Here is a 144179-nt window from a genome sequence, read left to right as displayed (position 1 = left end):
ATTTCTATAAGCATGGAGAGCTGGATAGTCTATTTCGATTGGGCGTACTGGATGGAGAATAGCAAATGCATAGTAGGCCACAGTAGCTGAGGTTCAAGTAGCATAGGGGAACACCTTATTGAAATAGTGCGGACATTATGGAAAGTCGAGCCTCATGCTTTGGGACTGTGCGAGTTGCACGATAGTGGGCCGAGGTATATGAGCGCAGCTCGCTGCAGCGCAAGAAATGTTACAGAATGGCTCTATGTCATTAAGTAGGGCGTAGTTACTGGATCACAGTTTCAAGGTTTTTTGTTTCCCTGCTAGCAATGCAAAATAAGGCCCCAGGGCTTACCGTGATGGGGGCCCATCGTAGAGTAGGACGAGGCTCCCTCCGAGCTACCTTTAGGAAACAGAGGTGAGGGGATGGGCACTTCCTCGCCTTCCAGTCGCCAAACAGGCGCAAACAGGGCCTTTATACGGCCTTCATGCAGGCCGCCGGCGCATCCGCCTGCCGGCGGATACTGCAAGCCAAATATGGTGCAGATCGAGGCTCAGCCTCGCTGTGGTGCCGCGTCGCGCCCGGCATGGGCGGGTCAGGCGGAAGAATAAGACACGGTCAGGCAGGCCGTGTGGAGCTGGTCTGCGCTGGCTGAGGGATGCAGCCTGGTGTCCGTGGCTGCAGGATGGGAGGGGGGCTCCTGCCCGCTACCCTCGAAGGTCGTCTTGATGAGGGGGACCTGGGCGCAAACAGGGCCTTTATATGATGCCTTTGATATGTAATTTGATGCTCTTCTGTTACGGGTCAGCACCTCTCCCTTGTTCCCGGAAGACAGGACATACATTTGTGACTCCGCAGTCGGCTGGGCTGCATTCTGTTGTATGCGTCCCTGTGTTCTTTTGCTTTCATCGATGTGGCTTTCTGGTATTACCATTAGGGCTCAGTGCAGAGTGGCCATTGAGCAGCTGCCACTCCATGATGGGGGAAGGTGCAGGTATGCCTGATTGCCGCATACCCAGTACGTGTCCATTAGGGCCGCTGTCCCTTTTCTAAGATCTGGGATGGTGAGGGTCTTGTTACAGCTCTTGTTTGTTCCCATGGCGGTTTTCCCATCTCCTTTGAAACATAGTTCATAGTCTATTTCACTCTGTAGTTTGAAGGGTTTTTCAATGGCGGTTACCCAAGTTAGTTTTGAAATGTGTTCCTTCCATACTGGTGTGCATGTTTCTTCTATCCACTGCAGTTTCTCTGGTACCACACCTCTCAGTGCTTAGGCTTTACACATTACTTCTTCATCCTTCCACTTGTTGTCTGAAAAGAGTGTCCCTTGTATTACAAAAAATGGTTCCTCCAGACATATCACCCCTGCCGTTTTGGGGTAGCACGTTTTCTCGTTCTGCGGCATTTCAAAAGTAACTTCATGTGCCTGGAAGGTGTTCTTAATCCTGCATAACGTGAGATGAAGGAGACGTTGGGCATCTATAATTGGCAACTCTTTGGGTAGCAATACTTTGGGTGTACCTGAAGCATGAGGAATAAGGGAGCAGACATAACAGCTCTCATTTGTTGTTTGTTTCGCGGTGGCACTCATATCTGCATACCACTTATTTGTCTGGTGGGGGTGTCGTGGGTCTTCCATTTTATCTAGTCCTAACCCATAGTACTCATCATACTTCCTCCTCCCGGTTTCCCTTTTCCGTCTGTTATTCTTGTTCCTCATGTGCTTCCCAGCCTCCTGGGCGAGGGACAAAATAGACCCCCCTTTCTCATCCCTGTCCCCCTTGGCCCATTCATCATATAGGATTTTGTGTGCTGCTAGCATCTTTTCCTTTTGGTACCTGAGTTTATCTTGCAGGTTCTTTTTTAAGATGGGGGCAGGTTGACTGGTGGGGGTGTCATACAACCACGATATGGCAGACGGGTTGCGGTCATTTAAACTGCGAGCATTATACCTGTACATCACTGGTGGAGACACTGTGTTGTTTTGCATTCCACCCTGTGGCTCTTTCTTTTCTGATATGACAGCATTGGATGGTGTGGTGTGATAACCCCATACAAGTTTAGTTCCGTCCCATACCAGAAAATCACCTTCCCTCATATTGACACTCGCAGTTACATTGGTCCCAGTGGTGCTGTTAATCCCAGTGCTGTTAATCCCTCCCCCCTCGTTCATCTCGATAGAGATGAACGCTACAAACCAATATGTAACCAGACCAAACATTAGCATAAAAAACATTGTAATGCACACAGATAATCCACACTCATACGAATATCTGCATCTCTCATTTAATAATTCTCTCATTCTACTAATTCTATCAGTTGCAGGCTGCCTGTTAGATGCCATGGTAGCTCCTGTTTGAGATATAAAAGTGCATTAAGTGCATGCATGTAAATATTTTTGTTGGCACCATTATATATGCCAATATATATTGACGGGTAATGGAAGCGGCTAGGGTTGTAGGGAAGGGTATTCACAGACAAGGGTGTCGACATGTCATAATTCGATCACTTCATTAATTACATATAAGTAAAAAAAAAAGTTTTTTTTTTTTCTTTTTTTTCAGTAATATATAAAAGAGAATGCAGGGATACTTTATCAGTCACTTTCCCATTCACGTTCATTGCTGACGCACATACACAAGTTAATATTCAGACATTCTGTTTGGTTGAATCGGTTGCTGTTGTCTGTGCCTCCTCATCTGTCTCCTCTTGCACATTACTATATGCTCTTCGTACATCTGTCAAGTGTACCCAGTACCTCAAGCCCTTCACTTTTACAGCTGTGGGCGTGCAGAACACTACCTCGTATGGGCCGTGGAACCGTGGCGCATTCCATCGACGCACAAAACTCCTGACATAAATTAACTCGCCCGGCATTAGCTGTAGCTGTTCCTCAGGCTCTGTGACGGACCTGTTGTGTTCCCCTCCTCTCTAGTGAAGGGTGGGGAGAGCTGCTTTGATATTGCGCGCGCTGCCCTTGTTAATTTTTTCAAATAGTCTGTGAATTCTTCTCCCAATATCGCGGCGCTCCTGTGTGCATCTGAGTGTTCGCGCAGTGGAGAGTGTGCTGTGTGCATTCGTCTCCCAGTCACGATTTCGTGCGGGGACAAATGGTGATCTTTACTAGACTGATTCCTCAGTTCAAATAGCGCGAGGGGCAGACAGTAGATCCAATTCTTCTTCAATGAAAAGCATAGTTTTGATAACCTGCTCTTTAACAGTCCGTTCATCTTTTCCACTACGCCATTACTTTGAGGATGATAAATCGAACACAATTTATGTTTTATTCCCAATAATGTAGTGACTTCCTTGAAAAGTTAATTCCAAAATGAGTGCCGTTGTCTGAGCGAATCACGTCACAAATTCCCCAGCGCGGGAACACTTCCCTCACTAGGAACTTGGCGGCGCTTTTGGCATCAGGTCGTGCACATGGTCCTGCTTCCACCCACCTTGAGAATGGGCACACAATCACGATCATGTACCGTGCGCCATTACACCTTTCCCCCATGTCTGCGTAATCAATATGCAGTTCTCTGAATGGGCCAATGGGTTTAGGAATTGTTCCCCGCAGCGTGCGTAATGTCATTCATGAATTGTAGATCTGACATTTTGTGCATTCCATTGCTAATCGAGATACGTGCTCCTGGAGACAGGGCACGAACCATTCTTCCTGTATTTCTGCTGCAATGTGCTGTTTGGTATTATGTGCAGGGAAGTGTAGTTGTTGAAACGCAATTTCTAGTAACTTGATTGGCATTACCACTTTCCCTGAGTTATTTTGCCGCCACAGTAAGTCGGTTCCCGACTTGCTGCACCCTCGTTTTGTCCACATCAATTTTTCGTCTGCACTAGCTCCTTCCTGCAATTCTAGTATTTGTGATATGGGCATCATGTTGTACCCTTCTGGGGGCTCTTCGTTTGTCTTGTGCTGCAGCATGTACTCACCTGTTTCATATTTCTGAAAATAGGAAGCCTCCTTGGCGGCAGCATCTGCTGCCGTGTTCCCCAAAGATACAACGTCTGTGTTGGATGTATGTGCTTGGCACTTAACTATTGCTACTGCAGTAGGGTTTTGTAGGGCCTCAATTAACTCTTTCAACAATTCTGCATGCTGTTCTGGTGTTCCGTCTGCCCGTCGAAATCCCCTCCGCCCCATCTCGCTAGACCTCCATGTACTGTCGTCGTCATGTAAGCTGAGTCTGTGTATATTGTCACTGCGCAACCTTTTGCAGCATGTAGTGCTTCTATGAGCGCAATCAGTTCTGCTGCTTGTGCGGAGTAATGTGATGGGAGGCAGTATTGCACTAATGTTTCATACTCACCGTCTTCTAATCTCACCACCGCCATCCCAACATGCCTTTCTCCCGTGTACACATCAATGGATGCAGATCCATCCACGAAGTACACTTCCCACTCGCTCAGAGCGTTCTCACACACCACTGTGTCCTCCCCTCTTTCTCCTGTGTATGTTGCGCAATCGTGGTCCTGCATGTCCTCTAGTGCGCATGCTTCTGTAATGAATGTCGCGGGGTTTACTGTTTTGCATCTCACCACATGGATGCTGGTGCTGGACAATATGATTTCATAAGCTGTTGCCCGCTGTGTTGTCAGTGTGCTTTTTGACCTCTCAAGGATTGCAAATAATGAATGTTCCACAAACAATGTTACTGGGCAACCCATTACTTTTGTGGCACTTTTCTCAATGGCGAACGCGGCTGCAGCGAGTGATTGCTCGCACGCGAAATGGCCTTGCATTACGGCATCCAAAGCACCACTATAGTAAGCCAAAGGCTTGTGTCCTAGGGACATCTTTTGTGTCAGAACAGCTATCATGAGTGTTCCCTTGCAGTGTGAGAATAGGTAAAATTTGCATCCATAATCAGGGTTGGCTAGCACTGGAGCTCTTGAAATTAACCTTTTTAATGATTTGAATGACGTGCTCATTTCTTCTGACCATTCGATCTTTTTATTTTCCTGTTGTGCTTCTTTGAGTGCTTGTAGTAGAGGTCTCGTATATGCTGCATAGTCTAATATCCATGCTCGGCAATAGTTGCACATTCCAAAGAATTTCTGCATCTCTTTCACTGTTGTGGGTTCTGCTACTGATCTTATCGCTTCTACCCTGTCGGGAATTATTCTTTTTCCATCTTTTGATATCAACTGTCCCAAGTATAAGACCTCTGTCAGGCAGTACTGTAATTTCTCCTTGTCTACCTTGTACCCCTTATTGGCCAATAGAGTCAGGAGCGTTGTTGAATCCTTTCTACATGTTTCTTCGTCTTGTGCACATACTAGTAAATCGTCTACGTACTGAATTATTGTGCTCACAACAGATAGGTTTCCCAAGTCGTCATGCAATATGCGGTTGAATATGCTCGGGCTCTCACAGTATCCCTGTGGTAGTCTGCAATGTTCATACCCTTTCCCCCCTAGTGTGAATGCTGTAAGGTATCTACTCTCTTCAGCCAGGGGTATTGAGAAAAATGCGTTTTTCAAGTCTACTACTGTGAAATGTAATGCCAGTTTCGGGATGCTGCATAATATTGATGCAGGGTTCGGGACCAGAGGGAACTCTTTCTGAATTACATCATTTAGAGGGCGTAAGTCCTGTATCATCCTCCAAGACCCTCCTTTTGCTTTTTTGATTGGATAAATACATGTGTTACATGGGGAGGTTGAAGGCACTATTATCCCTTGTGCTAGTAGTGCATTTAAGGTCTCTTTTATCCCTTCTTCAGCCTCACGGGACAATGGATACTGTTTTACTCGAGGTAAAATTGCTCCTTGCTTTAGCTTTATTACCACATGTTGTATTCCATGCAACAGCCCTACATAATGGGGGCCTGTCGTCCACAAATTATTTGGTACGAGCCTCATGTCGTCATCAAAAAATTACGGCGGTGCTCCTACCACTGCCATCAATTGGACGGGGGTTTCCCTGGCTTGAATCAAAATGTCACAGGGCATTGCTATTTCCATTACTATCTCACCATCCCCTTCTGTGTCTGAAAAGAGATCCTCATCTGTTAACTCTCGTAGGGCGATGTTGGCATTTGTACACATCACTGTACGCCACTCACATCCTTCCCTATCCACTCCAATCACAGCGATCCTTTTCGCTGATATCTGTACAGCGTGCAAGTCTAATGATACCACTGATCCAGGTGCTGTGTCAGGGCACACTATTTGGCGGAAGAGGAACTCCGCTGGAATTCTCCAGTCCATTCTTCTTAGCTCTGGAATTATGAGGGCCAATGTCTTTAGCCCTTTAATAAACATTTCCTCATTTTCCGGCAACCCTCGTACTTCTTGTGTGGTTGTATATGCTTGCACTACCAACATTGCACGCAAGGGGCATATCCCGGGTGTAGAACACACTATTCCTCTCTCGGTAAATGATATGGTCATGTTAAGTTTACTAAGGAGATCCCTCCCTAATAAATTTATGGGTGAGTGTTCGTAATATAGTAAGGGTGTCTTTACAGTTTTACCCCCCACTGTTACATCCAAAGCTTCTGTGTAAGGAACTTCAATTACAGCCCCAGAGAACCCCTGCGTCTCTAACTTCCTGTTAGATAACGGGAACCGGCCCTCCCGGATACATGATTTCTCGGCTCCCGAATCAACCATGAATATGAACTGCTTGTCTCCTATCTGCGCCCCTACCAATGGTTCCTCTGCTGCATTGTAGGTTGTAGATAGAACTGGACACGCAAGTGTTCTCTGTGGGCTGTCCCATGCGGGGTGTCTCATCGCCCCCCCTGATTAAAGACACTTCCTGAAACCACTGACATGTCGTTGTAGGGTGCTGGTGCGGAGGCCCCGGTTGCTGTTGTTGCGAAAGGGTTGCCTGGTGTGTACTGCATATTGTCATTATTTTGTGGGTGGTTCTGTGTTCTATACTGGTGCCCCTGTTGCTGCTCATTATTACCTTGGCCTGGGTTTCTCAGTTGTTGTTGTCCCATCGGAAGGCCATATGGGCTCTCCGGGTGGGGGTGGCCATATTGTTCTACTTCTTGGAACCCGTTGTTGGGTCTGGCTCTGCACTCCCTAGAGTAATGCCCCCATCTTCTGCAGTTCCAGCAACTCCCTTGTGCACCTCTAGGGCCCTGCCATCCATTTCCTCCCATTCCTCCGTATCCCGGTCCACCTTCTCTTCGGCCCCTGTACCCACCTCGTCCCCCTCGAGGGGTCCACTCTTGCCACTGCGGACCTCCGCCTTGTTCCTGCTCGTTCCACTGCCGCTGTCCTGCTCCAACCCAATTAGTTGCCACCCTTCCTTGTATTGCTATCGGCCCCTCCTCTTCCTCATCTCCCTCCCTGCTGTGGGGGAGTGCGGCTACTGCTGCTGCGACCTTCACCAACTTTGTCTGCACTAGTTTTGCTTCGTCTGCCAATCTCTTCTGCGCCACCTCCTTCTCCCTTTCCTTTATTCTCTTACAATGGTGTACTATTATACTCTGAATCTCAGGCCATCCCTTCGCTTCAATACCTGCTATCTTGTCGAGCGCCTTTTGCACTTCTTTGGGGAGCCCTCTTTTTATAATGAAATAAAATAAAGATGTCGATTGATACCAGGGCGTGCCCGTTTCCACTCTCCACATCTCTTGGACCCAAAAAATGTAATCCATAGCCTCCTCCCCATCATTCATTGTACACTGCATTACTGACTGTAAGTCTGGCGTGTCTGGAAACGTTTTTCGCAAGTCATCCCACACCCTTGCACGCACTGTGTTAAAGGAGGCCCCATCATGGCGGTTGCAGTCTAATGTTATTCCCGGGAAACCGGCCTTGACCCACACTCTCTCAGCCTGGTCCCCCACTGCTGATACAAGCAAGCTCTTCACATCTCCTATCGCTAGGGGTACCCCGGCAGTGTGTTTCTCAAAGGCGTATATCCACTTACTTGCCCCTCCTGACAACGGGGGCAATAGCTTTAATAAATTGGCTTTATCCATCTGAGCCCATGGGATATAATTCGGCCTCCCCCCTCCCCTATGTATCAATGGGAGCTGTAGCCTTCCTTTTATCGTTGCATCCGGACCCGTTTTGGCTGCTGAGGTCCCCAGTGATGCCATTTTCCCCACCCTGTTCCTTAATCGCCCCGTCCACTCATCATCCAATGTTCTCATTGAACATGTACCATCCCCCCCTTCGCTTCCCCCTCCCATTGCCATACTCAACCTGTCGCTTTCTTCTAAATCGTCCCTTATATCACATAGTAATTCCTCTCTGTCCCCCATAGGCCTTTCTTCATTATCAATATCTCCTTCTCGTGTCCCTACTTCGATTATTCGTGTCGGTTCTTCTTCAATTCTGAACAGTATCTCGCCTTTTTTCCACCCGTCTTCAAGTTTTCTATTCTCACCTGGCGCTCTAGACGTGCGCCCTGATCTTGCTGCATTAAGTGCTGTTTGTTCACATATGTCTTTTATTCTCGAGAGCTCATCTTTTGCTATTGAGAGTCTTGATTGTAAATCATCTGTGAGCTTCTCTATGTCCACCCTTTGTGTACCTGCCTGGGCTAGCTCCCTTGTACTTTCATATGGCGGGGGTGCCGTAGGCCGGCGGGGTGTAGTAGTTGTCGGGGGAGGCACGTAAGTGGGATCACTGTACCCTTCTGCAGGTACAGGCTTGTTTAATATCGGGTACAAACTTATTACCTCTATTGGTGGCGCTACACTTGACAATTCTTTAACATCTTTCTTTATCATCAGCGGATTGTCGGTGGTGGACGGGAGGTCAGGATTTAATGCTGGTGCTTTAGGCGGTGGTATCTCTTCAAATAACCTCCAGAGATCTAATACTTCTCTCCTATTTTGCAACTGTTTCCCCTTGTACTTCAAACAAATGCATGTGGCCACCATATCCAGAACACTTTTATCAAATGACCCTCCCTCGGGCCATATCTGGGGTAACCCCTCTCCCTTCAACTCGGTTATCCATTGGTCATGATATTTCTTAATTCGCTCCGCGTAGCCTGGTAGGTTCTTACATATATGTGATAAGGGTGTTTCGGCCCCCATCTTGTGTATTTTCCTAGTACTTGTTTCTCTCTGTGTGTCCACAATTACAATGTAAACCTCTTACCAATATGGGTTTCGTCTTTTACTTCACATTCAACAATGGGCTCCTTGGTGCTCTGCCCCCTGCCTGCGCAATACAAAACTGGCTGTACACAGTCTCTACTCTCTTCTCTTTGGGGGGCACATACAAGAGCAAACCATCAGTTATTTCGACAACATTAACCTGGAAATCAAATAGGTACACACTCACTCCATCTTGTTGTTTTTCTCTTCAAAAAGTTCTATCCGGTCACACTCACCATGACCATTCCATTTCTATACATTTATAGCCATTTTACACACTTACAACATCAAATTGTCGTCTGACACATACGAGGTGCACACACCTCCCAGTAACACTCTATTCACAATTCAAGCTGCCCTCCCTTTCCTCCCTAGCCGGCTGTCCCTGTCCTTCTTATTCGGATATATGGATGCGCATATATATATATATATATATATATATATATTGGTCTGCTCTTCCCTCTTATAATAGGACTCTCTCTCTCTTACTTTCTCCCTGAGTTTAATGCTAATCTCACTTTTTATTTTCCCCCTAACCCTAAAGAGAAGAAAAGAAAGAAGTAATAGCGGTCACTAATATATTCGCAGTGCCCCCTTTTGCTGGACACTTTTATCTTATATTCCACTTCTTCATATATTCCCAGTACTAGTCAAGATAGCACTATGCGGCGCCGCCTTCCACCCCCTTTCGGAGCTAGGTTCCCATCTCTTTTATCTCGTATTCACCTCTTAATCCTAATGGCCATATGCAAAGAAAAAGCAAGGAAATTTTAAGATGATCCTTAGTAGATCTGCATACCCCCTCTTCGTTCCCTGTCCTACACTTCTTCCCCCACTCCCTTTACAATCGTTCGCACTCAGTACTCACGTGCCCGTCTTGAACCGATAGTCTCCGAAACTGGGTCCGTCCAGGCAGTGTTGCCGTCAGCTCAACAGTCAGCCCTGGCTCCGGCGAGCGGTACTCAAAGGGGATTTTTCAACTGGGATCCCGTACCCTCTCTCTTTTGAGTGCGCACTTCTTAGTGTACTGGTCGCCGTTGGCGGCCAGCCTCCCGGAGCCGCCTCACCGTGCGTATCCCTTTTCGACCGGAGATTCTCGTGCCAAAAGGGGACGGTAATGTTAGATCAGGAAAAAATAATAGTAATAATCACGCTTTCGGGGTCACCACTGAAGGCAAGCGTCCCCCGCCAGCACGATCCTCCCCGCAATCAGAGACAATAAAGGACTCTCCCAAGTCGGGAATAAAGCCAGGACAGAGTGCGGGTGAGCTTAAATGGGAGTTTATCAATCAAAATAGGGCATGCAAAGAACTCTGCAAACTCCGAGAGCGCTCTGTCTGACAATAGCAAAGACAGGCGTATATATTTACAAAAAACGTCATAAGAACCTACATACTATAGGGGGCACAAGTTCAATGGGATTGGGTGGCGATGACTAACTATAGGTGCTGCTGCGATGTGGTTGGCCGTGGCTGGAGAACGTCACCGGTCAGCCTCGTGGGTTGGGCTGGGCCTGGCAGGTTGGCAGGGTTCATCCGGGCGGTGTTGTTGTGCCATCGCGGCCAGTGTCAGAGATGAATGTCTTTTCCTGACTTATTTCCCTAGGCCATGCACACCGCAGTCATTCAGTCATTGCAATATTATCTTCTTCAGTAAATCTTCCAATAGGTTATTCTACAGGTTAATGCAACACAGGAGGAATGCACCTTGTGAGGGGTCTAATGGTCATTAGTCAGGGCATGGTTACCAGTGTCCTGTTGACCGGAGCCATAGGTTGAGGGGCTAAGCTTCAGGGCATGGGACGGACGGTACAAGCCTCCCTGTCTTGTTAGATGTGGTTATAAATGTGCCGCTGTGTGTTGCCACAGTGTTGGGTGTCCTGATTGCACAGGGCCATAAGTCTAAGATGATCTGGTGGGTTGTGGGGTTTACGAGGGGGTGCCTTTGGAAGTGTGGGTTCAGGCAGGGGTTTACTGCTGTGCTGTAAATAATGCAGGTGGCGGCCCGTGGCCTTGGGTGCTGCAGAGGGGACTACACATCTTTGAAGCGGCTCCAGTCTAGTTGGGGGAGGTGGAGCAGCGCGGTGCGGGCCTCTGCTCTCATGCTTGGCAGTCTCCGCAGGGTGGGAGGGGAAATGGCCTTGCACATACTTACAAAGGTATTGTCCTCGCGTGTTGCCGGTTTTTGGAGGCGAAAACATCACAATCATTACAACACTTTATATTTGTTTGAATTATTTGAAAACATACACTTCATTTTGCTAGAGGCGTTTCAATTATATCCAGTCTGAGCACCTTATTCGTACACTATGTTTCAACAATTACAGTATTTAGCTATATGCACATACAGTTGCAGTAAGTGAGGTAGCATTGAGGTTGGTGGAGAACATAGAAAATGACCCGCCACCGTATGTGACGGTGGTGGCATATAAGGGGCTTAGACATACACACGTGACGAGTACGTTCTCGCACACCCTTCACATGTGCCCCTTGTATGGTTACATTCGTTTTCTTGTGTACTCTAGCAGCATTAGTTCAGTTATGGTGCGGGATCGCGGGGTGTACGGTTTTCAGTGATAGATATAAAGAATAATTCCCCTGAATGCTTTTATCATTTGCACACCTCTGCAGGGGTGTGGGTCCTTCAGGGCTGGTGTCATGTACAATAATTACACAGTTTTACAGGTTTCTTTAGTAAAAGTGGTTGTATGGAAAGGATATACGTGTTAATAGTGGTTTTTGACATTCATATTTGGGTCCCTTTCTGTTTTCATCGGATGACCATTCTACAGATCTTCCCATTGCCCAGGCCTTGCTGACCGGGTCATTCTGGGAGCAGTGATACACTGCGGACGGTGAAATGTTACAGTGTTAGTATCTTATGCTAGCTCATGTCCGTCCTGTTCGTGGGAACGTGCTCACAGCGGATCTGCCAGGGTGCTGCGGCAACAGGGATAATTGAAACTCTCCGAGGGTGGGGGCCGCGCTACAGTGCGCTACGCTCACACCATTTTTATTAGACAAAATGGTTTCTGAGGCCTAGCTAAATTCAATACGTGTGGGCAATGTCTTCAGCAGGTGAGCCATCCACCACCTGGGCCCGGGTGGTAAGGAGGGGACGCCCGATGAGCCATGGCCCTCACCTGGGGTGGAGATGTGGGCCAGGGGGGTCTTTTGGACCACTCCTCCCCTACACTACTTAAACACAAGCTACCCTGTGTGACCAAAAGGCACACATATGACATATGACATGATATGGGCCATACACAAGTATTCCAAAGCGCAATGAGGCAGGGAGGGGGGAACAAGGGAACACAGAGAACGGTACTACTAGGCCAGGTGTCATTGAGATTGTGCAAGTGCAGGGGTAGGGGGAATGGGAAAAGTGCAAGGGTAAGGGTGGGGGGGGGTCCAGTACAGGGGAAGTAGCCCAATAAAATAATACATAGGTCGCCTGGTGGCAACTACAAAGGTAAGTGCAGACAAGTGCTGGGAAGGGAGGGCTGTAGGGATAGAGAGACAGTACTGCAGTGCAGGGGTTGCCAGGGAGGCAGTGCAAGTGGAGAGTGGCTGGGCCAGGGACCGAGGTCAGTGAGAGTGGCCCAGTTGCAGCTCCTGTGCAGTTCCAGTGAAGAATTCTGCAAGGGAGAGGCAGAGAGTAAGCAGAAGCAAAGAGGAAGGTCTTGAGGTGCTTCCAGAACTGGAGATGGTTCCCCTCAAGTTCAAGTCAGGCCGGAAGTCTGTTCCAGGGGGAGGGCCCTGCTGCGGAGAGAAATCTACCCCCAGCTAGTTGCTCTGAGAAGCGGATGACCCGGACATGCAAGGTGTGCATCACACACACCTGCAAAACAGGCCATGGCCATCACTGTCATGTCACTCAAACCCTCCCAAACATCAACATGACATGGCAAGCAATACCCATACACCAACGCAGTAACGATAAGGTACACATTGCCATGTCCTAAATGTACAGTGGCATCGGACACTGCTGCCTGACCCGGAATCAGATGAAATGACAGACCAACAAAATCTCCCACCCAAAATAAGTCATTTCCAAATGCATTACAACAGTCGTAGACGTAACATCACAATGAATGCCTGTCTACATGCACATTATGCATTGCAAAATCAACACTGCAGCTCATGTGTGCAGTGTCCTACTCCTGCATCACACTGCTCAGCGCACAGCACAGTGAACAGCCATTGTGTGTGATGCACACCCTGAGCATCACATCTAAGTGACAGACCACGTCAAACATCAAATTAGGCATGTACTGGATCCATAATCGGTCACAGAACATGTGCTGCCGGGACACAGTGGGCACCAGAAGGCAAACAGTGTACACGTGGATATGCAAGGGTGGGAGTACATGTAGTGCATCAGAGTGCAAGTGTGTGGTTCTGCAAGGACATGCACTCCACATATGCATGTGCACTCAAGTGACCATCAGTGTTCCCTACACATCACATGTGAACATCCACCATGTGTACACCCCAGCATGTCAAACCACAACTATCCCCTCGCACCTGAAAGGAAAACACAACACATGAACAGGCATTGATCAGCAGAACACAACATGTACATAGGATACCACCATTACTATGTCAGAGTTCCCATCACACTGCAGGGCAAGGCAACTATCAACAAAAACCCCGCCCCCTCCCTCACAAATGACCATGACCCACTGAACAACTGCACCTGGGTCATGGAGCCTCCAAACCTCAATTCCACCTGGCCACAGGATCACCTTTACCCTTCGTCACCATCTCCCACCTTGTGTGTAAAAAGATGCCTGAACCCTCAGAATCCACACTCATTTCCAAAATCACAAAATCCAAGGCATAAAAACGAACCCGAACACCCTCCAGTAGATGACCTGACGTAGCAGTACCTCACAAAGGCCAAGTACTACCACAATGATGCAACAACCAAGGTAGCACAGCAAAACAATGTCACGACAGGATGTGAGACATGTGTGGTACATGACATAGGATGATGCACCATGAATGGATGTGTACTGTCACAGGTCCCCTGTACAGGCGCGGGAGTGTCACGAAACAACCATCCCCACCATGTCCCGGGTGCCTGCAAGGTCAAACTCACACAGGCCCCTGAGACCCTGGTGGGGAATGAGGTTCAGGGATATGCAGTCGGGACAGGTGTTGACACACTGGATGACTGGAATGAGTGGCAGGAGAGGGGAGGAGGAATGACACATGAAACTAGGGAATGCACGAAAATGTACAACCTGCATGAACACATACACAATCCAAACAAACTTGGACATCATTGTCATGGCCTTCTGTAGTCCAGGCTCAGGAGTGGTACGAACCAACCACCCCCTCTAGGGTTTTGGCGCCTGCAAGTTCAGGGCTTACACAGGCATCCGCAACCCCAGTGGGGAAAGAGGGTCAGGGAACGTTGCTTGAATAGGCACGGGAAGCAGGAACACCGGGTAGAGGGTACAGGTTTCAAAATTGCATAGGATCACGGGTGATTAGGGAGAAAAAAACATACCAAATTGAACCACACATACATCCATGCATCAGTACACTCCCCAGCAAGCCTATGCAGAGCAGTTCGTAAGAAAAACAACAAGACACTTTGCTCTGGTTTTGAGTGCTGGCTTCCTGCCTGCGCACTCTCAGGTCCGGTTACAGGAGCACTGCAATGCTGCAAAGAGAGCCACAGTCAACAACCTGTACGTGCCAATTACACAAAAACACAACACCAAACATGCCGCATAGCAACAAACTACTCTACAAACAGACAATCTGTGCTCAATGCTTCATACCCATATATAACATCACCCCTGTGACGGGTCATACACAGTCAATGCAGTAAGTCAGCCGCTGGTGGGTGCGTGGCAAATGGAACACCAATGTGTCACAATTCACACAACATGCAATGTTCCCTGGGTAAGCAGACAGACCCATATAGCAAGCCATGACTACAGAGCAAGTTGCGTACCACCATGACCAAAACAAAGTTGGCAGTGCATTTATCATGAAGTACGTGGAAAAGACATGCACTGCACCCGAGTATGTCCCTTGCTGTATGTCCCTGTGAGCTGCCCCTTTCCATGTCTCGGAAGGCTACATGGTTGATACAAGTGCCTCAATGGACCTTGGTGTACCGGAGGGTATGTGCTACTGCCCCTCCATGTGTCCCAGACAACCCTACTATCAACAGCCATCAGTCCACAAACACATCTGAGCTGCATTGTGTGCTTCAACACCAATATTCGTCTAAGCTCACCCTCAGTGCTGTGACTAAGCCTGCATGTGCAACTCGCCTGGTGCAAGCTTTGCTGTGTCGTGGCCCCCCTGTGATGCTCACCTTGCCTGGAGTTCCTTGGAACATGTCAGCAGTTCTAGGATGTGGGTCTGCAATCACTGTGCCTCTGCTTGTGCACACATGTGCATGTGGGCACCAATAAACGGGTCCAGAATTCCGTCGTCCAATGGGCCATGTCTGCTGGCAAAGGTGCTCTGGAGGCTCATCCCCCTGCAGAAAGGGCATGAAACACATGATTAATGCTTCAAAGTCATCTGTGTGTGTCTCATCGGGCATCTCATTACTTGACCATGTCAGAGAGTCACATCACAAATCACACCATCAGTCCGTCTTTCACCTCCAAAGTGTGGTGCACTATCTACAGCATGAATTGCAACAAGTACATGTACAGGAAAGATATGAAACATACTACACAATGCATAGCAATCAATGTCCACATTAATCATGACACACCCCATCTAGCAATAGCTGAACAGTGGACAATGACACCTAAATCATCCCCACTAGGGGTGTCAACACAAGTCACACAGCACCAGACATGCCACAGATATGACAGTCCAAAGCCCTTGTGTAAAATGCTGTAACACCGAACCATCCTTGCGAGCCCATGGATAAGGGAGGCAGGAGTGGCATATGTGAGTCAAGGACCCCAAGCAGCAAACACATACACAAGACAACCATGAAGGGCCCAGCTGGAACAGACAGTGGATGCCTTCAAAAGCCACAAAGCACCGCACCTTCACATGAAAGCACAATAGACTAGCAATTTTAAACTAACTCAACTATTAACTAATTACACTAACTATGGAAAACCTACATTACCTATTTAAACTAACTATCAAACAGAAACTTAACTAACTAAACTAAAAGAAAAATCAAAAATGGCCACATACGACCCGGGGGGGGAGGGGAGGCACCCAGGAGGGGGGAGGTACAGGGTGCTGTTCAACATCCACATGCGATGATGCTGAGCCAAAAAAAAAATCCTCCATGGGCTCAACGCCTGCACAGCACGACCTATGTGGGAGATAGATGGTCGTCCAAGTCTGGCTCATCTTGGAAAGGAGGACGTGGCACAGTAGCCTGGCCACGCCTAGCCGCAGCTTGCCCCTCGTCGGCAGTAAGTCTGCCGGACGGGTGAGCCTGGTTCTGTGTGGCGATGTGACGTAGGTCTGCATGCAGAACCTCACGTGATACACGTGCTTCCTCTTGCAAGGTAGCACGTGTAACACGGAGTTCCTCCTGCAAGGCCTGGCTGGACAACCGCTGCACCTCCCGGCAAGCCTGTAGCTCAGCCGAGATGGTACGCTCAAGCTGTGCAAACCTCTCCTCTGCCTGCTTCCTCTGGGACATCATAAGGACAACCAGAGTGGATCTGAGGGAAGCATACTCCTCCCTCAGGGCATCCATGTGTGCCTCTGCGTGAGCAGCAATTGCTTGACGCAGAGACGACATTTCAGCCTGGCGTGCCCTGTCTGAGGCCGCCATGCCCAGCCTGAGCGAGCGGGCCGTGGACCATGCCGCCTGCTGCTGGAGAAGCACCTGCCTAGCAGGGGGGAGCACAGATCGGGCCACACGCTCCATGCTCTCAGCGATGTTCTCCATTGCTGCCCCCTGCCGTTCAGAATTGGCAGTCATGTCTTGCTCCCACTCAGTATACAGCGGTTGCGCACGGCGACCGCGTTGCCGGGCTTGACCCCTGCAGGACCCAAGGACCGGGGGTCCTCGCTGTGTTGGCACCGCCTGCGGCTGCACGACTACATGCCCCCGTCGACGTGATGTCCCAGGCACATCAGTGACTGGTGTGGAGGGTGACCCTGCGTCCCGATCCACCACGGGCGGAGGAACCAAGACTGTCTGATCCCTCAGTGCAGGTGTCGCAGACAGAGGAGTGTCCACATCAGAATCACTCACCCCTGACACATGGACTTGATGCTCATCCAACTCAACATGGACGTCAGAGTCGTCATCAAGGCTGGACTCATAGGCAGCCAGAGACAAGATGGACTGCAGCACTTGGAGGTTTTCGTGGCCTACCACCCCACGACCCCCACTAGTGCCGGGTTGATGTGGTGTTACCAACCCTGTGTCTGGCATGACAACACCATCCTCCGCCTCCATTGCGTCATCACCTGAAAAATAGAGAGAAAAAGGTCAATACACATGTCAGAAGCACACGACACACACACACACCGACAGCAAAGGCATCCGGCAGACATGTGACACACAACATATGACCTGGCATGCATGCTGGGTCTACTTTAAATAGCTTCTATGATCAGACCTGATGAAAGGTGGCAGTTTCCATGGAAGTGGGTCTATGCAGTGCAGAGAATGTGTACGCCACTCACTACCTACATGTACAAGCACTACATGGTGTGTGCCAGGAAATGTGAAGGCAGTGCAATGTCAAATTCAGACATCACGTGCATTGTGCATTCAATGTGTACCATGTCTAGAAGCCAAGCACCCCTCCACCCCAGTACCAAAGCAGGGATGCCTAGCATGGTATCAAAAGGCTGACCATACACCTGTGTATTGACAGGCAGTGTTGACTGGCATCAACAGCTTAATGTGATTCAAATTACAACACTGCAAATGATGCTGGGACAGTGGGCAGGACACATGATGAAAACTCCGGAGGCCGCCCAAGTGTGAAGAAGACACAAGAGTTGGACAGAGTCATTGGCCATTGAATAGGCTGAGGCCTGTGAGCCACACAGATTGTCAGGGCCTAAACATGTGTGCAACGCAGGACTGAGCCACAGTTGACATGGGGAGGCCGATGAGATGGCAGGCAATGTATGTAACCAAGGACTCATATTACAGTGATCATCCAGTCAAGGACACATAGGGGCATGCGTGCAATGCACATGGAGCATGAATGGGCACTCATGTCCCTGCGGGACATCTGACCCATGCACAGTACAAGTGAGATACCCTGCATCGGGTACTAAGGCTGTACCACACGGCATATGTCTGGCAGTTTCTACGCTGGAAGTTAGCATCTACACAGGACACATGAACAAGAAACTACACATTGGCAAGATTGGAGCAGACCAGTGCAAAGGTGGAACTGGAGTGCAGAGTGGCAGAGGAGGGGCAAGGGAGCATGCTCACATCACATGGAGTCCCGCATGCAGGCAGAGGAGACATGCATGACGGGAGCATTGCATTACTTACACATCAGAACCATGTACACGTCACATGTAGCAGCAATCATGCACAACACATCCCACAAGTGAAACACACACGTCCTCAACAAACACGCATCAACACTCACTGGACTGGGCATCAAAGTCCAGCATCTCTCCCACTCCTTCGACCAATTCAGGTGGTATGAACTCCGTAACGAGAGCCTCATGCGGAGTGAGTTATTCCTCCTCTGGTGCAGGCCCTCCGCCAGTCACCAGAGTCAAGTTGTAATTTGAGGCACGCTTGGCCTTAGTGCTGCGCTTGATGTCATTCCAACGCTTTTTGCACTCCTGCGCCGTGCGTACCTCATGGCCGAATGAACTGACATGTTCCGCAACATGCTTCCAGTGGGTGTCATGTTGGGCAGCCGTAGTCTGACTATTGGCACCCACTAGCATGTCACGGCTGTGGCCCCGCACGTAGTCCACGAGGAAGTCCAGTTCCTGCTTACAGAAAGGCTTCTTCCTCGATGTGAAGGAGGTTGTGGCTGTGTGTGGGGTCCCAGCCTGTGCTGCAGGTGCAACCTTCCTCATCTTGGACTGTGGCGCAGACCCTGGCTGGCTAATGCCGTCCTGACCAGTATGGCCAGTGGGTTCGGTGGATTGAGCCAAGGGAGTGGCAGGTGGAGGGATGACCAAAGGCCTGACTTGTGTCAGTGGCAGCTGGGTGCCCACTAATGCACCCTGCGCAGCAACATCAGCTGTGGCAGGGTCATTGACCGCAACGGTCCTGGTTGGCAGACTCACAACCGGGGTGCTGTTGGGTGCATCTGCCCCTGCACTTGCCAACACCCGGCTGTTCGGGGCAGCAGATGACATGACTGCCCCAGGGACACGTGTCTTGGTCTGAGCAGCCCGGCCTGCCCCTATGGTTTCCCCCCTGGCCTGTTGGAGATCTACCAAGGGCTCTTCAAGTGCCAACGCAGCCTGCGCTGGCAGACCCTGAGCCTGGGTGGCGGTGTCCACAGCTGCACCTGCAGCTACCACTACCCTTGGGCCCGTGGCAGTCGATGGAACGGACTGCCGGGTCATATGGGTGCCAGTGCAGGAGCTGCATCCCCCGGAACCACAGGGTGTGGTGGCATGGCTACACCGAAACATGGCACAACATTGTGCTCAAATGGTGCACCCCTGCCTCTTCCCCCTCTGTGGCGGCCCTGGACACCCTGGAGTCCCCCTACTCCCTGGTCACCACGGCCACGTCCCCGACCACGCCCGCCACGAGGAGTACGCCCAGCTGAGGCACCCCTCACCTTTGGTGGCCTCCCAACCATGGCACAGATGTAGTAGTGCTGGCACAGATGGAGTGGTGCCAATGGGAGGTGTACACCACAATTGACCTGGGCAATTGGGGTAAGGGGGTGGGAAGCAAGATGTTAACAGCCCCCCTGCACCTGCAAGGCTGTATGTGACCCCGGTGATGTGGTGACAGGTCACGCAACGCTCAGGCACCCCAAAACTGCAGTAAAACCGTGCACGCAACCCTGCAGCCTACGTGCGTGGATTCAACCTCCTGCAGTACGCGGTGGCACCCAGTAACATGAATAACGCGTACACGTGGGACACGCAGGCTACTATGACATCGAAAATGGGTGTGATACACAGGGGCACCCGCAGTGGGAAAAAGAGCGTGTGCGACTCACCGTCTGACTAGCGCGATGCAGAAAAACACGCGTAGCCAATACCCCCACCAAAAGAAGAGATACGTCCTTGATAGCTGTGAAGTTGTGATGGCGCGCGAAACAACAGGAAGCAGCAACACACGTCGGTCTCCACGAAAGGCACATACAGCGAACTGCTGGGCCCGCTCACCTTTAACCCGTGCTGAGGGAAACGCACGCGCGTGTCACGTCACTTTTGCGCATGGGCCCTTTCCTCGCATTACACGCGGACGTGCAGTTTTTCACGCGCGCTTACATGCATGGGCCCTTTCCTCGTATTGCACGCAGACGTGCAGTTTTCCACGCGCGCTTACGCGCATGGGCCCTTTCCTCGTATTACACGCGGACGTGCAGTTTTTCACACGCGCTGAAATGCCCATGCACGTCTGTATGCGTCACGTCACAGGGGCGCTTGCGCTTGAGGGGCCTTCTGTCCAATGAAAATGCGTATGCGTGCAGACGCGCTTACGCGCTAAGGGCCTTTCCTCGAATTACACGCTGACGTGCAGATTTTTCACGTGCCAAATCACTCCGTATCAAGCTGGCCACGCGTAAGCACACGGAAGACCACGCTCCTGCCCAGAAGGCCGAACTACTGCCCCCAGAGCCCTGAGCACGCTCCCACCTGCCATCTGCTGCTGCCTGACTGCCTGCTGCCCACGTGCCCTGCCATTTGCTACCTGCACATCAGCCAGGGGTGCTGTTGCTGTGACCACCCCTGCTGGAACCAAAGACTCCCGACTGGGATTCCATCGCTCCACAGCCCAGCCCCAGGACCCAGTTGCCCACCCACTCCTGCCTCTGGGGTTGTCATGTCGGGGCAAACACCATCTGGGACCACTGACAACCCCCGGCCAGAGAGGCAGAGGGGCACCAGCTTCAGTGCCACCGAAGTTGGTGTCCTGGTGGAGCAAGTCCTGGGGCAGTATGATGCCCTCTTCGGAAGTTCCCGCTCCAACAAGGAAGGACGGACTCGGATCTGGACTGACATCGTGACTGCCATCAATGCGGAGGGGGTGGCAGTCCGCGACTTACAACATGTCAAGAAGCGCTGGGAGGACTTCAGGTCCAGGACCCTGAACAAGGCCCGGTGCCTCTTGAAGGCAGCGGATGCCAAGGGGCGCCGGGGCCACTTGTCGGAAGAACAGATGAGGGTCCTGGAACGCATATCCCCAGCGCTCCACGTCCAGGTCCTTGAGAGGCAGACCCGTCTGGAGTCGAGCGGTGAGTGTACTTGCATCCTGATTGTGAGCAGTGCGTGTGGTGATTATTCAGTAGTGTGCAGGTTGCACATCTGTTTGTATGGGGTCGGGTATGGGTGGGGGTGTACAGGGCCGTGGGGCTGACACATGCGAGGGCTGTAATGTGTGAGACATGGATGGTGCTTGTGTGTGTAGGCTTGCATGCCAAATGCAGTTGTGTGGGCACACATGTTTGGATGAATGTGTATGTAAGTAGACATGTCCGTGATGTCACGCATGTATGTTGTTTTTGGCTGCATGTATCAGCACTGTGTACATGTGCAGGTGTGTGTATTTGACAAGGGTGCAACAGTGATGCAACATGGATGCATGTGACAGCGGTATGTGGAAGCCTGATTGGCAGATGTGACATGGATGCCCGTCTGAACACTGCGACACTTGGCAGAGGTGTACACATGCATGCAAGTGTGGTGGTGTGTGTACATGTGTGGTGCACTTCATGTGTTGCATGTGATGTCTGGCTCACCTTTGGCTGCTCATGCTGTTGTATGTGTATGGATGGTGGTGGCAGTTGCGATATGGCTGTGGTATGGCTCATGTGTGCGAGTTGTAATGACATGTGTGTTGGGGATTGTGATGACATGTCTGAGGTTTGCCAATGCCACTCATGTACAACTGTCATGTGTGTATGTGTCCATTGTACAGTGCCCTGATGCCTGTGTTTTGTTTCTCCCTGTCTGCAGCGTCAACTGATGAAGAGGGCGGAGAAGGTGCTGTGGAGCACAGCGGCGGGGATCCCACCGCCAGCCGGAGACGCAAGGCTCGGCTCCCCTCCCATGTTTTGATCTCGTCGGGGAGTGAGGAGTCCGGTGCCGCGTCCCAGGCCGCAGCTGCCAGGGGGAGGTCCAAGAGGCAGAGGTTGGACTCCTCGGCAGCAGAAGGGGCAGCTGGGACCCCACAGGGCCCAACAGGGGAAGATGGCACGGAGTCATCCAGGTTGGTGGGGGGTTTGGTGGAGGAGGAGGCCGTGCAAGCACCAGAGACGGGGTCTGGAGGTGGGGATCCCACTGGTGCTAGTGGTGCAGTGCAGGACCAGGGACAGGAGACAGCACAGGACGCCGCGGAGGTGCCTGTGTGCAATCCTGTCCCTGATCCTGTCCCTGCATCATCTTGCACCAGCAGGGATGCCTACGTCCAGACCCGTTTTCAGGCAGGGGATGAGCTCACGTCAACTGGCCTTCCTCTGCCTGCGGACGTGGCTATCCGGGTCCGGGTTGAGCCTGTCCTGGCTGGTGTGGCGTTGCGTAAACGGGCCATGCGAGGTGACCTGCAGTCTTTTCATGAAGAGACTGCACATCATCTCGAATGGCTCGTTGACCACGTCAGCCTGCTGGGACAGGTCACCCAGGCCGGATTCCTCCGTCTGATAGGGCTTGATACGACCCCCTCCTCAACTGGACCCCCTACGCGCCAGTCGTCCTCTGTGCCATCTTCCCACCCATCAGTCACCTGGGTGCCCTGTGGAGCTGCCTCTGACAGTGCGGCCAGGCTGGTGGAGGAGGCATCCCTGCCACAGTCGGGAGTCGGACGTCCAGCAGGGGTGGCCACATCTACGACTGCACCCCACCCAGCGGAGGATGTGCAGGCAGCAGGAGGCAGTGCACGGGCAGAGGCACAGCAGCAGCAGCAACGTGGTGGGAGCCATGAAGGCTCAGGGCCTTCAACATCGGAGGGGCAGGCATCGGCCGGAGGGCAGGAGGACCCAGGACAGAGAGTGTCTTCCGTGTGGCAGCGGTTGGGCCACGCCATAGATGCGGAGCGGCAGCGGGCGGAAGAGGCACGGCTCACAATGGTCAGGGCGGAGAACTCCATGCGGAGGGCCCTGAGGCGGGCCGAGTGCCTCGAGGCAATCCGCAGGGGTTTGGAGGTGGAGACGTCGACGGCCCTGCGGACCCTTAGGCCATGGAGGAGGACCGCCTCCGGGACATTGAGTAGGAGTTCGATGATGCCCTGGCCCGGGACATCCACAAGTGTGCCGTGAAACTAGCCCGCTGCCCTTGTACATAGTTATGTAGGTAGTGTTAGGTTTCATTTTTGTTTTGATTTTATTTGGACCTTTCAGACATTGGCCACATTTTTGTATATAGTTTATTTTATTAGTTAGTGTAGTTAGATAGGTTTCCTTTATTTTGTTGGGATAATGGACCCTGGCTTGTTCCCATGTACATAGTTCACTGTTGGATTGTATTTTTTTCACTTTTTAACCATGGAGCAATGGCTTTCTTTTTTATTTCCCATTGGATTTTGTCTTGTGGACATTGACTTTGGACAACATTACTTTGGAATTTTATTTTTGGTTTTGCTTTTTTTAACGGACATGCTTCTTTTAATTTTTGTACATTCACATTTCTGTTTCTTCATTTTTTATTCTATTTATGTTTCCTTTAATACATATTTTTTTTGGTGAACTTCAATGTGTGATATCTCATTGGTTTCATGCATTTCATGATATGTGTTTTGAGATTCACTGATACCCATTGGGTGTATGTGAGGGAAATGTGTTTGTTTCGGAACTTGCAATTGGTGTTCTGTGATGTAATTGCAAATTATGAGTGGGTGGATGCAATACTCGGGTGGGTGTTTTGCATTTGGAGGCTGACCATAGGGACCAGGGATCTAGATTGTGATGACATGTTGGCTGGGGAACATGAGTTGCACATGGGTGGGGGCCTGCTGGCAGGTGGCCCACAGTGCTGGGGGGTGGGGGTGGTGGGGAACATGAGTTGGACATGGGTAGGGGCTTGCTGGCAGGTGCCCCACAGTGCTGGGGGGTGGGGGTGGTGGGGAACATGAGTTGGACATGGGTGGGGGCCTGCTGGCAGGTGCCCCACAGTGCTGGGGGGTGGGGGTGCTGGGAGACATGGGTGGGGGCCTGGTGGTGGGTGCCCCTGCACTGCTGGGGGGTGGGGGTGCTGGGAGACATGGGTGGGGGCCTGGTGGTGGGTGCCCCACAGTGCTGAGGGGGTGGGGGTGGTGGGAGACATGGGTGGGGGCCTGGTGGAGGCTGCCCCTGGTGGCTGGGGGGTGGGGGTACTGGGAGCCATGGGTGGGGGCCTGGTGGAGGCTGCCCCTGGTGGCTGGGGGGTGGGGGTGCTGGGAGACATGTGTGGGGGCCTGGTGGAGGCTGCCCCTGGTGACTGGGGGGGTGGGGGTGGTGGGAGACATGGGTGGGGGCCTGGTGGTGGGTGCCCCTGCACTGCTGGGGGGTGGGGGTGCTGGGAGACATGGGTGGGGGCCTGGTGGTGGGTGCCCCACAGTGCTGGGGGGGTGGTGGCGGTGGGAGACATGGGTGGGGGCCTGGTGGAGGCTGCCCCTGGTGGCTGGGGGGGTGCTGGGAGACATGGGTTGGGGCCTGGTGGAGGCTGCCCCTGCACTGCTGGGGGGTGGGGGTGGTGGGAGACATGGGTGGGAGCCTGGTGGGGGGTGCCCCTGCACTGCTGGGGGGTGGGGGTGGTGGGAGACATGGGTGGGGGCCTGGTGGAAGGTGCCCCACAGTGCTGGGGGGTGAGGGTGGTGGGGAACATGAGTTGGACATGGGTGGGGGCCTGCTGGCAGGTGCCCCACAGTGCTGGGGAGTTGGGGTGGTGGGGAACATGAGTTGGACATTGGTGGGGGCCTGCTGGCAGGTGCCCCACAGTGCTGGGGGGTGGGGGTGGTGGGGAACATGAGTTGGACATGGGTGGGGGCCTGCTGGCAGGTGCCCCACAGTGCTGGGGGGCGGGGGTGGTGGGGAACATGAGTTGGACATGGGTGGGGGCCTGCTGGCAGGTGCCCCACAGTGCTGGGGGGTGGGGGTGGTGGGGAACATGAGTTGGACATGGGTGGGGGCCTGCTGGCCGGTGCCCCACAGTGCTGGGGGGTGGGGGTGGTGGGGAACATGAGTTGGACATGGGTGGGGGCCTGCTGGCAGGTGCCCCACAGTGCTGGGGGGGTGGTGGGGAACATGAGTTGGACATGGGTGGGGGCCTGGTGGAGGGTGCCCCACAGTGCTGGGGGGTGGGGGTGGTGGGGAACATGAGTTGGACATGGGTGGGGGCCTGCTGGCAGGTGCCCCACAGTGCTGGGGGGTGGGGTGGTGGGAGACATGAGTTGGACATGGGTGGGGGCCTGGTGGAGGCTGCCCCTGCACTGCTGGGGGGTGGGGGTGGTGGGAGACATGGGTGGGGGCCTGGTGGAGGCTGCCCCTGATGGCTGGGGGGTGGGGGTGCTGGGAGACATGGGTGGGGGCCTGGTGGAGGCTGCCCCTGGTGACTGGGAGGGTGGGGGTGGTGGGAGACATGGGTGGGGGCCTGGTGGAGGCTGCCCCTGGTGGCTGGGGGGTGGGGGTGCTGGGAGACATGGGTGGGGGCCTGGTGGAGGCTGCCCCTGGTGACTGGGGGGTGGTGGTGGTGGGAGACATGGGTGGGGGCCTGGTGGTGGGTGCCCCTGGTGACTGGGGGGTGGGGGTGCTGGGAGACTTGGGTGGGGGCCTGATGGTGGGTGCCCCTGCACTGCTGGGGGTTGGGGGTGGTGGGGAACATGAGTTGGACATGGATGGGGGCCTGCTGGCAGGTGCCCCACAGTGCTGGGGGGTGGGGGGGTGGGGAACATGAGTTGGACATGGGTGGGGGCCTGCTGGCAGGTGCCCCACAGTGCTGGGGGTGGGGGTGGTGGGGAACATGTGTTGGACATGGGTGGGGGCCTGCTGGCAGGTGCCCCACAGTGCTGGGGGTGGGGGGGTGCGAGACATGAGTTGGACATGGATGGGGGCCTGGTGGAGGCTGCCCCTGCACTTCTGGGGGGTGGGGGTGGTGGGAGACATGGGTGGGGGCCTGGTGGAGGCTGCCCCTGATGGCTGGGGGGTGGGGGTGCTGGGAGACATGGGTGGGGGCCTGGTGGAGGCTGCCCCTGGTGACTGGGAGGGTGGGGGTGGTGGGAGACATGGGTGGGGGCCTGGTGGAGGCTGCCCCTGGTGGCTGGGGGGTGGGGGTGCTGGGAGACATGGGTGGGGGCCTGGTGGAGGCTGCCCCTGGTGACTGGGGGGGGTGGTGGTGGTGGGAGACATGGGTGGGGGCCTGGTGGTGGGTGCCCCTGGTGACTGGGGGGTGGGGGTGCTGGGAGACATGGGTGGGGGCCTGGTGGTGGGTGCCCCTGCACTGCTGGGGGGTGGGGGGGGTGGGGAACATGAGTTGGACATGGATGGGGGCCTGCTGGCAGGTACCCCACAGTGCTGGGGGGTGGGGGGGTGGGGAACATGAGTTGGACATGGGTGGGGGCCTGCTGGCAGGTGCCCCACAGTGCCTGGGGGTGGGGGTGGTGGGGAACATGAGTTGGACATGGGTGGGGGCCTGCTGGCAGGTGCCCCACAGTGCTGGGGGTGGGGTTGTGGGAGACATGAGTTGGACATGGGTGGGGGCCTGGTGGAGGCTGCCCCTGCACTGCTGGGGGGTGGGGGTGCTGGGAGACATGGGTGGGGGCCTGGTGGTGGGTGCCCCTGGTGGCTGGGGGGTGGGGGTGCTGGGAGACATGGGTGGGGGCCTGGTGGTGGGTGCCCCTGCACTGCTGGGGGGTGGGGGTGCTGGGAGACATGGGTGGGGGCCTGGTGGAGGGTGCCCCTGGTGACTGGGGGTGCAGGGGGACATGCGTTGGTGGGCAGTAGTGCAAGTTGACATGTGGGTTGGCTGGGGGTCATGGCCATGGTGGATGGTGTGCCTGCAGAACATGTGCAGGGTAGGCCCCTGTGGTGTGAGCCACCTGCAGGGGCCATGGAGGGTGTAGAGGGAACACCTGGGAGGACCCACACGTGCAATTCACGTGTGGTGCTCCCCGCGCACCCCTGTAATACACGTACCCTGATGAAATCGCATGTGGAACTTCCCGCCCACCCCTGAAATGCGCGTACCCTGCTCACACGGGCCCAATCGCGTGTGGAGCTTCCCGCGAACCCCTGGAATACACGTACCCTGATGGAATCGCGTGTGGAACTTCCAGCGCACCCCTGGAATACACGTACCCTGCTGATGTCACGTGTGAAACTTCCCCCGCACCACGGAATACACGTACCCTGATGAGATCGCGTGTGGAACTTCCCTCGCACCCTTGAAATACACGTGCCCTGCTGATGTCGCGTGTGAAACTTCCCCCGCACCCCAAAATACACGTACCATGATGAAATCGCGTGTGGAATTTCCCGCGCACCCCTGAAATACACGTACCCTGCTGAAATCGCGTGTGGCACTTCCCGCGCACCCCTGAGATACGCGTACCCCCAATCGCGTGTGGAAATTCCCACGCACCCCTGAAATACACGTACCCTGCTGAAATCGCGTGTGGCACTTCCCACGCACCCCTGAGATATGCGTACCCTGCTCGCACCAGCTTAATCGCGTGTGGAAATTCCCGCGCACCCCTGAAATACACGTGCCCTGCTGAAATCGCGTGTGGCACTTCCCGCGCACCCCTGAGATACACGTACCCTGCGGAAATCGCGTGTGGAACTTCCCGCGCACCTCTGAAATACGCGTACCCTGCTCGCACGGGCCCAATCGCGTGAGGTACTTCCCGCGCACCCCAGTGATACACGTAGCCCGCTTGCCGTGCTGGTACAGGGTTAGCGCAGCCCTTTGCGCTGGATTGGGTATATTGATGGCTTTTCCCTGCGCGAGAGGCGTTCTTGGGGGCGTAACTGGCGCTGCTGCAGGGTCGCTGCGCCACTGTGCGCCACGGCTGGTTTTGGTGGCTGGAATCCATGAATACGATGTGCGCGGAAATGGATTTTAGTGCACGCAGCTGGCACAGGGAATCGCACGCGCACACTGTGCGCCAGCCGCGTGCGCCACTTGTGCGCTGAATTCTATGAATTACCCCCCATATGTAATTAGCAGTAATTTAGACACATTTCGGGTTTCAAATGAAGAGAAAAGCTGGAGACAGTGTCAGCACGGAATGAATGAAAACACAGCACTTACCACTGCACGCACCCACACACTGGGTGCACGCAGACACGGGCAAGTGTCAATGGCTACAGGGCCTCCAACGAAGGCTGCAGAGAAGGGGAGACAGCCTGCCGAGTAATCGGTTCCAGATAATAGTGAAAGTGACCAAGAGAAGTCAAGTAAGAAACCCAAGAGAGAGGGCATAGCAAAATCCCTCGAAAGAACAGAAGTAGCCACAACGGAACTCACAGAGAAAGCACACACACTGATAGATTATTTGTTCCCACTCATAGTCAGAGCAAAGAAACTGCATGAGGAGCTGAAACATAGAACTGTAGAGACTATAACGACAAGCACGTCAGCTCGAACACTGCAAACAAGCACCAGATCTATGACTCAGCCACATGTTGAGGAGATGGTGAGCCAATGGCGGCCAGAGATTCTCGATGAAAACCTACAAGTGGAGAGGAAGAGAAACGAAAAACCTTTTCCCACCACAGCAATGCAGCAAAAGAACCCTGCTCCACCAAGACGCACAGAGTGGAAAAGCAGCACAGATGCATTTAGAGACATAGTCATAGCAAACTATAGAAAAACGCTGAGAATCAAGAGAAGCCCGTACGAAGATGACAATGAGCTCAACGATTACCTGGACAGCACAGCCCATCTCGGAACTAACATATGGTACCAGCACATGAAGGAAGTAGGACAAAGGCAATCGGAAGGAGAATGCTTAGTCTGTGCACTCCTACCATACAGAATGGGAAAATCAAAGATCTTTGTGGCTGTAGAAATTGAAGTCCAGACAGCACACTGTATGTCACATGTAGCAATGTGCAACACCAGAGGACAATTTATGGGGGGAGATGCCTCATTGATATGGGCCAACGAAAAGAACTACCCGGAGGAAGACGGCTACGTCCAGGACATTAAGACAAGAAACAGGGCTCACACAAGGAATCACGTGATCAGATACAAGAACCCTGGCGTCAAAGGATCAGGGATAAGATGGGAAATAAACCCAAGACTGAACGTTCAAGGAAAAACTGCAGACGAAACTCAAGTCTGGAAGAACAGAGGCCAAATGCAGATTTGGGGAACAGTGGTATCCCCAAGTGGATGGGAAGAAGGAGTAGTAATCTGCCGAGCTGGGATGGTGTTTGGAGCCTGCCGAGAAGCAATAGAGAATTCGCAGAAATTGTGCAAACCCCTATGGCCAAAGCTAGTAAAGTTACTAACATGGGTCGAAGATAGAGGGGGACCCCTGCAGATAGTGCCACTGGAGAGCCCCAAACTATGCTTCAGAAACAATGGCACAAGGAAGATGGGAGAGAATCTAAACTGCGGACGAATCTTTGAAGCCCCAGGAATGACACAAGGAACCGCAGTTATTATGGACCATTACTGGGCGTGTGGATCCAAGGCATGCATAAGGCTGCCGAAAAACTGGGGAGGCATATGCACACTAGTGAACGTCCACGTTTCCGCGCTAATGATCCCTAAGAATGACCTGAAGTTGGACAGTTTTCCGAAAGCAGATGCTCATCTAAGAAGAAGGAGATCTGTGGAACTGGTATCCAGAATGAAGAGAGAAAAATACTTTTCTACCAAATCAGAAGAGGCATTCCATGCAATCCCATACGAACACAGGCTGTTCAGCCTCACCTCAACTTTATTCACCACGTTGCTCTTGCCACACATCCAAATTGGATTGAATGCTAAATGGTTGCAGATAACCAGATGGGAGTTATTGCAGACCATCAATACCACTATAAAAGGATTTAACGCAATCAAGGAAGAGTTTAGAGAAATCAGCCTAATGACCCTCCAGAACAGATATGTGCTTGACATGATCACAGCAATGGATGGAGGTGTTTGTGCAGAAATTGGAGAATCATGTTGCACATTTGCACCATCACACGTTGAAGAAAATGGAACCTTAAGAGAAGCCATAAGTATGTTGACAAACTTGAAAAACCAGATGAGCGATGAAAGTGATGAAGTGGACGATGACAGCTGGTTTGGAGACCTATTCCCATAGGTCCCACAATGGATGGCAGATGTATTCAAGATCTAGGAGCCCTACTAGCAATGGTGTTGCTAGGATCCTGTGTTATCAAGATAATCATCACACAATGCCAGAAAACGGCAAAGAAAGCCATAGGGATGAAAATAATGGTTGATGTCGAACCAGGGTGAAAGCCCAGAGACCTGACTGATGAAGAAATAAGAGACTTTGCCAGCAAATTTGCACCAGAAGGAACAAATTTCACATATCCTAAGAAACGAAAACGATATGAATGAAAATTGATCTACAGCAGTCCAAATGGACAATGTCAGCTAATGACATGGAACAAAGATGAACATGTGAAAACAGCAGGGAGTTTGAAAGGGGTGATAAAAATATGGACTCCAAAGACTCACACATTCACACCATCATGTACAAACCCTGATGATGATGAACATGACACTGAAGAACCAAAGGAAATAAGTGCAAAAGAGATCGCAGAAGTGGTTGACGAACCGACCAGAGGGGGGAGTGTAGAGGAGGTCCCGGATATGGCATGCACCCCATCCCCTCAGCTCGAGGTACCAGGAGCATACTTGCCAAGGTATGTGACGTATGAGGAGCAAATGGATAAAAGAAAGAGCTGCACTGGGACTCTGCCCAGTATACATCAGAAGATCCATACCTGTTGAAGCGCCCATAATCAGACAACCCTGGGCAGCACGGTACCCCATCAGACAGCCGTAACAGCCGCTGATACGAAACGAAGAGTACCTACAGATGGTCCATGAAGAGACCCAAAGAGCTCTAATGGAAGGCCAGTGGAAATGAAACAAGGGCCTGGACAGACTTGTGAATGAACAAAAGCGGCTATCAAAGACAAGCACGCCAGTGCGTGCGGGTAACTATGAAAATAAATGTTATGGACACAGAGAAGAGACAATGTTAAAACGTGAGGAGACGTTGCTACGAGATAAGATGGAAGCAACCGACCTGTTAAACGTTTGTAAATAGGCTTGAAACGCAAGAGGCTAAAGAAACGATACTGCTTGCAATGCTTAGTAGAAGATTAGAGCGGCAAACGCCAACTACATATCTACCTCAATAAGGCACATTCTACAAGTGCGACTCCATTTTGTAAAAACAGAAATGTACCCAGGTTGCCAGAGGCCTGACAGACCAAGTTTCATAACCCAGCCAGAGGCAAGAGAAGGAGCGGAATCGAAACTCAACAAAGAGCGGCTCATGCCTAGGAAATCGAGGTCATTCGGAGGAAGGGAGGAGAGCGTCAGCTAACAAGACTCAAACTTCAGAGCATACCAGCCTGCCCCATGAAGGTCAAGATAAGGGGGGCCCATGCAGGTGGCGAGGCTGAAACAGAATTAAACGCACTAAAAGCTGGAAACTGAAGCAGATTCATGGTGAACTAACACGTGACCAGCCAGGCGTGAAGAAGTACCACCGCCTGATGTCATCCAGGACCCGAGGATGCCATAACTTTTCCCGATAAGAGGCTACAGTTTCGAGGCCATACCCAGCCAACTAATTGACACATAGCCCTAAAATACTGATTGATGGAAGGGAGGCAGGGTGAAACTTGGGACACCAGGCACATGGGTGTCCGTTCTGCATGCCGCTCATTAAAATGGGGATTTATGTCTAGGGGTGTAACCTGCCCAATCACAATGGACCAAATTATCTGGAGTCCTATAGATAGTAGAACCAATAGGACGTTGTACATGTAGTGACGTCAATCACGTGTGATGTAGTGGGATGGTGTAGACGCCCACCCGATAAGAATTATCCAATACGCATGTTCTATTATCATATACAGATGTAGCACCTATACTTAAGTTACCTTTCCTAACCAATTATATTGCATGTCGAGTTTTGTAGAGTTAGACGTCAATGATGATGAATATTGCCTACAATAATTGCTGTTCAACTGAAGTTTGAGGAAGTCGGAGCGAGACAGGTGATCGCAATGCTGCTGATTTCCTTTTATTTCTCTGTTTGATGTACTTGTCATTAAACGGACTTCCCTTTGCCAACTTATTGATTCCTGGTTATTGAGTTCTGCTGGAGTATGTGAATCCTGCACCCCAGTCCTCACATGGTGCAGCTATCTTGTCTTACAAGTACTAGAGGGTGCGCACTGATCTATGAGGCCATCAGTGTAACCGCGCTCTTCTGTACAGACTCCGAAAATAGGAATGAACACTGCCCTTCTGCCACTTCCAATTGGGTGGATGTTACTGGTCATCAAGTTTGGCAGTAATAACTCCTAATGGGGCTAAAAGACTTTAGCCTAGTGAAGCAGTGCCCAATTGGTTGATCGCCACTGGTCCAGGGCCATGCGTCTTATCCTACGAGTCCTTCAGGCTTGAATCCTTTTGCTCCTAAAATTGTTTGCATTTATACCTCACAGCAAGCAGAGGAAAAGTAACCACATAATTAACTCCACTTTCTCGTCATCACAGCTGTGCATGCCCTGGGAGGCCTTTTCCCAGCTCCTCCTGCCTGCTACCCCCTGCATGTGGCCAGTCAAGCAAGCCATCTCTCTGGCTGGGGATCCCGGGTGGCTCGGATCCCTCAACATCTACAGCATTGTCGATAGTCACTGCAAGAACCTTTTAACTTCCATAGACTCAAATCTGATTCCAGGCTTTCTGCTTAGAAAAATGTGTTACCTAAAGTTTCAATAGACATCTGAGGTGCTGGGTAACATTCTCATATCCAAACCAATGACGGAACATTGAGCCACCCTGGATTACCCCCCTCTGGCTTCCTTCATGGCTAAGTAGAACAGGGGGTGCAGTAGACTGTACATTGTACCACCCGGGATGACCCCCCTATAGCTTCCTTCATGGCTAAGTAGAACAGGGGGTGCAGTAGACCGTACATTGAGCCACGCGGATAACCTCACCTGGCATTCCTTTGCAGCTCAGAGGAATAAAGCATACAATTCATCATGCATTGCGTCACCATGGATAACCACTTGCTCAGCATTCCTATGTGGCTAAGTAGATCATACGTGAGCACCCAGACTCCCCTCTGACATTCCTTAGTGGCTAAGTAGAATCAGGGGTGTGATGGAGCACAAATGGAGTCACCCAGGGTACAATGCACTTAGCATTCCTTTCTGGCTAAGAAGAGTAGGGTGTGCAGTTGATTATACTCTGAGCCACTCTGGATGGACCCCTCCCCAGCAGTCCTTTGTGGATGAATAGAATGGGGCGTGCAGTAGATTACACACTGGGCCACCCTGGATGGACCCCTCCCCAGCAGTCCTTTGTGGATGAATAGAATGGGGCGTGCCATGTAATATACATTGCACGCCCCAGATACATCTCTCTGGCAGTCCTTAGTGGGTGGGTAGAAAATGCAGGGTTCTTGGGTGCACATGGAACCACCCTGGAAAAAACATCCCTGCAATGTCATAGTGGCTAAGTAAAATAGGGCCTGTGGTGGAGTTGTCATTGAGCCCCCATCGACACAACCCTCGTGGAATTCTTTGTGGCTAATTAGAAAATAGGCGTGCAGTGAAGTGCACACTGAACTGCCCTGGGTAACCCCGCCCACCCCCCTGGAATAGGGCATTTGGTGTAGGGCACATTGTGCCACCCCAAATAAAACCACCATGGCACTCCGCTAGGTGATTTACTTCCCAAATCCATTGCCACTTTTTATGTTTCAAAATTGTTGGGAAATAAAAACGAATGACATGTTTGTAGAATGAAAACCGCTGCTTAGGTGTAAAAGGGAAAAGCAAAGCTAGAGTGGACTTTTCTCCGTCGCTGGCCTGCTCGTCTATCTACCACCATCCTCTTTAGCTCTCCCGGGCTATCCCCATCCCGGCTGGCCTCCATCTGGCAGTCACGCACCTCAAGGGCTGCGGCATTGATTTTATACTGCCCACCTCTGTTTTAATGTGCCCTGCTGGGATCTGACATTGAATGCTGGCCTCGCCATCTCGCTTAGCTCTTTTAACGTGTCCCTCCCCATACCAGGTGCTGGCAGGCCCTTGATTGGTCACTGTAGGGTGATATGCAGGGTGATATGTTTGTTGCAGGTGCCTCACCCCGCCTCCAGAGGCGCCTGCCTCTCCATCTTCCATTTAAAGATAGTGTGTGAAAGCCAAGGTCCCAGTGTTTACCTTGTAGAATTTGACCTCAGAGCCCAGGCAGGTTCACAAAACCTGAAGATTCTGCTGGACGAGCTTGCCTGAAGGACCTCGTGTATTAGCCTGTCAGCTGGCAAACGGTAAGATATCTCAGAGGGTGCAGCACCTGCCAATGAGAACTACGTGAGAGATCTGGTTTTCATTAATTGAGTACCAATTTTGGTTGGGTAGTATGAATTGTATGTTAAATTGTTCTATGTGAAGCGTTTTGGTGAACATGCTATATAAATGCCAAATACATATTTGTAATCACGTGCTACTATTCTGACCTGCGTGGCTTTGAAGAGACTTTCTGCTGGTAACAGTTACTTCATTTTGGGGCATAGACTGGTGACTGTACCCGATGTTGATGCCCACTGGCCACTCCACTCAAATCCAGGGAGTCACCTAATTGTACTCTCTTACCCCACAAAGCAGCATGAGTGACTGAGACAAAGCAACATGAGTGAATGAGACAAAGCGGCATGAGTGAATGAGACAAAGCGGCATGAGTGAATGAGACAAAGCGGCAAGAGTGTCTGAGACAAAGTGACATGAGTGAATGAGACAAAGCGGCATGAGTGAATGAGACAAAGCAGCATGAGTGAATGAGACAAAGCGGCATGAACTGCATGAGTGAATGAGACAAAGCGGCATGAGTGAATGAGAAACAGCGGCATGAGTGAATGAGACAAAGCGGCATGAGTGACTGAGACAAGGCAGCATGAGTGAATGAGACAAAGAGGCATGAGTGAATGAGAGACAGCAGCATGAGTGAATGAGACAAAGCGGCATGAGTGAATGAGACAAAGCGGCATGAGTAAATGAGACACAGCGGCATGAGTGAATGACACAAAGCGGCATGAGTGACTGAGACAAAGTGGCATGAGTGAATCAGACAAAGCGGCATGAGTGAATGAGACAAAGCAGCATGAGTGAATGAGACAAAGTGGCATGAGTGAATGAGACGAAGTGGCATGAGTGGCTGAGACAAAGCAGCATGAGTGAATGAGACAAAGTGGCATGAGTGAATGAGACAAAACAGCATGAGTGACTGAGACAAAGCAGCATGAGTGCATGAGACAAAGCGGCATGAGTGAATGAGACAAAGCGACATGAGTGAATGAGACAAAGCAGCATGAGTGAATGAGACAAAGCGGCATGAGTGAATAAGACTGAGCGGCATGAGTGAATGAGACAAAGTGGCATGAGACAATGCAGCATTAGTGAATGAGACAAAACGGCATCAGTGAATGAGGCAAAGTGGCATGAGTGACTGAGACAAAGCAGCATGAGTGCATGAGACAAAGCGGCATGAGTGAATGAGACAAAGCGACATGAGTGAATGAGACAAAGCAGCATGAGTGAATGAGACAAAGCGGCATGAGTGAATAAGACTGAGCGGCATGAGTGAATGAGACAAAGTGGCATGAGACAATGCAGCATTAGTGAATGAGACAAAACGGCATCAGTGAATGAGGCAAAGTGGCATGAGTGACTGAGACTAAGTGGCATGAGTGAATGAGATGCAGTAGCATGAGTGAATGATACAAAGTGGCATGAGTGAATGAGACAAAGCGGCATGAGTGACTGAGACAAAGTGAAATGAGTGAATGAGACAAAGCGGCATGAGTGAATGAGACAAAGCAGCATGAGTGAATAAGACTGAGCAGCATGAGTGACTGAGACAAAGCACCATGAGTGAATGAGACAATGCAGCATCAGTGAATGAGACAAAGCGGCATCAGTGAATGAGGCAAAGCGGCATGAGTGACTGAGACGAAGCAGTATGAGTGAATGAGACAAAGCGGCATGAGTAAATGAGACAAAGTGGCATGAGTGAATAAGTGAATGAGACAAAGCAGCATCAGTGACTGAGACAAAGCAGCATTAGTGAATGAGATAAAGTGGCATCATGGAATGAGGCAAAGCGGCATGAGTGACTGAGACAAAGCGGCCTGAGTGGATGAGACAAAGCGGCATGAGTGAATGAGGAGAACCTACTCTCCTGCCAGAAGATGTCCATTCCAACAAGAATGGGGATGGTTTACTCAGGGAGAGAGAGGATAGGCATGAGAGTGAGTGCGAGACAGAGAGAAAGAACAAAAGAGAGACAGAGAGAAAGACCGAGAGAGAAAGTTAGAGGGAGAGAGAAAGGGGGGAGACAGCGAGAGAGTGAAAGAGTGAGGGAGAGACCAAAAGATAAAAATATAGCGAGAGAAAGCGTGAGAGGGAGAGAGAGAAAGATAGAGAGCCAGAGAGAGAAAGAGAGCGTGTGCAAGAGAGAGAGAGAGTGAGGGGGCGAGAGACAGAGAGACACAGAGACAGAGAGAGAGAGAGAACGAGAGTGCTTGTGAGAGAGAGAGGGGAGAGAGACAGAGAGACAGAGAGTGAGAGTGAGAGAGCGAGAGACAGGGAGAAATATATAGAGAGACAGAGAGAGGAGAAAGAGTGAGCGAGAGACAGTGATAAAGAGAGTGTGAGGGACAAAAAGAGAAAGATAGAGAGATAGGAGGGAAAGATAGAGAGAGTGAACGGGAGACAGAGATACAGAAAGACAGAAATTGATAGAGACACAGAGAGAGAGAGAGAGAGAGAGAGAGAGAGAGAGAGAGAGAGAGAGAGAAATAGAGAGTGAGAGTGAGTCATAGACTGAAAGATAGAGAGGCAGAGAGTGAGAGACTGAGAGAGAGAGCAAGAGGTACAGAGAGAAAGAGAGAATGCGAGTGAGCGCGAGACAGAGAGAAAGACTGAAAGCGAGACAGTGAAAGAGAGAGAAAGAGGAGAGAGGGAGAGAAGGAGCGAGCGTGAAAGAGAGAGTGAGGGGGGGAGAGCAACCCCTGATGTTCAGCCTCCACCACCTTGGCTCCATGAGCCGCACAGAACAGACTATTCGAATACTAAGTATGGTTATGACCCTCCCCAATGCCGGAGCGAACCCTGTGATCTGAGCAGGTCTTGCCTCTAGTCCTTGTGCCCCCCTCCCCCCGGCTCCACAAGCTCCACCCCTGATGTGGGCTGTTGCTCTGCTGTGGCGTTCTCACACGGGATGGCCCTTGTCTGCAGTTCCCTGCCTGGGAGCCTCCAAGTAAGAATGCGGGCTATCACGGTCAGATAGTCTCCCTGCACAGGGTGCCCTAAGACTTCAGAACCTAGGACAGAACGTGCGCTGCTGTCTATGGTGCTGACATGAACCCAGGACAGTATGTGCGCTGTCTATGGTGCTGACATGAACCCAATGCAGCATGTGCGCTGTCTATGGTGCTGACATTAACCGAGGACAGCATGTACACAGTCTATGGTGCGGAAATGAATCTAGGACAGCATGTGCACTGTATATGGTGCTGAAATGAGCCTAGGACCGCATGTGCGCTGTCTATGGTGCTGAAATGAACCCAATGCAGCATGTGCGCTGTATATGGTGCTGAAATGAGCCTAGGACAGCATGTGCGCTGTTTATGGTGCTGACATTAACCCAGGACAGCATGTACACAGTCTATGGTGCGGAAATGAATCTAGGACAGCATGTGCGCTGTCTATAGTGCTGAAATGAGCCCACGACAGCATGTGCGCTGTCTATGTTGCTGAAATGAACCCATGCGCGCTGTCTATGGTGCTAACATTAACCCAGGACAGCATGTACACAGTCTATGGTGCTGAAATGAACCCACGACAGCATGTACGCTGTCTATGGTGCTGAAATGAACCCAGGAAAGCATGTGCGCTGTGTATGGTGCTGAAATGAGCCTAGGACAGCATGTGCGCTGTTTATGGTGCTGACATTAACCCAGGGCAGCATGTACATAGTCTATGGTGCGGAAATGAATCTAGGACAGCATGTGCGCTGTCTATGGTGCTGAAACGAACCCAGGACAGCATGTGCACAGTCTATGGTGCTGAAATGAACCCAGGACAGCATGTGCGCTGTATATGGTGCTGACATTAACCCAGGACAGCCTGTGCGCTATTTATGGTGCTGACATTAACCCAGGACAGCATGTCCGCTGTCTATGGTGCGGAAATGAATCTAGGACAGCATGTGCACTGCCTACGGTGCTGAAATGAACCCAGGAAAGCATGTGCGCTGTCTATGATGCTGAAATGAACCCACGACAGCATGTGCGCTGTCTATGGTGCTGAAATGAACCTAGGACAGCATGCGTGCTGTCTATGGTGCTGAAATGAATCTAGGACAGCATATGCGCTGTCTATGGTGCTGAAATGAACCCACGACAGCATGTGCGCTGTATATGGTGCCGACATTAACTCAGGACAGCATGTACACAGTCTATGGTGCGGAAATGAATCTAGGAAAGCATGTGCGCTGTCTATGATGCTGAAATGAACCCACGACAGCATGTGCGCTGTCTATGGTGCTGAAATGAACCTAGGACAGCATGCGTGCTGCCTATGGTGCTGAAATGAACCTAGGACAGGATGCGTGCTGTCTATGGTGCTGAAATGAACCTAGGACAGCATGTGCGCTGTCTATGGTGCTGAAATGAACCCAGGACAACATGTGCACATCTATGGTCGCAATGAACCCAGGACAGCATGTGCGCTGTATATGGTGCTGACATTAACCCAAGACAGCCTGTGCGCTGTTTATGGTGCTGACATTAACCCAGGACAGCATGCACACAGTCTATGGTGCGGAAATGAATCTAGGACAGCATGTGCACTGCCTATGGTGCTGAAATGAACCCAGGAAAGCATGTGTGCTGTCTATGGTGCGGAAATGAATCTAGGACAGCATGTGCGCTGTCTGTGGTGCTGAAATGAAACCACGACAGCATGTGCGCTGTGTATGGTGCTGACATTAACTCAGGACAGCATGTACACAGTCTTTGGTGCGGAAATGAATCTAGGACCTCATGTGCGCTATGATGCTGAAATGAACCGCGACAGCATGTGCGCTGTCTATGGTGCTGAAATGAACCTAGGACAGCATGTGTGCTGTCTATGGTGCTGAAATGAACCTAGGACCGCATGTGCGCTGTCTATGGTGCTGAAATCAACTCAGGACAGCATGTGTGTGCTGTCTATGGTGCTGACATTAACCCAGGGCAGCATGTACACAGTCTATCGTGCGGAAATGAATGTATGACAGCATGTGCGCTGTATATGGCGCTGAAATTAACCCACGACAGCATGTGTGCTGTCTATGGTGCTGAAATGAACCCAGGACAGCAAGTGTGCTGTCTATGGTGCTGAAATGAACCCAGGACAGCATGGGTGCTGTCTATGGTGCTGACATTAACACAGGACAGCATGTACACATTCTATGGTGCGGAAATGAATGTAGGACAGCATGTGCGCTGTCTATGGTGCTGAAATGAACCCACCACAGCATATGCGCTGTCTATGGTGCTGAAATGAACCCAATGCAGCATGTGCGCTGTATATGGTGCTGAAATGAACCTAGGACAGCATGTGTGCTGTCTATGGTGCTGAAATGAACCTAGGACAGGATGCCTGCTGTCAATTGTGCTGAAATGAACCTAGGACCGCATGTGCGCTGTCTATGGTGCTGAAATCAACTCAGGACAGCATGTGTGCTGTCTATGGTGCTGACATTAACCCAGGACAGCATGTACCCAGTCTATGGTGCGGAAATGAATCTAGGACAGCATGTGCGTGCTGAAATGAACCTAGGACAGCATGTGCGCTGTCTATGGTGCTAAAATGAACCCATGACAGCATGTGTGCTGTCTATGGTGCTGACATTAACCCAGGGCAGCAGGTACACAGTCTATGGTGCGGAAATGAAACTAGGACAGCATGTGCGCTGTTTATGGTGCTGAAATTAACCCAGGACAGCATGTGCGCTGTCTATGGTGCTGAAATGAACCTAGGACAGCATGCGTGCTGTCTATGGTGCTGAAATGAACCTAGGACAGCATGTGCCCTGTCTATGGTGCTGAAATGAACCCAGGACAGCATATGTGCTGTCTATGGTGCTAACATTAACCCAGGGCAGCATGTACACAGTCTATGGTGCGGAAATGAATCTAGGACAGCATGTGCGCTGTCTATGGTGCTGAAATGAACCCAGGACAGCATGTGCACAGTCTATGGTGCTGAAATGAACCCAGGACAGCATGTGCGCTGTATATGGTGCTGACATTAACCCAGGACAGCATGTGTGCTGTCTATGGTGCTGACATTAACCCAGGGCAGCATGTACACAGTCTATGGTGCGGAAATCAATGTAGGACAGCATGTGCGCTGTATATGGTGCTGAAATTAACCCACGACAGCATGTGTGCTGTCTATGGTGCTGAAATGAACCTAGGACAGCACGTGTGCTGTCTATGGTGCTGAAATGAACCCAGGACAGCATGGGTGCTGTCTATGGTGCTGACATTAACACAGGACAGCATGTACACATTCTATGGTGCTGAAATGAGCCTAGGGCAGCATGTGCGCTGCTTATGGTGTTGACATTAACCCAGGACAGCATGTACCCAGTCTATGGTGCGGAAATGAATCTAGGACAGCATGTGCGTGCTGAAATGAACCTAGGGCAGCATGTGCGCTGTCTATGGTGCTGAAATGAACCCATGACAGCATGTGTGCTGTCTATGGTGCTGACATTAACCCAGGGCAGCATGTACACAGTCTATGGTACGGAAATGAATCTAGGACAGCATGTGCGCTGTATATGGTGCTGAAAATAACCCATGACAGCATGTGTGCTGTCTATGGTGCTGACATTAACCCAGGGCAGCATGTACACAGTCTATGGTACGGAAATGAACCTAGGACAGCATGTGCGCTGTCTATGGTGCTGAAATGAACCCAGGACAGCATATGTGCTGTCTATGGTGCTGACATTAACCCAGGGCAGCATGTACACAGTCTATGGTGCGGAAATGAATCTAGGACAGCATGTGCGCTGTATATGGTGCTGAAATGAACCCACGACAGCATGTGCTCTGTCTATGATGCTGTAATGAACCCACGACAGCATGTGCGCTGTCTATGGTGCTGAAATGAACCCAGGAAAGCATGAGCGCTGTCTATGGTGCTGAAATGAACCCACGACAGCATGTGCGCTGTCTATGGTGCTGACATTAACCCAGGGCAGCATGTACACAGTCTATGGTGCGGAAATCAATGTAGGACAGCATGTGCGCTGTATATGGTGCTGAAATTAACCCACGACAGCATGTGTGCTGTCTATGGTGCTGAAATGAACCTAGGACAGCATGTGTGCTGTCTATGGTGCTGAAATGAACCCAGGACAGCATGGGTGCTGTCTATGGTGCTGACATTAACACAGGACAGCATGTACACATTCTATGGTGCTGAAATGAGCCTAGGACAGCATGTGCGCTGCTTATGGTGTTGACATTAACCCAGGACAGCATGTACCCAGTCTATGGTGCGGAAATGAATCTAGGACAGCATGTGCGTGCTGAAATGAACCTAGGGCAGCATGTGCGCTGTCTATGGTGCTATAATGAACCCATGACAGCATGTGTGCTATCTATGGTGCTGACATTAACCCAGGGCAGCATGTACACAGTCTATGGTACGGAAATGAATCTAGGACAGCATGTGCGCTGTATATGGTGCTGAAAATAACCCATGACAGCATGTGTGCTGTCTATGGTGCTGACATTAACCCAGGACAGCATATGTGCTGTCTATGGTGCTGACATTAACCCAGGGCAGCATGTACACAGTCTATGGTGCGGAAATGAATCTAGGACAGCATGTGCGCTGTATATGGTGCTGAAATGAACCCACGACAGCATGTGCGCTGTCTATGGTGCTGAAATGAACCCAGGACAGCATATGTGCTGTCTATGGTGCTGACATTAACCCAGGGCAGCATGTACACAGTCTATGGTGCGGAAATGAATCTAGGACAGCATGTGCGCTGTATATGGTGCTGAAATGAACCCACGACAGCATGTGCTCTGTCTATGATGCTGAAATGAACCCACGACAGCATGTGCGCTGTCTATGGTGCTGAAATGAACCCAGGAAAGCATGAGCGCTGTCTATGGTGCTGAAATGAACCCACGACAGCATGTGCGCTGTCTATGGTGCTGAAATGAACCTAGGACAGCATGTGCACTGTCTATGGTGCTGAAATGAACCCAGGAGAGCATGTGCGCTGTCTATGGTGCTGAAATGAACCCAGGACAGAATGCGAGCTGTCTATGGTGCTGAAATCACCTGGAGAGCATTGCTGCATCCGAGAACATGAGCGTGCACTTGTCATTCAGTGGCAACCCCGCCTGTATTATTATTGTATGCGTAGAGGCCTCACCTACACCTTGACAACGCTCGGTCCTGTCCCAGTGCCACTGCTTGCAAAGATAGCAGCACGCCCAGTGCCTTAAGTGGCACTAAAAATGAGCAGGGGCTCATCAAGGGGGCGTGGCCTAACAGCGGGGGTCACCTGCTGGCCCCTTAGGCCATGCCCCCCTGACGAACCCGGCTCAATGGGCTACTGTCACCGTTGCCAGGCATCCTTTGAAGAGATCAGCACCCTCTCCCCTATGGGGAGAGGGTGCTGATCTCTGCATTTATTTTCTATTGTGTTGCCTGGCAGGGGATAGCGCTTCGCCTATTCACCCTTAATGGTGGCGCTGCCCCCCTCGCCAGCTGGGGAGCATTTCATGAATACTGAAACTCTCGCAAATGCGCGGGAGCTCCAGGATTTAGGAAGCAAGGCCTCTGCTTCCAGCGGCGTCACGTTTTCTCCATAATGGTGGCGCCGGCCCAGGGGCATCTCTTGCTTAAAGGGATGCCTCGCATGTGTGGCACCACCATTATGGCTGAAAGGCATTTTTTCTGAAGCCTGAAGCTCTCGCACACGAGCAAGAGCTTCAGGTTATAGAAAAACAAGCCTTTCCGTGTAGTGGCTGGGGCTGCCATGGGAGATTAGTGGGCCCCGGCAGGGCGCCGCCCAAATTGAGATTTTGGAGCATGCCGGGGCCCAGCCCCGGTAGGCCCCGACTCACTTAAAGCCTGAGCACTCACATCCCTAACGCCACGCAGCTGACGATACCCCACATGACGACCCTTTCCATGTGAGAGATTGGGGCGTTGTGCGAATAATACGACTGGTGGCGGCAATAGGTAATGCGCAGGCGCCAAAGAAGGATTCCGATGGAAGGTGGTGCAGTATTGCAAAGCTACACGAGTAGGGAGACCAGAAGTTCAAAAGGAAAATCCTAGACGGGCTAGGAACATAAAAGTAGGACTAGCACACTAAGCACATTTAACCCCCCAGACCCACATCCCCAACGCCCCCTCCATTGGCAGCCCCTCCACATGGGGTCATGCATTACAATAAATATTTACAGCACTTCTCATATATATTCAGTAAAAAAAACTTTATTAAAGGGACATTATGGTTAAGTTGCGCTACTAAAAACCTATGAAATTCAGTAAAAAAACTTTGTTAAAGGGACGTTATGGTTCCAAGTAAAACCGAAAAACCCCTGAAATTCGCCAGTTATGGTAAGCTAAGCAACCATAACTCGCGCCACCGTGCACTGCTAAGACTAACACCCAGGACATCAAAGATGACATCACAAATGTTATTATAGTTAAATATTGTCACCCCTTTTCCAGGTCTACCCAATATTTTAATAAATTTAATAAATGTTCTTCTAACTTTTTACTATCTACAATGTAGATAACTACTGACCATTACTAGGAACATAGAATCTGTGCGTTACTGCAGCGCGATTTCGTCACGCAATGTGGCGACGCAGTGACGTCACATGTTTACATGTGACATTACTACGTGCATGACGTCATCGCACTCATGAAGCTGATACGCCCCTTTCTTTAAAACACGCTGCCTTTGTGCTATTCACACAGCAGGATCCAGTGAATACGAGCGGTTTTCCACTGATTTGTTACCCCAGAAGGAGCTAATGCCACATCATTACAAGTGATCTTTAAAAGGTAAGCCTCATAGCTGGTCCCTAAACTCTGTTAGTCCTAAACCCCAGATCATGGCATTTAGCCGGACGACTTACCATTTCCCACCACTTGTTATCTGTCCACCATAGGAGACTGACTTTATCACAGAGTGGGCCTTCTGATGGTAGGTAAGCTGCCTCAAACCTAACATCCATTATTTATACAAAATTATTTCTTCACTATGCAATTAGAACACATTTGGGTTTCTCATTTTCTTTTACTCCTCACAGCTCTTGGGTAGGTTACCCGGAAATACCGGAATCTGTGACCGAGAAGCTTTCTAGTAGGAACCCCAGAGACCCTGCAACTGAAGGTACTTCTCTTTACATCCCCTCTCTTATCCCTTCCAGTACCAGCGCATACGTGTGTAATTCCCTTGCACTAAGAAGATTCACTTTTGAATTGCAGGTGATACTCTTACCTTAACAAAGCTACTATCAAGCTATCAGGAACAACTGCTACATTATAGCATTAGAGACAACCTCGGGGCACCATTCCGAGGTAGGAACCTCTAAATTATATAGCAAATTAAAGTAAAAATAAGTAGCTGTGCAATGTGAATTAGATACACTCTGAGAATTATGCTATATGATATATTATAGATATCCTGTAACATCAAAATTGAAGCTTAGAAAAGTGAAGACGTTCTATGGACATGAATATACATTCAGAAACCCTAATATCCACTCCTGATGAAGGGATTCCTTCCCGAAATGCGTTGAGTTTATGAGCGCATTGTATCATTACCTTTGAAAAAGAACAGAGACTGTTACATACCTTTATAACTTTGTATCACATACAATTTACCTGTTGATGAATGTTGATGTACATTAATATGTGAAATCGTACAATTGCAGAGAAAATAATATTTGTGAATAAACAAATATCTGCTTTTTAGAAATCACAGTAAAGACTATCTATTTAAAACACTGATGAAAAAGCAGCTGGTTATGGAAGTTATCATTTCTTCCTTCTTTGTAGACCATCTAATATGCATTATACTAGCAAAAAAATTATTTCTAGAACTACTCACCTGAATTTTTCTCAAAATAACCTTTGTTTAAAAAAAAAATATTCCTAACATGTTGATCTATATCTTGTTACAGAATCTTACCTTTAACAGTATACCTATTGACTGTCTATTGACAGTAACTTTGAGCGCGCAGGGGACGCGAGGGGTCCACAACCTGTGGATAAACTTCCTTTTTCTTAATGCCAACTCTTGCAAGCTGTTTCAAATTCAATGAAACAATGTTAAAAAAGGAAATGCAACCAATAATTGAAATTAGTGCCACAGACAAACTAGACATACATGGTATGACACCACCCATGTGTGAACAAGCCACAGCGAGACTAAATAGTTTAGAAAATTCAATCTCCAACACAGCTGGATTGGTAAAACTATTTAAATTATCCTTAAATTGCAGAATAATGCTTAAACGTAACCTTGACGTGGATCAAGGACTAGTTAATGGAGCACTGGGTACAGTTGTTGGCTTTCAAACATACCCACGTGACAACAACATTCAGTTTGTCAATATTCTCTTTGACAAACTTTCAGAAGTGAAAAGGATAGGACACTCAACAGCTCGATTCCTTCTCTTCAAAGACATGTATGTACGCAGATAACAATTTTCTCTAACTCTTGCATACGCAGTCACCATTCATAAATCACAAGGTCTTACCCTAGACAAAGCATTGATAGACATTGGTAACACAGTCTTTAAAGAAGGCATGAGCTACGTAGCACTATCACTGTTACGTACACTTGACGGTCTATTTCTAATCAACTTTGATGCAAGTAAAGTAAATGCTGATATTCCTTGCATTTTAGAATACAATAGACTTCGTTCACTATCTAAAAACATATCCTGTACCACAAAAAGTAAAATGTTCTAAAAGGAAAACTAAATCAAACAGAAATGCAACAGGATGTAACTGCAAATCCCCCAAAGAGAATAAAAAAATGAATACTTCATCAAGTACCACAAACAAAAAAGAAACTATTAGGGAAAGTAAACCAGGTACTTCTTCAAAAAAGGAAGACAAACTCAAAAGAAAGCACTTAGATACAGAACTACCAGGTCCATTTAAACTTTCAAATGTAATTAGTGTAAGTTGCTATGCAAATGTAGCAATGAATATTCTATTTCAATTACCACCAATTGTTGACAACATTTACTTACACAGTAGAGACCAATTGTGTTTGCAAATGTTAGTACTTAATAGAAACGCAACAAACAAACCTGACAACACGTATAGTGTTTATGGAATAAGACAACAATTGGACTACTGTGCTGGCAAGGTGAAATTCACTATAAACTCACAGGAAGATCCACAAGAATGTCTAATGTACTTACTACAAGTACAGGAAAACAAAAACATCTTCCAGATTTCATACATGTGGAAACATACATGCACTCTCTGCAACAATGTGACACAAGAACAAATCCCCAATGAGCGCTTCGTCTATGTATCAATACCTAATTGTGAATCTGTTCCATTTCAGCAACTTTTTACAAAATGCAAACCATGGTAGATTATGTACTACCTGCAATTCGGATAATCGCTCTACCTTACTAATACAAACACATAGTAAATACCTAATACTAATGCTTCTACGTTACAATGCAGATGGTACCAAAAACAACTGCAAGCTGACTGGATTAACACATGGTCAAGTATCACTTGGTAAGAAAACCTTCACAACAATAGGTATAATCTACCACACAGGAGCCATAACCAATGCAGGTCACTATAATGCATATATATAAAAAAAATATGGATGGTTCGAATGTAATGATAGTACCATTACTCTAAAGCAGAGATTACCTGCAAATCTTACAAACGCTTATTTAATCTTCTTAAAACCAAAATTTATTAACTAAACTGTACTTAAACATTAACTAAACTTCTATTAAAAAAAATGTAAAACTATAAATTGTTACAATATGCCAACAGCTATATAACTGCCCCGAGATTCTACAACAACTAAACAGATAAATGAATACTACTAAATTATATCAAAAAACAGATAGTTAGAATATGCCAACTGGTATCTAACTGCCCCAAGATTTTACAATTACCAAACAGATAAATCAATACTACTTCATTATAAAAAAAACTATAAACAGTTAGAATATGCCAACAGATATCTAACTGCCCCAAGATTCTACAACAACTAAACAGATAAATGAATACCACTAAATTATATTAAAAACAATAGACAGTTAGAATACGCCAACTGGTATCTAACTGCCCCAAAGTTTTACAATATCCAAACAGATAAATCAATACCACTTCATTATAGCAGAAAATAGACTATTAGAATATGCCAACAGGTATCTAACTGGCCCAAGATTCTACAACAACTAAACAGATAAATGAATACCACTAAATTTTATCAAACAATAAACAGTTAGAATACGCCAACTGGTATCTAACTGCCCCAAGATTTTCAATAACCAAACAGATAAATCAATACCACTACATTATAACAAAAAAATAGACAGTTAGAATACGACAACTGGTATCTAACTGTCACAAAATTTTACAATATCCAAACAGATAAATCAATACAACTTCATTATAACAAAAAATACACAGTTAAAATAAGTCAACAGGTATCTAACTGCTCCAAAAATCTGCAACAAGCCAATATATAGAGCATTAGCCAGAAACAACAAGTGAACACTGAAAACAAACAAACAAATAGACAGTAGCAAACAACATTTTTTTTAAACCAGCATGGATTTTTTTCTCTCCCAAAGACCCAATGATTTGAGCAACAAACACAGAAACTGAGCAAATTGCACAGTACACTGGTTTCTAATCTACTAAATACGAGGGTAAAAAAAAAGAAAAGGTTGATTATTCAATGTTATAAATCGTTACAAAATACCAATACTAACATGATCTTTTCTTTTATCACAGAAATTAACAAGGAATACATGTACTCCAGTTACTAAACCAAACAGTAAGTATATTATAATAAGTACAAGCATCGCAGCAAATCACACCCATAGTGACTTATAACTTCGGTGCTTATAAATCTGGTCTTGTCCATGCACCCAAGACTATAGGCCCTGCCCACAACCACCACAGCATATCACACCCATAGTGTCTTATAACTTCGTTGCTTATATATTCGTTCTTGGATCCCAAAGTTATAAACCACTATGGGTGTGATATGCTGCAGTGGTTGTGGCCAGGGCATAGAGTCTTGGGTGCACCAGGCCACAACCACCGCAGCATATCACACTCATACAGTCAAACATTTTAACTATGCCATATGGGCACTTTTAATGTCCGCGGACATGATGAGTGTTCTTAGAACTTGCCTACGAACACTACGGACAGGCATAGCGCCCTCAGCACACCCCCATTTCGTTTATTTAGAACATTTCAGGACATCCGTGTAGTCCGCGGACAAAGCAAACACAACAGGGGGGACTACCACCTAAATAAATACAACATTTAACCCATCTCTTACTCCCCCACCCTCCCCAAACAGTCTTACACACCAACACACTCTACTAAATAGTATTTTACCACCAAGTTTGACTGCGCTGTCCGCGGACGTATGCGAATCCAAGATGGTGGGCGTTCCCGAAAATCTGACGCGCTTCACGCTCCTCACCGTCCAATCAGAGAACACGTTGCATGTCCGCGAACATGACGCAAGCCGGTTGGCCAATCAGGACACTGTCCGTGGAGTGAACAGGGAAGTGTGTCCGCGGACCGAACATAGATATCACTAATTCTTTGAGACCTACTTTTTGGTCATTTAAAAAAAAAATACTGGACGGATTTTCACCAAGCCGCTGCTCCTGTTCCAAATTTGGTGAAAATCTGTCCAGCGGTTTGGGCTGTAGGCGTGAGCAAAGTTTCTTCCCCATTCAGTCTATGGGAAAAAAAGAAGTTTTGGGACCCCCCCTTATAACTTTGCCCCCCCTGGACCAAACCTCACCAAACTTTGCAAAAATTCAGAGTGACCCATATACTTTTTTTGCAAAGTTTGGTGAGGATTCGTCAAGGGGGAGTGAAGTTATAAGCCACCCAAAAAGGTCTCTTCCTATGGAAACAGCAACTTAACCATAACTACACGGCCACTATATATATTATCATACGTCACTATAGTGCTTTGAGGAGCTTTTGCTTTGATTGTTGTTGAAGACTTGGCTACACTCTTTTTAGCCAACGTCAGTGGCGCAATCATTAGATGCGTGTAGTTATGGACAAAAAGGTTAGAGGTGCGAAGCTAACCTGGGGTTTCTAAAAATGGTGACGTTAGAAAACAGTTTGTTATGTAAAAAGGTTAGCTTGAATTGTTGCATTACAGCAGCGGTAACCCTCCGATTCCCAAAAGCGGGACATGTATTTTAAACATAAAACTCTTGCGACGGGGGAGACAGGGTTCCTCATTCCAGGATGGTCCTAGCAAAACCGGGACGCCTAGTCACCCCTATGCACGAGGGGAAAAAACGATAAGGATCCGTTACAGTATATATTGAAAATAGACAAGTAAAACTGCATATAAAAATATGCGCAAGGGGGCCAGCATCATCAAATATAATGGAACACGCCCCCCTGAATGTTTATAAAAGAGAAGATGAGGACCACAATATCTTTAACATTCAGCCGTCCATTTAGTTCCTGACACGTGGGGGTGCACGGTTTCTGCACCCAGAAGCGCTGTCTAAAGGAGTCGAACTGCCCTCTGCCTGGGTGCTCTTGGAACTGGGTAACTGGGTATTGACTCACCATGTCACCCCTGCTACCTACCTCCCAGGTGCTTCCGCCCCCAGCTCCCCATGTCTCCCCGTTTTAGTTACCCCCCCTGCACCTCATTTTAGCCCGGCTATTTCATAGCTGTTACTTCGCAGCAGAGATTGGGGCCCAGTGGCTGACAGGGGTTCAAGGGAACCCCAGATGTCACGCGCATCTCTCTAGAAACAACCTTTAACAGATACAATCCCTGTTTGTAGACAGAACTCTGGGGATATGTTCTTCCAGGATAGTCATCCTAATGGCTTGCATTTCCTGTTATGTAATGAAAGGGCTATTTTCTTTTAAACTAAATACCTCTGACTCCGCCTCATATGTATTTGATTGTGTAATACTGATATTGATATCGATATTGATATTTTATTTATATTGTGCTCATACACAAGTGTTTTAGAGCGCAACGAAGCAAGGGAGGGGAACAAGGGAGAACTAAACCAACGATCTTACTAGGCCCAGTAATATTGAGAACACGCAAGACAGGGGATAGGGAAGGGGGAAAGTGCAAGGGAAGGAGGGGGAGCTGGAAAGTACTGGACAAAAGGAAATACAGATAATGAATAAATGCATAAAACAAGAATAAATAAATAATCAAAGCAGCAGACTGTGGATGTGCAGCCAACAAGAGGCAAGTGCTAGGTTGAGGGCACAGGGTACCCGAAATGGTACCTGAAGGCACCCTGCACAGGCTTTCTGCAGCGCGTGGGCCTATAAAGCTAATGCAGTGCTACCACAGGTGAGCCCAGAAAGCTGCACAACTCTGCCACAGAAGGAGTAGGCAGCACCACTGTGCGCAGAAAGGCCACCACTATGCAAGTTATCAATGGATGTTCTACGAACGCTGGCCAATCGGGAGCCTTGCTTACTCGTCCTACGAGACGGGCCTGCTGCCTGCCTTCGAACACTATGACCATGAAAGCCCCCACAATAGCCTCACCAAGCGCATGAGTTTGAAGGGCCAGTGCTGCAGTGGTTTGCGTCCCACCTCTCCAACAAAGACCAGCTCGTCCAGACGGGCGACAACAGATCTCACCACTATCTAAAGTTGAAAACTGTTCTTTTTGGGTAATCTCCCTGGGATGATTGTTCACCTTGGTCTTCCATGTACCCTGCTGACATCTTTCTGTTTTCCGTTTCTTTGTTTTGTTGCAGCACTTCTATGCCTCAGGGCCTCTTGTCTGCAGCGCTTTAGAAATTCATTAAATAAATAAATAAAGCGAGTAACCCAGAATTGCACAAGGCTCCTCCAAGCCCACAGTCATCTGGTTCTATGTCTAGAGGCTGTGCAAAAGGCTGCATCGCACGTGGTGTGACCTTTTGTGTGTGGCCCTCCCCCGGTCCCTGTCGGGGGTTCCTCCACTGACCCTCCGGCTGCTACACGGTACCCTACGCCCGTTCCCGTGCCCTCCGGCCCCTTACCTGCTGCAGGCTCTGGCCTCCAGCTCCCTGCTTCCATGTTCATTCTGCACTCTGCAGAGCGCTGCTCCAGGAGCCTGGGGCACAGCACAACCTTTTGTGCCCCAGGCTTCCGGCGCCACGCTCTGCTTACTACCAGCATGTCATCTTCAACATTTACATTGATCCTTTGGGGGGAGTTCCTCATGAACACTTACATCTAGGTACACAAATACACAGATTACAACCAGCTTTACCTAAAGATGATTTACATCGACAACGTCCTCCGCCTCGAGCACTGTCTGTCTTTTATCCAAGCATGGATGTCAAGTGCGTGCCTGAAACTCAACCCAACAAAGACTAATCCATTCTCCTAGGAACCCTCATCAAACATGCCCAAGTCAAAAATTCGCTGTCTCGCATTAAGCTCGAAGGATTCATGCCTCAACTCTCACCCGGTGCAACATCTCTCTACTATCGACTGCGACCGATAAGGGACATCGCAGAGAAGACCCAAGCAGCATGGCACCAGAATGCCCTCCTTCACCAAGTCAACTCTTTCATCCTTGCCTCAAATTTCAGAACAGTTGTCCAACCCTTGCCCTTCTCCCACCTGGACGGTGGAAACACCCGAATCGCAGAAGTGGCACGTGCCATTGTGGCCAATCTGAACGAGGGAGCTGATAGTCTGCTACTCCATTGTCCAACTAGCTCTGCATGGAGGGTGCAATCTTATCACATTGATTCTGACTGTAGGGCCCACTGTAGATGTTACATTATATTGATCCCCGGATATAATGTCATCATGCTGCTGATGCTGCTATAAGGTACCCCGCTGTCATTCTAAATCTGACTGACAGACGTCCCTGGGGAGGGCGAAGTGAGCCGAATGCCCTCCCTACACACTGCTTTGCAGAACCTAATCGGAGCTCTGCCTCTCATCGCCCTAATGTACAGCAGTCTCTTGGTTTGCTTAGCCTGTCCTTTCATCTAGCCTGAAGCAGCCACCGCAGGAATAGATGGGCCATGAATGTCATTGGGGTGGGGGACATCTATGTTAAACGCAGGCTTCCCATAGGCTGGACACACAGCGTGCTACATCTGCTGCTTAAAATGCAACAAGGCGCAATCAAAAGACGTTTTCAAAGTGTGTGTGACGTTTCTTTAGCCAGATTTATTTGTATCTGTGTTTTTGTGTGCATTCGCTTACAAAGAACCGTCCATTTGTGTGACCCTTCCTTTTAGTTTTGTATTGAAAAGTTTTGTATTGAAAAGTAACCTTATGTCACAGGTTGAACAACTGCAAGCAGCTTGCTAAAATATATCTTTGCTTAAATCAGATGGGCCTGTTCCCCCTTCTTTGTTTGTACCCCACCCTGCCGCTCCTTTGTTTTTCTGGGGTCTTCAGCCTTATGCTGCCACAATTATGCTTTGCCAAGCGCCATCCTCAAGACAAAGCAAGCACCTAGCCCTGGCATAGCTGGAACCTCTCGGACATATCAGCTTCCAGCCACTCTGCCTATCCATGTTTCCCCGTGTTGCTTTGCAATCTTAACACTGTAAACCTTTGCGCCATTTGCTTACACGCGCACGTTCCCTCTCCTTCGGTAGGCCATTGTATAATACGCATCATATATCAGGCAGCCAGGAATCACATTTCTGTATAGAGCAGAGATGCCCCTCCTGTGCCCTTTCACAAGGCTGCCCTAAACGTTCTATATTCTGACGTCAAGCTGCTAACCAACGAGACCTGTCTTTTGATCAATGCACTATTGTCAGCCACCTCCAGTGTAATGCACCAGGGCCTTCTGCATAATATTATAGTAGCTGAAACATGACTGATCCTGCACCTACTTGCCAGAAAAATCTTGGCAATTCATTTTTCACCTCTGTCTGATCACACTTGACCTTTGCTTGAGTCTTTCTGTATGCACTATTTTTTTAGACTTTCTTTATTATGTCTTTCATCATCGTTATTTTCTGGTTGGGCTCAGTCCTTTTTTTATGTTCACGCATTAAACAGAAATGGCAATGTTATGTGTCTATCTGTTCGTTTTTGCTTTGTGCTAAGTGTATTTGCAACAGCTGGTTCAGAACTCAGCTGTAGTGGCAGCTTTCACAATTGTGTGATGTGCGTGGAGATGGTGGTAGCGTGTCAATGCGCAGGGGTTCCTTCTGCATTGATGGGCATTGATGAGGGGTGTGAAGGGAAAAGATCGCTTTTGTTGTCAGGTTGGAGGCATCACTAACAGAATCAATATCTAACTCTTCGGAGGGACAAGGCGCGCCAATGTCTAAGAGACTGGAAGGAGTTCTTCTGCTGCCGCTTCAATAGGAAATCCATTATTCATGCCTGGATTTGCAAGGCAGGCGAGCGGTGCAGGAGGTTCAAAGGTTGGGCGAGGAAGGATTCACGAATGTGTGTCACATCGTGACTAGCTCTTACTAAACATTAGGAACCCTTCCCCGTAAATCGGGGCAATGCACCCCAGAATAAAACCAATTTGGGGCAATAATGTCCGAGGAAGGCAACAGGACGAAACAGCCAGATGACCCCTTTCTTGCTTCCTGTCGTCTAACCTAAGCCTGTTTCCTGCACCAGCTGCCTCCTCTACAATCCTTCCCCAGCTGAACCCTCACCATTGTAAGTGAAAAAGAATTGCTTCCAATTGCCCCGGAGGCCTGTGCTGCACCTTCCGTCCGTGGTAGTCCCTCCAACCTGAAGAGCACACGTCGTTCAGAAGCTTTGTACTTCTCATCTCCTAAGGGCGGAAATAGGTGGAGAGGTGGGGTGGGCTGTAGACCTTTGATTTTCCAAATTCGGAGTGAAGGCAGCTTTTTTCCCCATCAGATCTCGAGGAGAAACTTTATCTCTGAGAACCATTTTGAATACCCCACGATCCTCCTGCCAGCTTTCTGGGTATCCCACCTTTTTGTAACCTTGCCTTTTTTATTCTTCTCTATCTATTAGGACCCCAGCCAGGCTGACTACTCTACGATAGAGCTGACATTGAGCCTTCTTGCCAAGTTGTGTCCTAACCTAGCAATTTCACTGATACTCAGGGCAGGGTCCCTAATTGGGCGGTTACATGTGCCCGCAATGTTATACCCTTATCCATCTTCCCAAAAATGCCCTGATGATTCCATCACCTTCGCTCGAAACAATGTTGTCCTCTTTGATTCTGTTGAAACCCCTCTTGTAATAAGCACGGTTCTCATATGCAAGCCACTTGTATGGTTTCAGACAAACCTGTGTTCACACACATTTTCCTGAGCCCTCTGTCCACTTCCTTGCAGGTTTGTGTAGCTGACACATTGCCCGCTCCCCAGCGACCTCCGTAATATGGTATGATAGTTTATTTATAACCCGCTTAATATCCAGAGGTTTCGAAGTGCGGTCCCGGGGATCGAATCATCGAACCTGTGGTGCTCCGTGTCCTCTTGCTTCCAAGGCGAGCACGTTGCCCCTGAGCTACCCTCTCGAGACGGTGGTGGTGTCATGTCGGATGATGATGGTGTCCACATCCACCTGGACTCTGATGATCTCTATCATGTGGTCCCGTTATCACCATCACCAGGCAACATCCACTTACCAACTACCGCCCAATGTCCAACCTGTGCTTTCTGGCACAGCATAGGGATAGCGTGGCTGCCTCCCAGCTGCATCACTATACCGCCCAATGTCAAACCTGTGCTTTCTGGCAAAGCATAGGGAAAGCGTGGCTGCCTCCCAGCTGCAACCCTATACCGCCCAATGTCCAACCTGTGCTTTCTGGCACAGCATAGGGATAGCGTGGCTGCCTCCCAGCTGCAACCCTATACCGCCCAATGTCAAACCTGTGCTTTCTGGCAAAGCATAGGGAAAGCGTGGCTGCCTCCCAGCTGCAACCCTATACCGCCCAATGTCCAACCTGTGCTTTCTGGCACAGCATAGGGATAGCGTGGCTGCCTCCCAGCTGCATCACTATACCGCCCAATGTCAAACCTGTGCTTTCTGGCACAGCATAGGGAAAGCGTGGCTGCCTCCCAGCTGCAACCCTATACCGCCCAATGTCCAACCTGTGCTTTCTGGCACAGCATAGGGAAAGCGTGGCTGCCTCCCAGCTGCAACCCTATACCTCCCAATGTCAAACCTGTGCTTTCTGGCAAAGCATAGGGAAAGCGTGGCTGCCTCCCAGCTGCAACCCTATACCGCCCAATGTCAAACCTGTGCTTTCTGGCAAAGCATAGGGATAGCGTGGCTGCCTCCCAGCTGCAACCCTATACCGCCCAATGTCAAACCTGTGCTTTCTGGCACAGCATAGGGAAAGCGTGGCTGCCTCCCAGCTGCAACCCTATACCGCCCAATGTCCAACCTGTGCTTTCTGGCACAGCATAGGGATAGCGTGGCTGCCTCCCAGCTGCATCACTATACCGCCCAATGTCAAACCTGTGCTTTCTGGCACAGCATAGGGAAAGCGTGGCTGCCTCCCAGCTGCAACCCTATACCGCCCAATGTCCAACCTGTGCTTTCTGGCACAGCATAGGGAAAGCGTGGCTGCCTCCCAGCTGCAACCCTATACCTCCCAATGTCAAACCTGTGCTTTCTGGCAAAGCATAGGGAAAGCGTGGCTGCCTCCCAGCTGCAACCCTATACCGCCCAATGTCAAACCTGTGCTTTCTGGCAAAGCATAGGGATAGCGTGGCTGCCTCCCAGCTGCAACCCTATACCGCCCAATGTCAAACCTGTGCTTTCTGGCACAGCATAGGGAAAGCGTGGCTGCCTCCCAGCTGCATCACTATACCGCCCAATGTCAAACCTGTGCTTTCTGGCACAGCATAGGGAAAGCGTGGCTGCCTCCCAGCTGCAACCCTATACTGCCCAATGTCCAACCTGTGCTTTCTGGCACAGCATAGGGAAAGCGTCGCTGCCTCCCAGCTGCAACCCTATACCGCCCAATGTCCAACCTGTGCTTTCTGGCACAGCATAGGGATAGCGTGGCTGCCTCCCAGCTGCATCACTATACCGCCCAATGTCAAACCTGTGCTTTCTGGCACAGCATAGGGAAAGCGTGGCTGCCTCCCAGCTGCAACCCTATACCGCCCAATGTCCAACCTGTGCTTTCTGGCACAGCATAGGGAAAGCGTGGCTGCCTCCCAGCTGCATCACTATACCGCCCAATGTCAAACCTGTGCTTTCTGGCAAAGCATAGGGAAAGCGTGGCTGCCTCCCAGCTGCAACCCTATACCGCCCAATGTCCAACCTGTGCTTTCTGGCACAGCATAGGGATAGCGTGGCTGCCTCCCAGCTGCAACCCTATACCGCCCAATGTCAAACCTGTGCTTTCTGGCACAGCATAGGGAAAGCGTGGCTGCCTCCCAGCTGCAACCCTATACCGCCCAATGTCCAACCTGTGCTTTCTGGCACAGCATAGGGAAAGCGTGGCTGCCTCCCAGCTGCAACCCTATACCTCCCAATGTCAAACCTGTGCTTTCTGGCAAAGCATAGGGAAAGCGTGGCTGCCTCCCAGCTGCAACCCTATACCGCCCAATGTCAAACCTGTGCTTTCTGGCAAAGCATAGGGATAGCGTGGCTGCCTCCCAGCTGCAACCCTATACCGCCCAATGTCAAACCTGTGCTTTCTGGCACAGCATAGGGAAAGCGTGGCTGCCTCCCAGCTGCATCACTATACCGCCCAATGTCAAACCTGTGCTTTCTGGCACAGCATAGGGAAAGCGTGGCTGCCTCCCAGCTGCAACCCTATACTGCCCAATGTCCAACCTGTGCTTTCTGGCACAGCATAGGGAAAGCGTCGCTGCCTCCCAGCTGCAACCCTATACCGCCCAATGTCCAACCTGTGCTTTCTGGCACAGCATAGGGATAGCGTGGCTGCCTCCCAGCTGCATCACTATACCGCCCAATGTCAAACCTGTGCTTTCTGGCACAGCATAGGGAAAGCGTGGCTGCCTCCCAGCTGCAACCCTATACCGCCCAATGTCCAACCTGTGCTTTCTGGCACAGCATAGGGAAAGCGTGGCTGCCTCCCAGCTGCATCACTATACCGCCCAATGTCAAACCTGTGCTTTCTGGCAAAGCATAGGGAAAGCGTGGCTGCCTCCCAGCTGCAACCCTATACCGCCCAATGTCAAACCTGTGCTTTCTGGCAAAGCATAGGGATAGCGTGGCTGCCTCCCAGCTGCAACCCTATACCGCCCAATGTCAAACCTGTGCTTTCTGGCAAAGCATAGGGAAAGCGTGGCTGCCTCCCAGCTGCAACCCTATACCGCCCAATGTCCAACCTGTGCTTTCTGGCACAGCATAGGGATAGCGTGGCTGCCTCCCAGCTGCATCACTATACCGCCCAATGTCAAACCTGTGCTTTCTGGCACAGCATAGGGAAAGCGTGGCTGCCTCCCAGCTGCAACCCTATACCGCCCAATGTCCAACCTGTGCTTTCTGGCACAGCATAGGGAAAGCGTGGCTGCCTCCCAGCTGCATCACTATACCGCCCAATGTCAAACCTGTGCTTTCTGGCAAAGCATAGGGAAAGCGTGGCTGCCTCCCAGCTGCAACCCTATACCGCCCAATGTCAAACCTGTGCTTTCTGGCAAAGCATAGGGATAGCGTGGCTGCCTCCCAGCTGCAACCCTATACCGCCCAATGTCCAACCTGTGCTTTCTGGCACAGCATAGGGAAAGCGTGGCTGCCTCCCAGCTGCATCACTATACCGCCCAATGTCAAACCTGTGCTTTCTGGCACAGCATAGGGAAAGCGTGGCTGCCTCCCAGCTGCAACCCTATACTGCCCAATGTCCAACCTGTGCTTTCTGGCACAGCATAGGGAAAGCGTCGCTGCCTCCCAGCTGCAACCCTATACCGCCCAATGTCCAACCTGTGCTTTCTGGCACAGCATAGGGATAGCGTGGCTGCCTCCCAGCTGCATCACTATACCGCCCAATGTCAAACCTGTGCTTTCTGGCACAGCATAGGGAAAGCGTGGCTGCCTCCCAGCTGCAACCCTATACCGCCCAATGTCCAACCTGTGCTTTCTGGCACAGCATAGGGATAGCGTGGCTGCCTCCCAGCTGCATCACTATACCGCCCAATGTCAAACCTGTGCTTTCTGGCACAGCATAGGGAAAGCGTGGCTGCCTCCCAGCTGCAACCCTATACCGCCCAATGTCCAACCTGTGCTTTCTGGCACAGCATAGGGAAAGCGTGGCTGCCTCCCAGCTGCATCACTATACCGCCCAATGTCAAACCTGTGCTTTCTGGCAAAGCATAGGGAAAGCGTGGCTGCCTCCCAGCTGCAACCCTATACCGCCCAATGTCAAACCTGTGCTTTCTGGCAAAGCATAGGGATAGCGTGGCTGCCTCCCAGCTGCAACCCTATACCGCCCAATGTCAAACCTGTGCTTTCTGGCAAAGCATAGGGAAAGCGTGGCTGCCTCCCAGCTGCAACCCTATACCGCCCAATGTCCAACCTGTGCTTTCTGGCACAGCATAGGGATAGCGTGGCTGCCTCCCAGCTGCATCACTATACCGCCCAATGTCAAACCTGTGCTTTCTGGCACAGCATAGGGAAAGCGTGGCTGCCTCCCAGCTGCAACCCTATACCGCCCAATGTCCAACCTGTGCTTTCTGGCACAGCATAGGGAAAGCGTGGCTGCCTCCCAGCTGCATCACTATACCGCCCAATGTCAAACCTGTGCTTTCTGGCAAAGCATAGGGAAAGCGTGGCTGCCTCCCAGCTGCAACCCTATACCGCCCAATGTCAAACCTGTGCTTTCTGGCAAAGCATAGGGATAGCGTGGCTGCCTCCCAGCTGCAACCCTATACCGCCCAATGTCAAACCTGTGCTTTCTGGCACAGCATAGGGAAAGCGTGGCTGCCTCCCAGCTGCATCACTATACCGCCCAATGTCAAACCTGTGCTTTCTGGCACAGCATAGGGAAAGCGTGGCTGCCTCCCAGCTGCAACCCTATACTGCCCAATGTCCAACCTGTGCTTTCTGGCACAGCATAGGGAAAGCGTCGCTGCCTCCCAGCTGCAACCCTATACCGCCCAATGTCCAACCTGTGCTTTCTGGCACAGCATAGGGATAGCGTGGCTGCCTCCCAGCTGCATCACTATACCGCCCAATGTCAAACCTGTGCTTTCTGGCACAGCATAGGGAAAGCGTGGCTGCCTCCCAGCTGCAACCCTATACCGCCCAATGTCAAACCTGTGCTTTCTGGCACAGCATAGGGAAAGCGTGGCTGCCTCCCAGCTGCAACCCTATACCGCCCAATGTCCAACCTGTGCTTTCTGGCTCAGCATAGGGATAGCGTGGCTGCCTCCCAGCTTCATCACTATATCGCCCAATGTCAAACCTGTGCTTTCTGGCAAAGCATAGGGATAGCGTGGCTGCCTCCCAGCTGCATCACTATACCGCCCAATGTCCAACCTGTGCTTTCTGGCAAAGCATAGGGAAAGCGTGGCTGCCTCCCAGCTGCAACTCTATACCGCCCAATGTCCAACCTGTGCTTTCTGGAAAAGCATAGGGAAAGCGTGGCTGCCTCCCAGCTGCAACCCTATACCTCCCAATGTCAAACCTGTGCTTTCTGGCAAAGCATAGGGAAAGCGTGGCTGCCTCCCAGCTGCAACCCTATACCGCCCAATGTCAAACCTGTGCTTTCTGGCACAGCATAGGGAAAGCGTGGCTGCCTCCCAGCTGCAACCCTATACCTCCCAATCTCCAACCTGTGCTTTATGACACAGCATAGGGAAAGCGTGGCTGCCTCCCAGCTGCAACCCTATACCGCCCAATGTCCAACCTGTGCTTTATGGCAAAGCATATGGAAAGCGTGGCTGCCTCCCAGCTGCAACCCTATACCACCCAATGTCCAACCTGTGCTTTCTGACAAAGCATAGGGAAAGCGTGGCTGCCTCCCAGCTGCAACCCTATACCGCCCAATGTCCAACCTGTGCTTTCTGGCAAAGCATAGGGAAAGCGTGGCTGCCTATGTTGAGGCTTTCGCTGCCACCTTTTGCACCCTCCTCCCCCTTCGGCTGACTCCCACCCAGACACAGCCCTCGCCACTCTCCACTCTGCTATATCTGATACTCTTGATTTCCTTGCCCCTGTCATGAGAATCCGCCTGAAGCCCAAAGCCAAATATAACTCCTGGTATGACTCGGATCTCGTCACCCTTAAACGCAAGTGCAGGGTGGCAGAGAGGAAATGGCGTGCTTCATGTTCATCCTCTGACAAACTGGCCTGTCGCCTGCTCCAAAGGCAATACCGGCTCTCCGTTCTCACCAAGAAGAGAGCCCTTATCCAAGCCCGCATCTCTGCGGCATCTAACAATTCGGCCGAACTCTTTAAAATCTGCAAGGAGCTGGCCAACCCTGCTGCAGTTTCTACCTCTCCTGTCCCCTTCCAGGCCCTCTGCACGGCACTGGCCTCTCACTTCATTTCAAAAACTCAGGACATCCTGTCCTCACTCTCCTCCTATAACCTTCCCCCTCTATTCCCTGCCCTTCCTCTGGCTCTTCTGCAGCCACCCCTCCTCTCTCCTTCTCTTCCTTTCCCCTTTTTTCTGCTGACAAGGTTTCAAGACAAGTCCGATCTATGAAAGTCTCGTCAAAACAGGTCCACCCCTGTTCCTCCAAAACTATCAAGGACCACATTGACTCCTTGGCTCCTGCTCTTGCTGACTTCTGCAATCACTCCTTCGCCTCTGGAGTCTTCCCATCCCCTCTCAAGCACTCCCTTGTGCACCCCCTTCTTAAGAAACCCTCTTCCGACCTTTCCTGCCCAGCTAACTATCGCCCAATTTCTATCACTCCCTTCCTGGGCAAGCTCCTGGAGAAACTGGCCATCTCCCAGCTTAATCTCCATGCTGAATGTGTTGGTAGTCTTCATGACCATCAGTCTGGCTTCAGAGCTGCCAGAAGCACGGAAACTGCTCTCCTGAACATCCGTGAGGACCTGCTCTCGAACCTTGACTCTAACATTCCATGTGTTCTCATTTTGCTTGATCTCTCTTCTGCCTTTGATACTGTCAACCATACCATCCTGCTCAACCGTCTCCGTGATAACCTCGGTATCACTGGTCAGGCTCTGACGTGGCTGACCTCTTTCCTCTCAAATCGACCCTCCCAGGTCCAACTGGGGTCTTTCCTCTCTGACATCTTCTTCTCTACCTGTGGTGTCCCCCAGGGATCTAACCTCTCTCCCTGGCTGTTCAACCAGTATCTGACACTTCTCGGCCACCACATCGCCGCTCTCTGCCCCTACTTTCAGTGCTATGCAGATGATACCCAACTCATTTTCAGGCTACCCTCGGCCTCCTCTTCTCCTTCCCTCATCTCTGACTGTCTTTCTGCTATCCAGGAATGGTATGCCGCCAACGACCTCTGCGTTAATGCCAGTAAGACTGAGATTCTACTCATCGACACTCCCACTCCCTCCTTCCCTGCTGCTCTCTGGCCGGCCTCTCTGGGCCCTCTTCCTGCTCCTACCTGCAAGGCAAAAAACCTTGGGGTCATCTTCGACTCCACACTCTCCTTCTCTCCTCACATATCCGACGTATCTAAGAAGTCACACTACCAGCTACACCTCCTCAGAGGTATCCTTCCTTTCCTCTCCGTCCCCCAGAAGCTCACTGTCTCTAGAGCCCTGGTTCTCTCGAAGCTGGACTACTGTAACAGCCTCTATCTAAATCTTCCTGCCTCTACTCTCCGCCCTTTGCCACCTATCCAGAACAGGACTGCGAGACTTGTCCTTGGCCTCAAGCCCAGGGACCGTATCTCTCCAGGACTGAAATCACTACACTGGCTCCCAGTGACTGCGAGGATCAAGTTCAAAACCCTCTGCATTGTCCACAAGGCCGTGTGGGGCCTTGGGCCAAAATACCTTCAACTCTCTCTTCCTATATCTTCCTTCTCGAGCTCTTCGCTCATCCGCCTCCAACTCCCTCAGGGTCAGCCGCTTCTCCAAACAACGAGTTGGGGGCAGATCTCTTTCCACTGCAGGGGCCTCCCTCTGGAACAGCCTTCCTACCTCCCTGAAACTTGAGGAGAACCACCTCTGGTTCCGGAAGCACCTCAAAACCTTTCTCTTTGCCTCCGCTTTCTCTCCCCCTCTCCCCTGCTAATACTACTGAAACTGCACTGAATCTGCAACTGGGCCATTCACCGTTCTCGGCCCAGCCACTCTCCCCTGCACTGCCTCCACGGCAACCCCTGCACTACGGGACTGTGTCTGTATCCATACAGCCCCCCTTCCCAGCACTTGTCTGCACTTACCTCGCACTTGCCACCAGCTGGCCCTTGTTATTTATCCTGTATGCTGTATGCTAATAACCCTGTACTGCACTTTCCCCTCTCCCTTTCCCCCATGCACTTTTCCCTTCCCCTCTACCCTTGCGCGATCTGAATGACACCTGGCCTAGTAAGATCGTTGTCTGTCTCCCCTTGTTCCCCCCCCCTACCTCGTCGCGCCTTGAAACACTTGTGTATAGGAGCGTTACAAATGCCTTATCATATCATATCATATCTCCCAGCTGCAACCCTATACCGCCCAATGTCGAACCTGTGCTTTCTGGCAAAGCATAGGGAAAGAGTGGCTGCTTCCCAGCTGCAACTCTATAACGGACAACACGACCTACTTCAGGGCCTGAATCTGCGCTTCTCTCAAGCCCTGAGGATCTTCACTCAAGGATGGGCAATGAGTTTACCGCTGTTCTTTCCCTCTTGCGCCCTACTTCTATACTCCATAGGGTGGGCCAGACCATTTGTCTGAAGAGACTGAAATGCACGGGGTTTATAAATCTGGTACTATCATGGATTTGGTCTTTTCTTAAGGATCTGCCATCTTCCTGCTTCCATTTCTTTCTGAATTTTACCCAAACACCTGCGGGCTGCTCTGGGGATCAGATCCCGCCCCACTCATTAATATGTGCATGCTTCCCTTGATGAAGCCAATCAGGAGTCAAGGCATGGATTCTTATCATTATGGCATTGACCTGCAATTGATCAGGAAATGGACGGATCCAAGAACGTATCCCTCGCATGAAAGAGGCGCTTCCTATATATGCAGTGATTGAATGATTGGAGACATTTAACTAAACCCAGAGGATGCACAAATGTTTATTGTAGAAGTGGAAGAAACTATTTAACATCCATGGTTTTGCCACCTGAGCTTGGTGCTCGCCCGAGATAATTATCCTAAATATGTGGGAGTTATTCTTGACAATAGCCTCTCTTTAGTTCCCCAGGTGAACACCTTTGTTCAGACAGGATCCTGGAATCTACAAGGTTTGGAAGCTGATCTTCTCAGTGGTCCTGAACCACACAAAACCTCAGTCACTGGTGGCTCTGGTCTGCTTTGGAATCAGCTTTGCAAATGGGCTTTACCGTGGACTCCCGGACCATTAAACACTGCAGCCCGGGCTACAAGAGCTTGGAGATCCCAGTGACTCCAGCGGGCGGACGTTCTTTTCTATGACATAGTGCATGGTTACAGCCACATTTGGTCACAAAAGTTGCGAGTCTTTTTTTCACTGTCTGGTTTCCTTGAAGGAAACATACCCATTGAAGCGAAGAAACCCTTTGGGATAGGCCTGGGACGACTGAACGTTTATGCCTGTTTCTAATTGGTCAGCATTCTGTGCACTCCTCTCATTGGCTCTGACACCCAACCCATCTCATTCCCAATTCCCTTACTAAAGGCTTTGCGCCACATCTCGAAACATGCTGCTGGTGGCGCAAGGTCTTGCAGGTGAAACTAAAGCAAACTGTGATGGGGCAGCTCTGGAGGACCTGAGTGACCCTCTCCAGAAGGGCCTCATGAATGAATTCTGCAGGAATAGCAGTTATCACCCTTCCCAAGTGCTGTACCCGGCCTCTGCCTGCCGGTTGGTCGAAGAGGAGACCACCTCTCTAACAGAGACTGCGTATCTGAGGGACCCACTGTATCCTGGATCAGATGCAAGCAGCGGCATAAAGACGATCTGGGTGAAATCAGGGTCAGGTGAAATGTGAGGTCACCTGCTCTTCTGCGCCAAGAAAGTGAGCTTGAACCCTCAAGTTTAAACTTACCTCCCTGCCAAAAAAAGGGGTTCATCGCTGCTGCTCTGTGCCCTCACCTCCATCCTCAAGGACATATACTAACAGGTCCGAGCAGAACTCTACCCTCATCGTCTGGTTACGGGGATCTGGAACCAGTGCCCACTCTGGAGCAGAAGAGCTGACTGTACCCCTTGACGATGACCACTGAGCTCCCCTGTTGAGCGTTCTGCCTTTGTCTGCATGCCCGCCGTCATATGATACAGGCTGGGTAACCCCTGATTCCTGATCACAGGCAGCCACTCTCTGGCCGGTGACCTCAGACCCTGAAAACTACACCATTGAGACCACTGACCTACCACAATCCCAGGCCAGCTGGGAAAGAAGAGAACAAGCCTTCTGTACGGTGTGTCTATCTTCCACGTCAGAACCTTGTGGTTCTGGCGTATTGGCTAGTGTCGTGGCTCTGTCAGTAGGCCTGTAAAGATCAAGACCTCAAGCCAGCATGGGACACTTGCAGTAATGCATTCCCTCATCACTGAACATCACAGCACATGACCTGCCTATGGGGCTGAGCCTGATTGTAAAGTGCCGTGACACTTTACATTGCGTGAGCTGGCGGCCGGCACTGCTTGTGGGCAGTTGTGAATGCGTGCCTACATGCGTAGTGTGGCGACGGTACCAGCAACACGGACACGTGAGCATGAACTCTTTATTAACTTGGTAATATGAGGTCCTCCACCTCGCCACGCATTTCAGCAGTGGAGTAACATTGCTGGAAATGTTGGGGGGACATAACATCTGAAGAAAAGGTGCCCCAGCCAAATTCATGGGGACAAAATAGTGTGCCATTACAGTTGGGGGGGGACAAACACTCCTGTCCCACCCTAAAATTACGCCCATGCACTTGAGTGACACTGGCCGTCCAAGCATGAGGCATGACGCGAAATAACATGCAGTTGTGTGTAGCTGTGTCATTTTTCCTATTCAGGGAATTCAGGGAAAACGTCCCAATGAATTACACACTGAGGCAATAAAGCTGGTATGTTAACAGCACTCCCGCAGTTTGGGTGAACACTTTCCATTTCTCTAAATGAATTATGGATTCCCACTTATAAACCAGGCGCGGCCATCTTGAGTTCACTGTGCGATCCTGGAATGCCCAATGACAGGAGAGCACGTGCAGTGACGTCAGACGCTGCTTGAAGGCAGCCCGGGACGCCTTCGAGGCCTGGCGCCACGATTGTTGATGCCATGGGGATGCTATCAAAGCATCAAAGCAGAAGGAACAGAAACATGTATGTAAAACAACCCAACACATCTACATAATCTGTTTAAGAAAGGTGGGATTCCATATGTGAGCCATATCCGCCCGCCCCATTAAGAATCGCTCTTAGAAAGACAGGGCCTAGAGCATAAAAACGGATCAATCCACCAGGATTATTTGCCTCTGTTTAAAAAAAAAAGCAAAACTGAGAGAAACGCCCCTGATTTCGAAAATGCATTGTAGCTATTAATATTGAAACTGAGAAAAACAAACTAGAGGTGGTCCCTGTTCAGCATAGTTGAGGCGGTGGGGGAGGGAGGTAGGATCACAGGGTTGGGAATAACCAAAAGACTAATTACTTTAAAAATAATAATAATAAACATGTTCTTAAAAAACACACATCCCAAAGGGCCTGTGCCTTGAATGACATAATACATTCCATCGAATACTATATGCGTAGGGTAGCATGAATTACAAGTAATTACCAAGAAATTATTGTAAGAAAAGCATCATGCGAATACGACGCTGATGTCCAAGATGTGCAACTTTGAAGCACTCTAAACAACAGGTGTTACTTTTGTCCCACTGTACCCACCAACAGCACCAACAATTTCTGCAACGCAACCTACCAGGGCCGGCCCAGCCCTTTAAGCGGCGATCCGGCACTAGACCAGATACCTGTGCTGGTGGAGCCGTAATCTGACCTACTCAGCACCACAGCTAGGCCGGATTCCTGCTCCCGCCCAGGGAACTCACCTCCATCCGGCTGGGGCGGAAGTAATGAGACTTCCACAAGCCAGGAAGCCAAGCACATTCCTCTGACCTCGTGCTCGCGCCGGGCCCTGCGCGCCAAGTCCAGATCCCAGGGTAAAATGTTAGTGTTTAACCTGCTGAAACACCTAGGTCCCGCCCTGGGACCGCCGCGCGCAGAGCAGCGGAGCGAAGACGCTGCATCGCTAAGTGCACTCGCCGCTGCATTTTTTCATATTTTCTGTTGTGTTAACAGAGCATCTAATGTGACTAAATAGGACAACCTGCTCTCCCATCGCCATGAAAAATATATGATGTGTTCCGTTTACTCAGCTCAACATCTCCCCTCTCCTCGACCACTTGCTTCAGCCCTCCTCCAGAGCCCCCGCCCCTCTACACACATGCACAAGCTGACTCTCCGGGGGGCTGTTGCCCAAACTCTTGAGGTGTAATTAATGCAAGCTTAAGTAAAGTTTAGTTGAGGTAGAAGCATCAGCGGATGGGCGTGGGGGGGCGCAGCGATGGGGGCCGCAGAATGGAGGTCATCCATGTGCAGAACCTGCCCAAGCGGCAGATAACCCTCTTAAATATTAATCATTTCTGTTTTTGCAATTTCGGCGCTGTGTCTAGGCCAACCACTCTTGAATTTTTCATTATAGCCACTCGCTTTTAGCAGCACGGCACCCTCTCTTCTGGGGCCCCTCTTCTTGGCACCGCCAATTAGGACCCTGAGATACGCCAAGGCCCTTTGAATGCCTCTACCCCACAAGCTTACTCCGTGGGCCTTGTCCTTGGGTCTCCCTGCTCCATCCTCCCCTACGGAACGAATAGCATGTCAAGCATGGCTAACATCCATCATGAGGCACTAGGCCAGGACATAGGACAGGTTGTAGCCGTGGATAGAAGCTCAGGTGCTACAACCAAAAGGCTAGCTAGCCCAGAGTCCCGCCAGTCCCGACGTTAACTTAGCCCCTGATCTTTTCCAGACCTAGCAACACCCCTGCTCCAAACAGAACATTGTTACTGTCAAAGCAGTCACCCAGGCCCCACCACTGCTACAATTCTATTGTCTGGAAGGCCCTTCGTGATACTAAAGACACTTGCCCATGCCACACTGCCAACACAAATGTACTCTTTGTACTGCATCATTTTTTAGAGGCAATCCACTTAGAACTTCCTTAAACCATACTCTGCAGCATCACTTCTCATGATGGCAACAATCAATGGTTCACTTAAGGTGAGGCATGTCCACTCAACTGTGGGTGTCATCCGATGTTCCTCTGACAGTGCTCCACTTAGGCATGTCCACTCTGCCTTCGGCCCTGCTGCCAGGCTTCTATGGTGGTTTCCATTCAATGTTACTCAGAAGGGGCGCCACTTAGGCATGGCCATGCTGCCCCCGGCCCCTGCTGCCATGCTTCTGTTGTGGGCAGTGTTCCTCTGACAGTGCTCCACCTAGGCAAGGACACTCCCTCCCTGGTCCCTGCTGCCATGCTTCTGTGGTGGGTTACACACTTAGACAAGCGCTCAATTCATTATTCCCTGGAAGGCGCTCTACATGTGCACAGCCACTCTGCCCCCGTTCCCTGCTGCTGTCCTTCTATGGTGGGTTCCATTCAATGTTACTCAGAAGGGGCTCCACTTAGACATGGCCACTCCAGCCCTGCTGCCTTGCTTCTACAGTGGGTTTCATTCAATGGTCCTCAGAAGGGGCGCCACTTAGGCACGGCCACTCTTTCCCTGCTGCCATGCTTCTACGGTGGGTTCCATTCAATGAGCCTCAGAAGGGGCTCCACTTAGGCATGGCCACTCCTGCCCTTCTGCCATGCTTCTACGTTGGGTTCCATTCAATGAGCCTCAGAAAGGGCTCCACTTAGGCATGGCCACTCCTGCCCTGCTGCCATGCTTCTACGGTGGGTTCCATTCAATGTTACTCAGAAGGGGCTCCATTTAGGCACGGCCACTCTTGCCCTGCTGCCATGCTTCTACGGTGGGTACCATTCAATGTTACTCAGAAGGGGCTCCACTTAGGCACGGCCACTCTTGCCCTGCTGCCAGGCTTCTACGGTGGGTTCCATTCAATGAGCCTCAGAAAGGGCTCCACTTAGGCACGGCCACTCCTGCCCTTCTGCCATGCTTCTACGTTGGGTTCCATTCAATGAGCCTCAGAAAGGGCTCCACTTAGGCATGGCCACTCCTGCCCTGCTGCCATGCTTCTACGGTGGGTTCCATTCAATGTTACTCAGAAGGGGCTCCATTTAGGCACGGCCACTCTTGCCCTGCTGCCATGCTTCTACGGTGGGTACCATTCAATGTTACTCAGAAGGGGCTCCACTTAGGCACGGCCACTCTTGCCCTGCTGCCAGGCTTCTACGGTGGGTTCCATTCAATGAGCCTCAGAAAGGGCTCCACTTAGGCATGGCCACTCCTGCCCTGCTGCCATGCTTCTACAGTGGGTTTCATTCAATGGTCCTCAGAAGGGGCTCCACTTAGGCACGGCCACTCTTTCCCTGCTGCCATGCTTCTATGGTGTCTTCCATTCAATGTTCTCCGGAAGGGGCTCTACGAGGCAAGGCCGCTGTGCCCCCAGCCCCTGCTGCCATGCGTCAACTGTGGATTTCATCCGATGTTCCTCTGACAGTGCACCACTTAGGCATGTCCACTCTGCCTTCGGCCCTGCTGCCATGTTTCTTTGGTGAGTTCCATTCAATGTTCCTCAGAAGGGGCTCCACTAGACAAGGCCACTCCTCGTCAAACCAGGGATGATGTTTTATTGCGTTTTTTCTTTACGTTTCTGCTGGGTTTGGCGACACAGAGTTGTATGGACAGAACCAGTTTATCGTAGACCGAAAAAATATCTGCATCAGCAGATTCCATCAAGGAAAGGCGTTCCAGGTGTGGCAAAATAGCACCATAAATGTGTGGTCTTAATTGGGCCAGTCGAGGTCGGACCATTTTATCTGCTGCTTGCATTGGCCCTGCATATAAACGGGGACGCGGGGATTACTACAAGGATCACTCTCATGTCCACCCAAGTCGGAGAGCTTCAAGCACAGTGGCTTCTGATCACTCCCCTCTTTACCCATAACTTCAAAATCTTGTGCACTAGCCCATAGTTTCCATCGCTGTGCCCTGCTCAAAAATGGTGATTCCAAGAGAGGTATTTCCCATGCCTCATCCAAGTCATCCCAAGGCCCCTTTAGGTCTAAGAGGGGCTCTATTTGGAGGTTTACCCACAAGTACAGTTTGATGTTCCAATTCAATTTATCATAGCTCAGTCTTCTCTCGCCAAGATCCCTGACGAATTTGATTGCATTAGTCGAGATTTATTAGCAACCCGATTGTACACATTACAGATGGATATTGGTTGGGCTCCCGGGGAGCTCCGTACCAAGTACTGAGCATCTGGGGAACTAGATTCGGCAATAGATATATGAAAGTCAAGGGCAGTGCTAATCCATAGAGCTTGTCAAGGAGTTCCCCCTTTCTCACCTGGGTCCGGTGTTTGCCGGTGTCTTGTATCGCTGCCTTCTTGCGAACCCTCCTGGTCTTGAACAGCGCTGCTCGAGTCTCGTCTGGTTCCAGGTTGCGTTTAGTTCCGGGAGCGCGGATTCCAGGAATCCGGGAGTCTGGGAAAGGTTAGTAATGCTTGGAATCAGGAAGGGGGAAAGGGTCAGGAGTGGGTAATAGCACTGGGACAAAGGAAACAATACCGCGAGCTACGAACACACGTCTGAGGCTACTCTGCAATAGCATTGAGATGCGCGGAGCTGCGGAAGGCGGGGTCTATAAATAGATCACGCCGCGTTCAGCGCATGGAGCGAGCAAGGGCTTAAGCTCTGGACGGCCATGTTGGAAGTAGTATGGAATGTAAGCCCCGTTGAGACAAGGACCAGGCGGTCTAAAAGGGGCGTGATCTGAAGTTCATGACAGAGCTGGCCCACCGAAGGGCCTACCCTTAGGTCTCTTTACGGCTGGCACCCAGAAGACCTCATAGCCCTGAAAAGAAGTCCAAATCCTACGTATCCCGGAAGCATATCGTGTTGTATCCCTGGACAAAGTTGCACCAATCAGGGTCTACCAGGTGTTTCCTGAGACCAGCTATGTCCCAGGAGATCAAACTAAGTTCGGGACGGCCGTGTGTCGATCTACAGCTTCAAAGTCTGTGTTCGCCCGACCCTTGGGTATGTTCGTCTTCCTCATGTTCTTTGTGGTGGGTACACGAGTGGAGGACACATTATTGATGTTCCAAATGTCATTCAGCTGGGTGTCAACTGTTGGCCTAATTGAAATTCTTGAGCCCGTTGGGGGTGTGTGTTCGTAATTCTATGGAAAGCAGACCATCCTTTTACCATTTCTTTTTTTGTTGTAAAAAACAAAATCATATCGTCACTACCGTTAGGCATACACTGCCTTACACACTTCACTATGTCACTTCTAATGACAGTTTTACACTCTCTTGTGGATCTAAGGTAATGAAGATACTTGTGTACAAGGGGCTCGAGTGTTTCATATGACCCAGATGCGACCCTCCCCAAATTGTGCAGCGTGATAGATGGCCACGTCTGCTGTACTCTTGCACTGGGAAATGTTGTTAGATGTTTAAGGGGGGCCCCACCTTGATCAAATTGTTCACTTCCCATTATCCTGGTCCCCAGGTATATAGTATTTGGTGCTGTGATCTATGGTGGCATATGTTTTTAGGGGCATAGATTTTGGATCTGTGTGTTACCCACCGGGTTATCAAAATACCCATCCCACTCCTTCATAGACCCTCCATGGGTGCTACTAAGAAAATTCATTAGGGTTCCACATGGAAATCACCACGCCCCATATCTGGGGTGTTATACATACTGCCACTGTCAGTTTGAGTCCCCACACTAATGCCAGCAGTAGTAACCTTGTGGTCTGGGATGCCATGCAGTGTTTTGGTGCCCCTCCTACAGGGGTTTCAGCAACACCGATCTCTTTAGGGGCGTTAACATTTCCTCCCTTGGGGAGCACGTTCTCTAGAACCTGGTACCGATTTGAGGTAGCAACCCTGATTTCAATCTCCCCTTCTTCTCTTCGCGAGTGGGCTTTAGGGGTTCCCCCCCACCTCCCGGTGTGTAGGCCTAGGTTATCTCCTATGTCAGTTCTGCCAGTTGGGCTCGATAGAGTTAAAAGATCCTTATTGGTCGTGTGGGGTTTGGGGGTCACATGGTGGATCTACCTGTAGGAAAATGCTGGTGGTAGAACCACCACTTTAACCCCACCTCCTAGTACAGCGATGTGGTAATGCATCCTAAAAGTGGCAGTGAGGGAATTTCTGTCACTTTACCGCCATTTTTACTGCACTCGTAATGAGGCCATTTCCCTGAGAACAGAGCAGTGCCAAAACTGTCTCACAAGTAGCACTACACATGAGCAAAGAACCAGCTATTTTAGTCCCTAAAAACAGGTAAATACGCAAAACAAAAAAAATAGAGGGTAAATATGTCCAACAAAAAATAGGAAAGAATGGACACATAGAAGGCTACCCAATGCTTTCACCTGGATGATTGGTGCCAGAAGAGGAGGTCAATGTTACCTTCTGATCTAAAGAGGGTTTTTAAGGGAAAGATCAATATTTTAATTGGCACAAATAACTAGATGGGAAGAAGTATGGTTTACAGAAACATATCTTTTCTGCAGCTAAAATATATTTCCACTGACCCAACAAGTAATTTGTCTTCTCAAAATCCTTAGTGGTGCAAATTAAGTAGGTTTGTATAGTTACACTCACATAGTACAGTCACACTGACGTAGTGAGGGTAAGGTACACACGGCTGCATCTCGATGTTGTGACTAGGCAGTGAAATGCATCTTTCTTAAGAGAGAAAGCAAATGTCAGAGACCTGCTCTGGCTTTTGCATCGTGAATGCTTGAGAAGGTGGTAATTGCCTGTGTGCCGCTAATGCTCTTGTTACCAGCACCCAGAGGGAAGCCGGGCAAGCGCACGGCGCACACCCATAGCTCAGAGGGAAGCCAGGCAAGTGCACATGCCCATAGCTCAGAAGGAAGCCGGGCAAGCGCACGGTACATGGGCATATCTCAGAGGGAACACAGATAGCACACGCCCATAGCTCAGAAGGAAGCCGGGCAAGCGCATGGCACATGTGCATAGCTCAGAGGGAACACAGATAGCACACGCCCATAGCTCAGAAGGAAGCCGGGCAAGCGCACATACACATAGCTCAGAGGGAACGCAGATAGCACACGCCCATATCTGAGAAGGAAGCCGGGCAAGCGCACGGCACATGCGCATAGCTCAGATGGAATACAGATAGCACACGCCCATAGCTCAGAAGGAAGCCGGGCAAGCGCACATGCACATAGCTCAGAGGGAACGCAGATAGGACACGGCAATAACTCAGAAGGAAGCCGGGCAAGCGCACTGCACATGCGCATAGCTCAGAGGGAACACAGATAGCACACGCCCATAGCTCAGAAGGAAGCCGGGCAAGCGCACGGCACATGCGCATAGCTCAGAGGGAACACAGATAGCACACGCCCATAGCTCACAAGGAAGCCGGGCAAGCGCACGGCACATGCGCATAGCTCAGAGAGAACACAGCTCCGCACCCACCTCATAAACCTCCTGTGAACGTGTCTAGAAAGATTTGTACATACTTCCGGGCATGCACCTTCCACAAAGACATGCTTATGTGTGTATGCCTTCAACAAGCCCTGCTATTTCCACCCGCCATTACACACGAGCTGAGTGCACTCTCCGGGAAGACCTTTGCTCACAGCCGCCTGATCGACCCACAGAATGAGAGTAGCAGATTTTCATGGGGGGTGCTACGCAAAGGAGGTCCCTTAAAAGTCGTCCGTTGCACTCAGATGCAAAGGACCTGATGCAGACTTGGGCCTCAGTACGAGTCTGGCGATGTGGTAAATAACAGTGTGCCGCATTAGGAGTATGGCAGTAAGGCAACAAGGGCGCTGTTATCGCTATCGGCACCATTGATACCGTACCGCCATACTAGGACTTCTGCTCGCGGGTGCCCTTGCAGCCACCTGGTCTGACCAGGTGGCTGTACCGGCACCCGCAAGCAGAACATGATGGTAGCAACGGTACCGTTATGAAGGGTACCGCTGCTACCATCCTCCCCATTCCCATTGAACCCTATGGGGGCTCTAATGGGAATGGGGACGTACCGGCACCAGCACCCACGCAAGAGGAATTGCCTGGTCCGCCGAGGTCGGAATGGCCCAGTGATTCCTCTTTCGCAGGTGCCGGAGCCGGATGCGAGCTTGGGGGTAGCCTTGCCAGTAAAACTGGCAAGGCTACCTCCAAACTTTAATGAGGCTCAGTGGCAATGTGGTGGCTGCATTACCACACCATTGAACTACAGGTTTGAAGGTAAGGCAGAGGAAACAAATCCAGCAGAATGCTAGCAGTAATTCCTCTGCCTTACTGCACCAAAACAGCCAAATTGGCAGTATTACACCAGTGGTATTACTGCCAAAATCTCCATGGAGTCCTATGGCCACCAATTAATGGGGACTAAACCCACCTACCACCACTTGTAATCCAGTGGTAATACCACTGGAGGTAATACTGTGAGACCAAGTGACGGTAATAGTAGTACTGGGCCTCATTATGAGTAAGCCGGTCCGGAAACAATGGTTGCGGTAAATCCTCCACCACCGTTGTTTCCGGACCGGTAGATTCTGAGTTCTGCAGACTGGAGGTGTCACTCCCGCCAGGTCTCACCTGGCGGGAGTAAAGCCACCTGCCTGTAGGCGGAAATGGAAACACCGGCTCCGTCATAGACGGAACCAGTGTTTCTATTGTCCCCATCCACATGGAGTGGGAATGGGAATTTATGGAATTCCGCCTCCGGAATAACCGGGTCACCGGCAATCACAGAGGCGGAATGGTATTTCGGGTCCGGCGGCAGCCTGCCGGTTTTTCCGGCAAGGCTACCGCCGGACTCATAATGAGGCCCACTGTTTAATGATATCTCAGTGGTATTGCCACTGAGATACGCCCAAACTCGTAATGAAGATGTAAGTCTGGGAACACTTACTCATTTATCAAAGTCGTATAAATCTAGAGTCTGGCTGGTCTGGGGCAGAGACAGTCTCACATCAGGACCAAATGACACATGGCTTTGCCTGTCCCAGTGTTACTTGCCTGTGAGCCACTCTGGCAGTCTCTCAGTTTCTCTGTAGGCCAGTCCACCTTTGGATATGTAACCCTATGGGTCTGTGATCTTCAGCAAGAATTACCTACACTCAGAAACCTGTTACGCTGCAATGCCCCAGAGATCAGCTAAATGTGTCTTACGACCCACTCTACATTTCATCTTTCCTGACACTTGAGCTGCATATCATTTTGTTGAGGCGAGAGAGTAACATGAAGATAATTGAGGGTGGCCACTCATCGGTAGTGTAAGAAGCCGACATTTGCTTTAAAATCGTAATAAAGCTTTTGTATATGGCTCCATAGGAAGCTGTCAGCTCGTGTTTACCTGTCTGATGGATGTAGCCTCCTACCCGTACTGCCTCCTGGCAACCCTTGCACTTGGGTCTGTATCTGCAACCCTACAGTCCCCCTCCAGCACTTATTGACACCCGCTGTCTATGGCTTATTCTTGCACTTACCAACTTTTGGCAGCACTACCTGTATTGTTTTGATCACGTGTTCAGCACTTTCCATTCCTCCCCTTTGCACTGTCCCCATTCCCTCTCCCCTGCATGTGCACTTTCTCAATGTCACGGGGCCTAGTAAGATCATTGTTCTTGTTCTCCCTTGTTCCCTCCCTTGCCTCGTCGCGCTCTGAAACATTGTCTATGGGCGTGATATAAATAAAATATCATATCATATCACATCATACTGTATTGTCAGGGCAGAGTAGAATTCACAATGAAATATTTGTATTATATTTTTATTTTATTGTATTGCTTGTAGCACAGATCTAGCTTGAGAGCAGTGAAGCACTTTACAATGGGGGGGTGCCGCCATGGGGTGTGATTTCTTTTTAACAGTAGTGCAGTACTGTTGGTGGAGGGAGAGGGGGATTTTTATTTGTCTGGCAGGTATTGTAGAATGAGCAGAATAGGAATTGTGCCGGAACAAGACCAAGCAGAGATCCAGCAAAGTGTGTCTTGCCAGAGAACTACTGGAGCTGTGCTCTGTCCTGAGGCCTAGGGGCTAGGCCAGAAAACTCCCAAGTCTGTGCCCTAGCCGAGTCTCACGCACGATCAGCCCTCGCTTCAGAAGATTTGGCATGCTAGACAGAATGAAAAAACAGACAAAGCCTCACATTGTGAATGTATGAAAGACTTGTCACATTTTTAGACCAATTCAAAAACATCAGGAGAAGTCAGAATAAAATATCCATTAAGAAAAGCTAATTTAGATGTCCGGAGAACTTAGTAGTAAATTAGTCAAAGATACGATTAACCTCCACTCAGTATAATATTCTTCAAAAGGGCTTATTGTTTGTTCTAAAGTATTCAAGTACATTGACTCAAGAATAGATTGATCTTTTCAGGCCATATCAGGAAAATTAAATTGAAAATATTTATTGTACATGAAGTAGAAGATCAGGAATCGTCAGCTGAGAAACCTGAATATTAGGAATATTCCGTCTAAAGTGCATTTAACCCTGATTTCCAGAATTTGATTTTAGAATCGTTTTATTTAATGATATTCGTACAATCAGTTATAATAAGAAAACAACTGGAGACAATTTATCTCCACAAGGATGCAGGGAAATGCTGCGATTGAGTGTAAATAAGGATATAGTGGTGTGCAAATAAGTATTAAGCCAGCGGATTTAGGGGGTTTTGAAACCAAAATTAAAATATCCATCTTTCCCTTAAAATCCCTCTATAGATCAGAAGGTAACATTGACCTCCTCTTCTGGCAATAAATCATCCAGGTGAAAGCATTGGGCAGTCTTCTATGTGTCCATTCTTTCCTTTTTTTTGTTGGACATATTTTCCCCCTATTTTTTTTTGTTTGGCGTATTTACCTGTTTTTAGGGACTAAAAATAGCTGGTCCTTCGCTCATGTGTAGTGCTACTTATGAGACAGTTTTGGAACTGCTCTGTTCTCAGGGAAATGGCCTCATTACGAGTGCAGTAAAAATGGCGGTAAAGTGACAGAAATTCTCTCACTGCCGCTTTTAGGTTGCATTACCACATTGCTGTACTAGGAGGTGGGGTTAAAGTGGTGGTTCTACCACCAGCATTTTCATACAGGTAGATCCACCACGTGACCCCCAAAACCCCACACGACCAATAAAGATCTTTCAACTCTATCGAGCCCAACTGGCAGAACTGACATAGGAGATAACGTAGGCCCACACACCGTGAGGGTGGGGGGGAGGCCCCTAAAGCCCACTCTCGGAGGGAAAGAAGGGGAGATTGAAATCAGGGTTGCTACATCAAATCGGTACCAGGTTGTAGAGAATGTGCTCCCCAAGGGAGGAAATGTTAACGCCCCTAAAGAGATCGGTGTTGCTGAAACCCAGATAGACCAAATATTGCACACCCTATATTATTTGGGATCTTTTAGCTAAGTATATAGATGGTATTATTCAACCGCCTATCCAAAATAGTAAAACATAAATTAGTGTTTTTTTTTTTAGAAGATTGGATTCTGTTGCATTCAATCTACAATGTGACCTCTTAGTGACCTTAAATGTAGTTCATTTATATACTTTGATACCACACGCTGAAGGCTTGGAAGCAATGTGAGGCTATTGTTGAGATCTGATAACATTGGAAATAATAAAGTGTTTCTACTTACCATCTTGAAACTCGTATTACAGAATTTTTTTTTCTATTTGATGATCATTGTCTTCGGCAGATTTAAGTGACTTCTATGGTCACTAGTATAGCTCCAAAATATACAAATTACTTTATTTTCAATTGAGAACATCAACATATTTTAAAACATAGTGTATGGAAAGGATCCATACTAAAATTCTATAAACAATTTATAGATGATATATTTTGTGTATGGAGAGGCACTTCTATTGATTTGAAAATATTTTTCAAGTACATTAATGAGATCCACATATAGAATGTACTGTAGAATGTAGTAAAACTGAGTTAGATGTAACGATGTACTTGAAATCTTCTAAATTGCAAACGACTATACAAAACATACTGATTGCAACAATTTTCTTTTGGCAACAATTTGTTATCCCCCGAGCTTGATTAGAGATATACCATATTGTCAATTCACTAGATATAACAAATATTTTTGAAGAAACAGAATTGATGAATAAACACCAGGTGTTAAAAGAGAAAGTTGTGGAAAGGAAATTCAAGGATATTGATTTGACAACTACAATAGACAAATTAGGCAGTGAATCACGGGTGAGTATGCTAACAGCTAAACCTCCAAAGAATCCACCATCTATGGCAGATGTGACTACATACTCACAACAAAGCAAATCAATATGTAGGGTCATTTAAAAAAAACTGGAAACTGTTAGATATGGATCTGATTTGAAGTTCATTATCTGAACAGTTGCTAACCTTTGCTTACATGAAGAGCCAGTCTGTAAAGGACAGACTGGTACATGCTACATACACGAGTGGAACATATCACACAACCAAAATAAATAAAATACAGTAATGTCAAAACTGTCAACATTGCAATAACGTATTACGAGGTAATATTGTTATGCTTCTATATCCTGGTCAGAAGATCAGTTTACACCATACATCTACTTATGATACCAGCAATGTCATATTCTGTATTAAATGCCTGTATTGCACACATTACATAGGGATGATGGCAAAGAAGGTGACAATCAGGTGGGGAGAACATAAATCCATCATCAGAAAAAAAACATGCTATCCCCAGTGGAAGAACACTTTAATAAGAATGGATATACTATTTCACAGATCTTTAATCCTAGAACAATTAACAATACCAGCCAGAGGAGGGGATGTGAAAAACATGCTAGAAAGACAAGAGATACAAAGGATCAAGAAACGAAATTCTTTAAAACCGAGAGGAATGAATTAAGAATACGGTTTGTCGAGCTTTATCTGATACGTTAATCAGTATTCAGATTGAAAATATGAAATGATGGTCCTCTTATGAATTAGGAATTGTTAATATTTGGCAAGATTTTATGAAATATTGCCTGTTCTTTATATTTTGCAATATTTGATGATTCAAAGTGTAACAGATAATTGTATGTTGTATTATAATATTCAAAAGATTAGACAAAATTAAGGGGTTGATGGTGCATCATATTGGTAAATCAATTAACTATTTATATGAAATCAATTGTACCGATATTTCTATTACAAATGTGATTTGTTTGTTATGATTTGTATACATACCTGAATGAATGAATGATCATATGAGTTAAAATGTATAATTATATTAAACATATGTTATCTAACTGATCACCAATGGGTGAATGTGAAGATGTATATATTATATGAATCTGACATCTAGAGGATGTTGTTTAAATTAATTACACATTGATGAAATATTGGTGATAATCACCATAAGAAACATATATCTTTATTAGACTTGTTGAATGTGGTAGTTAATCCCCGTTTTGGGATATACACTCAAACCCTTCCAACATGGCACTCCTACCTTATCATCGTTTAACATTAGAACAGCAGACTAGCCCTAATACTCTGTTTACCATTGACACCTTTTTGAGAAGGGATCTATATACATGTGAAATAGTGCTGCTCTGTTTAGAACACTGGAAGCTGATGGTGCATAAAGATAATCTTTGTTTGAGAGCATTTAAGAAGGTAACCATTTTGTAAATAGGCCCAAAACTAATGATTAGGTATTTGTTGAATGTATAGCAATTAGGTGCTTTTACTTAACACCCTGATAGTATTGTAGGAAGTTGCAGGGACACTCTTGGATTTTATGTGAGGGGTAATTACATGCAGGACGGTGACAACCGTAAAGAACAATTACAATTTGTCAGTGAGTATAAGATGAGGTATGATAATATTTGTACATATCTTTCAAAGCATTATGTCCGTACACGCTGTTGGTATTTTTTTGATAGAGTAGCTGAGATTATCAATGGATCAGCATAAAAAGGATTTTTGAAACAGGTTAGTGTGATATGAGTTGAGATTTCGGTTTAAAAATTTTTGAAGTTAGAGATAATCTAGTAAACAACATTGTAATTGAATTTTAGGAATTAAGAATTAAAAAGTGGACAGACCCTTGAGGAAAAATACAAATATTCAGAACGCGTTGGGTGATCTACATCAGAGTTTCACGTTAGGAGCATTTGACTGTTGAAATGGGCTATTTACATCATAGCTTTACAGTGTGTGAAAAAGATTGCTAAAAGAGAAATCTTGGTAATTGTGATTAACTTGTGATCTTACATTTTGTAAACAGAATGAATCACATGAAAAGTATTGATCTTAATATGATTGTTGGCTTGAAAAACGTTTTGTTATGCAAGCTTTAAAAATATTGATGAAGACATCAAATACAACTATTTACAAGTGTGTTTTTTGAAATTGTGTTAATTTATAGGAATAAAGTTTTACTGTCTGATATTCATGTATTTATAAAGGAAAAGTATTTGTACTCACTAAGAGTGCAGTAGGCTCTCAACAAGTGTTTTACTGCGATTGTGGTATTAATTCTCAGGGCCACTGTACTCTGTGCATGGCTGTGGGCTCTGCCCCAGGAGCTGTGCCTATGGGACCTGACCACAGAACATGCCCAATGAGCAAAGTGGCTTTGTTAACAATCAAAATGTCTACAGGGCAGACCAATCTGTGTGCACTCCAGGCAGTAAAACCTAGCAGGTGAGTAGGCCTAGAGACTTTGTTCGGTGCGCAGTACCCAAATGGCAGGGAGTAAGCAATGCCCTTTGGGTGGTGTGGACAGGGTTACAGCACAAAGGGCCCACTGCATGCTGTGGAAACCTACAGGGCATACCTACAGTGATGCCACTTGTGATGGCCATATTTGATGGCATGGATCATGACGTGTGGGTGATCATGAGCAGTTCATGCCACTAGGGTGGTGGTGGATGGCGGATGGAAGTGGAGTTATGGCTGCATGACACTTTACACAGGAAATTGAAAAACACTCCATAGAGCACCATCAAATGTTGCCAACTGTCTGCTATTTCACACTACAGAGTTCATCCCAAACACTTTGGATTTCCTGAATAAAACAATGGAAACACAATGTTTCACTTTTGATGAATTAGGTTCCCAATGCACAAAAGAAATCACTCTTTCAGGAAAAATATCTCAAACATTGTGTCCTTATTTTCTTTTTTTTTTATTTTGGCTTGTACTAGCTCCAATAGGAAGATGGTTCACATTTGTTTTATAAATCAGATAAACAAAATCTGGGTGATGCCATTTTTGAAATTGTCTAAATCTACTTATGTATGAGGTATTCACAAAATGGCTGAACAACACAGACAAGCCCACAGAAATACAAAAATATGCTGTCTTCCAAGACACGCGCAGAGATTTGAAAAATCAGAAATACAAATGTCAAACTAAATATTCTGATTTTAATAAAAAAAAACAATCATAACATTTGTAAAAAGTACACATTCTGCAAAAATGACACATAGGTTCATAAAAGTCAGAAATAGCAGACACATCTCAAAATGGCCTTTGATACACATAGGGGTTATGAAGCTTTTAATTTTTAAAAAACCTGAAAATTCCTTAAAATTAAAAACTTCTAAAAAAACAAATTAAAATCCACAGGTATGAACACTTTTCTTTTTCAACAGAAAGAGGAACGCATAAACACTACAACATTTTTTTTTTTTAAAACACCACTTGGAAATGATTCTCGGATAAAACAGAGGATTCTAAACAAATGCCACGTGTATAAAACTAGACACTTCTGCAACACACAGGATTCTTTGCAGAGGTCAATTGCACAACACTGGGCACCTGTACACCTCAAAGAATTCTGTAGTAGAAAGCAGACAAGAAGGGCCTGGAAAACTGCACATTTCTCCCGAAAATGATGCGCACTGAGAATGACTCTGTGCAAGCCTGCACGCAGAATATAAATGCGCGCCCCTCGTCGTCATGGAATTTACTGCGCAAAGTAACTGTATTCACAAGACTGGCCCGGAACATCCCCGGCATGTCCCGCGCAAACCATATACAGCCAGCTACCTTTGCATGCTCCCCCCGCCGCAAATACATGCACCCTTCAAACAGTGTATGGGGTCCCCTGCCAGCAGGCATGCATCTCAGGGACCCTCCGCAGGGTCCCCCGACAACATGTGTATGAAGATTCGTAATTTGGGTTAAACTCAGAAAATCTCTGTGCGCACCCCTTTAAACTGTTCCTGCACCCCGCTACACTGCATACATGCACCCCAAAGTTAGATCGGAACCCTAGTTGTGTACACGCACTCCTAAATCTGACATGCAAACTCACCTCTGCCCTATGATTCCTGTGTGCAAATGTCTTTATGCCTGCCTTCGGGTGGCGTTGAGATCGAGGGGATTGCATGACCATTTCTATGCTGAGAGGCTGCGCGGGTGGTTCCATGAATACGTGTTGTTTGGCGCAATTGTGGGTGTGCAGGGCACTGCCTGAGGGCCATGCCTTGGAATGCCCACTTTTTGTCATGTTCTTCCACATTTTCTGTGTGCTGCACCCTTTCTAGCATCCTGCATAAACCACGCCCACGCTCTGTGGAGAGTCTCACGCAATGCCCTCGACGGCTTGCAGAGACGTGTCGAGCCTGCACGAACACCGCGCAAGTCCCGGAAAAGTGCTGCGCATTCGATTCCATGAATCGATGAGCACAGATTTGCGCATAGTTTGGTACACAAGTGCCCTATTTTCTCCGCACAAATAATTCCATAAATTGGGCCCCAAGGCAGTAAAAAGGATTCTATACATAGACTGGATGTACAAAACAATATACTTGGACAACCGAGTGCAGTCTAGAAAGGCCAAATGGACACACCTATACCAGTGCAGGATCTGGGCCAGAACAAGACGGAGCAGCGCGCTGGCAAAAAATGTCGTGGAAAACCAAAAGGATTCTATACAAATGTCAAGTGGACGGAACTACGCACTTGGACAACACAAAAGGCCTGATTCGTAAAGGTGTTTTTGAATGTAAAATCCTCATTGGAAAATGCTTGTAAATCAGGACCAAAGTCTTCTATACAAAGGCTGCGTGTTTACAACTTTACACTTGGACAACATATAGAATTCAGTAGAAGGCGATGGTTAGTAAACCAGTGTTTAAAACACAATGGCCCTCATTACGACCCTGGCGGAGGACCATGGTGCAATTTGCACCATGGTCCATGGCGCTAAGCTGCCAACTCCGCCATGGTGGTTGGCGGACTCACCGCCCCATGCCGATCTTGGCGGAGCGGTAAGTCCCCAATCCCCATTTACCCTTCCCCATTCCCATTTTTGCCCCATAGGGTATAATGGGAGTGGGGAAGGCGTTAATTACGCCACCGTAAATTACGGTGGCGTAATTAACAACAAGTCCCGTAGCGCCATGGATTCCTCCGCCTGCAAAAAGCAGGCGTAAAAATCACCATGGCGCTAAGGGAACTCGTAGTCAGGCGGAGAGGTACGCCATGCACTACGCCGGCGTAAAACCCTCTCCGCCAGGGTCGTAATGAGGGCCAATATTTGGAAATATCAAGACGGACTACACTAAACTAAACGTTTGGAAAACCACAAAAGATTCTGCACAAAGGCATAGAGTTTAAAAGTTGACACTTGGGCAACCCAATGTAATCTATATAAAGGTCAAAGGTAAAAAAAAAAAAGAGCCCCTTGGACAAGTAAAAAGGATTCTACAAAAATGCACAGTGTAACTAAACTAAACAACACAAAAGTCGATGTCTGAAGGCCAAGGGCACAAGAGTAGACCCTTGGACATCACAAAGGATTGTATACTTTGTCCCACAGTCAGAAAATTGTCCTGGGGCGGCAAGGAATTCTTTATGTGGGCCAACAGCACATCTAGACACTTTCACTACAGAAAACATTCAATAGAAGCATCGGCCCTATAAAGTTGGCTGTGTCGCCTACACAAAGGATTCTATAGAGAAAATATGAAAGAAACGAGTGGACTGGCCCAGACGATGGAACCCCGCGTGGAGGCCGGGAGTATGACACTAAACACGGGAGATCTGTATGGACTCCAGGGGTTATTGACGCCGTTCATGTGTTCATATATTTTTAATAGCAATCAATGGACGCGTTCTCTTCTTGAGAGTTCGAGTTCGTCTCCATCTCAGGACTTGGCAAGTTGGCAGCTCGCAGGCGTGACGGGGGTTTGAGGTTAGCCGGGGTACGGTTTGATAAGTACTTTAAAAGCATCACAAATTCAATAACACCCACATGGCCGGGAGGCGGAGGAAAGTGGGAGCGGGGCTGCGAGATCTGGGGTGGGTGTCGGCCAGGGAGCGGGCAATCAGACAGCTACGCCACGGAGTTTGCGATGCTGTTTGCGATGCTGTCTGCCTGGGCGCAGAGAGGCCGCCTTTCAAGTGGGAAACCTCTAATGAGCTGCCTTCAACGCTCTGACATGCAGCACGCACGTCCCACTCCCAGGACCGGATCGGCACGCCGAGGTGCTGACCTGATATCCATTTCAAATGCGCCTCTGATCCGGAGCCAGGTTTGTGATGCGCGCTCGACAGCGCCTCAGATACCTGCAGAATGTCAAACCCGAGCGGGCTCAGGGCTGCGCCGGCCCGCGAACTTACCCACGCGAGTCCGCGGACTCCTGTGCCAGCGCAGGCGGGCGCCACCCACCCGGCCTGCAGACTCAACGCAGTCCTATTGCCTGGAAGGTTCATGAAATAAAAGGCCGACACTTGAAATCGCTCACCGTGAAATGGTTGGGTGTCAGATTGACACGAATCTAAAGTCCAGTGTAAGATGCTGCCGTGGAAACAGGTGAAGTGCAGGCAGCAGCAGTGCAGGCTTCCCTGACACACAGACCGGAAATCCGTGACCGCGTCCCACGCTGAGGACATGCACATACAGGCAGGGGAGTTGCTAGGTCTGGAAAAGACCCGGGGCTACGCTGATGTTGGAACGGTTGGGACTGAGGGCTAGCTAGTCTTTTGGCTGTAGCTCCTGAGATTCTATCCGGGGTTACAACCAAAAGATCAGGGGCTACAGTCCCCTCAGCCCCCCCCTAGCAACGCCCCGGCATACAGGAAATATACAGTGCACGCTGCGCCCACAAACAGAACAGTTACCAGGGCAGTGCTTACTGCAATGGAGAGCAGTGTGCTCAGAGACAGAGCAAGCTTCACGCACCCTGAACAGGTAAACCTCGGCTTGCAGTACTGTAAGCTTCTATCACACACACACATTGAAAGAATTGCAGGGGTGGCAGCAGCGAAAAAACTAACCTTCGCCAGGGCTTTAAGTGGTCCGGGGCTAGCTGAGGCCAAGCACTGGAAGTCTCTAAGATGGTCCCGCGAGCAGGGCTCTGCCAGGGCTCTCCCCGACTAGTCCCAGCCAGGCCAACCTCTCAGGCAGCAGTTTAGCAGAGCGCTACACCGTTGCAGGGCTGCCTGCAGGTGTCAGCATTTTGGATTAGAAAAAAGAAAAGGCACCCCCTTTTCTTTTGTCTAATCTGTAAGGTTTACCCCTGAAGTAATCCATATAACCGAGCAGCGCTTTGGTTAAACCTGCTTCGCAATGTCTCTTTATTCAGAAACAAGAGGAGGACTGGGTTGGCCAGCCCCAACTTTTGTTTCTGAGTAAAGAGCTAACATGCGGCAGCAAGCCCATTAACTGTGTTTAGGCAAAGGGCTTCCACTGGGTATTAGCTCTTTACGCAGAAACAAAATGAGTGGCTGGCCAACCCAGCGCTCCCTGTTTCTGAATTAGGAGACCTCAACCAGCAGCCAGCCCATCGCATTCAAGGAGCCATGTGGTTAAAGGGTTACCTGGGTGGGCAAGCGACCCACACAAGCATTTCTTCAACTATGGCTACTTAAATGCAAGGCTGGGCTCTTGTTGGGGGCTCTTGTTGAGGGGCATAGCCTAAGCACTCGTACTTAGGCCGCGCCACCTAACGAGACCCCCTTCCCTCAATTACCACCCCACTTAAAGCACTGCCCTTCACAAAGCACAGGCAGCAATGCAAGCCTGCCACAGTCACATCTATCGGATAGGTGAAGCGCGTGCAGGATCCATGGCTGCTTGACCCACACTCGGAACAAGTAGAGAAGGCAAAAGCACTGGCCAAGTCACCCCGGAACAGAAGAGGTGGAGCGCAGGCACCTTGTGTTCAATCTTCCCTCTGATACACATGCAGCAGCAGCATTGCAAATTCCCCTTTGAGTGGATGCACGTGCACACACAGACACACACAGACACACACACATTGTACCTACCTTGTGGAAACTATGTGTGGAAACCTGCCTTGTGGGCACCATCTTTCCCAATGTTTTAGAAACATGCTAATAGCAGAAATATATTCAGAAAAAACTCATAATTCAGGATCCAGCTTGAAATAGGAAAAAATGCCTATTTTTAATCACGTGTATGGTACCATAAGTGTGGGAACTTGAACATATGTAACCATCCTTGTGGGGTCTTATTTCATTATTGTTATTTGGAATTGAATGCATTCATATGCAAATACCTAAAAATTTGTTTCACATTACTCTTTGTACATTATACAATTCTACTTCTATACCTGCCCGCAGGGAATCACAAGAGATGGATAGTGATGTGTCGTATTTCCCGTAAGATATTCACTTAAAGGTTCTTCATTCTGTCATTAAGCCCTATTATTAACACTCCAAAATGTGGCTGCAAAGAGATCTGGGGAACAGAAAGATGACACAACCGACCCAGGATCACACAGTGTGGTCAAGGAGGGAGCGTGGATTTGTATTCAAGTATTCTTGTTTAACAGTCACTATCTTGCCCACTGAAGTGCAGTACTTTGGTTTTCTAAAGATGTTACGGTCCACTTTGGGACTGTCTGTGATAATATTTAAGTTAATTTCCCTGTGGGGAGGGTGTGTGTTTATTCGAAATGGAAATTCCTCACAAAGATTGTGTGTGAATACTATTTTCAGAGTACCCATAGGGTTGGTGTGTGTTTGTAAAGATGGTAGGTCCTCATAAAGATAGTGTGTGATAATCGTGATGTAAATGTCCCTTACAGGCATTGTCTGTAATGGTGATGTAAATGTCCCTTACAGGCATAGTCTGTAATGGTGATGTAAATGTCCCTTACAGGCATTGTCTGTAATGGTGATGTAAATGTCCCTTACAGGCATAGTCTGTAATGGTGATGTAAATGTCCCTTACAGGCATTGTCTGTAATGGTGATGTAAATGTCCCTTACAGGCATAGTCTGTAATGGCGATGTAAAGGTCCCTTACAAGCATAGTCTGTAATGGCGATGTAAATGTCCCTTACAGGCATTGTCTGTAATGGCGATGTAAATGTCCCTTACAGGCATAGTCTGTAATGGCGATGTAAAGGTCCCTTACAAGCATAGTCTGTAATGGTGATGTAAATGTCCCTTACAGGCATTGTCTGTAATGGCGATGTAAATGTCCCTTACAGGCATAGTCTGTAATGGTGATGTAAATGTCCCTTACGGGCATTGTCTGTAATGGTGATGTAAATGTCCCTTACGGGCATTGTCTGTAATGGTGATGTAAATGTCCCTTACGGGCATAGTCTGTAATGGTGATGTAAATGTCCCTTACAGGCATAGTCTGTAATGGTGATGTAAATGTCCCTTACAGGCATTGTCTGTAATGGTGATGTAAATGTCCCTTACAGGCATAGTCTGTAATGGTGATGTAAATGTCCCTTACAGGCATAGTCTGTAATGGTGATGTAAATGTCCCTTACAGGCATAGTCTGTAATGGTGATGTAAATGTCCCTTACAGGCATAGTCTGTAATGGTGATGTAAATGTCCCTTACAGGCATAGTCTGTAATGGTGATGTAAATGTCCCTTACAGGCATTGTCTGTAATGGTGATGTAAATGTCCCTTACAGGCATTGTCTGTAATGGTGATGTAAAGGTCCCTTACAGGCATAGTCTGTAATGGTGATGTAAATGTCCCTTACAGGCATAGTCTGTAATGGTGATGTAATGGTGGGTGATGATGATGATGGTAAAGTATCCACAGACATGCTGTATGGTAATAGCAATGTTGAAGTCCTCACAGAGATGGTGTGTGATTATCAGGATATTAAAGTCCTATACAGATGCTCTATTGTGCTGAAGTCCCAAAGAGATTATGTGTCATGATACAGATGTTCATGTCCTCACAGAGATGGTGTGTGATAAGAATGAAGTCCTCTCAGCGGAGGTGTGTGACTACAATGAGTGGAAACACTTCTTCTGGAGGATTGGCTTTATGAAGATGCTACGGTCCACTTTTAGATGGGCATGATAATAGGGAAGTTAATTTCCCTGTGCGGAGGGTGCATGATTATTGCAAATGGAAAGTCCCCACAAAGATTGTGTGTTAATACTATTTTTTTAAGTACCCATAGGCGTGGTGTTTGTCCATAAAGATGCTAAATCCTCATAGAGATGTTGTGTGTAAATAGCCATTTTAAAGTCTCAAAAAAGACGGTGTATGATTATCAGGATATTAAAGCCCCCATACAGATGGTGTATGATAATATCGAAGTCCTCCCAGAGGGGGTGTGTGTAATATAATAATGTTAAAGCCCTTGCACAATGCTGTGCAACAATGGTAACGTATAATAATAATGTAGAGTGTAAAGGAAGGAAAATACACTTGCCTTTTACATTCTTGAGTGGGTAAAAGGTCTCTATAAATAGGGGCAGTAAGAACATTTGTTAAATTGTAATGGACTGTCTCATATTCAACTACTGTCTTGTGTTTAAAAAATAAATAGGATTGTTTATAATATTGACATTTCATAATAATCTAATGCAAACTCAGTCAATTGATACTGGTGCTTTAACGGTGTTTGTTTTCCCCTTCTGTCTGTATCATTCTGTAATGTGTGGGGTTTTGAAGCTTTGAAAACATGCTCAGTAAGCAAATTCAACCATCCACACAGCGGGTGTGCAATCGTCTATTTTCTGTGTAGAATGTTTAATTAAATGGAATGATGGAAAGCCAACCTCATGAAAATGTGTGTGGCTAGTCCACATACATATTCCTATGCTCCCAGCACGACAAGCGCATAAACCCATGTAGTCTGGGTGGACTCCGCCTACAGGCACAGTCCCCCCTCTCATATTTAGTTGGGATATGACAGCAGGTGTACACAATGCGTCTCCAGGAGGGGGAAGACCAAACCTTTCCCCTGCCATGACCAACATGATTCTGGAATTAAATCCTATTAAATCATTCCAAATGTGTTAGAAAATATAACTGGGGAACATAAAGTTGATGTGAATGACACAGGATCACACACTGTGGGGTCAAGTAGGAAGCGGCAAACTGAATTCAGGATTGCTTCATGGTCACCATCTTGCACACTGAGCCACATCTCCTCTCTAAGATTGGTGCGATGTTAGGGATGTTACTGTCTTCTTTGGACCTCTGTGTGATGAATGTGAAGTTTCACAACAGGGCTGGCGCATGGTAATGGTAAAATAAAGTCCCAACAGATATTGTTTTTGATAATAATGTTATTGAAGCCACCACAGAGATTTATGTGGTTATAATGATGCTAAAGTCGGTGGTTGGTCAAAATCTCGAAACAAAAATCTCGAATAACAAAAAGGTCGAAAAAAAATCTCGAAAAAAAAGTCGAATTACTCTTTTTTTAATTATATATTTATTTTGGAGTCCGGGATTAAAACAAAATGGTAAAAAAAAAGGGGGGGTTACCAGTGATGTTAAAGCCCCTCTCAGAGATAATAGGTGATACAAATGGTGTTAAAGTTCAAATAGAGATAGTGTGTGGTGTTTATGATGATACGTTTCCCACAATGATGGTGTGTGGCAATAACAATGTCCAGGTCTACACAGAGATGGTGTAAAAGCTTATTTCGCACAATACCGCCTGATAATGAACATTGGCATAAGCGCATTTGCATCGTACTGTAAATCACATTTAAATAAACTTGCAATAATCTGTCTACACCACCATCTTAAAGTTATCCGCCATTTTGATTAACTTCTGCTTTCTGCCCCATGCTAAAAATTGTGTTTTTGGCTCCAGCAGAGCAAAAATAACTTTTTATTATGTCACCGTAGATAAGCATGTTGAAGCTGCTCAGGTGGAATTGTTTGTTCTACACTAAGAACCCTTGGAGCTAAATACGAGCTGTATGTAAACAGTAATCTAGAGACCATCTATATCAATAGTGTCGTCTCTGTTCAAACAGCAAAACAGAATGTTGAATAGCTGAACATGTGCTTTTGCAGAAATCTTAGTTTTCACTCCTTGGAACTAAGCTGACTTTAAACTTAAGAACAAACGGTAGACAAATATGAGTAAATGAAACAAGGACTGTTACCATTGTGTTTTATGTGCAGAAAACCATGTCTAGTGTTTGAGGAAAACATTGAACAATGTATAGTTGTTTGAATCTGTATTAGTTATGTGAACTGGCTACAAACCCAAGTGAATGGGTGACTCAAAGATGGGCTGGACGATGTGACCGGGATTGCGAGAGAAATGTATAAATCTGCATGCTTTGTAACGTCCAGCACTCTCCTAACTCACGGTGTCTGCTGGTACACACTGCGAGGCTTTGAGAGCCAGATAGCTATCTGCCAAATAAACTGTACATGTACTTTTGAACTCATGACTGGTGAATTTCATTTTGGGTGGTATTAAGCCTCAATATTTCTTTAATCTTTCATATGGCTCCCGAATAGGGACCCTCAAGCGTGAAGTCACATCGCTAGACGAAGGCAAGGCTACTGGACTGGAATCGGAGAGTGACGGGGGCCCCTGCAAAGTGAGATGAGATTCCTATACAGTAGTGCATGACCCGATCCCTGGATGGTAAGCAGCGGTTAGGAGGACATCTTGATTAGGGTCCCCATATCGAGGCCTGTTTATCGAAATCGCCAGCCACGATGGTCCTTTGAATTCTGATCGGGTCCCTTTGTTTTGAAATTAGGTGATTCGTGCCCCGATTCCTAAGAATCCTGATATTGGTTTCAGATTTGTAATTGCAAATTCAAACGACACCAGGTAACACCAGTGATCTGATATACCTGGGAAATTGTCATCCTGCTTCAGGGTATTATTCCACAGAGATAGACAATCTTTGGGACAAGGCCAACCGGCGCCACCCGGTGGGTCACCGGCTTATTTTATGTATTGTAAGTACGGCCTAGGAGTTATTGTATTTAATAATATTTGGCACAGACAGATTAGACATGTTTCCGAACTACAGTGGCCAGTCTATTGTAGTTTTGAAATTGCCTGTCTAGGGCATTTAGAATCTGTATTGTTGAGGAAAAAGGCTAGGCCTGCCGCATTTGGTGCATTTAAAGATTGGAGAAAGGAAGCTAGGCAGCAACTCAGAAGTAAAGAAAAGCATGCACGTAGACACATGACGAATGCTGAGAATGCACTATTGCATGATCAGCAGAAACAGTTAGAATCTATTAGAAGTATGGATAGGGTTTTCCAACTTGATGTGCAAAAGATATATCCGTCTCAGGATTTTTATACATTAGATGAATTAATTAATACATTGTTGAATGAACGTAGAACTGTTCAAACTGCACTAACTTCTTATGTAACTCCCCCATTGTTGTACCTCCTCCCACTGTAGTTCCTCCTCTTCCTGTTGTTGTTGTTCTTCTTCTTGTATTTCCTCCTCCTGCACCTCCACCCGTACCGACAGGTGCCGTCCCCATAATTTTGTCTACACTGCCAGAGGTATTACCTCCGCTACCTATTGATTCTTTACCAGGTGGTTCTGCTCCACCTGTAGTGGTTGAAGGGGTGGGAGCTGATTCAAGAATAGTGACTCGTGGTACAGTATCTAAAGATAGAAAAAGAGAATTATATACATGGGCTAAAAAGTATATTGAAGAGGGTTATGAATCGGCTGTTTTAGTTGCGATTCCTGTCCAAGGGGGTATTCCTGAACAGACTATTTTGATAGAACGGATGTGAATGCATTTAGTTGATATATGGAGTGATTTGACGGACATGAATGTCCCAAGGGGTTGAGGGATTTGAATGTCCTTGCCCGCTCAAGGGACACTGCAGAGAAAGTATATGAGTATGTAGTGACGGTATTTGAGTTTAAAAGGGAGCTAGATCGGTTACAGAAAGATTATATGGATGTAAGTGAACAACAACCTTCATATTTGCAGAAGCAATTTCTTCCTCCCTTGAAATCAATGAGTGAAGAAATGTGCATTTGCACAAGAGACACTCTTAGATGGATTTTGGATGTTTCAATTTCTCCCATTGAAGTGCATGGCACGTTTAGTCAGTATGCTCCGGCAAAGCAAAGGAACGTGTGAAATGTGATGGTAGAGTATCTAAAAGATGAATTTATGAAGAGAAAGGTTTGTTGTCCCGCAGATTTGATGGTCATTTATGGGAGAGCATTTTCGCCCGATACTGCTTTGACTACTTTATCACTTGATTTAGCCTTGTTGTTTAATAGACGTTCAGATTTGCCTACTTTACAATTGACGCTGAGGGAGGTTCCTCCGACATTTGTTCCAAAATTAGAGATTCCAGCTGATGCCGTAGCAGGAACACCTGCAACAACTATTGAAGGACATTATGTCTCACAGTTTGTTCGTGTCCCGTTTTCTAGACAGGAAGTAAATACTATTAGACAAACAATTCTAGATATTAGGAAGAATCCAACAGGATTTTTATAGAGAAATTGAATCTGTCTTGGATTCATCAGTTTTCACGCCGGGTGATATAGATTTGTTGTTTCCCGTAATCCTTCCTACAGATTTGTGGAAGCAGATTAGAACTGCAGACAATCAGGCAGGGATGGGTGATACATGGGATGCTTTAGTATGAATAGATAGAGAAAAGAATGCTGGTGAGAAACCAACATAGGTGATACTAGTGTTGCCAGACAGAATAATGACTACATTGAAAACTCTGGTTCCTGAAAAAAAGAATCATATGGGATAAACTTACAGCTTGCATACAATTGAAGTCAGAGGGTGCAACTGAGTATTTTAATAGGTAAACAAAAGTTTCTTATACACCATTTACTGCGCCATAGGTTATACATTAAAACACAACATCTGTTGTAGTTGTTTAACCAAGATTTCATCGTGGCCCTTAATGATGACATGTGTTTCAACACTACTGTGTCTTTTTCAAATCAGGGCATTTCTCGTTCTCCTGGTATAAGTCAATTCAGTTGCTTGGATTGGTAGTTAAATTCCCACCTGGACTAGATGTCTTGTCTGGCGTCGTGCGTCACTCGTGTTTTAATGTATAACCTATGGCACAGTAAATGGTGTGTAAGAAACTTTTGTTAACTTTTTCCTGCAATGGAGCAGAGGAACTCTATGTCTCCGTAGCTTCCCCACCAATGCGACATTTACTTAACAGAAACAAAACACAAATATGGTCGCAGAGGGTCTGAAGTTGATATCCTTCAAAAGTTCATCATCTATCTCTTTGAGTATTTTAATAGGTTTGTGCAAGTGTTTTCAGATTTTAGTGGTCAAGACTCAAGTACAGAGCCAGGAATGAGGTTGTTCGTAGACAAGTTCGTGTGTGGATTGTTGCCTGAAATCCAGTCACAGATTATGACTTCTGAGAGTGCTTGGCAAGCAAAATCACAATCTGAAGTGTTACATACGGCTCAGTACTATGAGAATAGGGTTAATACAGAGAAGGAGAAGGTGGAAAAGCAGAAAGGAGACCTGTAAACTACAGTATTATTGCAGCAAACAGCTAGAGGAGCCAGAGGTGGGAATACACAGTTTAGAGGCAAATTTAAACCACAGGGTAGTACACAACTGGGTCCTGTACACATGAACCAATGTGCATATTGTAGACAGGAGGGTCATTGGTTAGCACAATACCTGAACCTACAGCAGAGATCACATAGCACATATGGCACCATGGGTAGACGATCCAGAGGCCGTCCTGGGATAGGGGCTCCTGGTAGAAGTCAGTTTGCACAGAATCAACATACACCTTCACAAGATAATCATCAACAGATTGTTAACAGTGGGAACATTTTTGATAATCCTTCAACTGTTTATTTTTCTGAGGATCTTGCATTTGATGATATACTGTTCCGTTAGGACAGCCCGAAGCAGAGTCTGGAACCGATACCTATTCCTGTCGATCAGAAAGGGCCCTACGTTGAAATGAAAGTGGGGAATAGGGAGCATCTATTTTTGATAGATACAGAAGCACAGAAGTGTTTTATTGACCATTCATGGATTCCAGATATTCCACTGTCAGGGCAGAGCAACATTTCTGTAGGGTTCTCTGGCTAGTCCGGTCTCTCGGCCGGTACTGATTTCACTGGGACATTTACTGATTCGTGGCCATTTCGTTTGATGACAAATTGTGGCAAAAATGTGTTGGAATTGAATCTATTAAAGAAATGTAATACTGTGATTTACTGTTCTCCAGGTGGAGTATACTTAACGATTTCACCCCAACAAACATCTATTCCGCAATTTTTATCTAGGCCTGTACCAACTGAATTGAATAAGGTTCTGACATGTTTATGGGTGGTTAATGATAATGACGTTGGAATTTTACAAACTGAACCAGTTAAAATTGTATTGAAACCAGGTGTTAAATTGCCACGTATTCTGCAGTATAAGATTTCGGTTGAAGGTGAACAGGCTTTGAAAAGTATTGTCTCTGATTTTGTACATCGAGGTGTAATTCAGGAAATTGCAGGAAGCGTGTTTAATAGTCAAATTTTGCCAGTCTATACTAAAGGGAATAATGCGATTCCTTTTCGTTTTATTATTGACTTATGCGCAATTAATAAGGTTGTTGCTCCACAGTTTCCGATTGTACCTAATGTTACTACAATATTGACTATGGTTCCAGCCACAGCTACACATTTTAGTGTTGTGGATTTGAAAAACGCTTTTTTCAGTATTACTGTACATATTTGTTCGCGTTCACCCTAGGGGGACACTTGTTTACATTCACTTGTGTGCCACAAGGGTACACTGAGAGTCCAAGCATTTATAGTTGAGCGTTGAAGGAACAGCTTGATACGCTTTGCCTTCCACCTGCACGTTGTTGTAATATGTCGATGATCTACTTCTAGCTGCTGATTCTGAGGTTTCGTGTAAAGAAGGCACTGTGTTGCTGCTTATTCATTTAGCAGACCATGGGCATAAGGCTTTGTTGAAGAAGTTTCAATATTGTCAACAGGAGGTTGCCTATTTAGGCTTTCTCCTGTCGAAGGAGGGAAGAAGACTGACACCAGAGCTTTAATAGGCATGGCTTCATACTGTAGACACTGGATCGCACATTATTCCTTGATAATAAAACCTATGTTGGCACTGACAAAGAAGGGTATTTCTTAGCCTTTACCCTGGAACATGGATTGCCAGAACGCTTTTGATTTGCTGAAGACCACGTTGTGTTCAGCACCGGTTTTGGGCACACCAAATTACGAAAAAAAGATCTTTGTGTTGTATGTGCATGAATGTGATGGATGTGCTTTGATTGTTTTGACACAGGAACATGGGGGCAAGAATAGACTGTGCGGTTATTTTTCCTCCACGTTAGACCTTGTTGCTTGCGCTTTGCCGAGATGTTTGAGAGCTGTAGCTGCTGCCCCTGCATCCGTGAAACAAAGTGAGGATATGGTTTTAGGTCATTCTTTAACCATGATGCTACCCCAGTCCGTACCACAAACGCAACATCTTACATCGGCTCGACTAACAAGGTACGAGGTGATTCTATTTGCTCCGCATATCCAAATTAACAGATGTTGCTCATTAAATCGGGCTGAACTATTGCCTCTTCCGCAAGAAATAGACTGTAGTGACAAGATGTCACATGATTGCCTCTATACCATAGAACAAGAAACTAAGGGCAGAATTGATGTAAGGGATACACCCTTAAAGTATCCACAAGGGGAGCTGTTTCGCGATGGCTCCTGCTTTAAACTTCCAGTTGGTACATCCACTGCTGCTTTTGCAATCACCACATTAAGCATTATTGTGGAATACAAAAGAATTCTGCAAAATTCTGCGCAGGCTGCAGAGATTATTGTGTTAACCAGAACCTGTGAACTTTCTGTAGGGCTTATTGTGAATATATTCACAGATAGCCAATATGTGTTCGGGGTAGTTCACAACTTTGGTCGACTATGGGCTGAGAGAGGTTTCTTGGCATCGCATGGAACAAAGATTCAGCATGGTACCTTAATAGTTTGGTTACTTTCAGCACTTGCGCTTCCTATGCAGTTAGCAATAATAAAGTGTGCCGCACACCAGAAAGTGATGGACGAAGTAGGAAAAGGAAACGCTTTTGCTGACAAAATAGCCAAGCAGACTGCCACTGATTTGCATTCAAAGATGTATGTGTTAGATCCAACAAAAAGGGTCACTGACACTTGTATGATAGATGAAGGGATTATCTGTAAAAAAAGAAATTCAGGCAGAAGTTACTCCAGAAGAAATCAAACAGTGGGCTAAGGGTCCAGCAGGTCTAGATGATGAGGGTTGTTGGGTGGATAATGAAAAGCAGAGATGGATGTTACCCAATGCCTATGTTACTGCTATGGTCACTATTGCTAGGCCGTAAAGTCCCCTCATATGGAAACTAAGGCACAATCACCATATGCTAGTGACACGACAGACACAAGGTTTATTTTTCCAAACAAGTCTGGTTTATTTCTAAATATTCTCAGCCGGCCGACTGGGGTCTAACGTCTCGCAACGTGTGAACCCAGACCTCCTGAGAAGCAAGAGAGCAAGCAACGCTCAAGCAGCAATATTTATATGTGACATGCAATCTTTTTGAAGGCAAACCACCCATAATGTATCTTTTAGGCTACGGTTCGATGATTGACAATTGTGACAATTATGACACATTATGACAAGCCCTGCTTCAGTCTAAATATACTTATTCTAGCAATAGTGACAGAGACAGTTCTTTGTTATGGAGAAACTAGAGCTCTTAGAACAGCAAGGCTATCATGTTCGTAGGCGAGACATTCTTTAACACGTTATCTGTGCGGTTCTATTCATGTACCAGAGGTCAGGTAGTTCTGAGGCAGAAATACCATTCTCCGCAAAGGAGTACCGCTAGAAAGTATATAATTCACATTTTAACTGCCTATTGCTACAGAGTATGCAAGACAGGCCGGCACCTGGGCCGCTGATTATATGCAGTTTCTGCTCGCCTCCAAGGATGTCATTAGAGAAGAAAACAAAGTATTTCTGTACCATCTAACATACCTGTCTTTGTTAATCTTTCATCATTCAGGCTGTGGCCTCGCGCCGGCATGAGTATTGAAGCATAGAATATATTTTGGAAAGTGGTTTTACAGAGAAAGCAAATGGCGGGTTATTTGCTGCAATCTATCTTACTATTAAGCATAAGCAAGCCTCACGATTTCTGTGCTTCTTTCAGTTACTTTGCATGTGTACACGTGTAAAATATCTGAATATCTTCATCGTGCCTATGGCATACATTTCTGACATCTTGACATCAATTGTTTCACTTTAGGCTTAGGATGTCACTTATCCATGGTGTTTTGTCTTGTTTGTCATCATTCTCAGGTCATTATATCTTCTATATGTGAGTCAGTGCAGGTTCTTATGATGTCATCATTCATCTTCCTTCAGTATCTTCTTAGTTTCTTTGGGTATTACATTCTGATAATCGTCATTCAGTCTCATTTGTCGATATGGTTTTCTCACTGGGTACCTTACTGTCCAGGTTTTCTTAGGTGTCTGTACTTCAGCAGGTGCTGTTATTCTGATAGGTACTGGACAGAGCCCAACTTCAGCTGGTTTATTTGCTCATCATAAGTCAAATATTTCGGCATGAATTTTCCTGGTACTTCAAAATGGGCTGTTGGAGTGAGAACTGAGCTTGGCACCTCCTCTACACTCCCCCCTCTGGGCGATTCATCGACCACTTTCATTTCATCCTTTGTATCCACCTTTATTTCTTCCTCTGGATCCAAACATAGATGTCTGAATAAATATCTTTTTGGGGTCCATATCTTTATGACTCCCTTCAATCTTCCTGCTGTTCTCACATGCTCATATTTGTTCCAAGTCATTGGTTGACATTCTCCACTTGGGTTACAATAGATCCATCTTCCCACATAATTTCTGTGTTTCCTTGGATACCGAAACTTTGTTCCTACTGGTGCATAAATGTTAGCTTTCACAAAGTCTCTTATTCCTTTATCAGTCAGATCCTTGCGCTTCGATCTTGACTCAACATCAATCATGATCTTCATTCCTATGGCCTTTTTTTGCAGTTTCCGAGCAATAACACTACTAGCAGGGCTCCTAGGAATTTGAATGCATCTGCCATCCATTGTGGAACCCATGAAAACAGTGATGCAAACCAACTGTCATCATCAACTTCGTCAACTTCGCCTATCATCTGATTCTGTAGGTTTGTCAGCATACCTATGGCTTCTGTTAAAGTCCCATTCTCATCATCGTGCAAAGGTATGAATGTGCAACATGATTCTCTGATTTTTGCACAAACACCTCCATCCATAGCTGTGATCATGTCAAGGACATATCTGTTCTGGAGAGTCATTAGTCGAATTGCCCTTAACTCTTCCTTGATTGCATTGAATCCTTTTATGGTCATGTTGATGGTCTGCAGTAACTCTCATCTGGTTATCTGCAACCATTTAGTATTTGCTCCAACCTGAACTCTTGGCATCAAAATCAAGGTGAACACTGAAGAAGTCTGACTGAACAGTCTATGTTCATATGGGATAGCGTCAAATGCTTCTATGGATTTTGCAGAGAAATAATTTTCCCTCTTCGTTCTCTTCATAAGCTCCATAGATCTCTTCTTTCTTAAGTGAGCATCTGCTTTCGGTAAACTGTCAAAATTCAAATCTCATTTTTGAATCACCAACGCCGGAACATGGACATTCACCAATGTGCATATACCTCCCCAATTCTTCGGCAATCTCATATATGCTTGGGATCCACATACCCAATAATGATCCATGATCGCTGCAGTACCATGTACCATTCCTGGAACGTCAAAGACTCGACCACAATTGTGATTCTCTCCCATTTTTCTTGTGCCATTATTTCTGAAACAGAATTTTGGGCGCTCCAATGGTACTATCTGCAAGGGTCCTCCTCTGTCCTCGACCCATGTCAGTAGTTTTGCAAGCTTTGGCCATAATGGCTTGCATCCATTCTGTACTATGGCAATAGTAGCCTGGTAACGCCCAATCACTACCCATGCTCTGCAGATCACTACTCCTTTCTCCCATCCGTCTGGTGAAAGCACTGTTCCCCAAATTTGCATTTGACCTCTGTTCTTCCAACTCCGAGCTTCTTCTGGAGTTTTTCCTTGAACGTTCAGTCTTTGGTTTGCCTCTCTTCTGATCTTTGCTCCTTTAACTCCAAGCTTCTCATCTCTGATCACAATGTTCTTTGTTTTTCCATTGTTTCTTGTCTTTATGTCCTGGACATAATCGTGTTCATTTGGATCAGTTGCTTCAGTTGCCCATTTGAGTGAAGCATCACTTCCCATGAACTGGCCTCTGTTCTTGCACATTGCTATATGTGACAAACAATGTGCTGTCTCCACATATATTTCGACAGCTATGAAGATTTTTGACTTCCCCACGCTGTAAGGTAGGAGTGCACAAACAAAGAATTTATCCTCGGAAGTTTGTCGTCCAACTTCTTTCATATTTTGTTACCATATGTTATTTCCCAAATGTGCTGTGCTGACCAGGTAGTCGTTTAATTTGTTGTTGTCTTCTTGTGTGTTTCTTCTGATTCTTAAGGTATTTCTGTAGTTTGCTATGATCACATCCTTAATCGCATACATATAGCTTCTTTTTGCTGGAAGATTCTCAGGTATCGCCATCCGGGCTCCCTGAGTAGTAGAAAGCTCTGTTAGTCCTTCTTTATCTCTGTGTCTCTTCCTGGCTTTGGCTGTGAATGGCCATATTGATTCTGCTATCACCTCTGCACATGATAGTTTTGTAGGACTTGTACTTGCCCCTTTCATTGCTGGATTGGGGGTGTTTGTCACTGCAGTCTCTGTTGGTTTATTCTCCAACTCCTTTTGTTTCTTTAAAAGTTCAGCTTTCTCCATTTGCCTTTTGACTTCACTTGGCGTGGAACTTCTCATTGCAGGTTGTTCAAAATGTTCCCTTTCTTTGAACTGTGGGTCTGTAGTTATTGTCACTAGACCAGGTGTATGTGCACCCATTGTGTGTGTGTGTCGTTCATTAATCTCCTCTCTTGCATGCTCTGCCGACCCTGTCTCCGGTGGTTCAACGTGTTTGTTACCACAAGTGTGTGTGTTTCATTGCTAATCACATTCATCTCAAGTTCACTCGTTCATCTATCAGACCTTCTAGGGACTGTTATGTTATGTTATAAGAACTTGGTAAAGCACACGTACACCCAAAGGCATCTTGGCGCTGGCTACTGAGGAGGAATCAGGGTCCAGAAACAGCCGACAGCACCAAAAGAGGGTGATGGCCTAAAACAGAGTAGTTTTCAGCAACCGGCGTAAGGTAAGGCGGTCTTCAGTGGTACGGAGAGCAATAGGCAACTTGTTCCAAGCTATAGCAGCCGCCACCGAAAAGGCACGGCCTCCCATACGTAATAGACGATAGTGCGGGGCAATGATAAGACACGCAGACTGAGAGCGCAGCAGGCGGGAAGGAGTGTAATGAACAAACTTTGCTTGGAGATACTCAGCGCCCAAGCCATAAAAGGCCCGATGCACCAGACACAATGATTTGAACAGGATCCGGCTGGCCACAGGAAGCCAGTGTAGTTTCTTGAGCAGAGGGGAAATATGGGATCCAAAGAGAGGACGGAGTACAGAGTGAACAGCAGCATTCTGCAGCAGCTGAAGCCTTTGGATCAGATAGCGAGGCTGGGCCAAATAGAGAGAATTGCAGTAGTCAAGTGTGCTGAGAACCAAGGCTGCCACTACCGGAGCCTGGCATTCAGCAGGAATAAAGGGCAATACTTTCCGCAGAATGCGGAGATTGAAGTGCCCATCACTACGTACACTAGTCACCTGGTTGTCAAGAGACAGAGAGGAGGAGATTTTGACACCAAGATTACGGACCGATTGAACCGGAAGAGGAAGAGGGCCAAGGCTCGATGGCCAGAATTGGGAGGTTCAAAAGAAAAGGGGGGACGAAGTACCCACAACCAGGACCTCGGTCTTACTGCCATTTAATTTTAGCCAATTAGTCATCATCCAGTGCCCCAGATCCTCTAAGCATTTCCTGAGACGTGCAGCGGTCTCAGCTTGAGTGAGATCAAGGCGGATGAGAATCTGTGTGTCATCCGCATAAGCGTAGTAATGGAAACCATGTGAGTGGATAAGAAGCAAGAGAGATCTAATATAAATATTAAAAAGAATAGGAGAGAGTGCAGAGCCCTGAGGAACACCACAGAGAAGTGTAGCCAACTTAGATGGGAATGGGGGAAGAGAAATAGACTGAGAGCGGTCAGACAGAAACGATGTGAACCAATCAAGGACCCAGCCAGAAAGACCAGAGTTGGAGAGACGAGAGAGCAAGATGGAATGATCGACGGTGTCGAAAGCAGCCGACAGATCCAAAAGTAGGACTTCTCCGACACCACCCTTGTCCACCATGGTCTGGAATGACTATGTAAGGTCTGGGTACCTTAGTGGGTTTCATGCGTACATCATTAGGTGGGTGCACTGGAATCAGAACGCTTTGTGCACCAATAAAAAATGCAGTTTGAATCGTCAGTGACAGTAAAACAATAATGCATAGGAAAATGATTCCTCTGTAGGTCAATTTACAGCACTTATTTCTGGGCCAAAACGAGCACCATTCCTCCTGAGGGAGGACAAGATTACTATGTTGGTTGCCCATCTCGATCATCTAAGGATAAACCTAACTCTTATACATTCTAGGTAATGTTACATCTAGTTTCTGCTGTCTCTGCTTGCAGGTTACAGATACTGGAACGATTATCCTCTTTGCCAAAATAATAAAGTGTCTCTTGTCTCTGGAAACAGTTCTCATTTCCATATTCGAAAATGTCAAATAAAGCAATAAGTTCAGCAAGTCTCTAATGTGCGTGTTCAAAATAAACAAGCTCCCAGTCAAGGCCTCTTATATGTTTCACTCCAGACGACATGCCGTTTCGTTGTCAGCATAAGCAGGAGTGAAGTCCTCTGGCAGCACTTTCGTGATCTGTCCCTCGGCGGAAGGTTTACAATCTTCTCCGGTAATTCTGATGATGATTAGAAAGTTCGACTTGCATTACAATACTATTCAGGAGCATGCTCATCTGTGTAGAGTTCGCTGGGTCTCTGATGAAAGTGAGGACATCAACACCGGCAGGTCTCCCCACAAGCTCTGGAAAGTCCTCAATTAGGCGTAAAAACACATTGCTTGCTAATCTGCTATCTTCTGGTGACAGGGACATTTGTCTTGTCTTCCCTGTACTCTGGAAGCAAAAGGAACTGCTAGGCAATCACGATGAGCAGCCTTCTTATTGTCTTTTCGTTTTCAGGGTCCTGAAGAAATTCAGTGATGTTAGTGAGCCTTCCAACTAACGACGGGTATGACCTCAATACTACCTCGAAATAAATCAACACGTCCTTAGTGTTGTCACTACTGCGTGACACCATAAATGAGTCTGAATAAAGCTTCTGTGTTAAAAGAGTCTGGATACAGTATTTACTATCAATTTATGTGTACTCTATCAAAATTTGGCATATATTTTCTTATCAAGGCTTCAGTATGCCTCAGTCCAAAGTTCAAAGTCAACAGACTATGTTGTGGCTCATAATTGTAGCTTTCTTCTTCACCCTGCAACTAGGAGGCACAGAGTGTCCGTGTTTATGTCCTTATACACTTATTTTGCTCAGAGGAAATGTCTAAAATTAAGCTACAACTTTGCACAAAAGTTCCTTGCCTTTGCTTTGCTGGTCATTCGTCCTTCTTCCTCATCATGGATCTCGGCTACATGTGCTGTGGTTCTTCCCCATTGTCTGTAGGCTACACGCGTTGGGTTGAGGGCAGAGGGTCTTCTCCGATGCATGGCTTGATGTCACCCAAGAAGATCCAGGCTCTTCTTCCCTTTAACTAGACTGCAGAGGGAGTGACGTCCTTCACTCTGAAGGGACCGTTGAACCTTGGCTCGTCCCACTTTTTTCTCGTGTGGTTTCTCACCAGGACCGTGTCACCAGGGAACAGTTTTGGAAAAAGTAAACCCTGAACTTGGTCTGTTGTAGTATCTCCTTCTGTGTGCTGTGCTGCCCTGCACTTTTTTTGTCATCGCTGCAGCTGTCCTGAAATTACAGTAAGACAAGATGTCATGCAATTCAAGTCATTTTGCATTTCTGATCCTAACACTTCCGCTGTTAGCTGAGCATCACATCTTGCTCTATCTCGGTGTGTTAGTGGCATGTGCATCCTTCTGCCTGTCATGATTTCACGCGGCGTGAGATGGTGGTCAGAACCAGGCTGGTTTCTGAGCGCATACAGTGCCAGTGGAAGGCAGTGTAGCCATCCCTTCTTTAGAGTAAGCTTCAATTTGGCTATACTTTCCTTTAACACGCCATTGAGCCTCTCGCATATCCCATTTCCTTGACGATGATATGCTGAAGAAAATCTGATCTGTTCAAATACTGCATTAACAAAGTGAGGCCCATTGTCTGACCTCATGACCTCACATATTCCCCATCTGGGAAATACCTCCCTCACCAGAAATGTGGCTGCACAGGTGGAGTCTGGCTGTGTATATGGACCTGCTACTATCCATTTAGAGAATGGACACACCATAGCAATTAGGAACCTGTACCCGTTACATACGAACCATATCGACATAATTGACATGCAAGTGCTGAAAAGGTCCATTGGGCCTTGGGATGACTCCTCTAATTACACGTAGTGTATGCCCAGGCCGTGATCTGTTGGCAGATTATACAGTTCACCATAAAAAATGCAACGTGCTCTGCCAAGTTCGGTATGTACCAGTCTTCGGCAATTGTTGCTGCTAGATTCTCTTTTGTCATGTGCGCTGGATAGTGTAACTGTTCCAGTGCCATTTTCAATAAGGCTATACGCATCACCGGTTTACCAGTGCTGTCTTGTCCCCACAAGCTCTCAGAGGGGTTTAAAGAACACCCTTGCTGCTTCCAGAGCTTCTTTTCTTCCTGTAGTGCCTCCCCTTGGAGCTCGATTAATTGGATTTTCACCATATTACTGTAAACGTCACATTAACTTTGTGCAACAATCGTTCTCTCATGCTCATCAGTTATTTCCACATTCCTTATTATTTCATCCTTGGTCGCCACACGCTTGGCTTCCGTGTCTGCTGCTTTATTTCCTCGTGAGATAAAATCTCACCCTTTCATGTGGGCGGCGCATTTCACGACCACTATGCCCACTGGGAGTTATAGTGCCTTAATGAGCCTATCTAATAAGGCTGCGTGCTGCACTGGCGTTCCATCCACTCAGAGGTAGCCCCTCCTTTTCCAGCATGCTAGTCCTGTGTGCACTGTTGACGTCACATAGGTGGAGTCACTGTACACGGTCACTTCCTGGTCTGCGTGATTCTCGAGTGTGAGTATCAACACCAATAATTCAGCAGCTTGTGCTGAATAATGAGATGGTAATCGTGAACTAATGAGTATTCGAAATTCTCCATTTGCCATGTGCTTCATCACAGCAGTGCATGTATATCTCTGCCCATCATTTTGATCGATCCTTGAAGAACCGTCAACAAAGACGATTTCTCCTTCTGCCAATGCATTTTCTTTCACTCTGGGAATCTCATCATAAAATTCTTCATAGTTTGCGCAGTCGTGTGTTGGTTCTCCTTCAGTGACTGGCTCTGCTATAAACATAGCTGGGTTCACTATCTTACATCAAATTATTTTAATCAATGGATTTGATATGATCACTTCATAAGCAGAAGCTCTCTGAGATATCAATGTGCCTTTTGGTTTCTCTAGAATGGCAAATAGTGCGTGCTCGACGAACAACGCCATTGAAAATCCCATCACAATGGTTGTAGCCTTCTCTATGGTGAACGCTGCGGCAGCTAAACTTTGTTTGCATGGAAAGTGACCCCTCATCACTGGGTATAGATTCCCACTGTAGTATGCCAGTGGCTTGTACCCTAATATGGTTCTCTGGGGAGTACTGCCGTCATGACACTGCCATTCATGTGTGAAAACAGTTAGAATGTAGTTCAACAAACCCTTCTTCCATAGTCTTGGTCCACTCAATTTTTTCTTTCATCACCTTTGTTTTATTTAGGGCTTGTAACAAGGGCTTGGTATAAGAGCTGTAGTCAAAGACCCATGCCCCGACATAATTGCATAATCCTAGGAAACTCTTTATTTGTTTTATTGTGTGTGGCTTAGCTGTGTTTAGTATGGCTTCAGCCCTTTCAGGGGTAACTTGTTCCCCTCATGCGAGATCAGCTGGCCTATGTACAGCACTTCTTGTTGACAATACTGTAACTTCTCTTTGTCAACTTTATTTCCTTTCTCAGCCAATACAGTCAATAGCTGAATAGAATCATGTCTGCACTTTTTTTCTGTCGTGCTGCAAATTAAGAGGTCATCCACATACTGCAAGACAACACTCTCCAATGCAATATTGCTTGTGTCCATCTGCGGAACTCTGTTGAAAATCGAAGGAGACTCGCAGTACCCCTGAGGTAACCTTGTACTTTTCAGACGCATTTGCCTGAACGTGAATAATGTCAAATCTTGCAAGTCTTTGTGCAAGGGGATTGAGAAAAATGTGTTTTTCAAGTCAATCACCGTCAAATACTTTGCCTCAAAGGGTATATTACATAGGATTGTGGATGGGTTAGGGACTAGAGGGAACTCGGTCTCTACAATATAATTTATTGGCCTTAGACCTTGGATTAACGCCAAGACCCTCCCTTTGATTTTTTGATAGGGTAAACTGTGGTGTTACATGACGACTCTGATGTCACTAAAATACCCTGCTCCATCACAGCAGATATTGTTTTGAAAATCCCTTCATCTGCTTCCCTAGACATGGGATACTGTCGTGCTTTTGGTAAAATTGGTCCTGGTTTCAATTTAATCCTTACTTCTCCGACTCCTTTCAACAAGCCTACATCATGAGGGCCTGTAGTCCACACTGAGACAGGCACCTTTGCCATGTCGTCATCAAAATATTCAGGACATTTTTGTGCCAGCATCATTCTCTGGGGCACTTCTCTTTTGATCATTTTCACCCAATAAGTAAGATTAACCTCAACTGTCGTTTCATCTACACCTGTCTGCTCTTCAAACAAATCGTCATCAGTGATGTCAGTCAATCTGTATCCTTCCTCAATGGCGATTACTGTGCACCATTGTCTGCCTTCGTCATCACATCCGTCGATAAATGCCATTTTTCCTCGCACTATTGCTGTGTGTATTGCCAAGGGAAACACTTGTCCCTTTTCCTCATGCATAGGTATTCTTGGCCTAAATAGAAACTCATCTGGGGTTCTTATTGGTTTGTCTGCAAGGCCTGGTAGCCATGACATTAATATACGCACTCAATACGCAAATATTTCTGGTTCCAATGGAACATCTCTCATAGCCATTTGTCGTGTGTATGCTCTAATCATTTTGCATACGTTCAAATAATGCATTCCTGGAGTGAAACATACTATGCCCTTCTCTGTGAACGAGATTGTCATGTTTAACTTTGTCATTAGGTCTCGACCCAATATATTTCCTGGGGTTTGCCTTGAATACAGCAGTGGCACATTCATGTCACATTCTCCTATAGAAACTGGAAGTTCTTTTGTAAAAGGAGCACGACTTGTTGCTCCTGTGAAGCCCTGAGTATTTATGGCATCTCCAGACAAAGAAAACTTGCCTTCACATATACACGAGCGTGTTGCACCCGTGTCAAATAAGAAAGAATACTCTTTATCCCCTATAAGGACATCTACCCTTGGTTCCTCGTGAGGGGTTGGTGTCACTAATAGGATAGAAAATATCAAGTTTCCCAGTGAGCTGTCCTAAACCATATATAACTTTGTCCCATGCTGAGTGAACAGACTTCCTCCATCACCAGTGTTATATCTTATTCCAGAATTCAGTACCTGTCCTGTACTTGTTGTTTGTAACAGTTGCATCGGTGACTGTTGAAAATTTTCTTTGCGGAAAATGTGTCATATTCTGAGGTTTCAAGGTTTGCTGTGCTCCCGGTGCTTGCTATTGCACCGTGTGATTTTGTGCAACTACATTTCCAGCCTGCTGTAAAAACACAGGTGGATTCACCATCCCTACTATCGTACCTTGGTCATTTTGCACCATGCCTTGACTTCTTCATGTGTGTACTAGATGCCCTGTCATCCCACACATCCAATATATTGGCGGTGGTCTGATTATTTGCCTATTTGACATAACTGGATTGCCATTTTGCATGTTTTGAAAACCTCCCTGATTAACTTGGAAACCTCCCTGATTACTCTGCCATCCTCTTCCTCGAAAGCCGCTCCCTCTGGGGTGAAACCCGTTATTGCCTGGATCAACCTGTCTTTGATTATTGACCTGCTGTATGTTCTATCCATCTGTGCTAGTTATCATTGCCCCTTGAATGGCATATTTTGACAATTTCTTCTGTACTAATTTTGCTTCTTCAGCTTTTCGTGCAGCTTCTTTCTTGCGATTCTTCTCTTGCAGCAGCCTGCAATAGTGAGCTATGGTCAACTGTATTTCAGATCACAGTTTGGCCTCTATTCCTACCAATTTCCTGAGCTGCTTCTGTACCTGATCTGGCAGCCCTTGGCATAATATATGGTAAAACACGAGTATGGAATTCCCCCAAGATTCACGAGTTTCCAGCACCCATGCATCTTGAAATTCTGGATGTAAAGCAAAGGATCCTCTGACTACTTCATTTTACGTGTCATTAAAGCTCCCATGTCTGAAGTGTCTGGGGGTGTCCAGTCATTTGGTCGACTGAAAACTAGTCGAATGACATTTGGTCGACGCAATTTGGTCGAAAACCAAATGGTCGAATTTTTTTTTTATTTATATATTTATTTTTCGGGTTTTCGTTTTTTAAAAAAAGGGGTTTTTAGAGAAAAAAAGTGGGTTGGGGGGGACCCCCCCCAAAAAAATAAAAAAAAAGGGGTGAAAATAAAAAAAATAAAAAATTCGACCATCTGGTTTTCTACCAAATTGGTTCGACCATTTGTCTGGTCGACCAATTTTTTTCGACCAAATGTCTGGTAACCGTGTCTGGGTATAGTAATCGTAATGCTTTTCATACCATGGCTCTGCAGTTGATAAACAGCGCTCTTTCATGCGCAGTATTAACTGTAGTCACGCCAGGGTAACCTGCACATGTCCACACATCGTCAGCTCTATCACCAAGTATGGTGATTAAAAGACCCTTAATATCCCTAATGACTAACGTGTTCCCTCCCATCATCTTTTCTAGCTCATGTATCCATTTTCCAGCTCCCAATGTCAAAATTCGAAGTTTATTTTTCAGATTTTCTCTATCCATGTGTGGCCAGGGTATATACTGTGGCCTCGTTCGTCCCTTTTCGAGTAACGGGAATTGTAACACATGGCACTACTTTTCCTCACTCATCATTTTTCTATCCACTGCAGGGGTAATAGTCCTGCATCGCAGTCTACCTGGAAATGTCCTTAGTCTGCTCACATAGGGTGGTTGAGTCACCCCCCTCTGACCGTAAGATTCTCCTTCATGTAGGTCTGATTGTGTGGCTGACTCTGATGCCTTAGGTGCAGACCCACTCGAATCTGACCATCTTATTCCCTTTCCTCTAGAGAAGCGTTTTTACGTATTTTCTCTCATCTTCTCTTTCCTCACATTCCTCTCTTTCTGTGTCTGATATTGTCTGTGCCCAACTCATGCAACTTCTCTCATCCTCCTCATTCCAGTTTAGCATCAACCTATCTAGGGACAGCTCTCTATTTCTGCTACTTTGGGAGACATCCTCAGTGTCGTACAACTGAGTGCTCTCCAGACGCTCGTCCTCTTCCCTCCCTTGGGGTACCTGTTCTAGCCCCATTTCATCATATATTCTATAGATCGTCTCTTCGATGCTTCTGGTGTCGAAGTCATCTTCCATATCTGCCCTAGACGTGCCTGGTACTAAATCGTACTCAGGAAAGAAGTATTCTATGTCTTCCCAGTCTACTGCTGGATCGGGTTTTTTAACCTCCCTTTCCAGATATTCAAGATCCCGTGCTCTCTGTCTTCGCTTACGTTCTATGTCGTCATCAAACTCTATGCGCTTCCTCGTTTCCTCTCTGACCCTATATTCATCTTGTTTCCTTGCAACTCTTCGCTCATTTGCCCTTCGTATTTCCTTATCCCTTTGTCTTTTTATTATCTTCTCCCATATTTTTTGTTCTTCTTATTCTATTCTCCTCTGTTCTTGCCTGTCCTGATCATTAGCTGTTCTCTGTTTATGATCATATTTTCTTTCTTGCTCCTCACGGTATAACTGCTATCGTTTCTGTCTGTCCTTTTTTCGGATTACTTAGTCTCTCAATCCTTTTATCTTTTCCTTCCCTTTCCTTTTTGAATCATCTAGCTCTCCCTTTTGTCTCACATCCTCAATGCCTTTACCATCGAATTTCAATAAAATCTGACCTCCCATCCATATGTTCTGTGTGAATGCCATCTCATCAGTCCTATCCTCATCTCCTCTCCATTTCTTTCCCTCTCTACTCTTATCTAGAGGTGTTCTTGCTTGTGCTGGTTCTCCTTTTTCTTTCTCGCGTCTCTCCTTGTCCCTCGGGACTTTGGAGGAAATATCTCTGTCTCTGCTTTTCTCTAGGCTTTCGTCACTACTTTGCATAGGTGACTCATATGACGGGTTGCTGTATCCCGTGGCTGCTTTAAGCTCCCTCAACGGGTATAATCCTTCCTCTTTACTGGCTTTGTTTTTTGTTTCAGAAGAGGCCGGTGACGCAGAAGGCGTTTCACCCCCCTCTGTGCGTATGTTAAGTATCCAATCTAACGCTGGCTCCTCCTCCTTTTCCTCTTGGTACATCTTCCAAAACCCTAAACTAGCTAGGCGTTCATTTAACTTTTTGCCAGTATACGTGGCGTGCAAATATGTCATCATGTGTTGCAGGACCGTTTCAGATAATGATCCGCCATGGGGCCATGGCATAAAAATTTTGTTGGCGGTTCCTTTAACCCATTCTGCACTGTACTTCTTCAGCTTAGGTGCATGTTTTGGCAACTGTTTGCACAAGTGTACTAACGGTGTAACGTCTCCCATGCTTAAATCTGTTTATATAACACTTTGTTATGCTTTATGTTTCATAAACAAGATCAACAATATGAGCAAACACCAATCGTTGCAAGCTACAATCTCATTTTACTTTTTGAAACAACAACCAACAATTCATATCATACAAAACTGTTTCTATTCAATCGCACAATTTCCATGCTATTTCCCCCAAAAATGTTCTTACCTCGTGATGTCAGAAAAAAGAAAAACACAAGACAGTCATGAGAGACTAGACAGACTAGGGCCAGCTACATAAATCTCATGCCATCTGCTTCCTCAGATGCATTTATGCCCCTATTATTTATTATTCCGACATGGAATGTAAGCCCATTTCTTTCAGATTCGCCTTTAATAGATTCTGTTTTCCTATATTGCCCTATTGCTTCAGGACTTTAAATGCAGGCTTCTTTTAGCGCTATATTAAAACCTAGGTATCTGGGCGTATACTCCTCTCTCTATTTCTTGGGTATCCATCCGTTATATCCTCTCTCTATTGCTCAGCCACCCTTGAGTCAATATTTTCCCCTTACATATATTATACTCTTACTCTGTCGCTTTTTTTGTCCCACCTCCCTCCGTTACCTTCCCTTTACCTGTTCTAAGGCATGCTACTTTTTGCCAAAGTAGTCAGTCTTTTTTCACTCACTGTTCACATTTTTTCCTCTCTGGATGCTCGGGATCACTGCCTTCGTTACCGCCTCTCCATGCTGTTTGTCCGATCAGCTGCTCAACGAAGTGGGAAGGGGTTTATGGGGGAAATCAAAGGTTCCTTCAGACCTAACCTGCAGGCTTTTTACTTAGACTAACCACTATCTACGGGGAGCCTCTCGTTCTACCCAGCTGGAGGGCAAATGACTCGTGATATTGCTGAGGATCCAGAGTTACTTATGTCGACGGCCAATGGGTGTCTTATTTAATCGATTCTAATCGAACCATCAATCTCTGCTACCAAGTGTGCTCGATGGACCCCAGCCAGCCAATAGGACTGGGGGTTTCCAAATAGCACTTTAAGATGAGTAGCAGCACCCTTGAGATGGATGGGAATGCAGATTCATACTCTTGCACCAAATCAATAATGACAACTCAATGGTTTGGTAAAGGGAGTCCGTTTAATGACAAGTACAAAAAACGGCGAGTTCATGAATATCAGCAATTGCTCGATCTTCCTTCTCGCTTCAACTCCAATTAATTTCAGAAAATATATAACAGTTATACCAAAAACTCATCATCACTGACGTATAACTCTTGAAACTTAGCATGTACTTGATTGGTTCTAGGAAGGTAACTTTAATATAGGTACTATATCTGTATATGGTAACAGGGAAAGGGGATTGGAAAAACAATGTCAAAATGACTACTGTAAACGTCACTAAAAGTACGACGTCTCATTTGTTCTACTAACTATAGGACCCCAGATTACATGGTCCACTATGATTGGGTTGCCATCAACCCCACTCATACTTTTCCACTTGTGCTTAGCAGCGTACAGCATAGCCGGCCAGGTGCAGGGAGTTCGTCTGCACCCCAGCTTCCCTCCAATTATTGTTACAATCAATCATCACCTCAGTGGTCATGTGTCAATTATTTCTTTCTGGTTGGCCTCAAGTCTGCTTCTTGGTCTGGGCAAGTTAAGGTGACTGGGCATGGCAGAGGTCCATACATAGCTGTCAAAGTTTTATCCCTTCCTGCTGGTCTGCTCACGTTATTCTGGCACCGTGAAATTGCCCTTTCCTTCGTGCAATTTCATATATTTGGTTTAATTCTGCCAGTCGTCTGCCATCTGTGGCTTATCTTGACCTTCCCTGAACAGGATACTCTGTTCTTCTTCTCATTAATTGTATCCACTGTTGGTCTATTTCAGCTCTCCGTCTTTAATTCTCGATTTGTGTGCTGCAAAACTCTCCTCTTGAGACCTTTAGTGACCTTTGGTTGATTCTGCTCTTGTGTGTAGTGGAGGCATACTTACATAAAGTGCTTTCTTGAGGTAGATATGTACATGTGGCGCTTGCCACAATCTATCTTACTATTAAGCATAAGCAAGCCTCACGATTTCTGTGCTTCTTTCAGTTACTTTGCATATGTACACGTGTAAAATATCTGAATATCTTCATCGTGCCTATGGCATACATTTATGACATCTTGACATTAATTGTTTCACTTTAGGCTTAGGATGTCACTTATCCATGGTGTTTTTTTTGTCATCATTCTCAGGTCGTTATATCTTCTATATGTGAATCAGTCCGGGTTCTTATGATGTCATCATTTGTCTTCCTTCAGTATCTTCTTAGTTTCTTTGGGTATTACATTCTGACAATCGTCATTATGTCTCATTTGTCGATAGGGTTTTCTCAGTGGGTACCTTACTGTCCAGATTTTCTTAGGTGTCGGTACTTCAATAGGTGCTGTTATTCTGATAGGTACTGGACAGAGCCCAACTGCGGCTCTCTGCTGGTTTATTTGCTCATCATACGTCACATATTTCGGTGTGAATGTTCCTGGTACTTCAAAATGGGCAGTTGGAGTGCAAATTGAGCTTGGCACCTCCTCTACAATAAGGATGGTGTGAGATTGCACGTGCAATATAATGAATATCTGCCTAGGAATGGTGTACATTGATTGTGATGTTAAGATTGCCAAAAACATGCATACCCACCCTGTGACACATGTCTACAAACTGCTACAATACATGTAGAGTCATTGCTTAAATCCTGATTTTAAGTGTGCTTGTTTGTAGCACTGTGGAACAGAATTGCATAACAACAATATAGTACAGTGTTCAACTACCATTGTTATTAATTATAAATACTCTTATGAACTACAATTTGTTCCTACAGTATATGCCCATTGTAAAATGCAGTGATGTTATCCAGCGTAAACCCAACTCTTGAAATCTGTGCATAGTAACTGCTGTAATATACCTGTTACTAAAATACAATGCCTACCCACTGCCGATATACGTCAACTAACGAATTCTGAACTGCAGGCACTGTCTCTTCTGTATAACATAGGGCCTCCTTACAAGTCAGCTGGTAAAAATTGTAATTAATGGAATGCCAGGGCAACCGTGTCCGTGAAGCACTGCTGCTGGAATCAACGGTTGATTCCATGTTAACGTGCACGTGCATTCCGACATGCCGGAAACGGTTACACCGGCATGCTGGTAATACCACCAACCCTCCACAAAATCCCCACACCGTGGATGCTGGTGACTCCAAATCTAGCTTTATGCTACTGGACCCGGCACCGGTAACAATGGTGCCGTTATTACTGTGACCGGAAATAACCTGCTCACCGGAACAGGAAATTGACCGCTGCCATTAATAAAACACAATCCATTGCAATCCTCTGTTCACAGGAGTGACAACCACATCCTGAGTACAGATAATTAACCAGAGACATGTCTGCAAGGGTACTTGCAACACGGAGGCACAAGCCGCGGTTCAGCGAGGCTGAATTGAACATGTTCGCAATCACCCTGATAGAGCATGCAGATGAAGGTTACAGCAGCGATCTCAGACGGCAGGAACAACAGCTCAAGAAAGCAATCTGGGAGGAGGTGGCCCAGAAATTCACAGTAGCCGGGACAACACCCCGAACAGTTCGGGACTGCCACAAAAGGTGGGACGTCCTTTGTCTGAGGGTGTGAAACCTCCTGTTGCCCAAAACACCCAGGCTATGGCCACAGGAGGCGGCCCTGCATCTCCCATCCAACTGCAGCCATGGGAGGAGACATGCAATAGTATACTGCATCTAGAGACTATTGAGGCAGTTGGTGCAAGTGGAGGCTGGAGCTACGACATAGGAGGAGGCTGGTGAGTACCCGTAAGCCCAATATCAGATCACACACCATACACCCTGTATACAATAGAGTAGGCAAACATGTCAAGTATGTTGTGCCACAGCCAGTACAGTCCTGCTGGCTCCCCTCCCCCACCTACAACCTGGTTGCACACATCCAGATAGACATTGCACCCAAACCACATTCATATACCACACACACATAGACCATTACACAGGCCCTCTCTATCTCCCTCACAAGATGCACCTGCTGGCCCTTAGACACACATCCCCCTGACACAGCCCAACTTCTGTCACCGCCGTGTTAGCACATCACCAAAGTTACATCAGTGTCAAGCACCTCCACCACCAGAAAATGACCTGCCGCACACAGCAATGATACATGCGGGCCACTCGCCCCATCCACCACGGCCCATCCCGCAAAATCATTAACAAAATCATCCATGTCACAACCAGCCACAACACCATATCATACAGTTTGTGTGGCACACCCATAACACCCAAACCGGGAAACACCAGTACACTATGCAACAGCCACTGCACACACCATGTTGGCACACCACACTTGCACCCGCACAGCATCCTTGACAAAGGCATTTGTGCACCATGCCATGGCGACCATCATGTCGACAACACAGGATTGTCATCAGAAAGTACTAACATTAATGTATGTCTCATCAATCTATACCCATCACTGATGCCCTGCCTTTCTGACCACCTCAGGTACATCATCTGGCAATGAGGCTGAACAGACGAGTACAGCTGGGGCCACCAGGCCACCCCGCAGACGGACCACCACCATGTCCAAACAGGACTCAACAGCGTCCTCTGGCAGACATGAGAGGGCAACAACATTTGCATCCCCCCAGCCACTCACCATCTGGTACCTGCACCCCAGCCACCCCCTAACCAGGAGGCACCTGCACCCCTGCCACCCCCCAACCAGGATGCACCAGCACCCCTTCCGCAAGGACGTCCACAAGGGGGTCCAGATGAAAACACTGGGGAGGATGGCAGAGCCGAAATCATTGAATCAGACCAGAGCTACGAGGAATCCATTGCCTTTAGTCCCGTGGGCCCAATGAGCCCCCAACCCCCACCACTACACAGTGTCAGCGACACTGAAGGGCAACTATCGAGAATGGAGCAAATTCAGGATTCCTTGACTTCACTCATCCAACAGCACCTGCATGAGGCCCAACTCATGCGTGGGAGGGTACGGGCCAGCTTGAGGAGGAGCGCACGGGCACTGGGCAGATGCACCAGTGTCAACTTGCTGATGTCACGCAGTGTGAGGGCATGTCTGGTTCTGTTGTTGGTCCTCAGCGCAGAAGCAGCACGAACACCTACCTCCCCTAGGTGGTCTTGGCATCTGGTTTGTACAAAGCACAGGCCACCTTGACCCCCTGGGGGAAAGAGGGTTAGGGTCCTTGGATTGGATTGGTTTCAGGAAGAGAGGATCACCGGGTAGACGGTTAGGAGATTGATTAGGGACAGGTAGGGGGATTTTTAGGGAAACATGCTCCACGGCTCTTGTCCTGAGAGCCTTTCTACAAACTCTTACAGTTACATACCATTCTTACATTGGTTGAGGTTCAGCACTCAGTTGGGCATCAGCACTGAGTTTGCCCCTTGCCTGTTACTTTATAATATGCAATTTTCACAACTGTAATGTCTAAGGCACTGCACCCAGTTATAGATTGCACTGAGTTTCCCCTTCACAGTTTGCACCTACAAGCGTAACACAGTATTCACATCTACTACACCATAGCATTGATATAACTGTAAAATAGCATTATGCACAGAGTTTCACCAAACATATAACACATAAACAAAAAGTAACACTTAGCTCTGGATGTTCGTGTCCATATGGTTAGTGGCAATGTTCCGAGGTCGGGGCCTTGCAGCCTCAGGGCGCCAAAAGCGGCGTTAATGCCTGCCAAGAAGGAAACAGTTAGTATGGCCTTTCTACCGTGCACCTTCTTAAGCACACGACTTTCACATTAACATAAATGCACATCGAGCGTGCTGCGCCACATGCGGTTAGTTTTATTGGCACCGAGTGTCCCTCATGCGAGAACTCCCTCTGATCTCCCAAGTGTCATGCGGGGTAAGCGGAGTCCCTCCCGCACTGATCCATCCACTGAGGGCTCCGATCGATGTGACTCGGAGTTAGATTACTTATCTTTAGTCTCGCTGGGCCGCAACTGGAAAGTGCAGGCGAGGTCTGGCCCCGCGTAAGATGCTTCAGCCGGAGATCGTCAGCAAAGCGTCCGCCCAGAGGGAAGTATGAGCGCAAACGAATTTGTGGCGTTCGCGCATGCGCAGAAGTTCCAGCGCGCAAGTCTGGGCGTCGGCTCCATTCTTGACAGGCCCCGTGTGCCTGGTTCTTGAAGCAGAGGTTCCTGGGCTGCCGGGACTGTAGTCTTGGGGACTGAGCATGCTGGGAATTGTAGTCTCTTCCTGTTTTGTCCTTTCCCTGGCTCTCCTTTCTGTGTGCTGCACCAATTACACCTGCAATGGGGGCAAGCATGACATCTGGTGCATAAAGTGGCTCCCACCATTCAATTACCCTTCTTTGCCCACGCTTTCTGACAGGGAGGGCTATAGTGTAATGTCCACCATGCCTGAAACCATGTCCATGTTGGTCCAGCTCCTAGTGGACCAAAGGCACCTGACTATACAACTGGCTTCCTCCACTAGTTCCACAACAGGGAGTTTGCTACATGGAAGTCCAAGGCATTGCTGTCTCGGCCTGCAGAAGGCTGCACCCCAGAACCCAAAAGGGGCCATAGATAGGGCATTGCGACATGGCTGCCCTGTCTTTGTACTCTGTCCATGTAGATAGTTGTGCAGGACATGACATGCACATGACATGCACATTGATAGTTTGGTGAGGTGGGTGTTGGATAGGTTGGGTAGGCATTGGGAGGGAAAGTTGGGGAGGCGGTGGGGTGTGGGGATAGTTGGGGGGTAGTGGGAAAGTTGGGGAGGTGGTTGGGGTGTGGGGATAGTTGGGTTGTCGTGGGAAAGTTGGGGAGGGTGTGCAGGTGCGGGGATAGTTGGGGGGTAGGGGTGGGGAGGGAAAGTTGGGTGGGATAGTGTAGTGTGTTAAGGCTTTCCTCAAATGTACATCATTTTTCTCAACAATATATTTTGTGTTGCAAAAGAAATCATGACTGGACATTGATCTTTCAGTGTGACTGCATTTATTCATGTACAGTGCCAAGTGCCTGGTGTGCTAGATGTCCTGTGCCGTGTGCATGACAGGTGCTCAGAAGTAGTGGTGTATGAGGTCTTCACGTACGACATGTCTATCTATGCCATTGCGGCGCTATGCAAAAGCCAGCTCATCGTCACTGTCTTCCGCAGCCTCTGGTGGCTGCATGTCCATGTCTGGGGCCAGGGGGACGTTGCACCTGATGCACATGTTTGCAACACGGCACAGGCAAGCACTATTTTCCCAACCTTTTCAGGGCTGTACATCAGTGCTCCCCCCGATCTCCTGAGGCAGCTGAACCGGGCCTTCAACAGGCCAAATGTCTGTTCTGTGGTGCAGTGACTACGTACATGGGCATGATTGTATGCCTGCCCGTGGATGTTATGAGGTTGCCTAACAGGGGTCATCAACCATGGCATCAAGGGATGCCCAGCATCACCTGCACGGGAGCAACAGAAAGTGCACATGTAAATTTCCTGGTCATTTCATGTTTGCACAGTGTTCATTTGAGGGGACAAACATGCACAATCAAAATTGAGCATGGCTACCATATGGCCATTTTCGGGCCCCAGAACGGCACGTTGTCATAATGCGTGTGGGAGGTGTGCTGTGCAGTGGCATTCACATGGACCATTCACAGACAACATGACCTCAGACCCTTCTTGTGAAACTGACATACATGTAATTGATATATGTTCTGTGCTACAAATCAATTCCAGCTATATGCCCACGTACGACAGTAGGTTTTGCTTTTCTCTGATATGCATGCTTAATTGTGTGGTTGTTACAGGCAGTGTACCTGTCCAATTTGTGTGCAGCCAAAAATGTGTTTTGTCGGTGGGTGATTCAGTATTCTCTGGCTGTGCACCATGAGTTGTGGGTTTGCTTGACTGTGTTTCTGCTTGTCATTCTCACTATGGTGTGGTGCATTCTGGTACATGTAGTTCATTATTGCTTCACTCTACCGGATAGCTGTAGTCATGTATGCACTGGATATTTTCCATACATGGTGACACGCCTGTCAAGGACTTGCACTATGGCATGCTACTATTGTGTTGAACCTTCAGTAACACCACACATATGCACATTTCATGCACTCACAACACTGAGTAGGGTCATCTCCCCCTCAATGTCTGAGGTTTACTTGTTTAACATGTATCAGCAATTATGTTCCTTGCTCTCAATCTTGATCTGCCTTACACTTTTGGTGCCCTATCTGGCCTCTGTGCTCTTACATGGAGGTTTTGTAATTGTTCTGGGAATTGCAGTAGGAGTAATGATGGAATAATGCATGCAGTGTGCACATCCACTGGTCATTGGTGTCATACTGGGCCATTTTTCTACACTGCACATGGCCTTGTAATTAGACTCCCCCAGCAGCAAGTTATAATATGCTGTCTACAGCCCCCCCAGAATTCAACATTGCACATAGCCTTGTAATTAGACTCTCCCAGCAGCAAGTTATGCTATGCTGTCTACAGCCCCCCAAAATTCAACAATGAACATGGCCTTGTAATCAGACTCTCCCAGCAGCAATGTATGCCATGCTGTCTACTGCCCCGCCCCCAAATTCAACAGTGCACATGGCCGTGGAGTTAGATTCACCCAGCAGCCAGGTATGCTGTCATCATGTTGTGCTATGTATTGAGGCAGCGTGGAGTTCTGCAGCACCATGGAATCGTGTGTCTACCCGGGGAATCTTGCACATCAATGGGTAATGGGGTGGCGAGCGTCACACACCATTTGCACGTTCAGTGAATGAAAGAGCTTCCTATTGTGGTACACCTCCTCCACAGCATACCTGACCTCCAGCTCTACATGTGTGCAATCCAAGGCACCAATGACATAAGGCATGCCTGCAAAGGCATGGAAGGCTATTTTTGTGCCATGTACTTGGTCAGTAGTCCTGGGTTGGCTGATGTGGTCTTGTACATGACACAGGGGTGCATCAATCACCTGGAATAGCACACGGGAAAAACAGGGTTGCGAGATCCCAATTGTGTGCTGGTATGTGCCTGTGGCTAGAAAGTGTAGCACACCTTCTGCAAGGGCGGCATGGCTGTGCCGATGAGGCTGACCAGGTCATCGTGGATCAGGTCCTGTTGTGATGGTGTTCCTGTCTAGCCGCTACAGGGTGTGGATCTGATGTTGGCTGAGGTTGAATGGTGTGTCCCTCAAGCGAGGGATTGGTGGCTGCCTGTGGACTGCTACCTACTGGACATTGGGATTTGATGGGTTAGGAGAGCCCTCTTTCTCCTCAAGCACCTCCGCTGCATGCTCCACCTCCATGCCTCTTCAAGTAATAGCTCTGCAGGCATGGTCTCCAGATCCAGTACAGCTACCGCTACTGATAGCATTGTGGTGTTGGAAGGGGTATGGGGTGTGGGAGTGGTACTTTTGTGCTGTTGCACAGCCCATTGGAGCCACCTGTGTGGATTTTGTGCATCTGTGGCATGTTTCTACACACCAGAATCCACTTATCACCTGATCCGCGAGGCTTGCGTTTCTGGCATCGTTTTCACATTGTTACCGGCATGTACATGCTGGTGATTTTGTGTCCGTGTACCTCTGAATGTGCACTTACTGACGCCATGCTGGTATCTCAGACACGGCTGCCGCATCTCTCTGCAGCTCCGGCAATGGTTTCAAATGCTCTAATCCATTGTATACATGCCACTGATATATTTCGTACACCCAGGATGATACATAGCATTCACCCATGCATTATGTAGGGAAATAATGTATCCCTTTTTAACTTGCTTATTCGATTTCTAAATGAAATTGAATTGATGCGTCAAGAAATGAAAGTGAATTGATGTGACTTGAAATGAAGGTTTTAGACATGTAAAGTTTTAAATTAATGCTTTAACCGAAGGAAGAGTCTGATGGTGATGAAGTAATGTTATTGTTGTAGGTCATGTTCTTAATTCTAATGTATGTTTCTTTTTTGTACTTTGTGTAAGGTTTTCTTTTGTAAACTAAATCACAAATAAAACCAAAAAAAAATAAACATATACTGGAAGCGATTAGTAGACATGAAAATAGAAAACATGCCATATTGTCTCTTCTTGAAAAGGACCAAGCTCATATTAAAATCAAATATCTGCTTTTTTTATGAACATCAAGGCACTGTTTCATTGTGCATGCTGCTCACTGATTGGATGGTAGTGTTGTTAAACTCACACATTTGTTACAGCATGCATACACACTAAGAAAGTGACAAAAACTAGAAAATAACATGCAATTGTAGACCATGCAGAAAGTCCTCTTGTTCTTTACAATCTCTTTCAGAACCCTGGCACCTCATCAGAGCCTATTCACGACCCCTCACTTTTACGGTATGGAAAATGCCCCCACAGTGTGATGGCGACCTTGTCACATGCAATGACAATATGTGTGTCCAAATTGGAGTATGGCCCCCATCTCTGGTAAGGCCTCTGTCACTGCTGCTCTCTTTGTAGTTTTAACAATAAAAAAGCACCTACACACCACACTCTCCTTCGAGATATCTGTTATTATTTGCTCTAGCCGTGCTTCTGCCAGCAACTGCTGGGGTGGCTCCAGCAAATGCAACTCATTGGCAATGCAACTCTTACCCACAGCGAAAGAGAGAGAAGGAGCCATAGAGTGATCCAGCTAACCATATATAGAGAGAAAGAGAGAGAGAGAGAGAGAGAGAGAGAGAGAGAGAGAGAGAGAGAGGAGAGCGAGAAAGGGAGAGAGAAAGAGAGAGAGAGGGAAGGAGGAAGGCAAAGAGAGAGATTGAGAGAGAAAGGGAGGGAAAGCGAGAGAGAAGGAGACAGCGAGAGAGAAGGAGAGGGAGAAAGAGAGAGGGAAAGAGAGAGAGACAGCGGCAGAGAGCAATAGAGAGGGAAAGAGAGAGAGAAAGAGAGAGAGAGGGAGGAAGAGAGAGAGAGAGGAAAAGAGAGAAAGAGAGGGGGAAAGAGAGAGAGAGAGAGAGACAGTGACAGAGATAGAGAGGGAAAGAGGGAGAGAGAAAAAGAGAGAGAGAAACAGAGAGGGAGGAAGAGAGAGAGAAAGAGAGAGAGGGAGCAGGAAATAGGGAGACAGAGAGAGTGAGAAAGGGAAGAAAGCAAGAAATATAGAGAAAGAGAAAGGGAGCTGGAGAGAGATGGATCGAGAGAGAAAGAGAGAGAAACGGAGAAGGAAGAGAAAGAGAGAAGGAGAAAGAGAGAAAGACAGACAGAAAAAGAGAGAAAGAGAGGGGGAAGAGACGGGGGTGAGAGAGAGAGAAAGAGAGCTGGAGCAACAGAGAGAAAGAGAGAGGGGGAAGAAAGAGAAATAGGCAAGGGCAAGAGAGATAGAAGGAGAGACAGTGAGGGAGAGAGGGAGAGAGAAACAGAGAGAGAGAAACAGAGAGGGGGAAGAGAGGGAAGAAGACAGAAAGATAAAGAGAGAGAGAGAGAGTAGGAGAGAGATAGGTGGAGAGAAAGAAAGAGAGTGAGAGGGAAAGAGAGTGAAAGGAGAGAGACCGAGAAGAGAGAGGCGGAGAGAGAGAGAGAGAGAGAGAGAAAGAGAGGTGTGGAGAGAGAGAGAGAGAGAGAAGAGAGAGGTGTGGAGAGAGAGAGAGAGAGAGAGAGAAGAGAGAGGTGTGGAGAGAGAGAGAAAGAGAGAGAGGTGTGGAGAGAGAGAGAGAGAGAGAGAGAGAGAAGAGAGAGGCGGAGAGAGAGAGAGAGAGAGAGAGAGAGAGAAGAGAGAGGTGTGGAGAGAGAGAGAGAGAGAGTGTGTGTGTGAGAGAGAGAGAGAGAACTGGACCAGTGTGTGGACCACCGGGTGTATCATACACTGCTGCAGCTAGTTGTAAATATTGTATCACCATGTATGTATCATCTTGTTTACATCTTTGAATAACAGTGTTAATTTAAATATAATTTGTTTTAAATAAGTAGCATGTATGACCTGGAGAGATTATTATCATGGTCATGAATATTTTTGCTCCAATATTTCACACTAGAGTCCGACAGTGTTTTGATGATACTTTTTCCTTTATCCAGATGACTTTTCTTCATTAAAGTCACACTGATCACTGTTTGCCGTGATGTGACCTTTTGACTGAGTGTCACTAAAATACGAGAAATACGTCTTTGCGTTCACTATCTCCTCAGTGAAGAAAGACTTCATGCAACAGGAGCGAGTCTTTCGTCAGAATTTACAATTTATTTGTATCCTCTCGAAACATGTTTTGGATTCTATGTGTTTCCCTTTTATGTTACTAACACAGTTTGGCTACAGATCAGGCGCAACACGCTCGCCTTGGGAACAACATGGACGGATTCTAGCCTGCACTTAGAAGCTGTCAGAGGCCAGCATCAAGCGCAATATAAATGACCAATACAATCAAATCAATACATAAAAAACCTACAGAAACACACACCGGTGAACAACAAGAAGCACAGAAGAACTCTGACACCGCATTTGAGTCGTTCATTCTGGGGATACATTTTGCAGATTTGGCGGGGCCTTCATCTGCCCTCCTTTTTCTGCTTTACACATTTTTATCGAGTCCCCATCTTTTGAAGAATTTAATAAATGTCTAATATATGTATAGCCCTATTTGTGTTCCTATTTTATTTGTGATCTATCAAATAGTCATATTACTAAACTAGCTGCAGTACTAACTCGCACTGGTTAGTAGCTGAAATAGAAGTGAAACTCAACACTGGTTAGTAACAGATATAGAAGAGAGACTCGGACACTGGTTCGTAACAGAAATAGAAGAGAGACTTGGACAGCACTCAATGTGTTTCGTTAAAGATGAACACATGTGTATCCCTTCGAGATACGCTGCATATGATTTGAAAATACTGTTGGGGATGAACTCCCAGGTAGGTCTGAGTGCTACTAGGAGTTTCCGACCTCAGTGAAGGGCCAAAACCTTCCCCTAAAAGGAACATAGACCCAGAGAGACAGCAAGTTCAAACAGCAGTTTATTACAGCCAAAACCAGCAGCGATTAGTACAAGGATAGACACAATCCGGGAACGTCTCAGTGAGCTCTGGCTCGCAGGCCAGTTTTGATGGCACCTTATGTCACACGGACTTCACAATCTGGGCCCCTCTCCAGAAAACCTATCACCCTTCGGAACTGGGTGTTGAGTAGTAGTGTCCCTATAGCAGTCCATATACATGTTAGTTCACTGGATCTCCCAAGTCAGGGGTCAGGCATGACCAGTCCCAATATTGTTGCCACTAAACAATGTTGCAGAGTGAGGGTCTGATTAGTGGTACTTGCCCGTGGCTATCCACACCTAGGGTCCTGAACTGTGATTGTCTAGAGCTGATGCCCCCAGGCCTCTGATCCAAAATGATTCTCAGCTTGAGGTGTACATTTTCAAGGTAATAAGTATAACTATGTGTCTGCATGGTATCGTGTGTCACCACCAAGTCTATGCGAGTGCCCGTTCACATCATGCAACCCATATATCGTGCTGTAATGACTTTGTTGCAAGCTTCTGTCTGGTGGCGTGAGATCGCTCCTCTTTCCCAGTGCCGGTTTCGATTTATCACTCGAGTCGGCTTAACCACGTGCTCAGAGACCATGTTTTGGGCTTCTGGAGCTATCAAGTTACACTGAAATATTTTCATTTACTGCAGCTGGTGTTACTAACGTTCAGGGAATGGAATGTCACTCGTATCTTGGCAGCCTTGGCTGCAGTCACTTGTCCCACATGCTCTTCTGCTCGTTCTGAATTCAGCTCAGCTCAGCCATTACTGAGACAGTTATGGCCTATTGTGATTTTCCAAAACCATGGCATGGCTTCGATATGTTCACGTTATTCTATAGTCCTCCATATGTTAGTAATTCATTGGCTCTGTCAGGTCCCATAGGTTCTCCTGCAGCTCCATTAGGTTAATTGCATGTAAGCATCTGCAAGCTTGCTCAGGATCTCTTGCTTCTTGCGGTTTCTGCACACTGTGATTAAGCTAATGACAAAATAATAAAGCAAGACGGTATGTGTATGTATCTGTCCTCTAAATTATAGAACTGTTCCGCATGTGTTCTTCATGTATTCTGGTGCGTGTCTTCTTTCCCAATGTGCGAATGGCACGTGTGCTTCCTGTCTAACACTGCTATGTATGGTGTCTATCGACATCAAGCATGGCTTCTCATCGCTTTAGTCGAGGCTGTCAGTGAAGTGTCCTTAATGGCACCTAGAGGCTCTTCGTCTACTCTAGGCAGTGTTTGCACTGCTCCTGGGCTATAGGGTTGGCTAAGCGGGTACCTTTCTGTAGGATCAAAAGAAACATCAAGGCTTAGTACCACCAAAGGTGAAATACTCAGGTCACAAGTTCAAAAGTACATGTACAGTTTATTGATCAGATAGCTATCTGGCTCTCACTGCCTCGCAGTGTGTACCAGCAGACACTGTGAGGAGGGAGAGTGCAGGACATTACAAAGTCATGGGTTTTTATACATTTTTGTCACAAACCCGGTTACATCGTTCAGCCCCTCTTTGAGTTACATATTCATTAAGTGTTCATAACCAGTTCACATAACCAATACAGATTCAAATACCTATACATTTTTGAATGTTTTCCTCAAACACTATACATGTTTTCCTGCACATATGATACAATGGTAACATTTGTTTTCAAGCTTAGGGTTAATCCAGTTTCAAGGAACGTACACACAGATTTCTGCAAAGGCACACGGTTTCAGCTATTCAACATTCTGTTCCACTGTTTGAACAAGGATGACGCTATTGGTACAGACAACATCTAAATTACAGTTCAGTTCAACTCTAGTTTAGCTGCAAGGTTTCTCAGTGTAGGACAAACAATCCACAGTCAGCAGCCACAACATTTTTATCTGCGTTGACACAGTGCAAAGTTTATTTTTCTCTGCTAGAGCCAAAAACACAAAGTTTAACATGAAGCAGAAACAGGAGTTTAATCAAAATGGCGGATGATTCTAAAAATGCGGCGTAGTCAGCCTTATTCAGGTTCATTCGAATGCGATTTTCAGTGCAATGTGAATGCGCTTAGGCCAATGTTCGTTATCAGACGGTGTTATGTGAAATATACTTTAACAAACCCTCCTTTTGGCCTAAGCCAAGAGCATTTATTCAAACATCAGCATTATCCAAAAACAATGTATCATTGTCAGAATATCCTGAATCGCTGTCTTTGAAAACATTAATCGCCATTAACTCCTTGATGGTAATATCCTGCATTACCAAGGCATTCAAAATTTTCCCGGGCTTAATTTTCCTGGGATAGTTTAGTCACTATCTTTCACAGAGAAGAAATATCCCAAACATATCAGTCTTTGTCCTGCCCTGGGGCAGTCCAGCACCAAAATGCTAGGCTATTCTCCTCTGAACAAGAGTACCAACAGCATCCCCAGACACATGTTTCGGTCTGGTTGGACCTCATCAGTAGGGAGGAGCTGTGCCTCTCTAAGAATAGTGAGCAAGGGGTTCACGTCTGGATTCCCCTAGTAACTTAGGGTGAGACCCAAAGTTACTTAAATATGCAAATTACCAAGGGGGGTCCTGGGAGTCCCTCTGCCAGACATTAGTCCTGGTTACGAGAGACTTACCCAGAGTCTTTAGCTCACTATCTTTCACAGAGAAGAAATATCCAAAACATATCAGTCTTTGTCCTACCCTTGTTCAGAGAAGAATTGCCTAGCATTTCGGTGCTGGACTGTCCCAGGGCAGGACAAAGACTGATATGTTTGGGATATTTCTTCGCTGTGAAAGATAGTGAGCTAAAGACTCTGGGTAAGTCTCTCGTAACCAGGACTAATGTCTGGCAGAGGGAATCCCAGGAGAGACTTACCCAGAGTCTTTAGCTCACTATCTTTCACAGAGAAGAAATATCCAAAACATATCAGTCTTTGTCCTACCCTTGTTCAGAGGAGAATTGCCTAGAATTTCGGTGCTGGACTGCCCCAGGGCAGGACAAAGACTGATATGTTTGAGATATTTCTTCACTGTGAAAGATAGTGAGCTAAAGACTCTGGGTAAGTCTCTAGTAACCAGGACTAATGTCTGGCAGAGGGACTCCCAGGACCCCCCTTGTTAATTTTCTTAGGTTCTAGCCTACCTATTGCCTGTGCAAAACTTCCACCCATCATAGAACACATGACAAGCAGACATTGTATGCAACAACAGAAAAACAGTATAAGGCCAAGGATTACCATTAAGACTGCAACGATTTTCCAACCCCAAGATCGCAACACATCCCAGAACCATGTACTAATATCCCAGTTTCCCTCTGGAATGTGTACTTCAGTACTTAAGACATGTACATTCTTAATTGCCTTAAATATAGTGGGGGAGGAATGTCAGTGGTCTCATTGATGGTTTTCTCTAACACTCTTGCCCATTTTCGAATATCTTGGGAGTTTATTATTTGTCTCTAGAATGGCACAAAGGATTTTGCAACATCACCCAGAATTTGTAAAGGAGTGTCACCATTCTCATCCCGCCTGGGACGAGTTTTAGAGACTTCAGCAGTGGTGGCCACATATACTCCTGGCAACAATATACCCAAATAACAAGTACCCTCCCAATCTCTGGGTAACCATGGATATGCCTCAAACTAAGTAAACAGGATCTCCTACGTACAGAGGTTTATCCTCACTGATTAGTACAGCAGTATTTGTACATCCCTCAATTTCACCCATTCGTTGGGAACCCTCTCTTTGTATGCAGAATGGAATAGAGTTTGGACTATGGTTGATGGTATAGGAAGGAGGCATGGCATCCCTATTACCTACGGGAACCATTTTGAAGGTAATCAACAAATGTAAAGGTCTAGAGAGTCTGCCAGAAGGCCTAATAGAAGCAACATTGAACTTTCTCCTATTTGCAAACAAAGAACATCCTAAAGGTGTTAAAACTCGCTTTTCAAATTCATTAAGATTAGACCATGACCCTTGACAAGAAGATTTATCATCAGAAAAGTAACAGCATCCTTTTTTGTACGAGTGGCCTGTAAAATAGGCATCGTTTCTCAGTGTCCGTTAAGAAGCCTCACTATTAGGCTTCTTTAGTTCATCCATGGGTGGCACCTGACCACGTGGCCTATGTCGATTGAAGGTAACTTTGCCGGTCCCTGCCTCTTATTGTGTGCAGCAGAGGAATGATGAGGGACTTGCTCAATGGTGGTTTCTTGTGGGTTTCTTGTGGGCACAGCATAGCTGCACTTCCCTATCTTATTTACATTAATGTAATGTCAGCAACTCTAAATCTAAATCCGATTCCGTGGTCACAGGTCATACCTCACAACTCCAAGTACGGAATGATCGGTGAACATAGTGTTGTCATTTCCTGAAGAAATTGAAGAAGCAGAAACAAGATCGGTTGCCGTTGAAGAAGAATATGAAGAAGAAGCAACAATCTCCCCACGCTCCACGAGCTCAGGAAGGACTATCATGACACTCTCAGTGTCAATCAGAAAAGGAATCCTCTTCACATGTGTCGCGTGGATCCAGTGCTTCTTCCCAGCCACTCGAACGGCAGTCTGCGCGGCCATAAGTATTTGATGTGGTCCTTTACATTGAGGTGCAAGGCTGGATCCCCTCTCAAAGTTCTTCAGAAGGACCCACTGTCCAGGTCGGAGTCGATGAACTGGACCCTTGTATTTTGCAGGGAGGGCTACTCGCACCTGTTGATGAATCAAATACAAGTTTTGAGTCAACTGATCACAATAATCAGACAAAGCAAATACTGGATTTCTTTCAACTGCTTGGGTTTGGAACAGTCCATATATTGGCTGGTCTCCCCATGGCGTTCCACAAGACCGGCACTCTGAGCGTGTCTGGCGTAGTGGAACCGTTTATCAATCTGTAATCCAGAACAAACTTGTAGGATGACAGCAAATTACCCTCAGCAAGCCAAACCTAGGAACATATTCCTTCAGCATGGTCTTTGCCGTTGACATTGCTGTGGCATCTTTTAGAGGAAAAGACTCAACCCATTTACTGAAAGCACAGATGATGACTAAAACATATTTGTAGTTTTAACAACATTCCATCTCAATAAAATCAAAATGAATCACCTCAAAAGGCATGGAGGGGTGACCAAAACTGCCCTTTGGTGACGGTTTTCTCTTCCCAGTGTTATGTTGCAAGCATTTCATGCAACTTTGGACAAAACGTTCAGCAGCTTTCTGAATATTGGTATTATACCAGAGAGGATCTAACTGTTTGCAAATCTTTTTAGCACACATATGTGTTGGGCATGAGCCATTGTAACCGTAGCAGTGACATAGGCATTGGGTAGCATCTATCTTTGTTTTTCACTATCCACCCAACAACCCTCATCATCTAGATCCGCTGGACCCTCAGCCCACTGTTTGATTTCTTCTGAAGTAGCTTCAGCTTGAATTGCTTTTATACAGCTAACCCCTTCATCTATCATACAAGTGTCAGTGACCCCCTTTGTTGGATCTAACACAACCATCTTTGAATGCAAATCAGTGGCAGTCTGTTTGGCTATTCTGTCAGCAAAAGCATTTCCTTTCCTACTTCATCCGTCACTTTCTGGTGTGCGGCACACTTCATTATTGCTAACTGCGTAAGAAGCGCAAGTGCTGAAAGGAACCAAACTATTAAGATAGCATGCCTGAATCTTTGTCCATGCGAGGTCAAGAAACCTCTCTCAGTCCATAGTCAACCAAAGTTGTGAACCTCCCTGAACGCATGTTAGCTATCTGTGTATATATTCACACTAAGCCCTTCAGAAAGTTCACAGGCTCTGGTTAACGCAATAATCTCTGTGGCCTGCGCAGAATTATGCGGAATTCGCTTGGTTTCCACAATAGTGCTTAATGTGGTGATTGTGTAAGCAGCAGTGGATGTACCATCCGGAAGTTTAAAGCAGGAGAAATTGCAAAACAGCTCCACTTGTGGATTCTTTAAGGCTGTATCGCTAAAATCAATTCTTCACTTAGTTTCTTGTTCTGTGGTATAGAGGCAATCATGTGACATCTTGTCACTACAGTCTGTTTCTTGCGGAAGAGGCAATAGTACAGCCGGATTTAATGAGCAATATCTCTTAATTTGGATATGCGGAGCAAATTGAATCAGCTCGTACCTTGTTAGCCGAGCCGATGTGAGATGTTGCGTTTGCGTTCTGTTTAATAGTACGTGTATGGAGTGGGGTACCATCACAATTAAAGAATGACCTAAAACCATACCCTCACTTTGTTTCACAGAAGCAGCGGAAGCAGCTACAGCTCTCAAACACCTCAGCAAAGCGCATGCAACAGGGTCTAACATGGAGGAAAAATAACTGCACGGTCTATTCTTGCCCCAATGTTCCTGTGTCAAAACAGCCAAAGCACACCCATCACATTCATGTACATACAACACAAAGATCTTTTCGTAATTTGGTGTGCCCAAAACCGGTGCTGAACACAACGCAGCCTTCAGCAAATCAAAAGCATTCTGGCAATCCATGTTCCATGGTAAAGGAAAAGAAATGCCCTTCTTTGTCAGTGCCAACATAGGTTTTATCATTAATGAAAACTGTGGGATCCACTTTCTACAATATGAAGCCATGCCTATCAAAGCTCTGACCTCTGTCTGTGTATTTGGGACAGACATACTAGAGGTGCTTTGTATCCGTTCAGGTGTCAGTCTTCTTCCCTTCTTCGACAGGAGATAGCCTAAATAGGCGACCTCCTGTTGACAATACTGAAACTTTTTCAATTAATCCTTATGCCCATGTTCTGCTAAATGAATAAGCAGCAACACGGTGCCTTCTTTGCAAGCTACTTCAGAATCAGCAGTAGATCGGCAATGTACTGCAACAACGTGCAAGTAGAGGGTAACTCAAGTGTATCAAGCTGTTCTTTCAATGATCTACTATAGATGCTTGGACTCTCAGTGTACCCTTTCGGCAAACGAGTGAATGTAAACGAGCATCCCCCTAATGTGAACGCGAACAAATATCTGCTTTCAACATGTACAGGAATACTGAAAAAAAGCGTTTTTCAAATCCACAACACTAAAATGTGTAGCCATAGCTGGAATCATAGTCAATATTGTAATAACATCAGGTACAATCGGAAACTGTGGAGCAATAACCTTATTAATGGCGTGCAAATCCATAATGAAAAAAAAGGAAATACATTATCCCCTTTCTTATAAACTGGTAGAATTGGACTATTACTCACGCTGCCTGCAATTTCCTCAATCACACCTACGTGTACAAAATCAGAAATAATACTCTTAGAAGCCTGCTCACCTTCAACCCAAATCTTATATTGCGGAATACGTGGCTTCAACACAATTTTAACTGGATCAATTTGTAAAATGCCAATGTCATTATCATGAATTATCCATAGACATGTCGGAACCTTATTCAGTTGGTAAAGGCCTAGACAGAAATTGTTGAGCAGAAGTTTGTTGAGGTGAAATCGTTAAATGCACTCCATCCGGAGAACAGTAAACCACAGCATTCAATTTCTTCAGTAAATTTAATCCCAACAAATTTTCGGCACAATTTGTCATCAACAGAAATGGGCAGGAATAAGTGAATGGTCCCAGTCAAATTGTTACCAGCCGGGAGATCGGATTAACCACTGGCGTACCAGAGAACCCTACAGAAATGTTGTTCCGCCCTGACAGTGGAATATCTGGAACACGTGAATGATCAATAGAACACTTCGCTGCTCCTGTATCTATCAAGAATAGATGCGCCCTATCCCCAACCTTTATTTCAATGTAGTGCCCTTTCTGATTGACGGGAATGGGTACCGGTTCCAGACTCTGCTTGGGGCTGTCCTAACGGAACAGTATATAGTCAAATTCAAGATCCTCAGAAAAATAGACAGTCGAAGGATTATCAAAAATGTTCCCACTAGTAACACTCTGTTGCTGACTATCTTGTGACGGTGCCTGTTGATTCTGCACAAATTGACTTCTACCAGGACCCCCTATCCCAGCATGGCCTCTGGATCGTCTACCCATGGCACCATACATGCTATTTGATCTCTGCTGAAAGATCGGGCATTGTGCTAGTCAATGACCTTACTGTCTACGATATGCACATTGGTTGATATGTACAGACCCAGTTGTGCATTATCCTGTGGTGTAAATTGGCCTCTAAACTGTGCATTCCCACCTCTAGCTCCTCTAGCTGTTTGCTGCAATAATACTCTAGTCTTCAAGTCTCCCTTTTTCTTTTCTGCCTTCTCCTTCTATGTATTAACCATAGTTCCATAGTACTGAGCAATATGTAATACTTCAGACTGTGATTTCGCTTGCCAAGCACTCTCAGAAGTCATAATTTGTGATTGGATTTCAGGCAACAATCCACGCTCAAATATGTCTACAAACAGCCTTTTTCCTGACTCTGTATTTAAGTCTTGACCACTAAAATCTGAAAACACTTTCTCAAACCTATTAAAATACTCTGTTGTACCCTCTGACTTCAATTGTATGCAAGCCGAAAGTTTATCCCATATAATTATTTTTTCAGAAACCAGAGTTTTCAATTTAGCTAATATTTTGTCTGGCAACACTAGTATCACTTGTGTCAGTTTCTCACCGGCATTCCTTTCCCCGTCTATTTGTACTTATGCATCCCATGTATCACCCATCCCTGCCTGATCCTCTACAGTTCTAATCTGCTTCCACAAATCAGCAGGAAGGATCACAGGAAACAACAAATCTATATCACCCAGTGTGAAAACTGACGAATGCAAGACAGATTCAATTTCTTTATAAAATTCTGTTACGCTCACCTGGCTCCCACAGGGGCGTCGATCGGACCCGGACAGCTGCAACCTCCTCCAAAGTGAAGCGTAGCCCAGAGATAACAGACTGGACTGGACCGCCTAATCTCGTCTGCTTGACCCGTAGAAATATTCTCCTGCAAGTGGAGAAAGGGATTCAGCCACCCGTGGATTTAGTAATGGTGTTGGAATCGAAATAATATTATACCTCCTATTGCATTGTTTGAATGTGTGTTGGCCTACGCCAAGTTGTCTAAAACATCGTGTAAACAGATTCCGCTGCAAGGTCTTGACCTTAATGTACTGTGTAAATCGCCATCTTGGATTTAGCCGCCATTTTAGGTTCTCTTGTAATGTGGAAGTCACCCTGAACATCAAAATGGAGGCCGAATGACATTCCGAGTGGGATTCTGGCCGTTGTGACCTCCGCACACATGAATAAGTAATATGCCTGCAGGCCACTTGTTGGGGTCGTGAATTGAGACCTTGTCCTATCCCTGACCTATGTGTAAATGAACAACTGTATCAGCGAAACTGATCAAAATGCATACATTATGGGATTGACCTGGCAAGAAACCCTAGACCTGTTCCTAAGAATGGTTAATCCGCGAGGGGGTTGGCCAGAGCTGGAAAAAAAGTATAAAAGCACGAGTATCCCAATGTACGGTCTCTCACACTAACGCAGTGAACTCTCGTTGAAGTTCGTTCTGTTACTCTGAGAGCCGAATAGCTATCCGTTTGTCAATTGACTTTTTGGTAATTGTTGTAGCTTTTAAATAAAGCACTTTGTATGTTCTTTGTAACCTGTGTTGGTGTGTTTCCTTTGGGCTTCCCAGCCTCATATCAATTTCTTTGTTTTCACAGTTGGCGCCCGAATAGGGACCCTCAAGATTGATGCCGGATCATTGAAGGTTGACGCAGACTATCGAACCGGGATCGGACGGTGTGATTCTGCGGGCCCGACCGAACGAGACGCGATACCTCGGCAGCGCTGCACGATCCGATCCTTGGACGATAGTCGTGTGGTCTGACACGGCATCTTGACGAGGGTCCATTTTTGAGGCGGGCAGATTTGCCGAAACCACCAAACACAAGGTAAAATTCATTAGGTAAGTTCTTTGATAAACCGTACAGTCCTCCTTAGGTTTGGTCAGGTGCAGTCGTGACCCGGCTCTTAATTTAACCCTGACAATTTGATTTTGGCGTATTGTATCTGCAGACACAATTATTGACCAGGTAACACCAATTCTTTGTGAAATGCCTGGGAAATTGTCTAGCTGCTTTAGGGCTCTGTTCCGCAGCGATCGACAATCCTTGGAATTTAGCCGCCCGGCACCACAGGAGGGGTCGCCGGCATGTACTATGTACTGTAAGTATGGCATTGGAAGTATAGTATTTAATGATATTTGGCACAGACAGACCAGACATGCCTCCGAATTTCAGTGGCCAATCACCGGTAGTTTTGAGATCCCCCGTATTGAATACTTAGAATCGATCTTGTTAAAGAAGAAGGCTAGACCGGCAGCCTTTGATGTTTTACAGAATTAGAAAAAAGAAGCATTACAGCAGCTTAAAAGTAGGGATAAACATGTACGTCGTCATAAAACAAACGCCGAAAAAGCATTATTATATGATAAAGAAAAGCGTTCAGAATCAGTTAAAAATATGGATAGAGCTTTTTCACTCGGGATCCAGAAAATTTACCCCTCTAAAGATTTCCATATTTCTGAGGAATTTATCGAGAAGTTATTAAATGAACGCAGGCCTGATGCCTCAGCGCCACCTCCGTATGCTCCTATTTTGGGCGCTCTGCCCATTCCTGCTGTCGCTCCTGTTGTTATTCCTATTCCCCCTGTACAACCTATTGCTCATAGACCTCTGGTTGTTGTTCCTCCACCTATCGCACCGCCCCTTCCTTCTACACCGATAGTTGCACCTTTATTAAATTTACCTACACCTCCGCTCCCGAGTGGCCCCGTATTGACTGAAATCGATCCAGGTGCAGGATCAAAGATTGTCACTCGTAGTACTGTTTCTGCAGATAAGAAACAGGAATTGTTTGCATGGGCTAAGCATTGCATGGACAAAGGTGATCAAGTTGATGTTTTTTCCACATTATCTAATTTGAATAGTTTTCCCGAGAAAAATGTTTTTATCGAAGGTTTGGGGACTCATTTATGTGTGATGTGGGGTAGATTACAAAATTCAGATCTTCCACAAGGAGTAAGAGATCTGAATGCTTTGGCACTTTCGAGGGACACAGAGCAGAAAGTATATGGGCATGTTGAAAAATTGTTTGAGTTTAGGAAAGACTTTGAAAAGTCACGAGATGAGGACGACGAAGACGATAGAATATATGTACAGAAACGGTTCCTTCCGTGCCGTAGATCGGCACCTGAGGAAGTACGAATTTGTACTAAAGATGCAGTTCGATGGATCTCGGATTCATCGATTCCGCCAGATGAAGTATATGACACATATAGTCAGTATACAGTGGAAATGCAAAGAAAGGTAATTCAGGTGATGGTACAGCACCTGCAAGAAGAATGTGTAAGAAAGAGGGTTAGTTGCCCCATAGAATTATTGGGGATTTGTAAAAGGGCTTTTTCGCCCGATACGTCTACAGCTGCCTTAGCGCTCGACCTGGCCGTGTTGCTTAGTAAGCGGCCGGAGGTACCTATATCTCAGTTGCCTATGAGAGAGGTTCCTCCGACCTTTGTCCCAAAAGTTGAGATCCCCGCCAACGCTGGAACTGGTGCCCCCGCTGTGGATATCCCTGCACATTATGTATCGCAATTTGTTCACGTCCCATTTTCACGACGGGAAGTGAACACTATTAGACAATCAGTTCCCGATATCAGGAAAAACCAGACAGGGTTTTACAAAGAAATAGAGTCCGTCTTGCAGTCCTCTGTGTTCACCTTGAGTGATATTGACTTGTTATTCCCTGTACTCCTACCCGTAGATGTATGGAAACAGGTTCGGACAATAGACGATGTGCCGGGGTTGGGAGATACGTGGGCTAATATGATTAGAATTGATGGGGAAAGACCAGCTGGTGAGAAACCACCACAGGTAATACTTACTTTGCCTGATAGAATTGTCGCAAAACCGAAAACTATAATTCCAGAGAAAAGAATTATTTGGGACAAGCTTACGGCCTGTGTCTAAGGAAAAACTGAAGGCGCCACCGAATTTTTTAACAGATTCGAGCAGGTATTTTCTGACTTCAGTGGACAGGATTTAGGTACAGAGTCGGGGAAAAGGTTGTTCGTGGACAAATTTGTACGTGGATTGTTACCAGACATCCAGTCACAGATTATGTCCTCTGAGAGCGCTTGGCAGGCAAAATCTCAATCTGAGGTTTTGCACATGGCTCAGTATTATGAGAACCGTGTTAATAATGAGAAGGAACAAATTGAAAAGAGGAAAGGAGATTTGAAAACCAAAGTATTATTACAGCAAATTGTTAGAAACCCCAGAGGAGGCACGACACAGACTAGAGGTCAGTATGTCCCAAAAGGAAATGCTCCTTTGGGTCCTGTGAATATTAATCAATGTGCTTATTGCCGCCAGGAAGGTCATTGGCGAGCACAGTGCCCTGTCCTTCGCCAGAGGTCAAACAATGCATTTGGGGGTATGGGTAGACGACCTAGGGGCCACCCTGGAGCAGGGGGCCCTGATAGAGGTCAGCTTTTACAAGATCCTCAGCAACCTTTTTCACGGGAAAATCAGACCTCGAGTGTGGACTCGAGGAACATATTTGATCACCCTTCTGCTGCCTACCTTTCTGAAGAGCTTCCTTTTGACAATACTCTATTTCATTAGGATTGCCCGAAGCAGGGTTTGGAACCTTCACCTATTTCCGTTAATCAGAAAGGCCCCTACGTTGAACTATTAGTAGGGAGTAGGAAACACTAGTTTTTGATTGACACTGGAGCGCAGAAGTGCTCCATTGATCATTCTCGGGTTCCAAACATCCCACTGTCAGGGCAAACAAATGTTTCCGTAGGGTTTTCTGGTATACCAACTGTCTGTCCGGTTTCTTCACCGGTGTCTGTTTCTTTGGGTCCCTTTACGGACCATTGCCCTTTTCTTCTCACTTCAAACTGTGGAGAGAATTTGCTGGGGTTGAATTTGTTAAAGAAATTGAACGCAGTAATTCATTGTTCTTCTGATGGAGTACGGCTGACGGTTTCACCACAGCAACTTCCTAATTCTCAATTTTTGATTCGACCTTTACCTCCTGAGTTTAGCATTGTCCCGGAATGTTTGTGGGCGGTGGACGACAATGATGTCGGGGTGTTACAGATTGAGCCTGTTAAAATAGTTCTGAAACATGGAGTGAAACTGCCACGCAATCCGCAGTATAAAATATCAGTTGAGGGCGAACGTGCTTTGAAATGCATTGTCTCCGATTTTGTGCATCGTGGGGTGATCGAGGAGATTACAGGTAGTTTGTGTAATAGTCCGATCTTGCCTGTATATAAGAAAGGCGACAATGCAATTCCATACCGGTTCTTAATTGATCTTCGTGCTATTAACAGAGTGGTCGCCCCACAATTTCCAATTGTGCCCGATGTGACAACGATATTGACAATGATCCCTGCTATGGCCACGCACTTCAGCGTTGTAGATTTAAAAAACGCTTTCTTTAGTATTCCTATACATAAAGAAAGCAGATATCTGTTTGCGTTCACCTTGGGGGGAGGCTCATTTACATTTACAAGGGCACCTCAAGGGTATACTGAAAGTCCCAGCATTTATAGTAGAGCTTTGAAAGAGTAGCTCGACACCCTTGAATTGCCACCTACTTGCACGCTGCTTCAATATGTTGATGATTTGCTTTTGGCTGCAGACTCTGAGAGTGCTTGTAAAGAAGGCACTGTACTCACAAAGCTTTGCTTAAAAAATTTCAATATTGTTGTCAGGAGGTCGCCTATTTAGGCTACCTCCTGTCAAAGGAGGGGAGAAGATTGACACCTGAAAGAATAAAACACATTTCTGGCATGTCTGTTCCAAATACACAGAAGGAAGTCAGAGCCCTAATAGGAATGGCTTCTTACTGTAGGTTGTGGATCCCGAACTTCTCGCTAGTGTTAAAAACCGATGTTGTCTCTGACAAAGAAGGGCATTTCTCTGCCACTGCCATGGGAATCGGAACATCAATGATCATTTGAGCTTCTCAAAACCGCGCTATGTTCTGCACCGGTTCTGGCTACTCCAAATTATGACAAGGCCTTTGTGTTGTTTGTGCATGAATGTGATGGATGTGCTTTGGCTGTGTTAACACAGGAACACGGAGGGAAGAATAGGCCGTGCGGCTACTACTCCTCCGCCCTTGATCCTGTCGCATGCGCTTTGCCAAGATGTTTGCGCGCTGTCGCTGCTGCTGTCGCGTCTGTAAAACAGAGTGAGGGAATGGTCCTAGGCCATGATTTGATTTTGATGGTACCTCACTCTGTTGATATTTTATTGAACAAAACCCAAACGCAACACCTCACCTCTGCGCGGTTAACAAGGTATGAACTAATTCTGTTTGCCCCTCACATCCAAATTAAGAGGTGTTGTGTTCTTAACCCGGCTGAACTCTTACCTTTCCCGCAAAACACTGTTTGCGGTGACGAAGAATTACATGACTGCCTGTATACCACTGAACAAGAAACGAAGGGCAGGATAGATCTCATAGATACTCCTTTGGATAATGCAAAAGGGGAGCTGTTTTGTGATGGCTCCTGCTTCAAACTTTCGGATGGTACATCTACAGCTGCTTATGCAGTTACTACATCGAGCAAAGTTGTCGAAACTAAGAGAATTTCGCATAACTCCGCGCAGGCCGCAGAAATTATAGCGTTGATCCGAGCCTGTGAACTTTCCCAAGGGCATAGAGTAAATATATATACTGATAGTCAGTACGCATTTGGGGTGGCTCACAACTTTGGAAGGCCCTGGTCGGAAAGAGGGTTCCTGACCTCACATGGGACCAAGATCCAGCATGGCCCCTTGATAGTGCAATTACTCTTGGCACTCTCACTCCCTAAACAGTTAGCGATCATGAAATGTGCAGCACATCGCAAGGTCATAGATGATGTGGGCAAAGGGAACGCTTTTGTGGACTTGATAGCCAGACAAACGGCCACAGATCTTAGCACGGACATGTATGCCTCGAGGGAAATGAGAGATGCTTACATAATGGATGAAGGTATTGGGTCTGTGCGAGATATTCAAACTGATGCCACAATAGAAGAATCTAAAAGGTGGGCTGAAGGAATGGGGAAACTGGATGATGAAGGGTGTTGGGTGGATACATCCGAAGGGAAATGGTTGCTCCCTGATTCATATGTATTGGCAATGGTTACGATGGCACACGGTCCTACGCATGTGTGTGCCCAGCAGATCACGAAAATGTTAGAACAAGTTTGGGTAAATGACAAGATTCTGGAGACTGCGAAGAGGCACGTCCAGAACTGTATGATCTGCCTAAAGCACAATGTGGGTAAGGGGACAGTGACTCCAAGTTGAAGCTTTGGGCCCCCTTCTGTTCCCTTCGAGGTCATTCACTTTGATTTTATTGAGATGGAACGATGTAATAATCTGAAATATGTTCTTGTGATTATTTGTGCCTTCAGTAAATGGGTCGAGGCTTTCCCCGTTAAAGATGCTACCGCCATGACCACTGCAAAGATTATGGTAAAAGAATTCTTTCCTCAATTTGGGCTCCCGAGGATAATTTGGTCGGATAATGGTCCCCACTTTATTGCAGCAGTAATTTTGCAGATATGCACAGCCCTATGCATTGAGAAACGATTTCACTCAGCTAGACATCCCCAAAGCGCTGGGTTGGTGGAAAGACACAATGGTATTTTAAAGAATAAGCTTGCAAAAACATGTGCTGATACCAAACTAAAATGGCCAGATGCCTTACCTATTGTGTTATTAGCTATGCGTACCACATCTCAGACTAAGACTGGGCTTTCTCCATTTGAGGTAGTGATGGGGAGACCTGCTAACATTTGGGGTCTCCTAAAACCTAAAGCCCTGAGAGAGGTGGAAAATGTATTGCTTGTAGACTACTGTAACCAGTTAACTAAAAACCTCTATTTCATTTATCACCAGGTACACTCGGCTTTACCTGTACGGTTCACGGGCCCAGGACACGATATACAGCCTGGAAGTTGGGTCCTAGTGAAGGCCTACAAGAGGTCTTCCTGTCTCGCGCCTCGCTGGCGGGGACCCCACCAGGTGTTATTGGTCACCAGGACAGCAGTGCGGGTGGCTGGAAAGAAGAACTGGATTCACGCGACGCATGTCAAGAAACTTCCTCACCCGACGCCACACGTTACAGAAGAAGCAGAACCCCTCGCTGATGCTACAGTCTCTGATCTTGGAGTAGCCAACAGTGCTGTGAGTGCGTCGGAGAATTTCTCTGAGCCTGGGGAGCTTGGGGAACAGTCCATTTAGTCTCCGCACTCTCTTGAAAAATCACTTCCGGAAAACACTGTTTCAAGCTCTGCAACTTCCGTCGCCTCCGAGACGTCGCTTCCCTCAGGAAGTGATGACACTTTACTTCCGGACCAGACAATTTTGGGTACCACCAGGTACAACCTTCGACGAAGAAAATAGAACTACGGCACGAGATTTTCATGCATCTGGAAAAAGGAAGTGATTGGAAATTCTCTTTTTATGAGAAAGTTCTGTTGAGCAAAAGGGATTCTGCTCGCTGGGGTTGGGAAGGACTAAGAAATCGCGCGACTGTAGCGTCGCCAGCAACGAACATTGGGGTCGTCGATTGAGGAACTACGATGCCTGCCACCTCCGCTGCTGCCCCCCGCATTGGACTTGTGAATAAGAGGGTGACCAAATTGGACAATGAACAATGTGCCTGGGCCCCGAAAACGTACTGTTGTGTTTTGATAATGATAATTGTTATTTTTGCAACTGCTGCTGTAGGACTTTGGTATTTCGAAGAAATCTATCCTCTGAAACCTTTACTACCGACCGAGATTGTACCAACTATTTTGACTCCCTCTGTACACCTTCATACTCTGTCCCCTAGAGACTCCCAACATAGACAAAAGTATCATAATAACACTCTGATGATATTAATGAATGCTACTCATGCCATTTTTAATAAGAGTAATTGTTGGATTTGTACTCATTTACCGCAACATGGGAACAAGGGACTGGGATGGTATATACATCCTCTACCTTTAACAACTGCTTGCTATGCCTCTCTTAGAGCACTATTCTTTGGCCGATGGAATGATAGCATCTCAGGGAACTTTGATGGAACTAATCTGAATGATTTCGAGAAACGTGAATTGACTCCCCTGGGATGCTCGCTTTTCGCAAATAGAAGTAAACGTCGCTTCTATAGGCCGTCTGATAAACTATCTCTTCCTTTTCAAACTCTGATTTCCTTTAAAATGGCTCCGATAGGCAATAAGGACGCTGTACCTCCTTCTTATTCTATAAATCATAGTCCTGACTCGGTTCCCTTCTGTGTACAGAGAAATGGCACTAGGCCAATCGGAGATTTTGAAGGTTGTAAAAACATTGTAAATTTCACTGGAGAAAACAGGCCTCTGTATGTAGGGGGGCCTCTTTATTTTGTTTGTGGTAGTTTAGCATTTCCCTGGTTGCCCAAGGATTGGCAGGGAACCTGTTATTTAGGAATATTGTTACCCGGGGTATTTGTAGCAAGTACATTGGAGGTTTCTAAGGCTCGCCCACGGCGAGGCGAGAACGGAGATACCACTGGGCAAGTATTGGGAGACATAGCGAAATCAGTTGTGCCCTTTTGGGGACAAATAACAAACTCAGAGAACATTAGGGGATTAGCAAGGGTACTGGAGAGAACGATCAACCGGACCACGGACATACTCTACAATATGACCTTAGAGCAAAAAGCAATAAGATTGGTAGCACTCCAAAATCGGATGGCATTAGATGTCATTTTGGCAAAACGAGGTGGAGTATGCAAATTAGTGGGGTCCGCTTGCTGTGTTTTCGTACCAGACTCCTCGCCAACAATTTTAAAGCAATACAGAACTTGCATACTCTTAGTTCTGAAGTACATATCCCTGTAGGAGACTGGAATCTTAGCACTTGGTTCTGGGATTCTTTACGATCTTGGGGTTGGAAGGTGCTTTCTGTTATTCTGGTTATTTTAGGGATCCTGCTATTCCTTTGTTGCTGTTTTCAATGCCTCCCAAGTATATGTGGAATGTTAGGGGGATGTTGTGCCCAAGCAGTGAGCGCAATAGGGCATAAAATATATGCCCCGGATACAGCATCTAAAGAATTCATGTTACAAGAGGTTTTGATGAACGACCTCATGGCTATAGACATTACAGACAATGATTCAGAATCTATGGATGATAACACATGGAGTTATTTCCAAAAGTATTAGGAATGATGTTAGCACTTGGCATAGGCCAAAAGGAGGGTCTGTTGGAATCGAAATAATATTATACCTCCTATTGCATTGTTTGAATGTGTGTTGGCCTACGCCAAGTTGTCTAAAACATTGTGTAAACAGATTCCGCGGCAAGGTCTTGACCTTAATGTACTGTGTAAATCGTCATCTTGGATTTAGCCGCTATTTTAGGTTCTCTTGTAATGTGGAAGTTACCCTGAACATCAAAATGGAGGCCGAATGACATTCCGAGTGGGTTCTGGCCGTTGTGACCTCCGCACACATGAATAAGTAATATGCCTGCAGGCCACTTGTTGGGGTCGCGAACTGAGACCTTGTCCTATCCCTGACCTATGTGTAAATGAACAACTGTATCAGCGAAACTGATCAAAATGCATACATTATGGGATTGACCTGTCAAGAAACCCTAGACCTGGTCCTAAGAATGGTTAACCCGCGAGGGGGTTGGCCAGAGCTGGATAAAAAGTATAAAAGCACGAGTATCTCTCACACTAACGCAGTGAACTCTCGTTGAAGTTCGTTCTGTTACTCTGAGAGCCGAATAGCTATCCGTTTGTCAATTGACATTTTGGTAATTGTTGTAGCTTTTAAATAAAGCACTTTGTATGTTCTTTGTAACCTGTGTTGGTGTGTTTCCTTTGGGCTTCCCGGCCTCATATCAATTTCTTTGTTTTCACAATGGCACCCCACTGTTCGCCCCACTAATCACCACCGATATTCCCTTTCTGTAAGCTCACCTTATGTTTGTAAATGATGAGCTCTCCATCCTGCGTGGAATGTAGGGGCGCGTAGATACCAGTTACTTCACTGGTTTGAGGGCGTTGGAAGAGTTCCGGATGAATATTGACTCCGAGGTTCCAGGTGAGAACCCGTAAGTATAAAGTTCAAAGAGTTCAATATGTCCGATGTTCACTCTTGTACATTCCTTTCTTGTGTTGCAGCTGGGTCCAAGGTAAGATTGTCTTGTGGCAGCTGATGGTGTTGAGGTAAGGGTCTGTATTACCCAACACTGTCTGGCAAAAGATGCGTGTGTTTAAATTGCTGGTTTCTCTCTCCTTACAGGTGCAGCGTAAGAAGTTGCGGTTTGTTACAGAATAATGCCTCCGGGTGTTAATCAGGTAAGTCTATGGTGGAGAGGTTGTATTTGTTGGCTCTTTCGGCTCACCTTATGTTTCTTTTGTCCCCTAGATGGTGGAATTCGGTGGAGAAAATGATGGAGGCTGCGCCGGATCAAAAAATGCTGTGAGGACTGGTGAGTATGGTGCGGCGCTGCAGCTGGCGATGCGACGCGTGTAGAATAATGTCCTTTTCAAGTTCGAAGACGTGATGGATGCGGAATTCAGGTAATGATTGAAATAATATCTGTTTTCTAACCTTTCCTTTGTCTTTCTCCTATTGCTAGGAGCTCTGGATTTGAGACGGGCGTGGCTGAAGACTGGATGCTGACTGCAGGCACGGTGAGCGTTACGCTGCTGGATGCAGAATAACATGAAGCATGTGCTGCTGTTCGGGCGTGGTTTAAATAGCCCCCAAAGTAGTTCCAGGTAAGAAGTCCCTAGAACCACACCCAAGTAAAAAATAGTCCCTGTAGAAAAATAGTCCCATCCAGCCCTCACGTTGGCTTGGATTCATTTGCAGCATGGTCTTCATGAGGTAAGTAAAGTCTAAGAGCCTGGCGCCTATGGCGCCAGGACTGATTTCTATTATGAGCCTGGCGCCCAAGGTGCCAGGACTGAACCCAGACAGCCCCCAGCCGGGGCTGCTGGGGTTTTATTAAATACCTGGATGCCTGCTCCCGGGGCTGATGGGCTTGATCCGGATGCCCGGGGGTAGGCATCATGACAAATTCCTAATATCTGGAATTGTTTGTCTAATAGTATTCACTGCCTGTCTAGAAAAATGGGACATGAACAAACTGTGAGACATAATGTGCTTCATTAGTAGTAGCAGGTGTTCCTGCTATGGCATCTTCTGGAATTTCTACTTTTGGTACAAATGTCAGAGGAACCTCCCTCATCGGCAATTGTAAAATAGGCAAATCTGAGCGTCTATTAAGCATCAAGGCTAAATCAAGTGACAAAGTAGTCAAAGCAGTATCGGGCAAAAATGATCTCTTTTAAATGAACATTAAATCTGCGGGACAACAAACCTTTCTCTTCATAAACTCATCTTGCAGATACTCTTCCATTACCAGTAACACTTTCCTTTGCATTGCCGGAGCATACTGACTAAACGTGTCATGAACTTTAATGGGAGAAATTGAAATATCCGAAATCCACCTAAGAGCGTCTCTAGAGCAAATGCGCATTTCTTCACTCATTGGTTTCAATGGGGGAAGAAAAGGTTTCTGCACATATGAAGCTTCTGACTGTCTCTGCTGATCAAGCAATAGTTCTTTCTCAGCATTCGTTATGTGTCTATGTGCATGTTCCTTTCTCCAATCTTTAACTGCATCAAATGCTGCGGCCTAGCCTTTTTCCTCAACAATACAGATTCCAAATGCTCTAGGCGGGCAATTTCAAAACTGCCATAAACTGGCCACTGAAGTACGGAAACATGTCTAGTCTGTCTGTGCCAAATATCATTGAATACAATAATTCCTAGGCCGTACTTACAATACATTAAATAAGCCGGTGACCCATCACGGGCGCCGGTTTGGCCTTGTCCCAAAAAATATATCTGTGCGGAATAATACCCTGAAATAGGATGACAATTTCTCAGGCATCAGATCACTGGTGTTACCTGGCGCTGTTTGTATTTGCAATTACAAAGCTGAAACCAATATCAGGATTCTCAGGAATCATTTGAAAATACAAAGGGTCCGATCGGATTTCAAAGGATCTTCG

The sequence above is a fragment of the Ambystoma mexicanum genome, chromosome 2q (assembly GCF_040938575.1).
Source record: "Ambystoma mexicanum isolate Mex_15411 chromosome 2q, UKY_AmexF1_1, whole genome shotgun sequence".
In the NCBI taxonomy this organism is placed as follows: domain Eukaryota; kingdom Metazoa; phylum Chordata; class Amphibia; order Caudata; family Ambystomatidae; genus Ambystoma; species Ambystoma mexicanum.
Note: the sequence above shows the minus strand (reverse complement) of the source record.